A 135,158-nucleotide genomic window follows, 5' to 3' on the forward strand; every position below is an offset into this window, starting at 1 on the left:
GGAAATGTGGCCAAAAGCATTGTGCAGAGTTAAGGAGAGAAGGGCAGGAGGTTTCTATTTCAGGCCACAGGAAGCAAGATGTTAACAAGTGAGAATGGAACAATGTAAATCTCTTGGTGAAACTAAACCTTCGTTCACCTTTGACCCGGACATAAATATTGCAGCTATCGCTTTTAATAAATAACGGTTTAGTTATTGTTTAAAAGACCACCCATCACCAATGTATAAATACCATTGATTCTACTTAAATTAATGCAGTGGAAATGCGTTCACTGCGTTTAACCAAATAAATTTTGCTGTGAATTAGACAAGTAGTTTTGTGGTTAGATTATGTATTGTACCCACTTTACAACCCAGACTACACATGGTCGCCATCTGTACATGTTGTATAATCTCCATTAGCGTAACATAAGAAGTCAAAATAGAATAAATCCCTTTTACCATTGCGAGCTCAGTGGTTTATATAAGCCTCCTCTCCTGCCCCCCTGTGTGGCACCAGGCAATGCAGGTCAGAAAGGTCTCCAGTCCATGCTGAAGTTGGATGCCTGGTCTGTACTGAGTTAGCTGAACTCATCTATATAATGACAGCAATAGACAGGCTTCAGTGGAGATCACCACCCTGGGGCCAAATGGTTGATTGCCGCTGAGAGAGCATGGTTGGTAAAAGCACACAAGCTGGCTCTGAGAGAGAAAGAGGATTAGATTGTGATCGCTCCTGTAGTCAAATAATGCCAATCTTCATTGCTCAGGGCCATGGTTAGAATGGCCACTTGAGGACACTCACAGTATCATCCAAGGACGCACGAGTCAGGAGAGTTTAGTTGTCATGTGTACCAAAAAACAGAACAATGAGATTTTTACGATCAGCGGCATAACAGGTCTGTGATCATAGATAACGGTGGCGCAGAGGTAAAATTGCTGCCTTACAGCGCCAGAGACCCGAGTTCCATCCTGACCAAGGGTGCTTGTCTGTATGGAGTTTGTACGTTCTCCCCGTGACCTGCGTGGGTTTTCTCCGAGATCTCCGGTTTCCTCCTACACTCCAAAGACGTACATGTTTGTAGGCTAATTGGCTTGGTATAAGTGTAAATTGTTCCATAGTGTGTGTAGGACAGTGTTAATGTGCGGGGATTACAGATTGGCGCGGACTCGGTGGGCCGAAGGCCCTGTTTCCACGCTGTGTCTCTAAACTAAACTAAACATAATAAACAAAAAAAGTTAAATAAATTAAAAAGAAATCCAATATTAGTGCAATAAATGCCCAAAGTTCTAGTGCAAACAAGACAAGTCCGGAGTTTGAAGTTTAGTTGGTGTCTGTACTGTTCAAGAGCCTGCTGGTTGTCGTAACTTAAGTATTTTCAGGGGAGAAAAGGGAACAATGTCTATTTTTGTGGAAAATGATGGCTGCGCTTGGAGATGTAAGAAAATAACTGCAGATGCTGAAAAAGGGTCTCGACCCGAAACGTCACCCATTCCTTCTCTCCTGAGATGCTGCCTGACCTGCTGTTACTCCAGCATTTTGTGAATAAATAGCTGCGCTTAGAGAGGTTGTGCGACAAACGATTTGTACCCCGATATTTCATCGTATTTTACTCAATCTTGTGGGACATTATGTCCTAAGACAGGACTGCAGCCCCATCTAGTGACCAGCAAGGACCTTCCCTGATGACAGGGATACGACACCCTGGCTGGAATGCAGAAACAGAGAGCACAACAAAATACCCTCTCACAAAGGGCTGCACGGTGGCGCAGCGGTAGAGTTGCTGCCTTACAGTGCTTGCAGCACCGGTGACCCGGGTTCGATCCCGACTACGGGGGCTGTCTGTCCTGGAGTTTGTACGTTCTCCCCGTGACCACGTCGGTTTTCTCTGAGATTTTTTTTTTTTTAATTAGATTTAGAGATACAGCGCGGAAACAGGCCCTTCGGCCCACCGGGTCCGCACCGCCCAGCGATCCCCGCACATTAACACTATCCTACAAACACTAGGGACAATTTTATCATTGGTTTCCTCCCACACTTCAAAGATGTTCAGGTTTGTTGGTTAATTGGCTTGGTGTATGTGCAAATTTTTTTGATTTCTTTTTAGATTTAGAGATACAGCGTGGAAACAGGCCCTTCGGCCCACCGAGTCCGCGCCGCCCAGCGATCCCCGCACATTAACACTATTCTACACACACTAGGGACAATTTTTACATTTGCCCAGCCAATTAACCTACATACCTGTACGTCTTTGGAGTGTGGGAGGAAACCGAAGATCTCGGAGAAAACCCACGCAGGTCACAGGGAGAACGTACAAACTCTGTACAGACGGCGCCCGTAGTCAGGATCGAACCTGAGTCTCCGGCGCTGCATTCGCTGTAAGGCAGCAACTCTACCGCTGCGCCACCGGGCCGCCCACATCCCAATTGTCCCAAGTGTGCATAGGATAGTGTTAGTGTGCGGGGCACGCTGGTCATGCGGACTCGGTGAGCCGAAGGGCCTCTTTCCGTGCTGTATCTCTAAACCAAAAAAAATAAATTAGACTAAATCTTCTATAGGTCAGGCTCAATACCTGCATATTCATTTCTGATTATTCTTCTGCTCTCTTGCAGTTCAAATGTTACTGAATACTTCTCCAGACTTCACTCTCATTAACTCTGGTGGTCTAGTGGTTAGGATTCTGATTGGGAGTTAATTGATTATTTAGGTTTAGGTTTAGGTTTTTTTATCCATCCATCTTATCTATGCCGTTCATGACTATGTATTCTTCCTTCAGTCGTCGACACTCCAAACAAAACAATCCCAGTTTGTCCAACCTCTGCTTATAGTTGGAGACACAAGATTCCTGCAGATGCTGGAAACCTGAGAGAAACCTGAGAGAAAAAAAAAGCTGGAAGAACTCAGAGGGTCAGGCAGCCTCTGTGGAAGGAGTAGACGCACAATGTTTCGGGTCCCAATCCAAAATGAGGGAGGCACGGTGGCGCAGTGGTAGAGTTGCTGCCTTACAGCGAATGCAGCACCGGAGACTCAGGTTCGATCCTGACTACGGGTGCTGTACTGTACGGAGTTTGTATGTTCTCCCCGTGACCTGCGTGGGTTTTCTCCGAGATCTTCGGTTTCCTCCCACACTCCAAAGACGTACAGGTTTGTAGGTTAATTGGCTGGGCAAATGTTTAAGAAAATTGTCCCTAGTGGGTGTAGGATAGTGTTCCTGTGCGGGGATCGCTGGGTGGCGCGGACCCAGTGGGCCGAAGGGCCTATTTCTGCGCTGTATCTCCAAATCTAAATCTAAAAAAATCTAAAACAATGTTTCAGGTCCTATTCCCTCCACAGATGCTGCCTGACCCACTGAGTTCCTCCAACACTTTCGTTGTTGCTCAGCTTATAGCTAATACCCTCCAGTCCAGGCAACATTCAAGTGAAGCTCTTCTGCACCTTCTCCAAAGCCTCCACATCCTTCCTGTAATGCATCAACCAACATTGCACACAATTCTCCCAAGGCGGCCTGACCAAAGTTTTATACAACTGTAACATGAATTGCCAACGTTTACATCCATGCACGGACCGATGAAGGCAGGTATGCCGTGTGCCTTACTTACCACCCTTTCTATTTTTTGTGCCACTTTTAGGGAGCCATACACTTGCACCCCAGGTTCGCCCATTACAATAATTTCCAAAAGGTCCTGCCATTTAATGCTTATGTTACTTTTACAGTTGATCTCCCTAACTGCAACGCCACACAATCATCCAAATTAAACTCCATCTCCCATTTCTCTGCCTGTATCTGTAACTGAACCAGCCGTATCTTTCTTCACCTTCCACAATTAAGGGCAGCACGGTGACCTAGCAGCAGTGTTGCTGCCTTACAGCACCAGACCACGGTCTCCCTGTGACCTGCGTGGGTTTTCTCCGGGTGCTCCAGTTTCATCCCACTCTCCAAAGACGTATGGGTTTGTAGGTTAATTGGCTTTGGTAAAATTGTAAATTGTCCATTGGTGAGTATGATAATGCTAGTGTACAGGGATCGCTGGTCGGCGCGGACTTGATGGGCCAAAGGGCCTGTTTCCACGCTATATTTCTAAAGTAAACAATTCCACCAATTCTTTGTCATCTGCAAATTTACTAATCACCCCATTTACAGTTTCGTCCAAATTATTTATACATACAGTGCATATGTCACAAAAAAACAGCTGCCTCAGCATTCATCCCTTAAGAACATAAATGCTCACAAAGCTGTCAGAATAACACCCCCCACCACCTCTCTGTCCAAGTCAATTTTGAATCCAATCTACCAAGTCGCTATGGATCCCATGCGCCTTAATTTTTTTGGATCAGCGTACCACGAGGGACTTTTCAGCTCTTATCCATGTGTACCACATCCACTGGGTAGTGTGAATTGTGAGGAAGATGCAATAAGGCTGCAGGGTGACTTGGACAGGTTGTGTGAGTGGGCGGATACATGGCAGATGCAGTTTAATGTAGATAAGTGTGAGGTTATTCACTTTGGAAGTAAGAATAGAAGGGCAGATTATTATCTGAATGGTGTCAAGTTAGGAAGAGGGGATGTTCAACGAGATCTGGGTGTCCTAGTGCATCAGTCACTGAAAGGAAGCATGCAGGTACAGCAGGCAGTGAAGAAAGCCAATGGAATGTTGGCCTTCGTAACAAGAGGAGTTGAGTATAGGAGCAAAGAGGTCCTTCTACAGTTGTACCGGGCCCTGGTGAGACCACACCTGGAGTACTGTGTGCAGTTTTGGTCTCCAAATTTGAGGAAGGATATTCTTGCTATTGAGGGCGTGCAGCGTAGGTTCACTAGGTTGATTCCCGGAATGGCGGGACTGTCGTATGTTGAAAGGCTGGAGCAATTAGGCTTGTATACACTGGAATTTAGAAGGATGAGGGGGGATCTTATTGAAACATATAAGATAATTAGGGGATTGGACACATTAGAGGCAGGAAACATGTTCCCAATGTTAGGGGAGTCCAGAACAAGGGGCCACAGTTAAAAATAAGGGGTAGGCCATTTAGAACGGAGATGAGGAAGAATTTTTTCAGTCAGAGAGTGGTGAAGGTGTGGAATTCTCTGCCTCAGAAGGCAGTGGAGGCCAGTTCGTTGGATGCTTTCAAGAGAGAGCTGGATAGAGCTCTTAAGGATAGCGGAGTAAGGGGGTATGGGGAGAAGGCAGGAACGGGGTACTGATTGAGAGTGATCAGCCATGATCGCATTGAATGGCGGTGCTGGCTCGAAGGGCTGAATGGCCTACTCCTGCACCTATTGTCTATTGTCTATTGCCTTACCTTTATCGATCACCTTTGTCACCTCCTTAAAAAACTTGATCAAGTTTCTAAGATGTGACCTTCCAAAGCAAAGCCATGCCAACTATCCCTAAAAAGTCCATGTGTTTTTTAGATGCTGGTAGGGTCTATCCCTAGGAATCTTTAGTATTTTAGTTTTAGTTTTAGAGATAAAGCGCGGAAACAGGCCCTTCGGCCCACACCGATCCCAGCGATGCCTTACAGGCAAGATCCCTTATAAGGCAGCAACTCTACCGCTGCGCCACCATGCTGCCCTCCAACAATCTTTTACCATTGATGTAAGGCTCACTGGTTTGCTCCTCTTGCCCTTCCTGGTTTGCCCTTTTATCAGGTGTCAAGAGTTATGGGGAGAAGGCAGGGGAGTGGGGTTGGGAGGGAGAGATAGATCAGCCATACTTGAATGGCGGAGCAGACATGATGGGCCGAATAGCCTAATTCTGCTACTCTTACTTATTACCTTGTGACCTTCTTAAACAAAGGAACAACATTGACTGTTCTCCAGACTGGGGCCTCTCCTGTGGTTAAGGAGAATATAAAGATCTTTATCAAGGCCCAAGCAATCTCCTCTCTTGCCTTTCTCAATTACCTGGGATGGATCCCATCAGGCTCTGTGAACTAATCCACCTTAATGTTCTTCAAGAGATCCAGCATCTCCCCCTTCCAGATATCAGCATTCCCTGGAATATCAGCTCCGCCCTTCCTGATCTCGCCAGGCTCCGCGTCCTTCTACTTGATGAATGCCAATGTAAGGTACTCGTTTAGTACCTCGCCAACTTCCATTGGATCCAGACATAAATTCCCTCCTCTGTCCTTGAGTAGTTCTACCCTCTCCTTAGTTGTCCTCTTTTATGTAGAAAATGTCTTGCTGGACTGAGCATCTTCAGAGCACCACACCATCATATCCCACCTCATGTCCCACCTCATGAGTCAAAAACGTCAAATCCCTGGGCGTGCATATTTCCGAAGATCTTTCCTGGACCCAGCACATGATGCAATTATAAATAAAGCACATCAAGGCCTCTACTTCCTGAGAGGATTACAGAGATTCGGTATGTCAGAGAGGATTCTCTTGAACTTCTACAGGTGTACAGTAGAGAGCATATTGACCGGTCGCATCATGGCCTGGCTCGGCAACTTGAACGCCCAGGAGCGGAAAAGACTGCAAAAGGTTGTGAACACTGCCCAGTCCATCATCGGCTCTGACCTCCCCACCATCAAAGGGATTTATCGGAGTCGCTGCCTCAAAAAGGCAGCCAGCATCATCAGAGACCCACACCACCCTGGCCACACACTCATTTCACCCCTGCCATCGAGAAGAAGGTACAGGACCCTGAAAACTGTAACGTCCAGGTTCAGGAACAGGTTCTTCCTGACAGCCATCAGGCTATTAAACACTACAACCTCAAATAAGCTCTGAACTACAATAAACTATAATAATAATAATTATTATTATTGTTGTTGTTGTTGTTATTATTATTATAATATTATTATTATTATTATTATTGTACTACTATTGTTTGTTTGTTGAGTATGTGTGTGTATGTATATATATATAGTGATATCATGAGAGGTAGAGTCATAGGGGGGAGATACATTTCCTCCCGGTGGATGCAACAAGGACTACAAACCATCATGGCTGCCAGCAAAAGACTACAAAACCCATAGTCAGCAGGACTGCCTGCCCTACTGACACTGATTGCTGCTGACACTGATTGCTGCTGACACTTATTGCTGCCCAGCTGAACCAGATGAGCTGATTGCCTCAGTGAGAGAGCTAAAAGGGAAGGGCGGCACGGTAGCGCAGCGGTAGAGTTGCTGCTTTACAGCGAATGCAGCGCCGGAGACTCAGGTTCGATCCTGACTACGGGTGCTGCACTGTAAGGAGTTTGTACGTTCTCCCCGTGACCTGCGTGGGTTTTCTCCGAGATCTTCGGTTTCCTCCCACACTCCAAAGACGTACAGGTATGTAGGTTAATTGGCTGGGTAAATGTAAAAATTGTCCCTAGTGGGTGTAGGATAGTGTTAATGTACGGGGATTGCTGGGCGGCACGGACTTGGAGGGCCGAAAAGGCCTGTTTCCGGCTGTATATATATGATATGATATGAAGCAGTGTATTTAAAGGGAGAGACAACGACTGGAGCAGAGAGGACGAGAAGCAGTGTTTGAGTTATATTTTGTAAGAAGGCAGCAAGCCACAGTTTTGATTCAACTACCTGTTTTGGTTTTGTGTACCTGTCTGCAAACAATTAAGTTTACCTGTTTTTGGAAAAGACTAAATATATGGAATTTAAGTTTGAAAACAAGAACTTTTCTGTCTTCATTTCCGGCACCCACACCTCCCAACCTTCAAGAGAAAAGTTCCCGACCTCTCAAGACATCACAATATATATATATATGCATGCGTGTGTGTGCTTGTGGTTATGTGTATATATACACACTGAACTTTTTTTCTCTCTCGTTTATCATATTGTTTACCATGTACTATGTTTACATAGTCTGTGGTGCTGCAGCAAATAGCAAATATGAATTTCATTGTTCTATCTGGGACACATGACAATAAAACACTTTTGACTCTTGACCTCCCACCAGCCCTGCCCTTTCTGTAGTGCTCTGGACTGAAGAAAGGATGTGAACAGATTGTACATTTTACAACCACTGACCGGAGGCAGATGGTGAACAGAGAGAGGGCTTGTGCTTAGCCATTTGGCTGATGGTCTTTTGTTTCCAATACGCAAGCAGAACTAGTTAGTTTTGTTCAGTTGAGTTTAGTTTGGTTGAGTTTGGTTGAGTTTGTCGTCATGTGTACTGAGGTGCAGTGAGAAGTGTTTGTTGCGTGCTAACCAGTCAGCGGAAAGACAATACATGATTACAATCGAACCACCCACACAGTACAGATACATGTTAAAGGGAATAACGTGAATAGCGTTTAGTCCAAGATAAAGTCCAGGAAAGACAGTTTAAAGATAGTCCGAGAGTCTCTAATGAGGTAGATAGTAGTTCAGGATTGCTTTCTAGTTGTTGGTAGGATGGTTCAGTTGCCTGATAACAGCTGGGAAGGAACTGTCCCTGAATCTGGAGGTGTGCATTTTCACACCTACACCTTTTACCTGATGGGAGAGTGGAGAAGAGGGAGTGACCGGGGTGCGTCTCGTCCTTGATTATGCTGCTGGCCTTGCCGAGCCAGCGTGAGGGATAAAATGGAGTCGATAGAAGGGAGGTTGGTTTGCGTGATGGTCTGGGCTGCGTCCACGATTCTCTGCAATTTCTTGGCGGGCTTGAATGAAGCTGTTCCCAAACCAAGCTGTGATGAATCCTGATAAGATGCGTTCTACAGCACATCTGTTGTCTAACTAGATGAAAAGGCTACTGAAAGCTGCGGGAATAATGATGTCAGAGAGAATATGCTTCCTACCCTGCCACCAACTGGCACCACCAGGACTAGGGTGGGAGGGTGGGGGGCAATGGAGGGGCACCAGGAACCATCTTTCAAAAGGGTGGGGGTGCCTGTGTTGGACCAAAGCATTGGCATTGTGTCACAGGGGTTGAAAACTCCCAGCGCACGGCCATTTTATTTTTAGAAGATGCTTAAGACTTTACTACATTTACATTTACAGAAGATTTAGTGGTCTTAACCTTATTCGCTCGGTACGATCAAGACCAAGATCAATAATTGCTCAGACTTTGAGGAAGGACTTAGGTTGGGACGGAGAAGGCTCACTTGGCAACAATTGTTTAAAATGTTTCCACCTGGGTAAGACCCATGAGAAGCTGAGAAAAAGGTTCTGAACCCGAACCTGGGTCACCGGCTTTGCAATCGCTGTTAGGCAGCAACTCTACCGCTGCGCCACCGTGCTGCCCTCTTGTAGCACTGGAGACCCGGGTTCGATCCCGACTACGGGTGCTGTCTATACGGAGTTTGTACGTTTTCCCCGTGACGTTTCTCCGGGATCTTCAGGTTTCCTCCCACACCCCAAAGACGTGCAGGTTGTAGGTAAATTGGCTTGGTAGTAAGTGTAAAATTGTCCCTAGTGTGTGTAGGATAGCGTTAATGCGCAGGGATCGCTGGGCGGCGCGGACCCGGTGGGCCGAAGGGCCTGTTTCTCTACACTAAACTAAACTAAACTGTCTAAAAGTTTTTTAAACGTTGCAACAGTACCTGCCTCAATTACCTCCTCCGGCAGCTCATTCCGTACACCCATGACCCTTTGTCTGAAAAGGTTACCCCTCAGTTTTCCAATAAAGTTTTTCCCAAAAGGGGGGGGAGGAGGGGGGTGTGAGGGGTTACCCATATGATTGGCAAAACACAAGCCTTTCTCCTTCCACCAACATTCTCCAGTCACTGACACCACAAAGGGGCATCTCTGCAGAAACAAGTTGCATTGAGCAAATAAACTTTCTGGAATTCCCAGAAGGCTGTGCAGGTTGCACTCCCCCATCTGGCTTGCACATGCACTTCGTATTATTCCCCTTGGTAACTCAGCGCTTCCACCCGGCTTCATATAAATTGTCTGTTATATTTCCTTTTGAACTACAGCAGGCCTTTTGAACTCAGTAATATTTCAGAACAAGCTAAATCCAGTCTGAATGAATTTCCTCAGACTTTTTCTGAAGTTTCAATTAATTTCTTTTGGTGCAGTGGTCTCTCGATAGTCTGAAGGCCACATTTTGAGACAGAAATGTAGCGCCCGGCTTTTTTAAGGTCTTTTGTTACTTATCCTCAACATTTTTCTTTCCGCCAGCACTTCTCTTCCTTACACGGGGCAGGATTAACCCGTACAGGAATGTGAAGTCAGCCAGGATTCTGTGCCCCGTTTGCTCTACATTTGCCCCTGTTGAAGGGTCATATCCATGGATCCAGTTCAGGAGTTTATTCAGCCCATCGAACCTGTGACACCGGTCGTTTCCCGAGAGTCTTTCCTTTAGACTTTAGAGATACAGCGCGGAAACAGGCACTTCGACCCACTGAGTCCGCGCCAATCAAAAGGAATTTGGGCAGGAGAAGTAGAGGGGAGAAATCGGTGGCAGTCTAGGTGTGCCGCAGGGGAGAGAAGGGAAGTCATAGTTTAGTTTAGTTTAGAGATACGGCATGGAAACAGGCCCTTCGGCCCACCGGGTCCGCGCCGACCAGCGATCCCTGCACATTAACACAATTCTACACCCACTAGGGACAATTTCTACAAGCCAAGCCAGTTAACCAAATTTACCAAGCCAATTAACCAACAAACTGAAGATCTCGGAGAAAACCCACGCAGATAATGTACAAACTCCGTACAGACAGCACCCGTAGTCAGGATCAAACCCGGGTCTCCGGTGCTGCATTCGCTGTAAGGCAGCAACTCTACCGCTGCGCCACCGTGACGACTAAATAGAGTCATACAGCCTGGAGTCAGACACCACGGCCTGCAGGGGGGAGCTCGGAAGCTGCCGAGCTTGGCCTCGAAGACCGGAGAGTCGAGGGGGAGGAGGGTGCCGCTGGCGAGGTCAAACACGAGGAGTGGGCTGGTAGCAGAGGGTCCTTCAAAGTCTGCTGCAGGAGACACCCCCGGGACACAGAGATGGTCGGGCGAAGAGAGGGACGTCACCCTGAGGCCTCAATGGTGGTCAGGCAAGGAGAGGGGTGTCTGTTTGTGGCCCGAGCCGGTCGAGGGCGACGCAGGAGGCCCTGCAGCAGTCTAGGGCTCGCCTGGGTCGGGAGCTGCTCCAGTACATCGAGCGCATGGACCAGACTTTGGACTTCGTGCATGTGTGATCTATGCAAAATAATTTCACTGTGCAATGCACACGTGACAGTAAAGCACGATTGAACCATTGAACCCTCTGTGTAAGGGCAAAATCAAACTCAATCTCACATTTTCCACATAACATCAGATGGTTTGTCAGTACATATAGTTGGGATTTCTTATCTGACCTATGGAACAGTGAATCTATTCTCTGTAGGTCTAGCCCATTTGAAAACAGAACTTCTTCAAACTGGGTCTTCTCCTTTGCCAGAGAGAGGCCACACGCAAACCAGCGAAAACGCACCTCATATTCCGCTTGGGTAGCTTACAACCCAGCAGTATGAACAATGGGTGGCATGGTGGCGCAGCAGTAGAGTTGCTGCCTTACAGCGCCAGAGACCCGGGTTCGATCCTGCTTGTCTGTACGGTGTTTGTACATTCTCCTCTTGACCTGCATGGATTTTCTCCGGGATCTCCAGTTTCCTCCCACACTCCAAAGATGTACACGTTTGTAGGCTAATTGGCTTGGTATAATTGTAAATTGTCCCTAGTGTGTGTAGTAGGATGATGTTAATGTTCGGGGATCGCCGGTTTGGCGCGGACTCGGTGGGTCGAAGGGCCTGTTTCTCTAAACTAAGCTGAAATAAACTATGTCGTCTCTTTCATTCCTCATTGTTCAAGTTGCTGAACGAGGCTGTGAGATCAGTACGCTCTCCACTGTACTCCTGTAGAAGCTCGATAAGAGTATTCATTGAATCGACCGAACCTGCTCAATCTCCCAAGGCAGAAGGATTGATGAGCTTTCTTTGTGATTGCATCAATATTCTGGGCCCAGAACAAATCTTCCGAGATGTGCTGACTTAGGATCTGGAGGTTCTTCGCTCTCTCCACCACAGTCCCAAGACAGGATCGTGGTTCCTCGATTTTCTCCTCCTAAAGTCAGCTCCTACAATCAATTCCTTTCTCGTACTAACGTCGAGAGCAAGATTGCTATTCTAACACCTTTCAATCTCCCTCCTCTACTTGACTCTTGCTTACCTGTCATTTGTCCAACGGTGGTATCCTCAGTGAATTAACAATTTGGATCAGCATGTACTTGGCATACTTGGTAAGGTTTTATGAATGACCCTAAAAATGGTGGTACAGAAGACAGAGAGGAAGGTGTTCTAAGATTACAACAGGATTTAAACATACTATGAAATTGGGACAATGAGTAGCAGATGGAATTTAACTCAGACCAGTTTGAATTGTTGCTCTTGAGAGTGTTGGACAAGAAGTACATAGTTCCATGAAAGTGGTGACATGGATAAACCGGGTGGTGAAGAAGGCATTTGGCACACTTGTCTTCACCATGCAAGGGACAGAGAGACTTCATATTGCACTGCAGAAGATGTAGAACTCACTGTATTTGGAGCAGTGTGCAAACCTGCTCGCCTGACTGTTGGAAGGATGTTTATTAGGCTGGAAAGGGCACAACGCGGCATATTGGTGCAGCTGGCAGAACTGCTGCCTCACAGCGCCAGACACCCAGGTTCGATTCTGACCTTGGATGCTGCAAGTGTGTGTAGTTTGTACGTTCCCCATGTGACCGCGTGGGTTTCCTCTGCGTGCTCCGTTTTCCTCCCATATTACAAAGAGGTCAGGTTTGTAGATTAATCGGTCTCTGTAAATCGCCCCTGGAGCATAAAGAGTGGATGCAAAAGTGGGATAACAGTAGTAATCGATGGTTGGCGTGGATTCTATGGGAGGAAGGGCCTGTTTCCATGCTGTATCTCGAAAACTACAAAAATCTCGAAAACTCTAAATTAAAAATGCGACACAGAGGTAGAGTTGCTACCTTACAGCGCCAGAGACTCGGGTTCGATCCTGACTACGGGTGCTGTCTGTACAGAGTTTGTACGTCGATCATGTGAGTTTTCCCCTCGTGTTCCGGTTTCCTCCCACACTCCAATGACGTACATGTTTGTAAGTTAATTGGCTTTGGTAAAAAAATGATCAATTCTCCCTCGTGTGTAGGATAGGGTTAGTGTAAGGGTATTGCTGGTTGGCGTGGACTCGGTGAGAGAAGAGCCTGTCTCGACCCGAAACGTCACCCATTCCTTCTCTCCCGAGATGCTGCCTGACCCGCTGAGTTACTCCAGTATTTTGTGTCTACCTTCGATTTAAACCAGCACCTGCCCGTTTTTTTTTTCTACACCGTTTTCCACGCTGTATCTCTAAACTCTAAAAACTCCAAAAGATTCACAAGGATGTTACCGGGCCTGGAGGGCATGACTTATAAGGAGATGCTGGGGCTTTTTTTCACTGGATCATGATACTGAGTGGCAAGCTCATACGAAATACAAGAGTTATATGAAATCATGAGGGGCATGATACAGTGAACGGGACATTGATAGGAAAGGTTTAGAGGAATATGGGCCATGCACAGATAAATGGGACTGGCTCAAGCAGGCAACTCGGACTGCATGGACAAGTTTAATTTAGAGATACAGCGTGGAAAGGGACCCTTCGGCCCATCGAGTCCACGCCGACCAACCAACGATCACCCATACACTAGTTCCATCGGACACACCAGGGACAAACTTTCAGGGTCCAATTATCTACAAACCTGCACGTCCTTGGAATGTGGGAGGAAACCGAAGCACCCGGAGAAAACCCATGCAGTCACAGGGAGAACGTAAAAACTTTGTACAGACCGCACCGGTGGTCAGGATTGAACCCAGGTCTTAGATGCTGTGAGGCAGCAACTCTGCCACTGCACCACTGTGTCGACAAGGTGAGTCCTGTGCTGTGTAACTCTATGAGAATCAACAAAGTGCTTTTTAACTGTTCACAGCACCCATTAGCAGACTGCAGGCTCCCAAAACAACAGTGAGATTGGTTAAGGCTGAAGGTGTCCCCTCCAGAAATAGTCCATCTGATGCTTTCAAGTCTGTAGCTAGCACCAGGAAGCCCTGCTGACTCAGAATGTAGAGTTCAACCCAGGAGATACAGTTAGTACAACATTGATAGCAATGTTCAGACATCCCAGAGAAATTGTGTAGGAAGGAAAAGGGGTTGGAGAGGCTAGATGCGGGAAGATTGTTCCCGATGTTGGAGTCCAGAACCAGGGGTCACAGCTTAAGGATAAGGGGGAAGTCTTTTAGGACCGAGATGAGAAAACATTTCTTCACACAGAGAGTGGTGAGTTTGTGGAATTCTCTGCCACAGAAGGTAGTTGAGGCCAGTTCATTGGCTATATTTAAGAGGGAGTTAGATGTGGCCCTTGTGGCTAAAGGGATCAGGGGGTATGGAGAGAAGGCAGGTACAGGTTACTGAGCTGGATGATCAGCCATGATCATATTGAATGGCGGTGCAGGCTCGAAGGGCCGAATGGCCTACTCCTGCACCTATTTTCTATGTTTCTATGAAATGCAGATGTTAGTTTACACCAAAAATAGACACAAAATGCTAGAGTAACTCAGCGGGTCGGGCAGCATCTCTGAAGCTGCTGATGATAATGAGATGATGAGATGCAGCCTGACCACTGAGTTACTCCAGCATTTTGTGTCTCTCGTAAAGTATTGCCGACACAAACCATCTAAGGACGTGCGTTCCCTCCTTCACTGAGTCTTCACAGAAGATTCACTGATAGCTTCCTCTCCTCTTGCTATCAATTTATTTCCAGTGATGCAATAGACAATAGACAATAGACAGTAGGCCATTCGGCTCGAGCCCGCACCGCCATTCAATGTGATCACAGCTGATCATCCACAATCAGTACCCCGTTCCTGCCCTCTCCCCATACCCCCTGAATCCGCTATCATTAAGAGCTGTATCTGACTCTCTCTTGAAAGCATCCAGAGAATTGGCCTCCGCTGCCTTCTGAGGCAGAGAATTCCACAGATTTACAACTCTCTTGAGTGAAAAAGTTTTTCCTCGTCTCTGTTCTAAATGGCTTACCCCTTATTCTTAAACTGTGGCCCCTGGTTCTGGACTCCCCCAACATTGGCAATATTCCATCCTCCCCACCTTTTGCACCAAACGAATGTTTCATCAGTTTTTGGAATCAGTTTCCTGACTTAAAACAGCTTTTGCAGAAAAAAAGTGGGAGTGGGAGGATGAGATAATATTCTGTTCAGCCACTGGCAGTTTAAAGGCGAGGATGTGCTCTGCGGAAGCAATTCCAATACAGAGTATTTCCTCCCAAATACTTCAAACAGAAAGAATCCCATATACTAAACATATTGTTTATTGGTGCTAGGCTGCACCATTGTGGATATACAATGATCTTAGTTTAGTTTAGTTTAGAAATACAGGCCCTTCGGCTAACCGAGTCCACACCGGCACATTAACACAATGCCTACACACACTGGGGGCAATTTACACTTATACCAAGTATACAAACCCAAGCCAATTAACTTACAAACCTTGTATACACTGGAATTTAGAAGGATGAGAGGAGATCTTATCGAAACGCATAAGATTATTAAGGGGTTGGACACGTTAGAGGCAAGAAACATGTTCCTAATGTTGGGGGAGTCCAGAACAAGGGGCCACAGTTTAAGAATAAGGGGTAGGCCCTTATTGGTAGCACCAATGGCGGTGCTGGCTCGAATGGCCGAATGGCCTCCTCCTGCATCTTTGTACGTCTTTGGAGTGTGGGGGGAAACCAAAGATCTCAGAGAAAACCCAAACGGTCACGGGGAGAACGTATAAAACTCGGTACAGACAGCACCCGTGGTCGGGATCGAACCCGGGTATCCGGTGCTACAAGCGCTGCAAGGCAGCAACTCTACCACTGCACCACCGTGCCTCACCAAATCTAAGCAAAGTGGAAATTCTCATACAGGTTTAATCATCAGTCCAGTGTTCATGCAGACATAGAATCATCCCTCTGTTGTTGCTGGATGCCTGCCCCGAAGCAGCTAGTTTTAAAATTCATTCTGATAAATGACCTGTGCCCCCAAGCATCTTTACCCTTTACAATCATCAAGGGAGCAGCAGTAAATTTTTAGCATTTTATTTCTCATATCCAGCCGTTTTATCTTTCATCATCAAATAACTTGCGTGGGTACAGCTGTGTAATCATTTGATGGCCCACGGAAGATTTTTGGTTTAATCAACAGCAGATCCAAGTCTGAAAGTTAACAAGGTCAAATCTTTCAGAATTGTAAACGTCGGTGATTTTTTTCTCAAATTTTGGGAAAGGTGACAGTGGTCTCACCCTTTCTCTCACCACTCTTGAAAATAACAGGCAAATGACCTTTAAAAAGCACTAGGACAGGTACCTGGATAGTACATGGAGCTTTGAGGAGGGTGCACAGGAGTTTTACCAGAATGCTGCATGAATTAGAGGGTTTCAGCTACAAGGTTGGGTAGACTTGGATTGTTTTCTCAGGAACGTTAGAGTTTAAGGGGATTTTTAGGGAGTAGTAGGTAGAAAATCAGAACCTTTTCGCAGGGTGGAAATGTCCAACTGTTGAGGGGGGAAATATAATTGGAGACGTGCAGGGTAAGTTTTTTTTACACAGAGGGTGGTGTGGGCTTAGAACGCATTGCCATGGGTGGTAGTGGAGGAAGGTATGATAGTGGCGTTTAAGAAGCTTTTAGACAGACACATGGATTTGCAGGGAATGGAGGAATACTATGTGCAGGTAGATGAGGTCAGTTCAGCTGTGTATTATGTTCGGCACATTGTGGTCCGATGGGGCAATTCCTGTGCTGTACAGTTTTATATCCTATGAAAAGTTCAGAGGGATATGAATGAAATGCAGGCAAATGGAATTAGCTTAGAGTCACAGAGTCATAGTTTGATACAGTGTGGAAACAGGCCCTTCAGCCCAATTCGCCCCACACCGGCCAAAATGTAGGTCCTTGGAGGAAACCGAAGATCTCGGAGAAAACCCACACAGGTCACGGGGAGAACGTACAAACTCCGTACAGACAGCACCCGTAGTCGGGATCGAACCCGGGTCTCCGGCGCTGCATTCGCTGTAAGGCAGCAACTCTACCGCTGCGCCACCGTGCCTCTCTTTAGCTTAGATGGGGAATATTAGCCGGCATGGATGAGTTGGGCCGAAGGGCCTGTATCCGTTCTGTATGACTCCATGACCTACAAGAGAAACTAAGGCACCTGTTTTGCTGCATATCTTAACAATTGCCCAACATAAAGAACCACTTCGCAAAATGATCAGTTTAGATTTTGGGGCTTAAGATTACTGCTATGAAAAAAAAACTTTACAGAAAAAAAATAAAAGTAATCAAGCTGACGGCGTCTACAGTACTTGCCACGGTTTATTAAAATACTTCAAATCACTGTTGAACAAAAACTGCTGTGATTAATTATTTCTATTTAATAAAACATCGTTAAATCTAGGTAACAACTCCTTCTGGAAACCACTCAGGCATTCATTTACAAACTAATTAGAAAATGTTAGGCTCATGTGTACAGGTTGCTTTGGATCTTGTTTGCATCAACTAACCGTTGTAATATTTCCGCACTTCGTGTCGTAACCTGCAAAGAAACAAAGAAACTATTCAAAAATATTTCTAAGTGTCAAGGGTTTCTAACCTCTAAGGATTCACGGGCTGGAAATTGTAGTGTCGAGTTGGGACGGAGGGGGGACAGACAGGGTGAAGGGGAGAGGAAATAGTTATCATTCCACACTGGCTGTAAAATTACGGCTGTATTATATCCCATAGGTTCCAATTCGCCAACATTCCTGTCCTCGCATCAAAACTGTAGGTCAAGCAGCATATACATCTTGTCTTATACATAGAATGATGGCTGGTGGAAGCAAAAACGATAGTGGCGTTTAAGAGGCCATGGATATGCAAGGAATAGAAGGATATGGATCATGTGCAGACAGAGATTAGTTTAACTTGACATCATGTTCAGCACAGACACCGTGGGCTGAAGGCCCTTGTTCCTGTGCTGTTATCTTCTATATTACCTCATCAAGTAGATCACATCACTGCTTTAAATCTAATGCCAAGGTAATTGGTTTTCAATTCGTATATAACGTACACACAAATGTTACCTTTCCCGACTCATGCCCTTTAATGTACACTTCAACAGCATAAAATACTGCAACCATATCTCCACATACTGGTTGGAGCAGATACGATAGTGGCATTTATAAGACCTTTGGATAGGCACATGGATATGCAGGGAATGGAGGGATATGGCTTATGTGCAGGTGGACAAGCGATGGTCTTGGCATCATGACGGGCATTGACATTGTGGGCCGAAGGGCCTGTTCCTGTACTGTTCTATGTTCTATAACTATGAAGGGTGAATTGTCCTTACCTTTACAAAAGGTTTCAAGCTCCTACTTGCAAGCACTGGCTTGAAGGCTTCTGCTGTCAACGTGTCTAGTGCTGCAACGTCACTGTAGCAGTGATAGAGCACAGCAGGTATCTGTTGAATCTGACAGTGGGTCAGAACTGGGAACAAAGAAGAAGAAAACACAACTTTCAGTTCTTGATCTTCCCCACACCAACCCTCCAGAATCCTCAAAAGGCAACTGGGTGCATCCAAATGGCAAACGAGCCATGTGCGACATTTTTACTCGGGTCTGAATTAATCTGGTTGATCCCTTTTAGTTAGTTAGTTAGTTTAGTTTAGTTAGATTATTGTCACGTGTACCGAGGTACAGTGAAAGGCTTTTGTTGCGCGCTAACCGGTCAGCGGAAAGACAATACATGATTATAATCAAGTGTACAGATCATAGTTAAAGTGAGAAATGTTGCTGTAGGAGAAGAGATTTTAAAAGTGTGGAGGGATTGTAATGTGTGATGACAGGCCAGCTTCTGCGACTAACACACAAAGAGTCGTCTGGGTTCGCCGGCATCTTGGATTTAGGGCGGCAGCGAGGTTCTCATTATAGGCTTCAGTGCCACTCACTGCTGGGATCATCCACAAGAAATGGCCGCTTGGTTGTGGGAATGAGAGCTGCTCATGAGTCCAAACCCCACGAGTTACTGTTTAGGAAGGGGCACCGAAGATGGACACAAAATGCTGCAGTGACTCAGCGGGTCAGGCAGTGTCTCTGCACATTCAGAGTCTGATGAAGGGTTTTGACCCGAAACGTCACCCGTTTATTTTTCTCTAGAGATGCTGCACTGAGTTACTGCTCTTTTGTTTCCCATGAGTTACTGCTCTTCGTGTGAGAAGGCATGGGAAAGACAACACCAAAGTCAGGCCAAGGCATTGGCTAGGCCGACCCTGCAACGCTGCCAGGACAATAGACCTTCATGACCAGGTCAAAATCCTTGCACTTACAACAACTGGGATTTGAAAATGGCACCAAACTGGCGATTCTGTATACTGTCTCAGTGTACGACTGCTATACACTCGTACTGTTTCTGAGACGCTTATCTAATATATTATTGCATTCAGAAAGTATTCAGACCCCTTCACTTTTTCCACATTTTGTTATGTTACAGCCTTATTGTAAAATGGATTAAATTCATTTTTTTAATCATCAATCTACACACAATACCCCATAATAAAAAAGCGAAAACAGGTGTTTAGAATTTTTTGCAAAGTAATTAAAACGAAATAACTGAAATATCACATTTACATAAGTATTCAGACCCTTTACTCAGTACTTTGTTGAGGCACCTTTGGCAGCGATTACAGCCTCAAGTCTTCTTGGGTAGGACTTGGCACACCTGTATTTGGGTGATTTCTCCCATTCTTCTCTGCAGATCCTCTTAAGCTCGGTCAGGTTAGATGGGGAGCGTCGATACACAGCTATTTTCAGGTCCCTCCAGAGATGTTCGATCAGGTTCAAGTCCAGGTTCTGGCTGGGCCAGTCAAGGACATTCACAGACTTGTCACGAAGCCACTCCTGAGTTGTCTTGGCTGTATGCTTAGGGTCGTTGTCCTGTTGGAAGGTGAACCTCCGCCCCAGTCTGAGGTCCAGAATGCTCTGAAGCAGGTTTTCATCAAGGATCTCTCTGTACTTTGCTCCGTTCATCTTTCCCTCGATCCTGACTAGTCTCCCAGTTTCTGACGCTGAAAAACATCCCCACGGCATGATTCTGCCACCACCATGCTTCACCGTAGGTATGGTATAGGCCAGGTGATGAGCAGTGTCTGGTTTCCTCCAGACGTGACGCTTGGCATACAGGTCAGAGTTTAATCTTGGTTTCATCAGACCAGAGAATCTTGTTTCTCAGGGTCTGAGAGTCTTTTAGGTGCCTTTTGGCAAACTCCAAGCTGGTTGTCATGTGCCTTTTACTGAGGAGTGGCTTCTTTCTGGCCACTCTACCATAAAGGCCTGATTGGTGGAGTGCTGTAGATACAGTTGTCCTTCTGGAAGGTTCTCCCATCTTCACAGAGGAATTCTGGAGCTCTGTCAGAGTGACCATCGGGTTCTTGGTCACCTCCCTGACCAAGACCCTTCTCCCTGGATTGCTCAGTTTGGCCGGGCAGCCAGCTCTATGAAGACTCCTGGTGGTTCCAAAGGTCTTTCATATAAGAACGACGGAGGCCACTGTGCTCTTCGGGACCTGCAATGCTGCAGAAATTGTTTTATAACCTTCCCCAGATCTGTGTCTCGACACAATCCTGTCTCGGAGGTCTACGGACAATTCCTTTGTCTTCATGGCTTGGTTTTTGCTCTGACATGCACTGTCAACTGTGGGACCTTATATAGACAGGTGTGTGCCTTTCTAAATCATGTCCAATCAATTTAATTTACCACTGGTGGACTCCAATCAAGTTGTAGAAACATCTCAAGGATAATCAATGGAAACAGGATGAACTTAAGCTCAATTTTGAGTGTCATAGCAAAGGGTCTGAATACTTATGTAAATGTGATTTTTCAGTTATTTATTTTTAATTACTTTGCAAAAATTTCTAAACACCTGTTTTCGCTTCTTCATTCTGGGGTATTGTGTGTAGATTGATGATAAAAAAAATTTTTTTTAATCAATTTTAAAATAAGGCTGGTACGTAACAAGATGTTGAAAAGGTGAAGGGGTCTGAATACTTTCTGAATGCACTGTATATATGTATAGTGTAGGAAGGAACTACAGAAGCTGGTTTAAACCGAAGAGGTGAAAGATTCACTGGGAACCTGAGGGGCAACTTTTTCACACAGTAAGGATGTTGTAAATGGAACGAGTTGCCAGAGGAAGTGGTTGAGGCAAATACAATAACAACATTTAAAAGACACCTGGAAAGGTATCTGGATAGGAAAGGTTTAGAGGGATAGGGGTCAAGCATGGGGAAATGGAACTAGCGTATATGGGCATCTTAGTCATTATGGGCAAGTTGAGCCAAAGGGCCTATGACTCCATGTGCTGCCCTATGACTCCATGCGCTGCCCTATGACTCCATGCGCTGCCCTATGACTCCATGCGCTGCCCTATGACTCCATGCGCTGCCCTATGACTCCATGCGCTGCCCTATGACTCCATGAGAAACTTCTTGAGCCAGAGGGTGGTGATTTTGTGGAATTCATTGCCAAGTCACTGGGATTTTTTAAAGCAGAAATCAACAGTCTTAATCAGTAAGGGCGTCAAAGGTTACAGGGAGAAGGCAGGAAAATCGGGTTGAGAGGGAAAAATATGTGGAGCAGACTGGATAAGCTGAATGACCTAATTCTGCACCAATGTCTTATGGAGTATTAGTTGTTTATATAAACATCATGTCAGGGGAAGGAAAAGTAAAAGAAAATTCAATCAAAAACGGGAAAATCTCTACTGGTTCAATGTAAGGAATACCAGTTTGCGGTGGCACAGCGGTGGAGTTGCTGCCTTACAGCGCCAGAGACCCATGTTCAATCCTGTCTAAGGGAGCTTGTCTGTGCGGAGTTTGCACGTTCTCCCGTGACCTGCGTGGGTTTTCTCCGAGATCTTCGGTTTCCTCCCAAACTCCAAAGACGTACAGGTTTACAGGTTGATTGACTTGGTATAAATGTAAATTGTCCCTAGTGTGTGTAGGATAGTGTTAGTGTGCGGGGATTGCTGGTTGGCGCCCACTCAGCAGGCCGAAGAGCCTGTTTCTGCGCTGTATCTCCAAACTAAACAGTCTTTGCTGTCTTACGTGCCGCGATGGCATGATAAAGGGTTTCGTTATCACTGGAGCGAAGAACCACCCTGGCACATTGACGGAAAGAAATACTGTCGGCAGTCGTCAATAGTTTGATCCTCTGCCTGCCCTTTGCTACAGAACACATACCTGCTGCAGGTAACCCCGAGATGACATTGGGCTGCTCCAGTAACTCGCACTGGGGAAGCTCCTGCAGTGTATTTGTCTTCAGTGCTCGAAGGAAAGGGACAGGGATGCTGGGAATGGACCGGGATGATTTATATTCAGTCACGGAAGAGCTCGACAGGACTATGACATTTAGGTTCCTTTTCTGGATATTTTCAAAAACCTGCAATGCAAAGAAAAGTCGTTAACATTGTTAAATATGCCTTCCCCTTGGTTGCAGAATACAAGTGCAACCTCAGACAAGGGTCGCTCCCACCGGTTGACAGGTTTGGTCCACTTTATTGTTGACCGGACTTGACAGGAATACAAGAGGTTGAAAAGGACACTATTGCCACAATCTAGCGCTGGAGAGGGTCCAGAGGAGGTTTACAAGAATGATCCCAGGAATAGACAATAGACAATAGACAATAGGTGCAGGAGGAGGCCAATCGGCCCTTCGAGCCAGCACCACCATTGAATGTGATAATGGCTGATCATTCTCAATCGGTACCCCGTTCCTGCCTTCTCCCCATACCTCCTGACTCCGCTATCCTTAAGAGCTCTATCTAGCTCTCTCTTGAATGCATTCAGAGAATTGGCCTCCACTGCCTTTTGAGGCAGAGAATTCCACAGATTCACAACTCTCTGACTGAAAAAGTTCTTCCTCATCTCAATTCTAAATGGCCTACCCCTTATTCTTAAACTGTGGCCCCTTGTTCTGGACTCCCCCAACATTGGGAACATGTTTCCTGCCTCTAACGTGTCCAACCCCTTAATAATCTTATACGTTTCGATAAGATCTCCTCTCATCCTTCTAAATTCCAGTGTAATTGGGTTAACGTATGTTGAGTGTTTGAAGGCACTGGGCCTGCACTCGCTGGAGTTTAGAAGGATGAGTGAGCACCTCATTTAAACTTACCGAATAGTGAAAGGCCTGGATAGAATGAATGTGGGGAGGATGTTCCCACTCGTGGGAGAGTGTAGGACCAGTGGCCGTTATCTCACAATAAAATGACGTACCTCTAGAATGGAGATGAGGAGGAATTTCTTTAGTCAGAGGGTGGTGAATCTGTGGAATTCATTGTCACAGACCGCTGTGGAGGCCAAGTCGATGGATATTTCTATGGCGGAGATTGACAGATTCTTGATTAGTAAAGGTGTTGGGGGTTATGGGGAGAAGGCAGGAGAATGGGGTTGAGAGGGCTATATCAACCATGATTGAATGGCGGAGTAGACATGATGGGCCGAATGGCCTATTTCTGCTCCTATCACTTATGAACTTACGAACTAAAAGTACGCGCTCTCCTGCCTTTGCATATTGAGCCACAATCCTCATTATAGAGGTGTGGCAGTATAATGCTATTAATTTATAGTTGTGGGCATCCAGGAAATGCTGGCTTTTACTACCATCTAAATGCCTGGATGATAGGAAAGTCTTACAACTGGGTGGAAGATACTGGGCATCGACAAGTACACAGAGGCTGAAAGCCAGAGAAGTGGCAGGGTTCCTCTCTTACCTACATCAGTAAAGACCAATTGGGTTCGCAAAGCAATCCATTGTCTGTGTGATCATTTTTCTAACATAGAAACATAGACATAGAAAATACGTGCAGGAGTAGGCCATTCGGCCCTTCGAGCCTGCACCGCCATTCAATATGATCATGGCGGATCATCCAACTCAGTATCCCATACCTGCCTTCTCTCCATACCCCCTGATCCCTTTAGCCACAAGGGCCACATCTAACTCCCTCTTAAATATAGCCAATGAACTGGCCTCAACTACCTTCTGTGGCAGAGAATTCCACAGATTCACCACTCTCTGTGTGAAAAGAAACTTTCTCATCTCGGTCCTAAAAGACTTCCCCCTTATCCTTAAACTGTGACCCCTTGTTCTGGACTTCCCCAACATCGGGAACAATCTTCCTGCATCTAGCCTGTCCAACCCCTTAAGAATTTTGTAAGTTTCTATAAGATCCCCCCTCAATCTTCTAAATTCCAGCGAGTACAAGCCGAGTCTATCCAGTCTTTCTTCATATGAAAGTCCTGCCATCCCATAATCTTTCCTTCTTTCAGATTCCTTTCAAGTGGTGCTCAAGTCCTCAGCTGCTCACAGCTGGATCTGAACACACCTTCTCCGGTTCTAAGACGGCTAATCCAGTACGGTAATCGCTGAAAGTCAACGTCTTTACATCCATGGGAGCGGCGCAGCTGGTAGAGCTGCTGCTTCACAGTGCCAGAGACCCAGCTTCAAACCTGACCTCGGCTGCTGTCTGTGTGGAGTTTGCACGTTCTCCCTGTGACCGGATGGGTTTCCTCCCGCATCCCAAAGACGTGAAGGTCTGTAAGTTAATTGGCCCTCTGTGAAATCGCCCCTGGTGTGTAGGGAGTGGATGAGAAAGTGGGATAACATAGAATGACTATGAATGGTCAGTGTGGACTCGGTGGGCTTGTTTCCATGCTACATCTCCAAACCAAAATAAATCTGGGCAAAGAGAATATTTTTACATGACGAGATAACCACTGGCCCTGAACCCACTAACGGCACTCAAGAGCTACAAGGCAACACAGACTGAGGAGACTGGTGGAAGAGCACCTACCTTCTCAGCCCAGTGGAAGAGCTGATCCTCGGCTATGTAGCAGGTACAGTGGCAGCTCAAAATCTGCAGTCACACAAAGAGAGTGGATCAGGCCAAACCCAGCACATGAGGGGAAACAACGTCCATTACAGGTGCTCCTCAGCTTCCGATGGGGCTCCGTTCCGAGAAACACATCGGAAACCGAAATGCATTGTAATGCACGCAATCACGTGGCCGGAGGCGAGCGGCGGAGGCTCGCTACGGGTCGCTGCCGTTTGCACCATCACAAAGTCGAAACATCGTAAGCCGGGGGGGGGCACCTGTACTACAAAGCGTTTAACACATCAAAGGGTCCTGCACCACTTTGCTACTAATGAAGCATCTTTCGTGGCGTGTTATTGCTGTATCTGTGTGAAAATGTACAACATGACCACAACACAGTGGCGCAGCTGGTAGATCTGCTGCCTCACAAGGCCAGAGATCTGGGTTCGATCCTGACTGCGGGTGCTGTCTGTACGGAGTTTGTACGTTCTCCCTGTGACCCCGTGGGGTTTCTCCGGGTGCTCCAGTTTCCTCCCACACTCAAGGATGTACGGGTTTGTAGGTTAATTGGCTGTGTGTAGGATAGTGCTAGAGTACGGGGTGATCGCTGATCGGTGCGGACTCGGTGGGCCGAAAGGGCCTGTTTCCACGCTGTGTCTCTAAAGTCTAACGCCTGGGAATGAACGAAAGCTCAAGAGATTCCAATGATCTACTCCTCACTCTGTTCCTTGCACTCAAACATAAAGCAACTCACAGTTGGGTCGGATGTCAGTCGATAGAGCAGGCACGATGAATCTGCAGAAAACTGCTTCTCCGAGGTAAGTTGTCTCTGGACTCGTTCATTGCACAATGTAACAGCTCCAACAACTTCCCAACTCCCACAGCACTGTACGAAGGAGTTCAGAAACCCTGTTAAACAAACACAAAGACTACACGATCAACAATGTCATGACAATAAAAGCCCAATAATCCAGCAGGCTCAGGTCCTTGCGCCTCCTGGCTGAGGAGGTTTGCGAGGACGATCCCAGGAATGATTGGGTTAACGTATGAGTATTGAGCAGTTGAGAGTATTGAGTATTGGACCCCATATCTGAGGCCTTAGGAGAGAGGGTCCAGAGGAGATTTATGAGAGTAACCGATGAGGAGCGTTTGACAGCACTGGGCTTTTAATCACTGGAGTTTAGAAAGATATGGGGAGATCTCATTGAAACCTACCGAATAGTGAAAGGCCTTGATCGAGTGGATGTGGAGAGGATCTTTCCAGTCAAGGGAGGCTAGGACCAGAGAACACAGCCTCAGAATAAAAAGATGTATCTTTACAATGGAGATGAGGAGCATCTATATCGCTCCAAACCTGTCCTATCCATGTACCTGTCTAACCACTTCTTAAATGTTGGGATAGTCCCTGCCTCAACTACCTCCCAGTCTACTCAACCTCTGCCTATAGCTTAGAACCTCTAGTCCTGGCAACATCCTCGTAAATCTTCTCCGTACCTTTCCAGCTTGACAACATCTTTCCAATAACACGGTGCCCAGAACTGAACACAATACCCTAAATGTGGCCTCACCAACGTTCTGATACAACTGCAACGTGACCTCCCAACTTCTATACTCAATACTCTGGCTGACGAGGGCCAACGTGCCAAACGCCTTTTTGACCGCCCGATCTACCTGCGACTCCAACCTCAAGGAACTATGCACCTGCACTCCTAGATCCCTCTGATCTATAACACTAACCAGAGCCCGACAATTCACTGTGTGGGTCCTGCCCAAAATGCAACACCTCACATTTTTCTGCCACTTTTCACTGGGTCCCAGTGAATTGAGAGTGAGCCGAGGAATCAGGGCCCAGCGAGTTGAAAAGGAGTGTGGCAAACATTATCTGGTCTCCCAGGGTCAGGTAATGGTCCATCCACATGGTCAAATCATGGATTATTGTGACCGTGATTATTTTACTGTGATTCCACAATTGCCTGGCATTGAATTATTGGTACACAACAAAGTTAATCAGGAGATGGAAATCACTAACTCCATGTCTGGGTTTTAATCAGCCGTAGTGTGTTCCAGACATCTAATCTACCTCATTGGAGACCTTTGAACTATCTTGAATTGGACTTTACCAGACTTCAATGTTATCTCGTGCACTGAACATTAGTTTTAGTTTAGCCTTACAGATACAGCGAGGAAACAGTCCCTTCGGCCCACCGTGCCCACGCCGACAAGTGATACTAGTTCTATCGTACACAGCGTGAACCTCAGCTTTCAGCGACCAAAGTTTAATTCTTCAAGTGACATCCCTTCACTGTGCACCATCAATTGCTTATTTTGATCCATCTTCAGCAGCCTCGGTATTAAGGTCGTCAACCTGCAATATTAACTCCGTTCCCCTCTTCGCAGATGCTGCCTGACCCGTTGGGTATTTCCAGCATGTTATCTGATGTGCAATCATGTTTGGCTTTGGGAAGAATGGGCGTTGGAGGCGTCGAGAGAGTGGTGAGGAGCACGGACATCAAACGGACAGCAACATGGTGGGCGGCACTGCGAGGATGGCACGGTGGCGCAGCGGTAGAGTTGCTGCCTTACAGCGCCAGAGACCCGGGTTCCATCCTGACTACGGGTGCTCGTCTGTACGGAGTTTGTACGGTTTTCCCCGTGACCTGCGTGGGTTTCCTCCGAGATCTTCGGTTTCCTCCCACACTCCAAAGACGTACAGGGCTTGTAGATTAATTGGCTTGGTATAAATGTCATAGATTGCCCCCAGTGTAGGATAGTGTTAATGTGCGGGGATCGCTGGTCGGGGAGGATTCGATGGGCCAAAGGGCCTGTTTCTGCACTGCATCTCTAAACTAAACTAAAAACTAAAACACCTCCTTCACTCACCTGCAGCATTCTCTCCAACGGCGATGAGCAATGTGGAGCAGGGGATACTCAGGGTGGCCGAGTGGTCCTTCGATGATCTGCTCTCTGAGCTCCACTGGATGGTAACATCTCTGATGGGGGAGACATGAGATTCAGCTAAAGACATTCATGACCCGAGCACAAAATGGAAAAACAACCGGGGCACGCTGCGTATATCAGTTCCAATGAACTTCAAGAACATAAACAGAAACTGCTAGGTTGCTCAAATCATTGAGTAAGATCACGACTGACCTTGGTCAAATTCCTAGAAAACTTAATTCATCTTTGACCAAAGATGTGGCTACCTTAGTTTAGTTTAGATGCAGCGCGGAAGCAGGCCCTTCAGCCCATCGAGTCCGTGCCAACCAGCAACCACCCCATACACTAGCACCATCCTGCACACCAGGGACAATTTATCATTCTTACTGAAGCTAATTAACCTACAAACCTGTACGTCTTTGGAATGTGGGAGGAAACCGGAGCACCCGGAGAAAGCCCACGTGGTAATACAAGAGAACATACAAACTCTGTACAGACAGCACCCGTATCATATCATCATCATCATATATATACAGCCGGAAACAGGCCTTTTCGGCCCTCCAAGTCCGTGCCGCCCAGCGATCCCCGTACATTAACACTATCCTAGGGACAATTTTTACATTTACCCAGCCAATTAACCTACATACCTGTACGTCTTTGGAGTGTGGGAGGAAACCGAAGATCTCGGAGAAAACCCACGCAGGTCACGGGGAGAACGTACAAACTCCTTACAGTGCAGCACCCGTAGTCAGGATCGAACCCAGGTCTCGAGCACGATCGGTCTCTGCAGACCACTTAATCCCAGCAGACCTGGAAATAATCCTACTGGACGCATCTCAATCCCTGTGGACCAAGAGTTAATCCCAGCACAAGTAAATGTAGACACAAGTAACTGTCAAAGAAGGATCCTGTCCCAAAACATCACCTACTCGTGTTCTCCACAGTTGCTGTCTGACCCACTGAGCTTACAGCACTTTGTGCCTTTTTTTGTTTAACGAAGCAGGCAGGCAGGGTCCATCCTAACAAACTAGGAGTTAATTCCCACAGGCCTGGTCCATCAGGCCAGCAGCATAATCAAGGGCGAGTCTCACCCCGGTCACTCCCTCTTCTCCCCTCTCCCATCAGACAAGAGGTACAGAAGTGTGAAAACGCACACCTCCAGATTCAGGGACAGTTTCTTCCCGGCTGTTATTAGGCAATTGAACCATCCTATCACCAACTAGTGAGCAGTCCTGAACTACTGTAATCTACCTCATTGGAGACCCTTGGACTATCGTTAATCGAACTTTGCTGGACTTTATCTTGCATTAAACGTTATTCTCTTCATCAAGTGTCTGTACACTGCGGACGGCTCAATTGGAATCATGTGTGTTGTCTTTCCGCTGACTGGTTAGAAAGCAACAAAAAATCTTTGCACCTCAACACACGTGACAATAAACAAAACTAAACTTAAACAGACCACTTACACTCAGCAGAGCCAAATCAACCTCTGCAGCCTACACGATCCTAACAGTTCTCAGTCTAATGTGCAGGAAGGAACTGCAGATGTGAAGGAAAATAACTGCAGATGCTGGTTCAAATTGAAGGTAGACACAAAATTCTGGAGTAACTCAGCGGGTCAGGCAGCATCTCAGGAGAGAGGGAATGGGTGACGTTTCAGGACAAGACCCTTCTTCAGACTCTGAAGAAGGGTCTCGACCCGAGACATCACCCATTCCTGCTCCCCCGAGATGCTGCCTGACCCACTGAGTTACTCCAGCATTTTGTGTCTACAAGGAACTACAGATGCTGGCTTATTCCAAAGTTGGACACAAAGTGCCGGAGTAACTCAGCTTGTCAGGCAGCATCTCTGGAGAAAAAGGATGGGTGACATTTCGGATCAGATTAATCTCAGCAGGGCTGGGATATTCCCAGTAGATCAGGAGTCAAACCCAGTTGGTGTGGGTCAATCGCTATTGACCATGGGCAAACTCCAGCAGCCCTCCATCTACCTCAATAGACATGGGGAAAATAAACCATCAAACCCGTGAGTGCCAACAGCTCCAGACCGATCCCAGGGTCTCGACCCGAAACGTCACCCATTCCTTCTCTCCAGAGATGCTGCCTGTCCCGCTGAGTTACTCCAGCATTTTCTGTCCATCTTCGATTTAAACCAGCATCTGCAGTTCTTTCCTACACAGGAGTCAAACCGAGTCGGTAGGCAGACCATGAGTTAACAACCCCAGCAACCCTGCATCTACCTCAATAGACCAGGAGGGGAAAGCATCAAACTAGTGAATCCCAACAGCTCCAGGCTGATCCCAGCAGGGCAGGGATATTTCCAGTAGATCAGGTGATAAAGTATCCCTACAGACCATGAGTTAACCCCAGCAGCCCTGCATACCTCAATAGACCACAGAAAAACACCTTCAAACCAAGCAATCCCAACAGACCAGGCAATCCCAGCAGCATCAGGCCAATCCCAGCAAACCAGGGTCAATACCGGCAGACCAAGGTCAACCCCAGCAGGGCATGGTCAATCCCAACAGCCCAGGGTCAATCCCAACAGACCAGGGTCAATGTCAACAGGGCAGGGTCAACCCCAGCAGACCAGGGTCAATCCCAACAGACCAGGGTGAACCCTGACAGGGCAGGGTCAACCCCAGCAGGGCAGGGTCAAGGCCAACAGACCAGGATCAACGCCAGCAGACCAGGGTCAACCCCAGCAGGGCAGGGTCAACCCCAGCAGGGCAGGGCCAACCACAGCAGACCAGAATCAGTCCACCAGACCTCGGTCAACCCCAGCAGGGCAGGGTCAACCCCAGCAGACCAGGGTCAACCACAGCAGACCAGGGTCAGTCCCATCAGACCAGGGTCAATACCACCGGACCAGGGTCAACCCCAGTGGACATGGGTCAATACCAGCAGACCAGGGTCAACTCCAGCAGACCAGGGTCAATACCAGCAGACCAGGGTCAAGACTAGCAGACCTCGGTCAACCCCAGCAGGGCAGGGTCAACCACAGCAGACCAGGGTCAACCACAGCAGACCAAGGTCAGTCCCATCAGACCAGGGTCAATACCACCGGACCAGGGTGAACCCCAGTGGACCAGGGTCAACCCCAGCAGACCAGGGTCAACACCAGCAGACCAGGGTCAATACCAGCAGACCAGGGTCAATCCCAGCAGATCAGAGTCAGTCCACCAGACCAGGGTCAACCCCAGCAGACCAGGGTCAACACCAGCAGACCAGGATCAATACCGGCAGACCAGGGTCAATCCCAGCAGGGCAGAGTCAGTCCCACCAGACCAGAGTCAATCCCAGCAGGCAGGGTCAAGACTAGCAGACCAGGGTCAAGACTAACAGACCAGGGTCAACCCCAGCAGACCAGGGTCAACACCAGCAGACCAGGGTCAATCCCAGCAGACCAGGATCAACGCCAAGGGGCCTCTGGTCAGACCCCACCTCACCCCAGCAGCGGCCCAGCAGCGGCCCGGCCCTGCCTCGGCCAACACACCCCAACACCCGGCCCGCAGCCTCACCTGCGCCCCGCCAACTCCCTTCTGATCTCCTCATCCTCCTCGTCCTCCTCGTCCACCGCCCGGGAGAAAACAGAGACGACCTCCCCGAAAAACGTGGCCATTTGCCGGCTTGGTTCCGCCTCTGCCTCCCAGGCAACGAAACTCCGGCGGCCTCCCGGCCGGGAGGGGGCGCGTGTGAGGCGGCCCAGGGAACGTCGGCAGCCACGGCCGCCGCCGCCAGAGGGCGGGCTCCCCCACCCCAGACATTGTAACCACAGCGGTCCGCCGCCAGAGGGCGGGCTCCCCAACCCCAGACTGTCATCACAGCGGTCCGCCGCCAGAGGGCGGGCTCCCCCAACCCCGGACTGTCATCACAGCGGTCCGCCGCCAGAGGGCGGGCTTCCCAACCCCAGACATTGTCATCATAGCGGTCCGCCGCCAGAGAGTGGGCTCCCCAACCCGACATTGTCATCATAGCGGTCCGCCGCCAGAGGGCGAGCTCCCCCAAGCCAGACACTAATTACAACGATCCGCCGCCAGAGGGCGAGCACCCTCATCCTAGACACTGTAATTACAGCGATCCGCCGCCAGTGGGCGGGCTCCCCCAAGACAGACAGCGTAATTATCATATCATATCATATATATACAGCCGGAAACAGGCCTTTTCGGCCCTCCAAGTCCGTGCCGCCCAGCGATCCCCGCACATTAACACTATCCTACACCCACTAGGGACAATTTTTACATTTACCAAGCCAATTAACCTACATACCTGTACGTCTTTGGAGTGTGGGAGGAAACCGAAGATTTACAGGGATGCGCCGCCAGAGAGCGGGCTCCCTCATCCTAGACACTGTAAATTACAGCGATCCGCCGCCAGAGGGCAAGCCCCTCATCCTAGACTGTAATTACAGCCAGTGGGCGGGCTCCTTCACCCCTGACTACGTACTCACAGCGGTCCGGTTACACGTGTAATTACTGGGTTCACCGCCAGAGGTCGGGCTTCCGGCCTCCAGTGGAATAAATTGAAAGAACTGGAAAGGGAGAGAATTGAAAAAACCTCAAGAGAGTCAAGGGTGTTTTATTGTCATATGTCCCAAAACAGAATTAAATACTAAGGACAAAAACTGCAGATGCTGGTTAAAATCAAAGGTAGACACAAAATGCTGGAGTAACTCAGCGGGTCAGGTAGCATCTCTGGAGAGAAGGAATGGGTGACGTTTTGGGTCGAGACTCTTCTTCAAACTTCAGCATTTTGTGTCTACCTAAATCAAATACTCTGTAGGAAGGAACTGCAGATGCTGGTTGACGTTTGGAGGACTAAGAACCAAGAACACCAAAGATAGAAACAAAATGCTGGAGTAACTCAGCGGGTCAGGCAGCATCTCAGGAGAAGGAATAGGTGGCATTTGGACTAGAGTTTGAAGAACGGTCTTGACGTGAAACATCCTCCATTCCTTCTTTCCAGAGATGCTGCCTATCCCGCTGAGTTACTCCAGCATTTTGCATCTATCTTCAATGAAATACCTACTTTGTCTCTATTGAACAATCTCAAGTCATCAGAAAAAAGGTTCTTGGCAAACTAAGTACCATAGGGCAGCACAGTGGGGCAGTGGTAGAGTTGCTGCCTCATAGCGCCAGAGACCCATGATCGATCCTGACCAGTTCTCCCTGTGTGTTCTTCGGGTGCTCCTGTTTCCCCACACACACCAAGGACGTACAAGTTTGTAGGTTAGTTGGCTTCAGTAAATTTGTAAACAACCGCTGGTGCTCCGGTTTCCCCACACACACCAAGGACGTACAGGTTTGTAGGTTAGTTGGCTTCAGTAAATTTGTAAACAACCCCTGGTGCGTAGGATAGCATTAATGTACGGGGTGATCACTGGTCGTTGCAGATTCGGTGGGCTGATGGGCCTGTTTCTGCGCTTTATCTCTAAAGTCCAATGAGGCTAAAAGATTACAGATCACCTAGACCTGACAAATCCAGGTCTTACAATAAGTGGGTGCAGAGTATATTGATTGATGAATGGCTGGAAGAGTGGGGCACAAGGGGAATTTTAGAACTATTTTCGAGGAACATGGAATGTACACAAATTGGCAGGTTTCATCTCAGGATTATTGAAACCAATATCTTAGCAAGGATGTTAATTGGAGTGGGTTTAAACTAGCCTTTTATGTGGATGGGATAACTAGAAATGGTGAGCAAAAAACAGATTTCAGTTGGAATTTTTTTTTCATCCAGAACTAGAGATTGCAAAGGCTAAAGGTAGAGATAGTTATGAGCAGCAACTTGTGAAAACTTCAGTTTACTGATGATACCTCTGATTGCAAGAATGTGAATGAAAAATGAGCAGGGCTTAGGGGCACAGAGGTAACTAGAAGTGAAGCCATTTGCTGGTTATTCTCTTGGATAATATAATCCTGGTCAAAAAACAACTTTGCAAATGCTTTTTATTTTTAAAGAATTTTATTTTTACAAGGGGAAATCAGTTTTTCTGCATAAAACCTGTAAAGTAGCATAACCACAGCCACATACACTATTAATATATACAATATGCTATGCTGCCAAGGCAAAAATTGCTGGTTTTCTAAATATGTACAAATGTACAATTTACAATAAACTGCCAAAAATGAAATAAATTGCTAATGTTTTTCCTTTCATATAAAGAAAACTGAAGTTTACCATTTTTAGTAAACACCTCTCCCTGAATAACTTGATTCTTCAGTTTACACATATAAAGGCTCCTGAGATCAAAATACAAACAATTTGGCAAAAGCAATGTCCCAGGAAAGTGTTTTACAATTATTTTTAAAGGTGGAGACTTTGGAGCAAATCTGTGCTAGCAACATGATAAAACTTTCAAAATGCAATTTTAAACTCATTTATTTCTCATGCACACTTTGGAGCTCGAGTCTTTTGTCAAAAGTCACAAGGTGGCCTAATCCTTCAAACAGTCTGTAATTGTTGCTCTCTGTGTAATAGTGGAGACTGCTCTGAAGTGGCATTTTCATGCTGTTATTCTCTCTCTTTCCAGAATCAGACATCCAACCTGGAGGGTCAGCCAATCCTTCATAAACTTGTTCATGCAGCAATAACGATTAAAGTCTGTTTCAGGCACTCTAATTTGGCACTGCAGTATTGTGTTTCTAAGACTGTGGAAATGCTGCTCTTCAACCCAAATAAAACATCATAATGTCATAATCACTTCACCTGGACATTGCACTTTATCACACATATTAGCCTCCAAGATGCCAAGTCTAGGGAAACATTGCCCACTACATTGCAAAGGAAACAACATAGTAAATAATAGGTCATTTGTGAAAATCAAAATTTTAGTTCACTGCTTGTAATAAATTAGGTCATCTAATTCTACCTGTCATTATTCAATATTTTAAACAATCATACAAAATTCTTAAAAGTTTGCTTTGTTCAATACTCTACTCCAGACTGGAAACCAAAATGCATAGTCAATGATGGTAATTCCTATAAAATGATATAGTCAATGTTTACATTAACATCTGAAATGTTTACAATGTCAATTCCAAGAAATATTTTTTTAATTGCAAAGAATTGATTAAACTAGAGGTAGTGAATCAATTCAGCCTGATATCAGTCATGCAGGGAAATTATGCTTTGATTACATTATTAAGCATGTTCATAAATTGAATTACCCTTTACAATTTTTGCAACAAATGACGTGATTTTTCTTTAAATATAAAAATGAAGTGTAAGTGCTATACACTGCTATGTGTCTGAAGAAGAAAGGAAAGTTGATTTATTTGTGGCTGTCTTTTCAAAGGCCATTTGCTCTGGATACTAAACCTCTCTCTTTATAAAAGAGACAGAATATCCCAAATCAGCTGCAAATGGAATATAAAATGCAATTGGAAATCATTATTCTTGGCTATTATTCTTTTTGTACATCATGCTCAAGGACAAAAATATCAAGCATACACATCCAAATAATTAATTCACTTAAACTATTTCATCGTCGTCTGACATGTGAGATAATTTAAAATGACAATTTCTGGTCAAATCCATTGTTTCCCTGAACATAATATAATGCACAATATCCACGAAACGACGTTTATAATTGATCAAGAAAGGGAACTATTTTTGTAATGTGCATTCCGATAAGGTGACAAAAAAAACGTGGGTTGTTTCAAGGCAGCATATCTTGAACACGTAACAATTCAAACTAAAATAAAAAGATTTCAGCTCTGCAACAGAATGGTATGTAATTGTGCCAATGCTTCCATTACTAATTACAACTTCAACCACAGTTCTACACTGTTAACTGAGAGCAGGAAGAGGATAGAGTTTATAAACTAGCATCTGCAGTTCTCGTTTCTATAGATGGAGGTGGTTATGTCAACACAGTTTGTTTTTGCATCTCTCAGTTGGTGGTGAGGAAGGGGCAAAGGGAAAGAAAAAACAGGGAGAATAAATAGGGTTCCTTCCAATTTCAGATTACAATCCACCTCTTTCCAATGAGGTCTCCGCGCAAACAACTTTCCGACATTAATCTCCTGGACACATTTTGTAGCAGCTCAGTCAAATTTCTTACTCGGGGAGAGTTATCTGAATCAGACATGATTCCACTCAATCTGCTATTATATAATAAGACTAAAAATTAGTGGAATATGCCAAATCCTATTAAGTTCTACCCTTGCAACTTGAGAACCATATTATATTTTGTTGCAGATATTAACTTGGCTTTTTAATTAAAGTATTAATGTACCTTGAGTGGTGTTCTAACATGATTTTATTTTGGCAACAGACAGACTGAATAGGGTAACAAAGTATTACCGTTAGTTACTAAGCTTTCATCTGTTATTGATAATAAAATAAACTTGCCTGCTTATGTTACTAATATTACAGCCATATAAAATTTAAAAATGGCAGGATAGAGCCGTAACGTTGAATAGGTTATGGAATCACGGGATGCAGGGAGATACAGAGAGGGGTTGGGAAAATAATCAAATACCTTTCTCAACAAATGCTGAAATATTTACACCATTTTCTGTTGTAAATTAGGAAAACAAATGAACATCAAAATTGATTTATGCAGCTTCTAAATATTAGAGCACCATAGGAGTAAGTCAACTGCAAAGTGCATTTTTATTTCATTTAGGAATCCGACAATATTTCACAGGGAACATAAGATTTAGCAATGAGGGCTTGTGATAGGTGTGGGATATGTATTAGTGGAAAAAAGTACATTATGAAGCAAAAATTCCTTCCTGGTAAGATTGGAATGCATATGTTAGGTATATATTTCCTTAGTTTACAACCATTTCTTTGTATGTTGTTGCTCAAGTTGTTGGAATGGGTAGGAGAAAACATATAAATAAATAAAATTACAGGTGAACTCTAAATCATGATTCAAGCTGTTACTGATTACTTCAATATGAGAATTGCATGATAATCAAAGCCTGTCAAAATTAATTCAGCTCAACCAGTTTAAAAACTGCCTTCTTTACATTCAATGAAATAGAGTTGGGATAAGCTCACTGTTTCCACAGATGATTATTGCTCCATTATAAACATCAATTATAGCTAGTTAATACCTGAAATGTTAGTATCTGTGCAAATTATCTATTTCTCTATGACCGAACATAATTTTCTAACTGAACCAGTGAATTTATCATTTTTCTTGTCTAAATATTTTCAAGGAATGTTTAACCTGCAATAGGATTCTTGAGATGACAGTTCATAAAGTTTTATTCATGGTTAATGCAAGCAAATTTTTAAAAATAGAAACTACAGCGGGGGGAGGGGAGGGGAATTTTACCCTAATGTTCACACATAACTCTGTTGCCAATGCTTGTGTTGTTCTTGCCAATTTTACACAATATCGAAAGCAATGCAATTATGTTATACCCAGAATAAACCAGCATTCCACCCAATTCCATGGGTTCCATCTCTACAAATCAAGTTAAAATTACCCGTTGCTTCTTACATGCAAACAATAACCAATTCAAAATTTTCCCTCCATTTTGAAATATTGATATCTAGTGGTGGTACAATATTCTGTAACATTCATGGAAATGGATCATGTGGTTTGCTGGGACAAAACATAAAATGTTCCTGAGGACATATAACAACAAAAAATAATGAATATCATTTAGCATCTTTGTAGGCACAGACAAAACTGAAGGCACCAAATGTCTTTTTATAAGCACAACTCCACACTGTGGATGAGCCAAAAGGTCACTTGCTGTTACAGGCGGTTTAACAGGTTTTTTTAAAACACATCAAATGGAGCACACTTGGCTGCCACCATAAATCATACAAAATCTCAGAAATCACATACCCTCGCAAGAGTTCAACTGTTTCCTCTTTTTCCAGAGGTGATCATCTGGCATTCGAAGAACATTTTGCATATAAGAAATGTAAAATTCACGTGCATTTTTTAAAAAGAAATTCTATTTTTTAAATTGATCAGTATAAAAGTTATTTTTAAATGATATCATTGTTTTCACTCCACTCTTTTACCCTTGAAAAATGATACATGTGGTAAATTGGAACAGATGTGGGCAATAGGACAACATAGCTGAAGATGATAGCTACTGGTCCCACACTGCAAAATAAACTAACATTGGAAATGCAGAAATTTATGTCCTCCACATACGTTTTTAAAAAGCCAATTGTGCAACAAGTAGCGTTTTAATTTAAACTGTAATCTCACATTTTTTGCAAGGACTAAATGTGTAGGCATGAAAATGATACGAAAAGTAATTTGGGAAAAAAAGTTACCTGACCAACTACTGGTTTAAGTACAAATTAAATATATCCTTAAATAAATGGCTCATCATAAAGTAAATTTTACACTTTTTTTGTTGAAAAAGCTACAAAAATACAGCAGTTTTGCATTGATCTTCAAATTCATATGATACCTTTTGGAATATAGTATAATTAGCAGTGGGTCAATATCTTCAGAAAACAAATTAATCTTATATCATGTTGGGTACATTATAGATTAGAACAATTATAAATAGGCAGAAGAATCCCAGGCTGTTAGTAATTTGGAAGATTTATTTTGATGCATTGCATTCCTGACATTACAAAATAATGGAATCTGTTTTCTTGTGGCATTCCTGTGAAGTTTTATGATCTATAATATGTAATCAAGTTGAAGAGATTATGAAAGAAGATATTATCCACCAACATTTGGGCAAAAATAATTTGTTGCACATTATCAAAATTTGTGTCCCGCCTCAGATGAGTTTTGCTGAAGAACTTAGCAAGTAACTTGGAATTTAAAGACACACAAACGGCACTTTAGTATAGCATTGTGCCAACATATACATATAAGCAAAACTCCCATTTTTTGTTGTTAGCTATCTCCGTCTGAGCAATGATAAGTTCACCATACTGGGATGGGAAAATATACACACCAAGTTGCTGAATGATGTCTAGATCATGTCTGGATCAAAAGCACCTGAATCTCTTCAACCCTTTGGTTGATAAGTGTGAATGTTCACCAGCAAGACACACACATGGGCATTGCCAACAGAATTGCAGGTCAGAATGAGTCTCTGTCTTTAAATTGGAGAGCAGGAAAGATTGTCTAATTTTACAAACTCTGAAAGCGGATAAAGCATCAGTTGATAGCACAAATAACATCATTTTGGAATAAACATACGATTTATTACAGCAAGAATGCACCATATTCACTCCAGAGTTATTAGGTTAATGCATGCCAGGAGTTCACGCCGATCACCTTTTTAAAATTGAAATAGCCTTTAATGTAGGCCATTTAATACTACCTTCTGTCTAGCATTGAATATTTGCATAGATGTTGAGACATGAACAAGTTTAATTAAAGAAAGCAGGCTAGATTATTTCTTAACAAAAAGGCTCCCAGGAAAACAGGCAAAATTAATATTGAAGCAGAGGACATCCAAGTAGGGTTTTCTCCTGCATTTTCTAATTTATTTGCTTATAACAACTTTTTTCCCTGAATTTAATTCCAAGCCATTCCTCATATTCCAAACAAATTTGCTCAGATTCTGCATATCTGCTTAAGATTGGCACAGTATAAATATTTATCTTCTCTTTGCTCTCAACCTCAGTAAATGGCAAAATATGTTATATGGTCTGAGCATTAAGGCCAGCAGTAAACATTGGTTTATTCTGTCCTTTAGCCAAGCACAGGAATTAGAAAATTAAACAAGCAATTACTTTGTCCACTGACCAGACAGAACTCAAAGAATAAAAAAATACCAATAGATTAAACTATCAATCATTCAAATACGGTAAATTGTGGTCAGGATAATGTTTATAGTCTTTTGTCCAATTTTGCATACCACTTCAACGAAACTCTCATCTTTTCACTCTTTCCACAGTGCAGTGCAATTTCCTTCCCTTGAAATCTCCTTCCAAAAATAAGTCTAAGTTGGTATTAAAGTACACATTTTAAACAAAAATATTTGACTTGAATATAAATTCAATTAATTAAGTCATTATAACAAACCTTGAGATGAATGCAAAACGCCCTTTCCTGATTAATAATAGAGTACCCAAATGCAAAAAAAATAACTGCTTTGTCTACTGAAGAGACAAATATGCTCTCAATTGGCTTAAAATACATGCAAGTAAAAATAAATAATTTTTGTCGTAGTGCTTAATAGGAGACAAAGCTAAGTTGCAGAGTCTTTTCTAGCATGGTCCACAGACATTACTGGAGTTGCCTGGAGTCCTGTTGCAGTATCTTGTGCTGTTTAATGCTTGCAGTGTTAACCATGATTTTGTGTCCATGAACAGCCAGCTTTCCCCCTCCCCCACAAAATAAATCCAGAAAAATATAAATATAATCCCTGAAATTCTAGAGAAAAAAAATTCACAGTGGTTCAGTGCCAAATAAATGGCTGCCTCTCAGTCTCTCACTCTCATGGGTACCCGCCGTACCCGTCCAGACCTGGATATTCCATGGTTAGCAACCTCATTGTGTAAGACACCATCTGTATCGGAATCATAATCATCATATCTTACAGTTCTTCTGCCTTGGTTTCTGGTCCTTATTGCTGATGGTCTACAAACACAATCCCTTTTGCCGTAATCAGAGTCATCATCAGCATCTTCCCCTTCTTCGCTGTCCAAATTTTTTTTCTGTTTCTTATATTCTAATCTGCTGGTGCCTTTTTTCATGACAGCTTTGACTTTTCCTCTCCCTTTAACTTTTCTGGGTCTCCCTTTCTTCAGTTTTACCTTTGCTTTAACTTTTGACTTTGCTTTCATATTGTAATCACTATCCAAGTCAGAAATGGATCCAGATTCAGAGTCCGTCTTTGATTTTGATTCGGAACTGGAGCTTGAGCTGCCTTCAGATCTAGAACCAGTTCCGCTACTAGAACTACATTTACTGTGAACCATTTCCTGCTGTTGCTGTTGCTGGCTGTCAGACAGCGAGTCATCGTCTTCCAAAATATTGACATTTTTTCTTCTCTTAACACCACCAAATATTGCATGATCCCTCTCCGGCTCTGTGTCTTCTTCTTCTGAATCACTCAAGATCTTGCGTTTCTTAGCTGCAGTGGTCTGCCGAACCAATTTTCTGCTGTGTCCATTTATCCGAGTCCCACAAGCTTCTGTTTCTGTAATAGAAAAGTCTTTATTTAGAGGAGGGGTATAAACTAGCAAAAATTATAAAGAGATGAATCGGCATCCCTGGTCGTCATGTTAAAGAAATATAATCCAGATCACTTTGCCATCAGGAGGGTGAGAATGGTGGTGAAGGATGAGTTAATGGCCTAAATTTGTCATGGACAAAGCAGCATTTGCCCATATAAATGTTGGCAACTTCAAGACTTGAGTGTGCAAGCCTTATGCATTTTGTTTGTGAACGCATACATACAGATTCAGGAACAGTTTCTTCCCAGCTGCTATCAAGCAACTGAATGGTTCATTCATCAGTTAGAGTGTGGTGTGACCTGTTATCAACCTCGTTGGAGACCTTTGAAAATCTTTAATCAAACTTTATCTTCGTGTTGTACCCTTTATCTGTGCACTATGGATAGCTTGGTTGTATTCATGCATCGTCTTTCCTTGGACTGGATAACACCCAAACATAAGCTTTTCACTGTACCTTAGTACATGCGGAATAATATGTTCTCAAAATCTCTGTAAAGCGTCTTTGAGTATATGAAAAGCGCTATATAAATAAAATGTATTATTATTATTATTAAACAAAGGAAACCCCAAGCTGTGTTTAGCCATTCAGTCCAACGTTGACTGATGTATAGAATTGTGGCAATTCCTCACCACACAAAATGTAGAATCTGCACACAACAATCTGCACCAAGGAAAGTTGTGATTTAAGCAGAAGGGAGTAACTGAAAGAGATTTAGATGAAAAGAGAGAATTTTTTGATCATCATACTGTTTGCCAAATCAAGTGACGTGGAAAGAACATTTCAGCCAGACAGCTGACCACCTGTTTTGTGAGCAGCTCTTGTTCCGAGCGCCATGGGATCCCACAGTAGAACCTGTCTGCACATAATGCCTCTCACTCTGGGTGAACTGCACCAGACTCTTGGATGATATGTGCCAAGCATGACTGAAAACTCCAAGCCAAAATTGAACAATAAGAATTCAAATATGGTTCAGGGGAAAATGGCATATTTGCAACATACAAGTGTTTAAATTGTGATCAGGGAGTGACACAATACTGAATCAATTTGTATCTTTTATCAGTATGATTTTCGATGAGATCCATCATCCATCTCAAAGCCCAGCACCAGATTCTGCCAAGTTTAAACATCTAATCCCCCCCAAAATGGAACTGCTGTCGGCAGATCCAGAGATGTGTGGCGGCGCCTAACGGCTGCGGCTCGCTGGCAGTCTGTTTGTCTTTTTTCCTTTTTTGTTTGTGTGTTGGGATGGTTTTTGTTTTTGTTTTTGGCTGTGTATGTGTGGGGGGTGGTGGGGTGGGGTGGGGTGGGAGAAACCTTTCTTTTTTTAGGTCTCTTCCTCGGGGCACGGCTCGGCCGCGGGGCCTTCCATCGCATCGCCCGGCGCGGCTCGGCCGCTGGACTTAACAGTGCCCAGTGCGGCTCGGCCGCGGGACTTAACAGTGCCCGGTGCTGCTCGGCCGTGGGGCATTCCATCGCCCGGTACGGCCGCGGGACGTTTCAGCGCTCGGTGCGGCTTGGCCACGGGACTTAACATCGCCGGCGCGGCTCGGCCACGGGACCTAACATCGCCCGGCGCAGCCCAGCCGCAGGGCCTTCCATCGCCTGGTATGGCTCGGCCGCGGGGCCTTCCATCGCTCGGTACAGCCGCGGGACGTTTCAGTGCCCGGTGCAGCTCGGCCGCGGGGACTTCCATCCCCTTGCGTGGGCTGTGCGGGTCGGTCGCCTCAGTAGGGGTCGAGCTGTCTGTCCGTGGGCGTGGGGGAAGAGAGGGGAAGTTTTGTTGCCTTCCATCACAGTGAGGGGGTGTTTGGAGTCACTGTGATGGATGTTTGTGTTGGGGTCGTGTGTCTTGTGTCCTTTTCTTTTTTGTTGTGTTCTGTGACTGCTGGAAATGTAATTTCGTTCGGTATCCCGGTATCGAATGACAATAAAGCTCTGTATTCTGTATTATTCTGTATCAAAATGCCAACATGAGTCATTTTGGGAAAAATCGCACATGGGAACTTAAAGTTACAATCCTTTGATTTGACTGAGACGAACGTCTTCATGCCGACTCTCAAAATGATAGGAGAATCAAGTAATCGGAAAACTGAAGTAAATAGACAACTGCCATTCAACTTTTCTCAGGGAATTTTTGTTATCTAAATAATTCAACAACAAATGCAGCACATGCAGATAACATGACTCAAAGCGCACAGTAAAAGACGGTTGGTTGTATCCCAAACGCTACAAATGGCAAGTTTCACCTGAATTACTGTGCATGTTAAGCAAAAATGAATTATATTTTGAGAGTTCTGAGTCCTGAAGTTATCTAAATAAAATGGTCCATCTAGTTCATATTGTATATACACAAATCAGTAGTTCAACTATACTCACCTATTGTGTGCTTGGGTAAGGTGCGTTTTTGTACGGTCCTGCTGCTGCCTGCCGCACTCTCCGTCCAAGTATCATTTGGAGAAGATGTTGAAGATTTCAGAGTACAATTATTCGATTCAGTAGAACTGTCACTGGAGTCTTCACTTTCTAATACTATGAAATACAATATTGTAAAGGCTGTTCTTATCATTGCTTAGTTTACTTAGGTACATAAATCTTTTTCATACAATCACAATAATTGTTTTCATACAATCACAATAATTTACACCACAAAGGAGGCAATATACAATAGACAATAGGTGCAGGAGGAGGCCATTCGGCCATTCGGCCCTTCAAGCCAGCACTGCCATTCACTGGGATCATCCACCATCAGTACCCCGTTCCTGCTTTCTCCACATATCCCTTGACTCCACTATCTTTAAGAGCTCCATCTCTTCAAAGCATCCAGAGGATCAGCCCCCACTGCCTTCTGAGGCAGAGAATTCCACAGATTCACAACTCTCTGGGTGTAAAAGTTTTTCCACATCTCTGTTCTAAATGGCCTATCCCTTATTCTTAAAATGTGGCCCCTCGTTCTGGACTGCCCCAACATCGGGAACATGTTTCCTGCCTTTAGCTTGTCCAATCCCTTAATAATCCTATACGTTTCAATAAGAGCCCCTCTCATCCTTCTAAATTCCAGTGTATACAAGCCCAGTCGCTCCATTCTTTCAACATATGACAGTCCAGCCATTCCGGGAATTAACCTCGTGAATCTACACTCGCTGAACTCCTTCAATAGCAAGAATGTCCTTCCTCAAATTTGGAGACCAAAACTGCACACAATACTCCAGGTGTGGTCTCACCAGGACCCTGTATAATTGCAGAAGGACCTCTCTGCTCCTCTACTCAACTCCTCTTGTTATGAAGGCCAACATGCTATTAGCTTTCTTCACTGCCTGCTGCACCTGCATACTTACTTCCAATATCCATCACATCCATGGTAGCCAACAAAATAAAATTACGAGTCCTATTCCCATTGCCTTGCATGGCACTTCAAATGCACAACTGAACCGTTTAAAATATAAATGCACTAAGCTTTTTAGCCCCAGGATGATTTCAAACATATGAACTGAGTCTTCAATTCCAATCCCAATTAAATTTGACTGCCCTTTTCACCAATTGTTTTAAAGTTGTACCAGTTGGTTCTTGACTTCAGTGCTAAATAAAATGTGCCACTTATTCACGCAACTTAACCCCTTAATAATTTTATAGTCCTCAATCATGTCTGCCTTTAGCCTCCAATGTTCCAAGAAAAATAAAACAAAATGATGATAGATCACATTAGGCAGTGGAGGGAATGGACAGGCAATGTATTAGGGTCTGGACCATTTTTCAAACTAAAGTCCATTCCCTCCACAGATGGTACCTGACCTGCTGAGTTCCTCCAGCACTTCATGCTTTGCTCAAGATTCCAGCATCTACAGTTTGGCACAACTATTCCTCGCATCATAAAACATCCTTCCATAATCGGAATCAGCATAACAAATTTTCTCTTAACTGCTCCCATTGGTATCTTTCATAGAAATACAGGCTCATAGCAACATGGAAATAGACCATTTGGCCCACCATGTTGAAACAGCCAATGTTTAAAACCAGCAAGAGAACACCGGGAACTGATATTTTGTATACAATCTGTTAAGTTCAAGCAATCTATTTCTATAGCTTCATTTGGATCTTTTATAATAATCCCGGTCTTCTGCTATGCAATAATAGACACCTAAGAGTCAGAAAAGAAGCAGGACATCCAGACCTCAATGGCCAAGAAAATAAGCATAGAACCTAGCATAAAAGTATCTTGATCGCAGATTCACCATTACGTAGAGTAATAAGTTGCAATTATATATTATCTTAATTGTAGTTAAACATTCAGATGAGCTAAACACTATGTAGTTTCTTTGCTCACCTGTCGTTGATCCAACGGACCCATTGAGTAAATCCTTTTTATCTCTTTTTACAGTCAGGGCAGATGCCCTGGCCCTTGTGTTCCTCACTCTGGATGATGTAGAAGAATGATCAGAAGCATCACTGGAGCTACTATCACCTGTGCTACTTGTACTGTTGTGAGATGAACTTAATGAGGTAGACCGTTTGCAAAGATATTCGACTTTTGCTTGAGGCTTCACTGGTTTCCGTTTTCGCTCTGGACTAAAGATTAGACAGAAACAAATAAATGCTTGAGATGACTGCTGGATACTTTCTTGAAATTCTGCTAATCAAATGGTGATCCTAATACATTATAATCCAAAGAATAATCACCTTAGGGATGGCATAGTATTACCTTTCAAGCAAGTTAAACTTGATACCTTTCAGGGCAAGTTAGAATGATGTTGATGTAGAAAAACATCCCTACAAATGTTAGGGATGTTTATATCGCTTTTATTTTATTTTAAAATTCTCATTCTCCAAACAAGGACTTCAGAAGAATGTTATTGCATAATAGACAGTGCCCTCCATAATGTTTGGGACAAAGACCCATCATTTATTTATTTGCCTCTACTGCACAATTTGAGATTTGTAATAGAAAAAAATCACATGTGGTTAAAGTGCACATTGTCAGATTTTATTAAAGGGTATTTTTATACATTTTGGTTTCACCATGTAGAAATTACAGCTGTGTTTATACAGAGTCCCCCCATTTCAGGGCACCATGTTTGGGACACATGGCTTCACAGGTGTTTGTAATTGCTCAGGTGTGTTCAATTGCCTCCTTAATGCCAGTATAAGAAAGCTCTCAGTACCTAGTCCTCCCTCCAGTTTTTCCATCACCTTTGGGAAACTTTTATTGCTGTTTATCAACATGAGGGCCAAAGTTGTGCCAATGAAAGCCATTATGAAACTGAGAAACAAGAATAAAACTGTTGGAGACATCAGCCAAACCTTAGGTTTACCAAAATCAACTGTTTGGAACATCATTAAGAAGAAAGAGAGCACTGGTGAGCTTACTAATCACAAAGGGACTGGCAGGCCAAGACAACCTCCACAGCTGATGACAGAAGAATTCTCTCTATAATAAAGAAAAATCCCCAAACACCTCAACAAATCAGAAACACTCTTCAGGGGTCAGGTGTGGATTTGTCAATGACCACTGTCCACAGAAGACATCATGAACAGAAATACAGAGGCTACACTGCAAGATGCAAACCACAGGTTAGCCGCAAAAATAGGATGGCCAGGTTACGGTTTGCCAAGCAGTACTTAAAAAGCAACCACAGTTCTGGAAAAAGGTCTTGTGGACAGATGAGACAAAGATTAACTTATATCAGTGATGGCAAGAGCAAAGTATGGAGGAGAGAAGGAATTGCCCAAGATCCAAAGCATACCACCTCATCTGTGAAACAGTAGGGGTGTTATGGCCTGGGCATGTATGGCTGATGAAGGTAGTGGCTCACTTATCTTCATTGATGATACAACTGCTGATGGTAGTAGCATAATGAATTCTAAAGCGTATAGACACATCCTATCTGCTCAAGTTCAAACAAATGCCTCAAAACTCATTGGCCGGCGGTTCATTCTACAGCAAGACAATGATCCCAAACATACTGCTAAAGCAACAAAGGAGTTTTTCAAAGCTAATAAATGGTCAATTATTGAATGGCCAAATCAATCACCCCATCTGAACCCAATTGAGCATTCAATTAGTGGAACTAATTGTAGACTTTCGAAGAGCTTCCTCTCCCCTCCCCCCACTCACCATCAACAACACCACCACAGTCACATCTGTGGAGTCATTTAAATTCCTTGGAACCATCATCTGCAGGGACCTTCAATGGGGGGCCACCATCGACTCCACAGTCAAAAAGGCCCAACAGAGGATGTACTTCCTGCGGCAACTGAGGAAACACAATCTGCCACAGGCAATGATGGTCCAATTCTATACTGCTATCATTGAGTCGGTCCTCACCTTCTCCATCATGGTCTGTTTTGGCTCAGCCACCAAGCACGACATTTGGAGGGTGCAACAGATCGTTCGATCAGCTAAGAAGGTTGTTGGCTGCAACCTTCCCCCCCATTGATGAACTGTACACTGCAAGGGCCAGGAAGCGAGTGGGCAAGATCATCTCTGACCCCTCTCACCCTGGCCACAAAATCTTTGAATCACTTCCCTCTGGAAGGCGACTCTGGACTGTCAAAGCAGCCACAGCCAGACTTAAAAACAGCTTTTTTCCACGAGTAGTAGTTCTACTCAATAACCAAAGTCTGTAGTCTCTTTTTTGCTCTGGTTTATTTTCACCCACATGTTTAGACAGTAATGTTGTATCCTTATTGTTTTGATGTGTTTATGCTCCATTCTTAATTGTTAACTGTATGTTTGTGTTGTCATTTGTGAGCAAAGCACCAAGGCACATTCCTTGTATATGTACATACTTGGCCAATAAACTTATTCATTCATTCATTTTATATGCTGAAGAGAAGACTGAAGGTGACTAGCCCCCAAAACAAGCATAAGCTAAAGATGGCTGCAATACAGCCCTGGCAAAGCATCGCCAGAGAAGACACCCAGCAACTGGTGATGCATGCAAAGGATATGCAACAAAATACTAAACATGACTACTTTTATTTACATGACATTGCTGTATCCCAAACATTATGGTGCCCTGAAATGGGGTGGATGGGGACCATGTACAAACACTGCTGTAATTTCTACATGGTGAAACCAAAATGTATAAAAATACCCTTTATTAAAATCTGACAATGTTCACTTTAACCACATGTGATTTTTTTCAATTACAAATCTCAAATTGTGGAGTAGAGGCAAATAAATAAATGATGGGTCTTTGTCCCAAACATTATGGAGGGCGCTGTAGATTCCATTGATCGTTCCCTTATAAAGTCATATACATTTTTCCCAAAATCTTCATTTGTGAATCCTGAAATATTCTATTTAAGACTCTTGGTCAGAATATTTTCTTCTCATCCGTTGTGTACAATACATTCTTTGTACATATATTGGTTTTCTTTCAAGGCTATTTATCACAACCTGCCTTTTCCATCAATTGTAACCCGAGATTAATTATTTTGATTTAAAAAATCTGAGGTATAATTGACATCTGTCTCATTTAGCAACAATGTATTCCATACTTCTGTCAGTAATGGAAATTAATTTTAGTACATTCAGTACTTTAGCAATGCCAGGCCAGCAAATTTTCCAGACGATTAAATATTATTTCTATTAATACCCAAAAAAAAAATTTTAAGTTTAGTTTAGGGATACTGCATGGAATCAGGCCTTCGGCCCACCGAGCCACTGAACCTTGATCACTCGTCCACACTAGTTCGATGCTATCCCACTTTCTCAATCACTCCCTACACACAAGGGGCAAATTACAGAATTAACCTACAAACCCACATGTCTTCAGGATGTGGGAGGAAACCTGAGCACCTGGAAGAAATCATGCAGTCACATGGACAATAGACAATAGACAATAGGTGCAGGAGGAGGCCATTCGGCTCTTCGAGCCAGCACCGCCATTCAATGTGATCATGGCTGATCATTCTCAATCAGTACCCCGTTCCTGCCTTCTCCCCATACCCCCTGACTCCGCTATCCTTAAGAGCTCTATCCAGCTCTCTCTTGAATGCATTCAGAGAATTGGCCTCCACTGCCTTCTGAGGCAGAAAATTCCACAGATTCACAACTCTGACTGAAAAATGGAGAATGTGCAAACTACACACAAACTGCACCCGAGGTCAGAATCAAACAAGGTCTTTGGCGCTGTGAGGGAGTAACTCTACCATCCGTGCCACGGTGCTGCCTCAAAGTTCACTTTAAAATAAAGTTTCACAGTATGCCAATAAACTTTCAACCATTGCAGGCAAGTTGGAAGGAAGCACAGGATCTGGAGCCCTGACAAACAGGTAGTGCAGGAACCGGTACTACAGTGAAAGGATAGGGACATGGCAAACCTCACCTTTGATGCTGAATGATCAGAATTCATTAGATTGCAGATGTGCTTTAATGTAATCAGTATAGTATAGTAATGTTGCAAGGAATTAAAATGAAATATTTGAAAAATCCCACATTTCTGAAGGACTTTTTAAAAATTCATTACACCTTAAGTTTCTTAACAATAAGATGCAACAAGACACCATAATGTACTCCATAAATTGATGTAATAGAGTTAGCCTTGGCCCCCCAGGTTTGCCAGCGTCATAGCTCTGAGATTTCTATGGAATGTTAGCAGTTCAACATCAAGATTTTTTTTTTAAATGACAAGCTTAATCTATAAAATATGTTAAAATAAAATATTGGACTGCAAATATCATACCTGGAGGCTCTGCTACTTGACCTGGAGGCATCGGAACTATGTATCCGTTTCTTGCATCTCCATTTGTGCTGATTCCTTTTATTGTAGTTTTGAGCAGTTTTATAATCAGAGATAATTTTTCGAATTTGGTTCTCAAAAAATGCAGACAATCTCAGAGTCATGCTATATATCTATTTGTTGGGAGAAGAAGATTGCTCTCTTAAAAAGGTATGAATCATAGGTCAGCAATTTCATAATCAATCAATCAATCATTACATAATTCTTTCAAAATTAATATGAAATGTTTTTTCTTCCTCTCTCTCTCTCTTTAGAGTACAAATTCATAACAAATATGGCTCCATATAGAAACATAGAAAATAGGTGCAGGAGGCAGCCATTTGGCCCTTGGAGCCAGCACTGCCATTTATTGTGATCATGGCTGATCATCCATAATTACAGGCTTCATCTTAAAAGTATTCTATACATATTGACCAAAATAGGGAAGAGGAAATTTCAAAAGTGAAGTATCAATATCATTGTTGTTACAGCCTTACAATTCCAAATACCAGGCTTTGATCTAACCCCAGGTGCTGTTTGTTTGCAGATTTTCTCTATAATTCCCTCCAAAATCTCCTAGATTAGCTCCTTGCAAGATTAGCTCTTTGACGTGTAATTCACTAATGAGTGGCAACGATGCCTTTTACAACTGTTGGATTTTATCTTAAGTAATTTTTTTAATGCATGCAAATAACAATGTTTATTCCGCTTACCTTAGACTTTTTGTTTGGGGAATAAGCTTTAGCATTGCTGAAGATTAATCGCACATCTTTGGAAAGATCTGCAGGACTTTCATAAGTTTCTAATGCTTCTTTTACAGTTTCCAAGTCCATTGGAGTGTGTATAATATTCCTGTAATCCTAAATATAATTCAGATAATCAAAATGTCAAAGCCAAACACCAGAAAAGTCTATAATTTCTCCTACCTAACAATAAAATATATTCATTATTTTCAATTCAACTTTAAGAAAACGGCAACATTTAAATAGCAATGTAAAAGTCCACACATCATCTTATCTAATAACAAGACCAAAAGTCTCAACACATTGCCATTTCCACGAAATATTTGGTAACAAGGTATAATCATTGAATTTAGAAGATGTTCTCCAACTGAAACAAGAACTCGTAGGAATTTTCAAAAATCTCTCAAACTAGTCCAAACAAAGTACAGGTAAGTATCCGACTATTTCTTTTTACCCACAATTGCTGCTCAACCCAGAGTTCCTCTAGCAGATTGTTTGGTGGTAGAGAAAAATTAAAATGTTTTGAAATGGAAGTCACAAGATACTTTATATTTCCAGTTCCTAAAAACATTAGGTCACATTTTCATGCGACCATCAGAAATTGGAGAAATCCACACCCAAAATATCCAGCCATAAATAATGTATTTATTGGTTCGGAAGGATGTTCATCTCCTTAAACTTTAATCTCTTCACTACAAATGAACTGGCATGTTCATCAATTGATTTGTTTTGACATCAATACCCAGTTTCTACTATTTTACTTGTCGACAGATGTGAAAATGCAATGGGTGCAAAAATTGGGTTCGATGGGCACTAATATTTGACTACAATGATACCACTTGCAAACCAAAATAGGACCCACTGTGCGCAAATATTGCCTGTTCCTATTGGTAACGTGACTTTGACATAGCATAGCATGTCAACAAATATTGTGCCATCAGCTTGGATGATGTTGAAAGTCTGACCCTTTATGCAACTTTGATATCTGGGTGTGGGTGTTAAGTAATACCAAGTGTGGAAGGATGAAGTGAAATATGTTTTTGGTATAAGACCTGACAACTAGCGATTAAAGAGGAATCATGAGATGTGGTTTATTGAGTAGTATGCAGATAATAGTACAGTTGGTAAGATATATTATTTGAAGATACTTTCACCGACTGAAAGCTCACAACTATGTTTTGATCCGAACATTTATCTTCATGACCATTTGCTCCAAATCTCTCGAGGATATGTCTAGATGGCCCGCAAGGATACTTTACTTCTTCCTGCAGAGTCTGAAGGCAATGATGATCACTCCTCTCTCCTGCTATTCTTTACTTCTTCATGTCACTTCTTACCTAAATACCAGCATCTGGTCTTCCCACAAAGCACATAGCCCACTTCCAGAACGTGCAGGCTGAACCTTATATCATATCATATATATACAGCCGGAAACAGGCCTTTTCGGCCCTCCAAGTCCGTGCTGCCCAGTGATCCCCATACATTAACACTATCCTACACCCACTAGGGACAATTTTTACATTTACCCAGCCAATTAACCTACATACCTGTACGTCCTTTGGAGTGTGGGAGGAAACCGAAGATCTCGGAGAAAACCCACGCAGGTCACGGGGAGAACGTACAAACTCCTTACAGTGCAGCACCCGTAGTCAGGATCGAACCTGAGTCTCCGGCGCTGCTGCATTCGCTGTAAAGCAGCAACTCTACCGCTGCGCTTAACATGTGTTTATAAATTTGGGTCCCTTGTTGATGCATGCAACTAACCAAGAGCATGATTTTGTTTTGCTAGTTACATGCCAAACTCATTGTCGTAGTCAATTCACCCACACTGAATCAATGGGTGCAGATTAATCTCACATCATGATATGTGTGTCTATTCTAGGGGAATTTCAAATCTTCATCACCTTCCTCAATTTCATCTCTAAATGGTGTATAGACACATCAAATCTTGAAGAAATCTTTGCAATTAACCAAAATTAACATGTCTATCAGTTCAGGTGTTCTGAAAAATAGCCAATAATTGGTCCTCTTGAATAATTTGCATTGCTGTTTCCTTTAGGGTAAAATTGGCTTGCCTTGTTAAACTTGTATTCAATAAATAAAAACAACTAATATTACGATAAATTGACTAAAATATTGCAAATGAAAGCTTAAGAGTTTCAGTCAGGTAAAACAAATCCAAATCCCAAGTATATCTGGTGCTCAAACCCGTCTTCTTATTGCAGCAGGCTCACAATGGTTTTTTGACAGAATTTGCATTTTTGAAAAAGTGTGGAATTGGCTGGGTAAATGTAAAAATTGTCCCTAGTGGGTGTAGGATAGTGTTAATGTACGGGGATCGCTGGGCGGCACGGACTTGGTGGGCCGAAAAGGCCTGTTGCTGTATATATATGATATGATGATATGATTTATTGAATTTGCTATGATGCAGAGATAAGATTCTTCAATTAGCATGCATATTGGAGTCTGAATTAACCTACTGGATAGACACAAAATGTTGGAGTAACTCAGCGGGACAGGCAGCATCTCTGGAGAGAAGGAATGGGTGATGTTTTGGATCTAGACCCTTCTTCGCACTGATGGACCCGACCCAAAACATCACCCATTCCTTCTCGCCAGAGATGCTGCCTGTCGTGCTGTGTTACTCCAGCATTTTATATCTATCTTCGATTTAAACCAGCATCTGCAGTTCCTTTCTACACACTTGACCTACTGGATATTCAGCGAGGTCCACAGGCTGCCTGAATGGTTCAGAATCTTCACACTGAAACAGGACTTCCACCAGCTCTCTGCACTGAGTTTTCCATGCATTGACATCACAGATCACGCTCCCATCTAATTCATGTCTTGGGTGATTCTTAAGGGAATAAAATAGATCAAAGTAATCAATGCATCAATGCACATAATAAGATACAATCAACACAGTAATTTTTATATCATGAGATTCAGAAAGAAAAAAAAATTACAACTCTTGACTGACCTTTTAGAATCATGAAGCCCAGAGCTAACTTACAAAATATATTGCTACAATTAACCCTGCTTTATTTAATTGGAGGCAAAATCATCCACATTTTTTTTTAATGAAAATATATCCTTGAACAACAATTAGCATCTAGGAACTGTTAAATAAATTAAGTTTAATATAGTCAATTTACAATTTTTAAACATGCATTTATTGATTGATGGTGTGGCCAGCTAAGTCAGTATTTACTATTCAGTCCCTGAACAGAGTGGCATTTTAAAATGGAATGGAGTTCAACCAAACTGCTGCAGACTCCTGATGAATATAGAACATGGTAAAGTACAGCACAGGAATAGACCCTTCTGCACACAATTTCTGTGCTGAACATGATGCCAAGCTTAACTACTCTCATCAGTCTGCATATGTTTCATGCCCCTCCATTCCCAGCATTTTCATGTGCCTATCCAAAAGCTTTGTAAATGATACCATCGTATCTGTGTCCACCCTCCCTGCAGCATGATCCAGGCACGCACCACTCTCACACATCTCCTTTCAACTTTTCTCTTCTCACTTTAAAAACCTCTAGTCTTTGACATTCCCACCCTGGGGAAAAAGGTTCTGACCGTCTACCCTATCTATGTCTTTCATAATTTTATATACTTCTATCAGGTTTCCCATCAGTCTCCGATGCTCCAGAAAAACCATGTTTGTCCAACCTCTCCTTATAGGTTGACCTTGAAATCCAGGTCAACCTCTTCTGCACGCCACCACATCCTTCCTATAATTGGGCGAACAGAACTGTACACAATACTCCAAATGTGACCTAACCAAAGTCCTATAAAACGGTATCATGACTTCCTGAAGCTTATCGCAATGCCCCAACAAATGAAAGCAAGCATACCATACCAAGATAAGAACATTAAACTTCTTTCCTTCAAGCAAACAGATAAGCATTTTTTTTTAAAGACAATTCAGTCGTTGGGTTGTCAACACTGATAGTCCTTTTTCTAGATATATTTGATTGTCATCAATATTGATAGTTCATTCTAAATACAGAATTTTTTTTTAATTTAAAATTCCCCGGTTGTTGTGATGAGATTCAAACTTCCGAATCCAGATCAATAGTTCAGACCTCTAGATACTAATTCAGTAACTTAACCACTGCACCATGGCACTGTTTTGTTCCCCATGTGGTTCAAAGTCCACTTGCAACATTCAGCAATATGGACAGCAAATACTGCTACCTGATTAACTACTGCAAGTGTTCTTCATGTCCTCTCAATACCCAGATATAAAATCGAAAACTGCTGCCACCGAACAATAAAAATTAGGTAATCGCCCAAAAGCCAAATAGTGATATTTTCAGGAATCCACTGCAGAAGCAGACTACTCCAAACCTACCAAATTAATAGTTAAATATTTAGCAGCAGAATCAGTATCTATGTTACTCACTCTCTGAGTAGATGTTCCTGCAACATTGGCTGTATTATCACCCTGAAAATCAGATGACATTAGAACATCAGTAATATCTTCATGTCTTTTTCATTTGGGAATATACATTGAAAATTTCTATTTTACCAGGATAAACCAAAATCAGTTATAAATATTATGATTTAAAAAAATTATTCTGTACCTCATCCTCTTCTTCAGAGTCCAGTGAACAGTTCTCCATAGTATGCCAAATCTCAAAAATATCATAACAATCTATATCCCTGAAATAAAAAATGTGCCACATTTTAAACATATTAGCTAAAGTTGATTCGAGAACACAAGCTGTCATATCTGCAGTTGGGGTATTGTCTGCTCCTCTGACTTCTCTACAACCAGCATCATTATTTCTTGATATCCTGTATTTCACATCTGATGGCTCTGTCTTGCCAAAGAGACAAGAATTGCAATGGGAGAGTCTTCCATGTGTCTGTATGGTATGATTTTGTGATTCCATCATGTTGTTTGTTTGACTGGAAAGCAGAATAGCTTTCCCCATTGATACATCAGTCCCATGAATGAATGGTCTTTGGACATCAACTAGGGTTGGGAGCAAATTTGCTCCATCCGAATACAATGCTTAGCTTCATGCATCTGGTTTAATCCTATATCTAAATTACCATAGCAGTCACGATGCAACCATGTGCTTTGCAATATAATTTCAGAGGGCAGTTAGGAGTATCTACATTTTCCTCTGTCTGGAGTCAGAGTCATAGTGTAATCACCGATTGATCATACGCTTCCCACAAGTACTTCCCGACTTACATAATAGCAAGTTACCATAAACTCGCACATATGTAAACAATTCACATTTTTTTAGGTTGTCTTGTTTCCTGAATGATCTGTTTTATTGCAATGGGATGATGGTGAGGGCTTTCCGTCCGCCTAATAGATATAAAAGTGTCGTCCACGTTCGGTACGACATTGGAAAGGCAAGCGAGAATGAGGGAGGTGAGGGAGTGCTCCTCCCGACCGAGTCGCTGACATCTTCCATAATGTGCACCACAGCAAGCCATTCTTTACCTGCTGCCGAAGTGTCTGGTTGATGCGGCTGTTGCTGCGGCTCACATTTATACTCCCTGGCCGACAGCGCTTTCTTCAGGCCGCCACCATCGACAGGACGGGCTCAGTCACCTTGGGGCTCCCCTCCCCTCTCACTAGCTGCCACTTCTTCCTGTCGGCCATCGCTTTGTACACTCCCCCCCTCCACCACCTTGGAAGAGCTCAGCAACTCTGGGGGAGGAGAAGGCTGCGGCAGTAGAGGGTGAGGGGTGGAGTAGACAAAGCGACGGGAGGTGGCAGCGGTGGATCCTGGCTGGTAACGTCACCTATCCACGTTTTCCAGAGTACTGTGTTTCATTTTGTGTAGTAGTGAGCATTTGGAGTTCTTTGTTTCTACCTAGTTTTAAGGCAATTTCGACTTGCACAAAATCTGACTTACGTCAGGGTTTACGGAACGTAACCCTTACCTAAGTCGGGGAGCACCTGCACTATAAAAGAGTTCCTCTTTTGATGCGAGTAATACAGGTAATCCCGATTTCTGAACAGAGCAATTTGCTTATTCTTTCCAGTAGTAGCCATGTATTACCCAAACTTTAAGACATAACATAACACAATATAACCCAATGCAAGGTTTCTTTCCTTGAAAAATGTTTGTGAACTAGTTTCATTTCAATTGACAATTCTGCTGTATAAATAATTTACAAATTATTAATTTAGTATTTTAAGGTATAATTTGAATCTTATCCAAATATTGTTAATGGAAAAAATCAGTTTACTCACTCAATGAACTTAAGGAGTAGATCAGTAATTCTTCTGGCTGATTTAACAATAGGGCTGTCTGGTTCATTGAAAGTTTGTGCATTGTGCTCTACGTACCTCACCTCCCACACAAGAGCAGTAATCCTCCTACAAATTACACAAGCCAGAAATAACAGATTCAAAATCTTATGCAAGAACATAATAAAAATGTCAGACGTTAAGTACATTTCATCAACATACAAGTACCAAAACAACTATCATTGAATGATTTCAACATTGATTTCACTTAAAATCAAGTGTGTTTTTTAAAAACGATAAACAGCATTAAATTTAAGCATCCCTATTCCCTTACTTTTATAGCAAATGAAATCTTAGTACATGTTGAAGGAGTCCAATAAATAGTTAAATGTTTATTGTTTATGATTCTAAATTGTGGTGAAATGAATCCAAAAGAAAAAAAACATCTTCCAAAGGTACCGAAGTACAACCATATCATATATTTCACCACAACAATGAGAAATAATTCTTATCAAGCTAAAGTCTAAAGCGAGAGTTGTGAATCTGTGGAATTCTCTGCCTCAGAAGGCAGTGGAGGCCAATTCTCTGAATGCATTCAAGAGCGAGCTGGATAGAGCTCTTAAGGATAGCGGAGTCAGGGGGTATGGGGAGATGGCAGGAACGGGGTACTGATTGAGAATGATCAGCCATGATCACATTGAATGGCGGTGCTGGCTCGAAGGGCCAAATGGCCTCTCCCTGCACCTATTGTCTATTGTTTATAAAACGCTGGTATATTTCCCACCCTCCACATACACAAAACAATCTGTCCAAATCTGAAAGAAAAAAAAAATCACTTTCTCATGGATACTCAATTTATCAATCAAGACATTTTTTTCGTTTTTTTGTCATTGTCGTTGTTAAATGAACGTTTTGTTTTATTTTTAATTCTGTGTATGTAGGGGGGTGGTGGGGGGGTTGGGGGAAACCTTTTTTTCAAATCTCCTCCTCAATGGAGATGCGACCTTTACCGTGTCGTATCTCCGTTCTCGCTACGGCCTAACATCGTGGAGTCGGCGGCCTCCAGCTGGGATCGACCTTGAAAACTCCGGTCGCAGGGCCTGGACTTACCATCTCGGAGGCTTCGGCCGTGGGCCCTGCAGACCGCAACATCGGGAGTTCGCAGGTCCCTGGCTGGCGACCGGCTTTTGGGAGCTCCAGCCGTAGCAGCTTCGACCGCCCCGAAGCGCGAGGTACGATCAACCCGCCCGCAGGCCCCTCATCGCCCTGCGTGGCCCGGCCGCAGCACTTTCCATCGCCCGGTGGGGGCTCAGGACTCTCATCGCCCTGCGTGGCTCGGCCGCAGCACTTTCCATCGCCCGGTGGGGGCTCAGGACTCTCATCGCCCTGCTCGGCTCGGCCCTGGGACTTTCCATCGCCCGGTGGGGGCTCAGGACTTTCATCGGCCTGCTCGGCTCGGCTCGGCCCTGGGACTTTCCATCGCCCGGTGGGGGCTCAGGACTTTCATCGGCCTGCTCGGCTCGGCTCGGCCCTGGGACTTTCCATCGCCCGGTGGGGGCTTCAAAAAGTTGGGAGCCTCGATCACCTCGTGGCACCACGGGAGAAGAACAAGGAGGAGATAAGACTTTGCCTTCCATCACAGTGAGGGTGTGCCTAGAGCAATCACTGTGATGGCTGTTTTGTGTAAAAAATTATATCTGTGTGTCTTGTGCTTTTTAATGTCTACTGCCGGACCCTGACGTGAGAGGACGCTGGCGTTGAGTATTCGCCGCTTTTCCGTCAGGATAGTTTGTCTGTTTGTTTCTATGTTAATTGTCTTTGTAAAGCGCTTTGAGCATGTGATAAGGCGCTATATAAAATAAATGGATTATTATTATTATTATTAAGACTTGTATTTCAATTCAAGTTTTTCTGTTTATTGTTTATTTGCTGGACTAACAAGTTTAGATACTTCTTATCAACCTGTGTTTTTAACACTTTTAGTCTTCTATCTCTCCGCTCCTCCTTCCACATATCATTCCATTAATTGGGCATTTAAACAAATATAGTCGTTCCTAATTTTTAGTATTCCAAGTATTTTTATATCATGGTAGTGCAATTAAGATGGGCAATACTATCCAAAAGGAACATAAAGCCTGGTAAAGAAGCCTTTGATATTGCTGAATATCAGTTCTCTAACGTCTGCATAATTAAAAAAAAAGTTTTGCAAATACCCATTAATGGCAGCATTAGGTTTACTCATCTTCCTTTCATTAATTATTTTAATTTGTAATGCCGTATTAAACATTTCCATGAATGCTAAAAATGTGATTTTAAAATCAAAATGATAATGTTTATATCAAAAAATGGAACAAAATTCATGGTCATATTTGAAATTCCACCCATGGAAGAACATGAAATACGTCAATTTAACAGCATGACATAATTAGTCGCGCCATTGCCTTCTTTTTTTTTAAATTCTAACTTATTCCCAATAATTTATTTTTTGGGGCTGTGAAGGAAGGGATGGAATTCACATACCTGTAAAACCTATTTTCCAATCTCATTCTGATAGTGTTGAGGTCAGTGAGGTAAGAAACCACCATACAGTATGCAGGATATTCACGAAGGTCCACAGGATCCTTAAAGGGAGCTGTTATATCTGTTCAATGAAATATTTCCAAGATAGATCATTGTGTGGAATGAATCATGTGAGCAATATTACATTAAACGATGCAGTGCTTTGTGTCAATGATGATATTGGTCCAAAACACAAATGCTTTAGTGAACATACCAAGTGTCAGAACGTCTTCAATGCCCCTGACAATACGGTCGCATTCTTCATCTCTTGATATTTCACCCCACTCCCCTTCTTGAGGTTTGTAGAGCAGAGCTTCTAGCTCATCTGTTGTAACAGAAACACCAGCACTTGGGTCTTCAGGATATTGGGCTACAAATTGAACAGGAACACAAAAGGGGCATACATAACTAGAACAAAAAAACTGCAGATGTTAGAAACCCAAAACAGGAACTCAAAATGCTGGAAGCATTCAGCCAGTCAAGCAGCAAGGGGGAGAAGGGCAGAGTCAATGACCCATCGTCAGAATTGAAAAATTGGGAAAACATGTCCTGCATTGCAGAGAAGTGGAGGATGAGTGGAGAGGAAATGTTTATGACAAAGTACAGGTCAAAGTAGGACTTTTCAAACGCATCATTTGGAAACAGAAACGGTAAAAGGTAAAAAAAAAAAAAATTAATTTGGACAGATACATGGATAGGAATATAAGAAAATAACTGCAGATGCTGGTACAAATCGAAGGTATTTATTCACAAAATGCTGGAGTAACTCAGCAGGTCAGGCAGCATCTCGGGAGAGAAGGAATGGGTGACGTTTCGGGTCGAGACCCTTCTTCAGACTGATGTCAGGGGGGTGGGACAAAGGAAGGATATAGGTGGAGACAGGAATATAGAGGGAGATCTGGGAAGGAGGAGGGGAAGAGAGGGACAGAGGAACTATCTAAAGTTGGAGAAGTCGATGTTCATACCACTGGGCTGCAAACTGCCCAGGCGAAAAATGAGGTGCTGTTCCTCCAATTTCCCGTGGGCGTCACTATGGCACTGGAGGAGGCCCATGACAGAAAGGTCAGACTGGGAATGGGAGGAGGAGTTGAAATGCTCGGCCACCGGGAGATCAGTTTGGTCAATGCGGACCGAGCGCAGGTGTTGAGCGAAGCGATCGCCGAGCCTGCGCTTGGTTTCGCCGATGTAATTAAGTTGACATCTAGAGCAGCGGATGCAATAGATGAGGTTGGAGGAGGTGCAGGTGAACCTTTGTCTCACCTGGAAAGACTGTTTGGGTTCTTGGATGGAGTTGAGGGGGGAGGTAAAGGGACAGGTGTTGCATCTCGTGCGGTTGCAGGGGAAAGTGCCCGGGGTTGAGGTGGTTTGGGTAGGAAGGGACGAGTAGACCAGGGAGTTACGGAGGGAGATAGGAATGGATAGGAATGGTTTAGTGGATAGGAGCCTAACGCGGGCAGGTGGGACTAGTGTAGATGGAGCATCTTGGTTAGCATGGGCAAGTTGGGCCAAAGGGCCTGTTTCTGTACTGTATGACTGACTCTAGAACCTTTCACCAGAACTAAGAAACGGTTCACTATTCAGAGGAAGAGTCCCAGACCTGAAACATTAATGGTATCTTTTTTCACAGATGCTTTCTGACTTGCTGAGTGTTTTAAGTATTTTCAATTTTGATTGCTATACAATTCAAGTTGCCGTTAAAACGACAATAAACATCTCTTGTGTTACACAGACAATTTTGTTAGCCGAAATGCAAGGTCATCATTCTTTTAAAGACTTACAATATTATACCTGTAAAATAACATAACTTGAAATGGATTAACATATATGTGTAAAGGGATACTTAAGTAGTAACTTTAAAACAGCATTCTAGCTGATTACCATTTTCAGAAATGGGTTCCATATCCCAAGGACTGAGCCTCTCAATTTCGTTATTCTCCCAGCTTTAGAGACAAAATAAAATACAAGTTAGTGGTCATGAATCCTGTTAAATTCTGATCTCTTCCAAACATCTATATACTAAAACTCTCGTTTGTTTGTTCCTGAACTGCAGCCAAACCAGTACACAATAGTGCGACAATTTTAGGCCCACCTTACTCACCATCGTCCCTTAGGTGCTAATGGAAGAAGTTTCATTGAAATCGGTGTTATGTTTTTTTAAGTTATTCACATTTTAAAGTTTTAATCTATCTCCTAGGATGGGAGGGAGGGGGGGAGGAGGAGGGGGTGCTGCACCAATGCAGGAGAGGTTTGGGCCCAACAGGTCCACTTGGTCTAGTTCCTTTTAAAATGTAAGGTATAGCAAGACGTTTGTCCCACTCCAAAACATGAACATACTTTTCAATGCCATACCAATTAAACACCATATAGCCTGAAATTTAATTTTCCAATTGATATGCTGGTTATTTATTCTACTGAGGATCCCCGCACATTAACACTATCCTACACACACTAGGGACAATTTTTACATTTACCCAGTCAATTAACCTACATACCTGCACGTCTTTGGACCCTCAGATTCCTATTAAATCTTTCCCCTTCACCTGAAAGCTATGTCTTGTGGACCTCGATTCACCTACTCTGGGTAAGAGACTCTGTGCATCTACCCGATCTATTCCTCCCATGATTTTATACACCTCTATAAGATCACCCCTCATCCTCCTGTGCTCTAGAGAATAAAGTCCAAATCTACTCAACATATCCCTGTAGCTCAGACCCTCTAGTCCTGGCAACATCCTCATAAATCTTCTCTGTATCCTTTCCAACTTGACATCTTTCCTATAACATAGTGCCCAGAACTGAACACAGTACTCTAAATGCAGTCTCACCAACGTCTTATACAACTGCAACATGACCTCCCAACTTCTATACTCAATACACTGACTGATGAAGACTGATGGGACTGAAGGCTGATAAATCCCTAGGGCCTGTTGGTCTGCATCCCAGGGTACTTAAGGAAGTGGCTCTAGAAATCATGGATGTATTGGTGATCATTTTCCAATGTTCTATAGATTCAGGATCAGTTCATGTGGATTGGAGGGTAGCTAATGTTATCCCACTTTTTAAGAAAGGAGGGAGAGAGAAAACAGGAAATTATAGACCAGTTAGTCTGACATCAGTGGTGGGGAAGATGCTGGAGACAATTATAAAAGACGAAATTGCGGAGCATTTGGATAGCAGTAACAGTCAGCATGGATTTACGAAGGGGAAATCATGCTTGACTAATCTTCTGGAATTTTTTGAGGATGTAACTAGGAAAATGGACAGGGGAGAGCCGGTGGATGTAGTGTACCTTGACTTTCAGAAAGCCTTCGACAGGGTCCCACATAGGAGATTAGTGGGCAAAATTAGAGCACATGGTGTTGGGGGTAGGGTACTGACATGGATAGAAAATTAGTTGGCAGACAGAAAGCAAAGAGTGGGGACAAAATGGGTCCCTTTCAGAATGGCAGGCAGTGATTAGCTCGGTGCTGGGACCGCAGCTATTTACAAGGGGTAAAACTTGATGTTATCTGCATGAATATAAAGCTACGGTGTCACTAATAAAGAGATAAATAAAGTCAAAAATCTTTTAGGATCCCAAGATAAAAGTCATTTTTGGAAATGACTAAAAGCATTGAGCTAAATTATATATGGGAGTTGTTAGAGGACGTGGTTATGACCAATTCTGTTAAAGGTGACACAGAGATCAGAGAGGAATAATGCATTATATACATAACCACAGTAGACTGCTTAGTGACCAAGATCTTCAAGCAGTTCAGCAGTTAAATAGCACCAAGTTAATTGGGTATATGGAAGTACACAATGGGTGTATGGAAAACAGCTTGGTGTTGCATTGTGCTCTGCAAAGCGAGCAAATGCCAAGATTACACTGGTCCAGGGTTTTAAAGAGAGAGGACAATCATCAAAATGATTGGCAGAGGTGTGGAGAAGTGAACGGAAGTGGGGATCTGCTCAAAGCTAACTTCAGATTAATTTTCAGAATTTCACAATATCTGTTAGTATTGATTTATATTTTTGAGTTGAACACTTAGAGGCAATTTACTTTGAATCAGATATTGTTTCTTCCAACTTACCAAACAGTGTAACACTGAAAATGGCTATCTGGATATGCTGCCTGGAAGGGTTCCTGATTCAATGCTGTCCCAAACCACCAAACATCATCTATTATAGATCGGAATTTGTCATCTGTGAAAACAAAATAATGAATCATTAACAGCCTTAAGACATTTACTTTCAAGACTGCTTAACATCAAATGCATTTACATTTTCAACATGATTGAGGGGATATTCACAGCAAGGTCTTCCTTAATGTTGATTACCGAACTACAATAACAAAAAGAAACATTTGCTGTCAGTTTTTTATTGAGCAAAGAACCCTGCAAAGGCATACTCAAGGTCAGTGAGGGGAAAGTGGGAGGGAGGGAGGGGTGGTGTAATTTAGACTTTAAAATCACTGTTTGTGGGGTTTTTAAAACAAAAATTAAAAATAGCAAGAGGAATGAATAAAATCTGGAAAAAAATTGAAAATGCTGGAAACACTCAACCAGTCAATTAGTATCCAAGGAGAAAACAGAATTAATGTTACAACTTTGTTGTATTAATAAATAAGACTTACTAGCTTTCCAATTCCTATTTCTGGCTTCGTCATAAAATTGACGTAAAATAAGAAAATCAATCACATCCGGCATGTCATGATACCTGGAATATAAAACATTTGATCGCTAATTTCCAATATTTAAAGTCACTGCAAGATTAATAGACAATTCTGCACATACTGAGACAATTAGATGAAGTGGTACAGTTAATGTTCTTAGAGGATGGAATATGTTACGAGCACAAAGTGAAGACATTTTTTGCTACATCTGACAAAGGAAAAGCTCAATGCATATCATTCCTGAATAGCAATTTTGCATCACTAAAGTAAGCTCAATGATTTTATAAAATCCATATTTTACCTTAAAATGTACTGAAATTTATAGAAGATACTGCTTTAAATAGAAACACTAGTCAAAAAATATTTATCGTCATTCAATCTGACTCAAACAGAAGAATAGTTTGGCAGAGCATACAGGATAGCATGTTCAAAAATAAATGAAAGTTTAAATTAAATGCCAAGATATTTCAATAGTCACAGAAAACTTACAGGAATATAGAAAACTTAAAGAAGAGATTGGACAGAAATTTGAAATGCAGAGAAACTATACGAGGAAAAATATTGATATGTGAAATAGAGAGCCAGAGAAAGGGAGGGAAGTGCACACAGTCAGAGAAGCAGAGACTGTGGCAGCACTTAGACTTAGGCCCAAACCACAAAATTGCTGTGGGGCCTAGAATTGTAGACTTCTACAAAATTTTTAGTTAAGCCTTTATTTGTAATTGTATTCTTAATTTTAAGAGTACATTTAAAAAACACATATTCATGCATAATATTGTCAAACTAAGGCAATTAATCAAGAACATTAAATATGGGTAACATACTTCACTGAAAATGATTTATCCATGATTTTGCCTGTATCATGATCGATGAAGGCAAGTTTGAGGCAGCACAGTGTTGGAGGACCAACTTCATATTTTAAACCGACTATTTTTAAAAATTCTTGGTCCTAGGTAAAACAGAAATAACAGAAAAACATTTGATTCAGATCCTAAAAAGGACACAGTAATAGGTTCAAGACATTTCAACACTATTCAATGCGTGCAAACTAAAATTTTGTTTTAACTAGTTAACAATCTAGACCCATTTACAGAGACAATCCTGCCATTAAAAAATGATTTAACAGAAACTCTTCATTCTTCAAAACTTCATCAACTATAGTAAAGAAAGACATTATACATCATTATATATTCTTTCAATGGCCTTAACACTAAGTATATTTTTAAATGATCAGGAAATGAAGCCTAGGTCTTATCTTTGATTTCTGTGGTGTTCATAATTTTATCTGTGAGAGGAGAGGGTGCAGTGCCTGGTGTTGTTGTGAAAGGGAAAAAGTTAAATCATTTCTCACTACTTGTCACTGTCCTGCTACAAATTAATAGGACCATGTTCTAAAATTGAAATGCATCTGGCCCCACTGTTCAGAACTCAGTGCCAAGTCCACTAATGGAGTGAAAGATCAGATGTGCCAGATGATAAACGAACTGCAGGAACCCCACCAACAGTTCTCTTTAGAATCACTGGTATGTTCATACATTTCAGTCTAAAGGTTTATTTTCCAGGAGCAGAAATTGAAAGGAGGGGATTGGAGGGTGAATGCCAATAAACAAGAACAGAACAAGAAAAAAAGATTGACTTATAAGTTATCATCACAATATAAAATGCTGGATGCCTCAACAGCTCAGACAGCACCTGTGGAAAAAGAAACAGAATTAATATTTCAAGGCTAAAGGGTCTATGATTTGAAATGTTTACTGTTTCTCTCTCCAGAGGCACAAGAGACTGCAGCTGCTGGAATCCTGAGCAAAAAAAAAACAAACTGCTTGAGGAATTCAAGAGCATCAAACAGCATCTGTGGATGGAAATAGACAGACGAGAGAGGGGGAACAGTGAGAGGGTGTCACAGAACTCCTGTTGGATGAGAAATTCTTTAAAGTGGGCATATTTTGACAATATTTTGCAATGGAGCAGCTAAATGGAGACACAAGAGACTGCAAGTGCTAGGATCTTGACCAAAAAGCTGCAGGAGGAATTCAGCATGTCAGGCAGCATCTGGCGATGGAAATGGACATGCAAGGTTTCAGGTTGGGGTCCATCAGTCTGAAGAATGGTCCTGACCTGAAACATCATGTGTTCATTCCTTCCACAGATGCTGCCTGGCCTGCTGATTGTTTCTAGGCCATTTCTAGTTTATTTTAGATTTACAGCTTTTTAAGTTTTATCTTTGAATATAATTACAATAAAGAGCAGATGGGATGGCATGAGCAAATGGCCATAAATACAGAGAGTGGCATTTAGAGTCGAAAGTAGCACAATTAAATCAAATGTGATACAGCCAGAACGGTTGAGATTAAAGTTGAAATTACCAACAGTGAAAATTTTCTAATTGAGGAAGGTGGAAAAGAAATCCCATTTAAACAGTGAAGGATTTTAAATCAGAGACGTGATGGATGAAACTGGAAGATGCTTGAAAGTATAAATTTCAAAGCTGGGAGAACAGGGTGATGTGATAAAAACAAAGGCATAATTTAGTTATACAGGCAGAGTAATAGCACCACTTCTGACAATGTAATATCCTCCATGATAAGAAAGTCTGTTGTGATACTTTGCTCATGTCAAAATGGCCACCAGAAACAAATGTATGCCTCTGTATCTCAACCCTTCCAGTTGTGAAAATCAATGCAAAAATATAAATACAAGCAGTAATCACTGAAGCTACTCAAACTAGATTACTCACATACTAATGGAACTAAAATTTGACTCTGAATTTATAAATTTATTGTTCAGTATTACCCTAAGTTCCATCTTGCGCCATGGCTGCTTGAGTTTACTAATGGTGTATATTTTGGCCTTTTTAACAGCTTCAACATAAGCTTCATGGCCTTGCCGGAAGTAAACAACCTGTTGAAACAAATCCATCCAATAATGTTTAACATGTAAAGTATTGCTCAATTTCCATTTCATGAGAATCAATATATTTTAGAAACAGGAACACACCAAATTTTCTTTAAAAACCCCATTAATTAATAGAATCTATTAATTCATGGAAGTTTTTTTTATATAGTATTCTGGTAAAATACCACGTAGTAGCTTCACGTTTAAGGTCAAAATCTGTGGAGTCAGATTACAAATTGATTAAGGGATTGCAAAGGGCAAGGGTTTAAACTAAGTCACTAACACTGGTACCTGATGAGAAGTGGTGTTCCACAGCAACTGTTACTGTGCCCATTGCATAAATGATTTAAACTCTGAATTACAAGTCTAGTATTCTGATGGTGTATGGGATTAATACAGAAAACTTAAATGTGAAATACAATGCACATTACAAAATTTGAACTCAGAATTTAGAAAGTCTGGAAATAGGTTAGTGGTTCCAACAAATCTGGCCAATACATGAAGGTGCTGATGTCAGTAAAAGAAGCCACAAAAGTACTACCATGGAAAGATAAATTTCAGAATACTCCTAGTGCCAGAATTTATATGATAGATATGACTCTGACAGTTCTCCATAAAACTCCCGTAAACATGCAGTCTTTCGCCATTTCGCCCAGTGATCTGTGTCAAAATAAAACCTGAGTTTGTTTATAAGTGGATGCAACCATCCTTACCTCATCACCCATCTGTGGAACATAAGGTGACCTGCGTGGCATAGTGTCAGTAATCCATTTTGTGGGTTGCCATTCCTCCAACATTGAACTATCACCAGTTGGAAGGTTTGGTTTCTGCATTGTGAGGAGAAACAAATCAAATTATAGGAAATATATTTAATTAGCAAACTAAATGTGCCTTCTTCTTTAAGTCTAAACATGTTTACTATTAAAAGTCATACCTTATTAACATAATCTCTGAACTGCCATGTCCATAATAAATGTGATCTTACATAGTCATTAATTAATGTTGAGCAATGTCAGAAAGATAGATTGTTTGAAGCCCTCATCAGTATTTGCATTTTTGGTTTCTTCAATATATTGCAGGAAGCTCTCTTGGTAACGCACAAAAATGCAAAGACACAAATTAGGAGCAAGAGTAGTTCACTTGGCCCATCAAGCCTGCTCCTCCATTCAATAAGATCATGGCTGATCCAGTTATATTCCATTTGCATTCCTTTCGATGTTGGGTAGCATTCTTTGTTATCCTATTTCTTCAAAATAGCCTCTCACACATGAAAGATTGAAAATAATACAGTTGAAATATTATCGACTACAATGCATTAAATTGGCTCAACAATGTAAGTCAGCCCAGCGGTCATGCATTGCTAATTTAGAATCAGGGAAGTTTATTAATTCATTAAACCACGAAGGGGCTTTAAAAAACTCACTAGGAGGTTACAGCTACCTTTCGTGGTCTTCCTTTGGGTTTCTTTAGCTTTTTATTCCAAGGTTCTTTAGTTTTATCATCGTGTTCATCTTCTGAGCTGCTCAGTATGCGTGGAGCTCGCCGTCTGCTTGGTCTTTTGGGTGGTTGAAGATTATTCCCTGCATTTTCTGTCCAGTCTGAATAATCACTTGAAGAATCACTAAACACAAATGAGCAAATTTAGTTCATTTTCATCGGGAGAGTCTGATAGTTAAACATCTTATATGAACATAAATTACATTTATAAGTATATTTTGTTTCTTTTTATGAAAGTGGATAAGGTTGTGTTATTTTTCCCGTCTTCCAAATCTTGAAGATGTAGAGCGAGATGTATAGCTTCTGGATAATCATGTACTGAGCAGAGAAAGTCTGATATAATATTGCAAATTTATGGTACTTTACAGCAGATTAAACTCAAGATTTGCACCATTCTGCTAGTTTGGTTTACTGTGAATATAATCACTTGAAGGCTTTTTGGCTTCTCCACTTTCACCTTTAACCTTGGTTACTATTTTCACCCTTCTCTCTCCCACCTGATTCATCTGTCAAACCACCTCTCACCTGGATCTTCCCATTACTTGTTATCTCTTGCCCTATCTCATACCCTCACCTCCTTCTCCCAGCTACCTCCCCTTTACTCCTGACCCAAAATGTTGTCTGCCCATTTCTCTTGACAGATACAGCCTGACCCACTACGTTCTCCAGCAGATTGTTTTTGATTCAAGGTTTTAGCATCTACAGTCTCTTTTGCCTAAAAGGCATATTTCTGTTACAGGATTAAGATTCCAAAAGATGATTAGAAAGAAATGGTTTTGCGTGAAAGGTAAACATTTGAAGAATAACTCCTTAATTACCTATTAATATGTTCGACAAAACATACTTGTACCAGAAAGAAACAAGTAACTGCAGATGATGGTTTACAGAAAAAGACAGAAAGTGCTGGAGTAATTTAGCAGACTCCAGCTGCAGCTTTAAATTGCTCAAACTCATTTTCAAATTTCTTCATGCCTCACCCTTTCTTATTTCTAAATTTCCACCAAAACCACAAACCCTGAAAATCCCTCCACTCTACAATTCTGGCCTCTACTCCCACCACCAATATTAAAATTACTCCACTACTCAGAGCCATGCCTTCAGCATTTAATGTTACAAACTCAAATTCTCTCAATTTCTTTTAAACTGCTCCACCTCTCCATCATTTAAGTGCTCCTTAAAATCCTACTGCTATAGCCAAACTTTTGATCATGAATCCCATCATCTCAATGTGGATCCATATCAAATGCAGTTCGAAAATGCTGGTGTACAAGTACCTTTTATGTTAATGTACTCCACGGCAAGTTTTTTAAATCTGCAACAATGGGTTTGACCACCGGGTGGCGCCAGCAATGGCTGTCCCTTCCTTCTTTGTTGTTTTAATAGTGTTAAATGTATGTTTTTGGTGCTCTTCAGCCTGATTTATATGGGGGGCGGAGGGGAGACTTTTTTAAATCTCTTACCTCGGCGGAGATGCGATTTTTTTCCGTATCGTATCTCCGTCCGCACAGCGGCCTAACATCAAGGAGTCGGCGGCCTCTGCTGGAGATCAACAGGGAGCTCCAACCACGGGAGCCTGCGGACTTACCATCGTGGAGCTCGCGATCCCTTTGCCAGGGATCAACCTCAAAGCTCCAAACGCGGGAACCTGCGGACTTTAACAATGTGGAACTCGCGGTCCCTGGTTAGACAGACTTTGGGAGCTCCAAGCTGCGGGCGCTTCAATCGCCCCAACGTAGGGTCTTCGATCGCCCCGACACGGGGGCTTCGATCGCCTCAACTGCGAATGGTTCGACTGCCCTGACCGCGGGAGAATAAAGAGGAAGATTACTTTATTGCCTTTCATCAGTGAGGAATGTGGGGAATCTGCTGTGGTGGATGTTTATGTTAACTTTTATGTCGTTCTGGGTCATGTCACTTTTTTTTAGTATGGCTGTATGGTAAATCGACTTTCACTGCGCCTTAATTGGTACATGTGACAATAAACGGACCTTGAAACCATGCAAATGCATAAAAAATACATATTAAATTATTTGCCATGTTACCTTGCGCTGTTACCTTCGCTCTGCCACTCCTCTGAAGAGCCTCCACTGCCCTCTAGTGAATTACTTTCCTAAAAGGCAATCAATATTTCATTGTTATTTCATTTGTTGACTCTGAACTTGAATAAAGTACATTGCTGGAAATAACAAACTACAGATGCTTGTTTACAAAGAAGCACACAAAGTGTGGGGAATTCAGTGGGTCAGGCAGCATCCCTGGAGAATATGGATAGGTGATGTTTCGGGTTGGGACCTTTCCTCAGACTCCAGAGAAGCTCTCAGAGATGCTGCCTGACCTGCTGAGTTACTCTGGCAATTTGTGTCTTTTTTGTAAACCAGCATCTGCAGTTCCTTGTGTCACAAATTTAGCTATTCACTAATAAATAGTAGCAGTTTATACATAAGGTTTCTTCTGCCTAAAAATACAGTGGCTGAATGCAGATATTTAATGAGTGCTAATTTCACGATTTTTATCTCGTACTTTATTTCCATTTGGTCTTTTCTCGGATCCAACTATCATCTGTCAGACTTGCATGCAAACATAAGTTTTCAACTGAGTACAAAATAAAACCACTTCATTGTTCTACAAATTAAATGAAATTTCTACACCAAGGATCAAGACTAATATCACTAACCTCTTCTGAGCTAACCACTTCTGCTTCTTCATGGAAAAACTGAGCCAATTCTTCAACGGCAGCCCTTGTTCGATATTTACGCGGCCCACAACGGCGTCCCCTCATTCTTCTTTTTGTATGTTCAGATGAATCCAAGGAATCATTCTGAAATGATAAGAAAACAAATTTTCACTGCAAACCTTTTAACCTAATGTGCAACAATACAGGGTGACAGTCACCAAAGAACCCAACATTGCAGGAGAGGACTCGTATGGATATTTTTAAAAAGCAGCTTGGAAAAACGCCAACATAGCTGATGTAATCTGTACAGTAGCAACATTGGCTGCATGCAGGGAAAGTGTGCCATGCCCAAGCTCAAGGTTTATAAGCAAATAACTATTAAACAGTATAGAAGAGTCTACCTCAAAACACAAAAAAACAGCTTTAAAGCTACTTCATAATTTAGTATTGAAAGCGTCTTTAAAAATAGAAAAAATATGAAATTTGATTGAAGAATATAAAAAAAAAAACAGTTCTGTATTCGGGCTTCAGCTTTTCATCATTTAGCAATGATTTGATTGTGAGAATAACGAACTATATCAGAATCTGCAGATGACATTGGGAAGGATATAGAATGTTATTGCTAGATTGAAGAGGAAGAATATACTGAATATCTAATAAAATTATGATCTAATTTAATTGTGGTATAGCCTATATCTAGTCCTAAATTCACTAGATTTAATCAATAAAATATAATTTTGAGATTAGGTGTAGTAGAGTTTGTCTTAACGAGACATGTAATACAGAAGATTTCCAGTGGCTCTTCAGTTTGAACCCAGTAATTTAATAGTTAAACCATTTACCCTTTGTGCAGAGTACATTGGTCGTCTTTTCTTCTCTCTTGCATACAAGGCAATTTCCTCTTCACTTTTGGCAATCCTAAAATCTTCCTGCAAACTGAATACATGATTTCTGTTAGTGCATAATGATCAACAAAAAAAACTCATGCAACAAATTTCATGATTGGATTATCAAATTATATATTTTTTAACGTATGTTGAAGCACAAGATAGGTTACAGTTCTCAGGATGAGGGGTTGTACTGGGAGAGATCAGAACATGCAGTGAAAACATAACTGGATAGATGAAAGTCAGAAGAAAGTGAAGGAGAAGAACAAATCAGAAGAACCAAAGTTTCTTCCAACTGAAAGAAACATAGAAGTGACCAAAGTAAAAGTGATCGTAAAAGTAAAAGTAAACTTTCAAGAAACCAGCATGTTGAAGTATGTGAGGGAACTAACCAGAACAACTTTGAGATAAAGTGAATCAATCCAATTCAGGGTCAATAGCAAGACTCAATATTGAACAATGTAGATAGCCATTCCTCTCAGTTTGTAGCAGAATTGGCAATATCTGATTGATGATCAGCAACCTGTAATATTTAACCCATTTTTCTCCCTCCATGAATGTTGACTCGCTGACTGAGCATTTCTAGCGTTGTCTGCCTTTTTTTTTTTAACTGCCCTGCATACCACATTCTGCTCTGTTGCAGTAAATGTAGGACTACAATGTATGTTCAATACCCAAAACTGGAGAATTGTGTGAACTGAACTTGTCAACCAATTTTTTACAATGTGAAATGTAAAGCTCGTTAAACTATTTGTTTGTGCATCTACTGTAACAAACATAATGGAAGGTAAAAAACTGTCAGATAGAATCCCATTCGTCATTTGATAGTTCCAAAGTTGTATTATGATAGGTCTCCATGAAAAAATTTGCAACTCAATGGCCAGAATTGGCTGCGTTTGCCAGCAATTTTGCAAAGCAGATGGAATTTCCCAGAAAATCTGCTGGAGCATCTTCCCCAACATCTTGCACCAGGTGAGAACTGGAGCATGATGCAAGAGCCCACTCGCGTGAATGGAGCTACGAAGAAGTAGGAAAGAATTGAGTAAGTTAAGTTTTTTAATTATTTGTGCTTGAACAAATGTTTTTTATATATTTTACTCGTAAACTTTATTTTTCAACTGTTTGTTTCAATTTTAAGTTTTGAAGGGGGGGCATTCAGAATAATTAACGTAGACAGTTTTTCAGATTATAAAGCTGCAAGCATGGTTTTGCCAATCAGGTTTTCTAGAGGGATTATGCATGCAGAATATTTTCTGGTCCCCTCACAGGTCTCAGTTACATTATACGAAGCCTTGACACATTGGATTATCACTCAGATCTAGGAAAATTTGCGAAGAAATTACTCGCTCTTGACAAAATAAGTGCACAATATCAAGAGCTTTTCCTTGATTTACATACAGATGTATTCTTGGAATTTTCCGTTCAGCAAAAAGCCAGTGCAAATACATTACTTTGAGGAAAAGAAAATTCTCCATTATACAAGGTAAACGAATAAATCACTTTGTGGACAATTTTGGATACTTCCATACCTGTACACACAAGATGGTATTTCTGGTACCACCACTCTTCGTTTCCAGGCCATGATGTCTCTTTCTGTAGCTATTTGACTACGGGGAGCATTGTGATGCATCTGACGAACACCTTCAATGTGCCCACTACGACGTAATCCCACATTTGGTGATGACAAAATATCAGTGCTTGGATTCCTTACAGCTTGAAAAAAAAATTAATAAGGAAATAAAAGCCTTTAAATAATGATTTGATAATCATACTTAATCTGCAAATATCAGCACATTTTGCAAAGCAGTTAACTGAAAATTCACTGAATACAAAGTAGATTCTATAATTTGCAAGGCACAACTCCACCAAAATAATCCGTACTGCTTGAAATAAATCATTTACTGCTATTTATTTCTTTAAATCATGAGGCAAGACCCAACCTATTTTGTACATTAGTCATTTTGTGTTGCAACAGTCCAAGTATTCCTTAACATACCAAAAGGACATGGTTATCTAGAATCCAAAGAGGATAACTTGCCTGGATGACTAAAGCAGTGGTTTAAATTCCACTTATTCCAATTACTTCTTCCCACTATATATAACTCTTCCCTTTTTCCTCATGTTGACATCATCTTCTCTTAAATACAACAATGAATGTGGCACCTAGTTAAAAAATTGTTACCACTAAGTAAAGAAATATCTCCAAAATTCTTCAACGGACCAGTTTCTGATATTTTCAGCTCCCATGTTTGCTCTTTTTAATTGAAGTGGAAATATTTTCTCCGCATTAACTTTATTTAACCTATTCATAATTTTAAAGACTTTCAAATGATTTCCATTTTCCTCAGAAACAATCTTCAGACTACTCAATTGTCGTTGATAGGAGCAACCTCTGAATTTTAGTACCCTCAGAATGCAGAATACCTTTTGCTAACCAAAGTTAATACATGAAAATAACCAATCTAATTTTGCACTATTCATACAGAAACGAATCTCAAGTTAATTTCCACTCTGAAGTCTCACCAATGGGCAATGCTATTAATAATGATTTGTGTACTGGTCAGCATTATTCCTCCCCTATCCTCCTGCATCTGCACCAGCATCCAAGAAAAAGCAATAAAGTTTAATGAGACTGAGGTACTTTAAACAGCATATGACTTTCATGTCTCAAATTTGAGCCTGCAGAAAAGTCTGCAACAGAATAAATTTGGAAAAGGAATGGTGTTTAATGACAATGTTATAAGGCAAAGTACATCCATGTTGGTTGGTTAATTTTCCTTAAAATCTGAAAAAATAAGCAATGAGTGAAGAATTGATAAACTTGGCGTAATCAGTGGAGACAAGATTCCTGGCAATTGGCAAGTGTCTGAAGAGCATTTTCTTTTATAAAATAAAAAGCTGTGAGCAGAGGAAAAATGGTAAAATGGCAAAAGCTAGACATCTCCAAGGTTGAAGGTATTATTTTTCCCCCAAATAGGCAAGGATTTGTCATGTAGATAAGTAGGATGCAGAATTGTATTTACATTTAATAAAGGTCTGACTTGTTCATTATTTTGGAATATTAAAATATGTTCATAAACAAACCCCAGGAGTTCTCTATGGGGTGGCATGGTGGCGCAGCGGTAGAGTTGCTGCCTTACAGCGCCAGAGACCCGGGTTCAATCCTGACTACGGGTCCTGTCTGTACGGAGTTTGTACGTTCTCCCTGTGACTGTGTGGGTTTTCTACGGGTGCTCTGGTTTCCTCAACATTCCAAAAACGTGCGGGTTTGCAGGTTGCTATTGAGGGCGTGCAGCGTAGGTTTACTAGGTTAATTCCCGGAATGGCGGGACTGTCATATGTTGAAAGACTGGAGCGACTAGGTTTGTATACACTGGAATTTAGAAGGATGAGAGGGGATCTTATCGAAACGTATAAGATTATTAAGAGGTTGGACATGTTAGAGGCAGGAAACATGTTCCCAATGTTGGGGGAGTCCAGAACCAGGGGCCACGGTTTAAGAATAAGGGGTAGGCCATTTAGAACAGAGATGAGGAAAAACCTTTTTAGTCAGAGAGTTGTGAATCTGTGGAATTCTCTGCCTCAGAGGGCAGTGGAGGCCAATTTTCTGAATACATTCAAGAGAGAGCTAGATAGAGCTCTTAAGGATAGCGGAGTCAGGGGGTATGGGGAGAAAGCAGGAACGGCCATGATCACATTGAATGGCGGTGCTGGCTCGAAGGGCCGAATGGCCTACTCCTGCACCTATTGTCTATTGTCTATTGTCTATTATATGAAGACAAATTATGCCCTTTTATTCTCTTCTGCACCTTAGGAGTTTATAAGATTGTGTTCAAAAACCATCACATTCCTTTCTAATATGTTGCAGAGAAACATAGTAATTTGGGTGTTTAAAATTAAAATTCTCTATCACAAGGCAATTTAACTTCTGATGTTCTTTTGTGCTTACAACACCTTTTGAAGATAATTTACTTTAGAAATAAATTCTGTACCTCTTGCGGGTGTGCTAACTCTGTGGTGTGGACTATTCAATCCATTTTGCTCAGTTCCTGTCCGCTGGTCTTGCTGCTGTTGCAAATTTTGAATCATGCCATCCAGAAGACTGATCTCCATGTTCTGTTCATCTTGTTCATTTGTCTGCTGCCCAATCACTTGCTCTACAACACCACCATCACCTATCAGAGCATCAACATTCAACAAATTAGGGTGGCACGTTGGTACAGCGGTAATGCTGCTGCCTTACAGCGCCAGAGACCCGGGTTCGATCCTGACTATGGGTGCTGTCAGAACGGAGTTTGTACGTTCTCCCCGTGACCTTCGTGGGTTTCTCCAGGATCTCCGTTTTCCTCCCACACTCCGAACTTGTAGAGAATTTTTAGGCTTATTGGCTTGATATAACTGTAAAATTGTCCCTAGTGTGTGTAAGATAGTGCTAGTGTACGGTGTGATCGCTGGTCGGCACGGACTCAGTGGGCTGAAGGGCCTGTTTCCACACTGTACCTGGAAAGTAAACTAAACTAAAAAAAACAGGAAACTCCATGTTCAAAATTACGGCAAAATGTATAGAAAATGCAACTCAAGCAGTATCGTGTTTTTAATTATTTGATTTACAAAAGAGGTACTGAATTATTTTACTTTGATACCAAACGAACCCACTTACTTGTTGCCACGTATCCTAACTGTGGTATGAGCTGTTCATCTTGACAGTTCTCACGACCTGGCACTAATCGCTGATATTCTGTTCGATGAGGATTCCCATCTACATCCACAAGAAATGGTGGGGGCATGAGATGGGGAGCTTGTTGAGTCTGTTCATCCAAGACAAAATTGTTCCCATCTCGAATCAAAGGCCGATAATCAGTATGGAAAAACATCTGTTCCGGAATCTGTAAACAAATTATGTTTTCTTTACATATATCAAATTCCATCCACATCCAGAAGCATAAAAGATGCCGGTAAAAACAAACCTACCACGTCAAGTAGTGCAATTTTATCACAAGATCGTAAGAATCAATTTTAATTTTACTACTCTTCATTCAATTTCCTCTGATAACCTTCGCCAACAACTACCTAAGTTGTCATCCCTCTAGGGCAAATCCAGCAAACCAAATGTGCAGGCAGGTGGGGCTAGCATAGATGGGGCATCTTGGTCGGCATGGACAAGTTGGGCCGTGACTTTATGACTCTATGACCTCCTGCATCAGAGAGTGGTAAGTGCATGGAATGCATGCCGGTGACTGTGGTTGAAGCAAAGTCAATGAGATAATTTAAGAATTGTCCAAGGGAGCACTTGAATTGCTACAATGTAGAAAGTTATGGAGCAGTGCTGGGTGAAGGGTGGTCATTGGTTGGCATGGTCAAATTGGACCAAATGGCCTGCTTCCATGACCCCATTACTTCTTTTGATTCCACTGGTAAATACAACTGCAGGAGTAAAATTAACACATTTTTGGAAGATCAAAAAATAAATACAAATGCTTACCCTTTCATACAATTTACTGCATCCAAACCCAAATATAAGCAAATGTCCATGTGAGTCAGTGCAAGCAAAATGCTGGCCATCTGGAGAAAACTTGCAGTCAAATACAGCACCATGACCTTGGCCTTCAATCTGGAATAGGATTGTACATTTTAGCTCTTCCAATATGCTGAATATATTGCATCCAAAACAAAGTACCCACACCAAGTTGCACAGAAGATGCCTTAAACATAGTATACAATGTAAAATCTTGAACAAAAGAACAATCAAATACAAATCAGCAAAACTGAGTTTAAAATTTTCATGGATTACTGCATTCAAGTAAACTGATGAAAGAGACCTTTCCTACTTGTCCGGATTCAATGCTTATTGTACTGGAAACAAGTTATTTGGTTCACTCTAGAAATATTAAGGATTCCAAGCAAAAACAATCTGACTAATGCACTGTGATAAATAAATTAACAACCATGATTAGAAGCTAAAAATAATAAAATGTGCATAGCAAAACAAATAAAACCAATCAAATTTACAATTTTTACTAGCATTTAAACATGAGGGTCAGTTGTGAGAAAGAATGAAATCAGGTGTTAAGTTGGTACTGTATGCAAAAGATCTGCATGTTCAAAAGTCTAGTTTTAGCCCAGAATTTACAGACAAATTGATTAAGATCATGGAGATCATCAGATGGAAGAAATAGGTGTGCACCAGTCAGTCTCCCAATCAGCTTGCACCCCCATTCACTAAGATATGACAGCAAATTGGAGATACAAGAGACTAGATATTATAATCTGATGCAAAAAAAAGTGATGCAGGGAATCCAGCTGAAATGCTGACAATCATTTTGCCTCCACGGATGCTGCTTGGTCCACTGTTTTCCCCCAGCAGTTTGTTTTTTTTTTTTGCTCAACATCCCTGTAAATCTCCTCTGAACTTTCTCCAGCACAATCATATCCTTCCTCTTGTGTGATGATCAAAACTGCATAAAATACTCCGTGAGTCTAATCATTGTCAAATATATCACAAATGTAAATTCATTCTAAGTTCACGAGTGGCTGCATGGCTTAATTTGGCCTGGAATCTTTGACTTTGCTGTGAGTCAACATATGGGCCCCAAGAAAAGACGTATCTGAAGCTTCCTTAAGAACATGAATCTCCAAAGAGCAAGAAAAACTTTTGTTTCTGAGCATCATCGAATACAGCTTTCAAGACAACTAAAGTTCAGAAATATTCCTCTTAAGACATACAATGGCACAAATGTATATTTTCCAATGACTGATACTTGCATATTTATCAGTTTTATGCTTTCCCTTTTACTTTCCAACCCTTGCAGGTCTTTTCATTTGTTCTGCTTTGGCTTCACACATGTTACATTTTTGCTATTTAACCATTAGCAAATGTTCATATCAGCTTATCAGTTTAGAGCACTTACCATGTTAAAGTAATGGTGAGATTTTGTTCCTTTAGTAATATCCCAAATAAAGACATTTCCATCATGGCCAGCAGACAAAATTATTCTCGAGTCAAACGGATGTGGTTCCAAAACAAACACTTCGTCTTCATGACCCTAAAGAATAATGAACAAGAAATAAGAAATACCGCAAACTCTAAAATAGAACAGAAAATACTGGAAATGAGTATAGAAAAAATAGAGTTAAGTTTAAGAACTGGGTAAGACAAAATAAAGTTAGTTAAGTTGCATGAAAGATAGGGACATGGATAAACATAATATCAGTGATAGAGTGAGGGGAGGATTGCAGCGAGGGCAAGCTATAGAGGTCCTCTGGTCAAATGTTTCAAAGGGTCAGTTAGAAGGTTATAATACAAAGAAGTGCAATGTGTTGCCAATAGCAGAGTTGTGGGACATACCCTGTAGATCAGGGTGCATTAATGGAAAGGTGTAGAACAAGAATTCACTTGCACTTCTTCCAATCTAATGAATTGCAATTGTTGTGCACAATGTTGTCCTGTACATCAGAGAAACTAAATACAAGTTTGGGTAACCACTTTGCAGAGCACCTGCATTTGGACCATTTCCTGGTACTTTAATTCTGAATCCCATCCCCTTTCAGATCTTTTAGTCTGCGGCCTTCCGCACTATTATGATGTAGACCAAGCGTAAAACAGGGTAACCAACCTTCTTTTGGTTATTCCACTATTTAAAAATATTTTGCTTCTTTGTCTTGCATTACCATTCTCTACCCATCCCCATTAATCAACTGCATTGGAGGTTCTCTAAGTTGTCCCCACAGTTACTCTATTCTATCCATTTATTCCCCCCTTTCTCCCACTCCCTATCTTAAAGCTAACTGGTTTTTGTCTTTTTCCCAGTTCTGATAAAAGATTTTTCACATAAAAGTTTAACTATATCTCTATCACAGATGTGGCATGACTACCTGTACGTTTCTAACATTTCCTGTTAATACCCAAAACATATCAAGATGATTAGACTGAATCAGCATTTACCATAAAATTAATCACATTACAGGCAGCTTTCTTCTTCATTTCAGCAGCAGTTGAATCTAAATAATTAACAAATTTATCAACAGATATTCTTCTTGGGGTTAGAGGGTTTAAGGGATATGGTCAATAAGCTGAAACAGTACTAAATTTAGATGATCGTACTGAAGGATTCAAATGACTATTTGAAGGATTCAATGGCTTTTTTCCCCACACAATAAGATCATAAGTCATAAGATCATAAGTGACAGGAGCAAAATTAGGCCATTCGGCCCATCAAGTCTACTCCTCCATTCAATCATGGCTGATCTATCTTTCCCTCCTAACCCTATTCTCCTGCCTTCTCCCCATAACCCCTGACACTCGTACTAATAAAGAATCTATCTCTGCCTTAAAAATATCCATTGACTTGGCTTCCACATCGTTCTGTAGAAAAGAATTCCACAGATTCACCACCCTCTGACTAAAGAAATTCCTCCTCATCTCCTTCCTAAAAGAACATACTTTAATTATGAGGCTATGACCTCTAGTCCAAGACTCTCCCACTAGTGGAAACATCCTCTCCCCATCCACTCAATTCAAGTCTTTCACTATTCTGTACTTTCAATGAGGCCCCCCTCATTCTTCTAAACTCCAGGGAGTACAGGCCCAGTGCCGTCAAACGCTCATATGTTTACCTACTCATTCCTGGGATCCTTCTTGTAAACCTCCTCTCCAGAGCCAGCACATTCTTCCTCAGATATGGTGCCCAAAATTGCTCACAATATTCCAAATGCAGCCTGACCAGCGCCTTATAGAGCCTCAGCATTACATCCCTGTTTTTGTATACAAGCCCTCTCAAAATAAATGTTAGCATTGCATTTGCTTTGTTTACTACCGATTCGACTTGCTGATTAACTTTTTGGGAATCTGCACCAGCACTCCCAAGTTCATTTGCACCTCCGATTTCTGGATTCTCTCCCGATTTGGAAAATAATCTACTCCTTTATTCCTACTACCAAAATGATTGACTCCACACTATATTCCATCTGCCACTTCTCTGCCCTCTCTCCAAACCTATCCAAATCCTTCTGCAGAGTCCCTGCTTTCTCTACACAACCTGCCCCTCCACCTATTTTCGTATCATCCGCAAACTTGGCCACAAAACCTTCAAACCCCTCATTCAAATCATTAATATGCAACGTGAAGAGCAGCAATCCCACAACCGAGCTCTGCGGAACACCGCTTGTCACTGGAAGCCAACCAGAAAAGGCCCCCTCTATTGCCACTCTTTGCCTTATAATACCCTTGAATAAAGCTGTGACCCATTTTAGCTCAGTTGCTCAATTAATCCATATGCTCCTACCAGATATACAATGCTTTAATGGCTCTAAGGTTTAGCAATGCAGGACAATAAGAAACCACCTTCCAGATCTAACTTCAATGCAACCTTCCCTACTAATGCAAGTATATACCTCAGGCTTAACAACATTGATTACTTCAGTTTGATTTCTTTGCATTAAAGATGGATCCATACATTACTAGTCAAGGTTAAAAACAACCATAGGATTTTAATTGAGATTTACTGAGAAAAATATACTTGACTCAGTCCATCATACTGATTAACATTCCCGCTACCACTCCACTCTCTAAACTTGCTTTATCCCCTTATGTAAACTAAATCTGCAAGAATCCAATCACAATCTGAAATTGTTCAGTGAGGTGCAACAAGAAACATACATGCACATACATACACAATAGGTGGAGTAGGCCATTCGACCCTACAAGCCAGCACTGCCATCTAATGTGATCATGGCTGATCATCCACAATCAGTACCCTGTTCCTGCCTTCTCCCCATATCCCTTGATTCCAGTAGCCCTAAGCGCTCTATCTAACTCTCTTTTGAATGCACCCAGTGAATCGGCCTCCACTGCCTTCTGAGGCAGAGAATTCCACAAATTCACAACTGTATGGGTGAAAAGATTTTTCCTCATCTCAGTTCTAAATGGCTAACCCCTTATTCTTAAACTGCAGCCCCTGGATCTGGACTCCCCCAACATCGGGAACATGTTTTCTGCATCTAGCGTGTCCAATCCCTGAATAATTTTATATGTTGCTATGATCCCTTCTCATCCTTCTAAATTCCAGTGAATACAAGCCCAGTCGCTCCATTCTTTCATCATATGACAGTCCCACCATCCCGGGAATTAACCTCGTGAACCTGCGCTGCACTCCCTCAATAGCAAGAATGTCCTTCCAATACTTTGGAAGCAACAGGATTTCAGCCCGTTTTCAACTTAGGCTCCAGATTTTCATGTCAAATACCGTCAAGATGCCGCATGATAAAAATAGAGCCTCACCTCCTCTCAAGTATGTCAAGCACTGTAACTGTTTTTACACGTCTCAGATTTTTAGTTTCGTTTAGAGATACAATCATTACGTGCAACCGATATTTAGACAGGTACTTGAATAGGCAAAACATAAAAGGATATTGATTTAATGAGGGTAAATGGAACTGATGTAGATAGGCAACAAAGGTCAGCAAGGACACGGTGGGCTGAACAGCCAGTTTCTCTGCTCTACCACTCTCTAAGTTGAGAGAGTCAAGAGCGTTTAAATATCATAAGCGTTGGGAACAAAACAACAAAATTCTAATTTGCTGCACCTTTACAGGTACATTAATACAATAAATTACCAAATAGTGCTCAGCAGCCAGACCAAAATGTACTGCAACCAAAACAAAGTCCATACTAGACTGTTGCTGAAGTAAGGCTGATCAGAATGCTTTAGGAGCCTGATGGTTGATGGGAAGCTGTTCTTGAATGTGGAGGTCACTGTTCTCAAGCTCCTGTACCTTCTTCCCATTGGTTGCAGTGAGCTTAGAGTGCTGTCAGGGTGGTGTGGATCTTCTTATTAGCCATCTTTTTGTGGCAGGGCTTTCAGTTGATCCCTTTGAAAGGCAGGGAGATCAATACCCATGTAAGACCGGATAATGTCTGCTACTTTCTGCATCCTCTTACGTTCCTGAGCATTCAAGTTACCGAACCAGATCATGATGCAACCAGTTAGCATGTTCTCCACTGTACACTTGAAGAAGCTCAATAGAGTACTGTATTCAACAACATATCAAATCTCCTCAATCTTCTAAGGAAGTCGTTGCAATGAAAAGTTTTCTTTGTGATTGCATTAATACGCTGGACTCAAGACAGATCTTCAGCTTGCACACCAAGGAGCCCGAGGTTGTTGGTTCTCTCCACCCACCACCCAGTTGACGAAGAAAGGTTCAAGGATCCTTGGCTTTCCTCTCCAGAAGTCAACAATTAGCTTTTTGGCCTTGCAAATGTTGAAAACAAGATTATTGTTCCAGCATTATTCAATCAGATTATCAATCTCCCTCCTGCACTCCGACTTGCCCTTATCCTTTACAGAATTGCACAGAAAAGTCGCATCAAAATATCCTGAAGTTACATATAAAGCACCAAATTGTATTTAGCAAATTTAAAATCAACCCTGGCGCACATAAAAATGTTGTTGTATTTCCTCAGAATTGAAAGCAAGCATTAAAGTCAGCGCAGTCCTCAACTGTCACAAAAATGACTGGAGCCCTCAACATCCTGAATCAAAAAAGTGCAATCTCTCAGCCATTGCTGAAACAGTTCAGATGAAGTGTAATATTTTGTCTTGTGTTCAATTTGTCAGCTCCATGAGTAATAATTGTGGTATTAATACAAAGGAGGCTAAGCATTGCGAAAATCATGCTCCAAAGTGATATTAGCACAACTGAATCAACACGTAGATTTCTAAGTAATTGAAAAACAAGCAATCTTGTTTGCATCAGAATTTGTTATGCGTCTCACACTGCTAAACAGTTGGTTCTCTCCACCTACCACCCAGTTGAGGTCCGAGAATCCAGGAAGGGAATTGAATTTAGGATTTAAGTTAGAAAAAAAGGAGACAGTGTGAGCGAAAGAAACAAGCAAAGAAAGACAGTATGTATAAAAAAATCCTTACCATTTTATTTATAGGAAACGATGAAACACATTTCATACGAACTATGACAGGCATTCAATTGGGCTTCAACAATGGAAGTTTGGATAAATGTTCCCACATCATTTATTAAGATATTCACGTTTTCATGGGTAATATGTATTATACTCATGACAATCTGCCAACCAGCAGACTTTGTATTAGTATTTTTATTCAATGTGCAATAATTTAAACTCAAATGCAAAACTTGAGATAGAGCAACCTAAGAAAAACAATTTAATTGCAAGTCTTTCACAAAAATCAAAATACAGCACTTCATGCACAATAGCATTAAATTATTTGTACTGGTCAATTTTGCAACGTGTTAATCTTTAAATATAATCTGGCTAGCACTTACCATTAGGATATGTAGTAATTGCCCAGTATAGGAATTCCACACCTTTAAAGTATGGTTGTTCACAGCAGTGATTACAGTATTGTCATGACGGTCCCATGCCACCATTGTGACTTTAAGTTTTGTGATCTTATCATCTCCTGGACTAGTGTCACTGTTAAAAAGACAATAATTACACAAAGAAAGTGTTTTGAACTTGCAAGAAACAAATGACTGATAAGCAAGAAAAAAATGACAATGACATTCAGGAGAAACAGGAATTTTCTCCAACCCCACTCTTTTCAGATCCATTCTCTATCTCCTTCCTATATGCAGTCTCGTCAGTGTTTGATGCCAGCAAGACGACGGAGCTAATTAATAACTTCATGAAACAAGGTAGTGTACTCAGTCAGTATCAAAGGTGCTGAAGTGTCGAGATTCGAGAGCTTCAGGTTCTTTGGTGTAAATATCACAAACAAATTGTACTGGACCAACCACAATGAAGCTACAGCCAAGAAAACACACAAAACCCTCTACTTCAGAAGACCAAGGAAGTTTGACATGTCTCTATTAACTCTTGCAAATTTCAAGATGCACCATAGAAAGCATCCTTTGGGGATGAATAGTTATCTCACAAAGGATGGAATCTCAATCTCCCAATCTACTTTATTGCAGCCCTTGCTTCATTTGTATCTGTACTCTGTAATTGTAATGCTCCAATGCCCAAATTTCTCACTGTATCTCGATTCACGTGACAATAATAAACCAATTCCAATTGTTTCAAGTTATAATTAAGCTAGTAAAACATTTTGGAGCGCCAGCCTTTGAAGCAGATTTAGATTGTTCATTTGTCAGAACAATAATTTGAATCTGTTCCTTTCAGTCTACGTGTACTTTTATTTGTGCAGCATCGAGTATCAAATACTAAACCCCTTCAATCTTTCATCAACACTGTCAGTGAAAAGCCCCTGAGCGGGAAAAAAAATTCACAACATAGCTATGGAAAACAAAGTTGCACAAAAAGTACACAACCACTCTGAATCTTAATACACCTGCAGTCAAGTCCTTTACAGCCAATTGTAGAGATGCTCATGAACGGCAATGCAAGACTAAGATATCTGAGAATCCTAAATCTTACCCTGGCAATTTGGCACTCATATCCAGCAAGATACTTTTCCACTCCTGGTACTGGTAACGCCAGATCCGTGCTGTTCCATCTCTGCTACCACTGACCAATCTAATTTATAAAAAATAAACATTACCAACAGATTCACCCTGTAGGTGTTGATGCTCAAGAGATTAGATTTCTGCCTTTAAAAAGTTTGATAAAATCTGACAAAAGTTCAACTAATCTGGACTACTAATTACAGAGAGCAAACAAAATTCAAACATAAAGGAAGAACATAGTATTTTGTAGAAAGCTGAAGAGAAATAGTGAAATTTTTATTTCCTGTAGAATGTTTCTTGCCTGTAAAACTGCAGCAAGTATTTTATGTTCTGTTTCATATCCAGTGCACATGACAAATAAACATTTGAACTGAGATATGAAGAATGGCAGAATTAATATCCAAGTTAATAAATGATTTGCTTAATGGTGAAATATATACTTTAAGTAAAAATCATGTTAATTAAGAGTTTTCAATAATAGTATGCCAAATAACTGTGGAGTTAGTGCCTGTTTGAATTGCACCTTAAATCAATTACTTTAAAAGTTATTAAATTGTTTACAATATACCATTTTATGCACAAAGGATTTTCTTAAATTTTATATATCCATTCTATTAAAAAGTGATACAAACTAAATCTTAAGACCTTTACGGGGATTACTTTACCTTTCGTCTGCATTGTTTCAAGATTACATAGGATAAACAAACAGATTTGGAAAATAAAATTTCCCTTCATAAAACTACTTTAATTTGTAAAGGTAAAATTATCTTATTAAAACTATCAAGGAGTAGCTGAACATACATAGGTAGCAGATATGGTGTATTCTTTTAAAACAATTACTTTGTTATGGTAATCTAGAATTTAATAAGCAATACATCAAAGTTTGGCTATCACCAGGAATAGACAATAGACAATAGGTGCAGGAGGAGGCCATTCGGCCCTTCGAGCCAGCACCGCCATTCAATGTGATCATGGCTGATCATTCTCAGTCAGTACCCCGTTCCTGCCTTCTCCCCTTACCCCCTGACTCCGCTATCCTTAAGGAAGCACTATAAAAAGTGAAATAATAAAACTGTAAAGTTACTACATTATTGATAACAATTTACAACAACAGTATATAAAACATTTACCTATCACCATTGTTGGAGAACTGAATACTGTCTACTTTGTCCTGAAATTGAAAAAATAAATGTAAATATTTAATAAATACCAACACAAAATATTTGATGGCTTATAACTAATATTTGCACTGGAAGCAATTTCACCATTTTTTAATACTAGTAGATAAATACATTTATTTTTAAATGAATCATAAACAATATCAGAAGTTCAATTAAATGTTTCAAAGCTCCAAGAACTTATTTACCATGTGAGATTCTAATTCTGAAATCTTCTCAGGGGTTCCAGATCCCAGATAATATATACGGATCACATGATCACTGCTGCCTGCTGCAAGAAACATGCCACCTTTTGACGAAAAATAGTGTATTAGAACAATAAACTGCAAACAAAAATATACTAATTTCAGATTTTAAACCAAAATTGTAAAATCAGAACTATAGACCCAACATAATGAGGCAGTTGAAACATTGAAGCACCGAGAATCTCAGTACAATAAATCTTAAACTTTCACTAATTAACCTTTTCAGTTTCTCAAATTTGTGGTCAAAGCCCTGGGATGCAGTATTCCATTACCATTAACCACATTACTGCCTTTTCAGCCCACAATATGATGAGCATTTTAAACTATTATTATAAATGATTCAACCCCACCATCTTGACCCTGATAATTCAGGGAAGTTTTTCCCTTATTTTCAAAAGGATAAAATTTTTGAATTAATTGGTTAAAAAGACATAGCCCATCCCACCAAGCTATTCCACTACCAGTAAAGGGCCCGTCCCACCTAGGCGATTTTAAGGCGAGGTGTCGCGGGCATGATCTCAACGAGATCTGGGTGTCCTAGTGCATCAGTCAATGAAAGGAAGCATGCAGGTACAGCAGGCAGTGAAGAAAGCCAATGGAATGTTGGCCTTCATAACAAGAGGAGTTGAGTATAGGAGCAAAGAGGTCCTTCTACAGTTGTACCGGGCCCTGGTGAGACCGCACCTGGAGTACTGTGTGCAGTTTTGGTCTCCAAATTTGAGGAAGGATATTCTTGCTATGGAGGGTGTGCAGCGTAGGTTCACTAGGTTAATTCCCGGAATGGCGGGACTGTCGTATGTTGAAAGGCTGGAGCGATTGGGCTTGTATACACTGGAATTTAGAAGGATGAGGGGGGATCTTATTGAAACATATAAGATAATTAGGGGATTGGACACATTAGAGGCAGGAAACATGTTCCCAATGTTGGGGGAGTCCAGAACAAGGGGCCACAGTTTAAGAATAAGGGGTAGGCCATTTAGAACGGAGATGAGGAAGAACTTTTTCAGTCAGAGAGTGGTGAAGGTGTGGAATTCTCTGCCTCAGAAGGCAGTGGAGGCCAGTTCGTTGGATGCTTTCAAGAGAGAGCTGGATAGAGCTCTTAAGGATAGCGGAGTGAGGGGGTATGGGGAGAAGGCAGGAACGGGGTACTGATTGAGAGTGATCAGCCATGATCGCATTGAATGGCGGTGCTGGCTCGAAGGGCTGAATGGCCTACTCCTGCACCTATTGTCTATTGTCTATTGTCTATTGAGTCTTCAATGAATCGTAGCAGATCTTGGCGTGTCACGGAAAAAAATTCCAGATAGAAATTTCTCGGCGACAGCTGGCTTGTCGCCAGGTATCGTAGCTTATTGCGGGCGCTGTCCCCAGGTTTGCTAGGTTGTCGCAGATGCATTTAGAAGCACGTAATATTAAATTAAGAAAAGGCATTCGAAGATACCAGAAGATAGTTTTGTTTAACCAATTCATTTACCATCAGGACATTTGACAGGTAGATTGGAGGCGACAGTTTGACGGTCAGGTAAGCTTGGGAATTTCACGATGTTTCCGAAGATGGTGTAATCTCTTAGCCAGGTGCTAGTTTTAAAAAAAGTAACTTGTATCGACCTGACTCGGCATTGTTGTGGTCATTGTCGTCGGGTAAAAGAAAATTTCGGCGATCCGCTACGACTTTGACAGTCACCGGCAGTCACCTTAAAAATCGCGTAACTGGGACAGGCCCTTAAAGTTGATGTCTCTGTGTGTGCCAATACATCTTATCATCTTGAAGACAACAAATCTCAAAGTAAATCAAATTCGTATTCAACTCCGAAAACCCTACACCTCTCCTGAAGTCAGCAAGCAATAAATGCTATTTGCAGTTTTGGGGTTTCGTGACCACTTCTGGCCCATCACTGCCCCTGAACTCTATAACTCTCGCTTATCAAGATCATGAGGTCAATCCATGCAAACCAACTGCCCCACATTAAATGAAATCACATGCAGGATTCTTCCACACAAATTAAATTCTTACATTCCAAGCCCTATTTTAATGGACTAGTGACAAAACAAGCCTGATGAAACCTGCAATCTTCGCCACAAATGTGCTTCCATGACGCAGCAGTTAAATGGTTGTCAAGCACATAGAATCATAGGTCCAGCTTCAGAGGTGCCGCCACAGCAAAGAGCTGTACTTTTCACGATCCCCTCTGCTTAACCCGCATTGGAAAAGAGCTAGAACAGATGCTCTTCGGTTACATTGTCTTACCCGTTTCTAGTTGGATTGCCTCATCCAGTGCAATCTCTATCTCCACAGACAAAACCACAAAAAGAGAGCAGTTCTAATGGACAAAAGAGATAATATACAACTAGAATAAAATACCCCAAAGTGAGAGGCTGCAGCTCTGACGAATCAACCCGAAATGTAAACTACATCTCTCTCCACACAGGTTGCCAGACCCAAGCATTTCCAGCATATTTTTCTTTCCAAATATTATCAATCTTTAATAAGCCAATGACAATCCGCACAGACTGACAATGACTTTCAGTGCACACAGGATCTTCCTGCACAAACTTAAAAGCCTAGGATTGGCACATTCAACTCATTTGTTTGCTTGATGCTAAAGCTTTGCATATAACGCATCATAAATTAGTGCCAAGATGCAAACTTTGTAGAGAGCAGAACACACAATAGCTCCCTCTCTCTCTCACTCTCAAAGTGCTAATATCAATTGCAAAAGATATTCAGCAAAGAATCCAGCGTCAAAGTACTATTTTGCAAAAAACTGCTGCGCCTACTCATTTTAATCAATCATAAGTAAAGAAGGACATCAATATCCAGGTTTACAATGTAATATTCAAGTCATCAGATTCCTGTGGATATAAAACTGGGTAACATAACAGCTATACGACAAGAGTTTGATCCTTTGCATCAAATGTAAAGATCCTCACACTAATGTCAGCATCCTCCTTGAAAGCAATGTCACCAACAATGAGGCAATGAACTTCATGCAATAACTCCATTAGACACAACATTGTGTGGGTAGCCAGTTTCTCATCATCTCAAATACTGCGCCAACAGTGGTGCACCGGTAGAGTAGCTGCTTTACAGCACTTGCAGTGCCGGAGAACTGGGTTCGATCCTGACTACGGATGCTGTCTGTACGGAGATTGTACATTCTCCCCGTGACCGCGTGTTTCTCAGAGATCTTCGGTTTCCTCCCACACGCCAAAGACGTACAAGTATGTAGGTTGATTGGCTTGGTGTATGTGTAAATTGTCCTTAGTGTGTGCAGGATAGTGATCATGTGCAGGGAGTACTGGTCAGTGCAGACTCGGTGGGCCGAAGGGCCTGTTTCCGCAATGTATCTCAAACTAAATCTAAAAAACCCCCCAACTGTAAGCCTTTATTTCCAGCTCACCCACAGTCAGTGATTCTGTGGTGGTTAGAAGAAATTATATGAAGACACACTGAATTCACATGTCAAGAAAACAGATATAGTTATTGCAAGTGGTACCAGCAAGTCACTAATCTGCATCAATTATGCCGCAACAGCCATCAAACAGGACCCACATTGAGAACACAAAATTCTGCCGTTTACCCCAAAGGAGAGTGAGGGTTAATAAACATGCTAGCATACAAGACGTGAAAACTATCTGCAACTTCTGTGGCTGGATGTATAGATCCAGGATTGAATGTCCAAGTCATCTCAATTTCCCATATATATTTTGAACCAAGAAATTACTAACTTTATAATAAAAAATCCTGGACTTCAACTACTTTTTGTGTATTATCAGAGTCTATGTGCATGTAATGCGACTACAAGCAATATTTTCATTGTACTTCTGCATGTGACAATAAATTGAACTTGACTTGAAAAATCACACTACCAAAACATTAACTGAAATTTAATTAAAATATAAAATTAATACTACTAAAAACACATCACACAAAAAGTAAAACAATACAATTCCACACAATTAACTTAATTATTGTTATTGCATATCTCCTAAAACTTATCCATCTCCCTCAGACATTCCTTTCTCTAGATGTTTTCTGGGGTATTAATTTGGCCCTCTTTGCAAAAGCAATCTGCTTTACCTAAAACAACCTTCACAAGACTCCTAATTAGCAACTCCAAATCTGCAGACCCATTTTACCATCATAGAACTGAACAATAATCCAAAAAAAATATCTATCCACTGTATGAATGTGACTAACTTCTATTCCCTCAGCTCAAATAGAACCAATGCATTTACCTACAACCAACCTTCTGTATCACAGTTACTGTCAATTAAATTGATATTTTAGAATCATAGAATGAGACAACACAGAAACAGGTCATTTTGCCTTTGTGCCAACTGTAACACCTATAGACGTTAATACCATTTGTGCAGAGTTTGTTTGTTCTCCCTGTGACTGTGAATGCTCTGATTTCCTCCCACATCCCAAAGACATGCAGGTTTGTAGGTTAATTGGCTTCTGTAATTTGCCCCTAATGTGTAGGATGCAAAAGTGGAATAACGTAGACCAGTGTGCCAGGCCGTCGATAGTCAGTGTGACTTTGATGGGCAAAAGGGCCTGTTTCAATGATGTATCTCTATATTTAAAATTAAATCATTTGACTGCATTAGGCCCATATCCCTCTTTTAACTTCCAGTCCAAGTATCCAATGCCTTAACAATTTAATTGTATCTGCCTCTACCATTTCCTCTGGTAGCTCATTCCAGATAACCCACACCATTATGTGCAAAAGAAAACTTACCTCAAACCTCCTTTAAAGTTCTCCCCTCTCACCTTAAACTAGATTTCCATGTCATCTATCCTATCCTATCCCATTCAACTGCATAAGCCTTTATAGAGTCAATATCCTATGTTCCAGTGAACACAGCCTATTCAAATTCTCCCGATAACCAGAAATTTACATTCCAGGCAATATCTGGTGTCAGTGGTATCTCTATTTTCAAACTTAACAAACGTTAAATATAAAGACTGTTTCAATCACTTACCAACACTAAATGAGGAACAAATCATTGGAGAACCTGGTCTGGACCGCTCAGTAAACTTCAATGGCTGATTCCTTATTAAAAGGGGTTAAACATAGATATACTCAAGATTAAAAAATATTTCATTTCATCAAAACTACTCATTGACTATTCTTTCTTTATTTTTCAGATAATAGGTAAATTACAGCATAACATAATCAAGACAAAAAATATTAGTCTTATCTACTGCTTTAACTCTAGTCCCTCCTTAGAAATTTGCATTTCAGCCATTTAATCTTATTTTTTGTGTCCGCTAAGTCCACGCAAGAACGCCAAAACTTGCACTATTACCACAATCTTGGATATTTATAATACTAGTGGTGCCCAAATAAGACAAGTTTTGAATAGAACACATATTGGAAAATCAGGTAGATATGGCGATTGATGACTTATCACCCGTCTCAGGCACTACTGCAAAATAACACCCCATATATCTTCAGCTACATCATTTACGGCCTTCCCTCCACCAGGGATCAGAATGTTTGTTCACGATTACACAATGGTCAATTGCATCTAATGCAGTAAGTTCTTGAGAATACTTGACTGTGGGAAGATGGGGAAATTGGCCATGCAATTGCCAAGCAATAACTATAGCCAATAAGAGAAAGCCTATTACATCCCACTGACATTCTATGGCATTACCATTATCAAATGTACTTTTTTAAGGGGATATATTTAAGGCAGAGATAGACAGATTCTTGATTTGTACAAGTGTCAGGGATTATGGGGAGAAGGCAGGAGAATGGAGTTAGGAGGGAGAGATAGATCAGCCATGATTGAATGGTGGAGTAGACTTGATGGGCTGAATGGCCTAATTCTGCGCTTATCACTTGTGAACACCATTACCCTTTGTGTGCACACATGTGTACAGGTTGCCAGAGTGGGGCAGATGGAAGTTGCAGAGACCACAAATAGCTTACCTGGGTCAATCAAATCAATATCCTGTGCTGTGGCAAATATTCACCAACAAACACACCCCCTCCTCCCTCTGTCTACCTTGAACATGCCCAGACCAACCCTTTCTAGCATCATAAGAAAATAACTGCAGATGCTGGTACAAATCGATTTATTCACAAAATGCTGGAGTAACTCAGCAGGTCAGGCAGCATCTCGGGAGAGAAGGAATTCTAGCATCAGCAGTTACAAGTCAGGAGTGTGATAGAAAGCACTCATCCGGTAAGTGGAGTGTTCCAACACTACAGGACAAAGGAGTACACATATGGCCACTCACTACCGTCCCATCCCCAATAATGCTGTAAATTATTTTTCTCTGCAATTTCAGTCTGTACTATGTCCTATTTACACTGCAGCAACTTGCTAAGGTTTCTGACAGCAGCTCCTAAACCTGCAGTTTCAACCATGTGAGTGAACTGGACAGGTGGTATGCAGAAATGCCACAAACGTCACGTTTCCCTGCAAGTTGAACACTATTCTGTTTTGCAAATATAGCTACAAATATGACAATCTTTCAACATTAAGTTAAAACCCTAGAATTCCCCACATTATGCTGAAGATATGCTGTAGTACCATCACCACAAGGTCTCAACTCCAACTACTCATGGACAGAAAGGAATGGAAATTACCATTTTTAGCAACATCAACATTCTGCAGATGAATTAGCAATGAAAAGAAAAATACAGCACTTGCATCAGGTTTTTTTTAAATGTCAATTTGTGAATAAAAATACATCTAATGAAAAATATTTGAATTTTTGTTTAAACTGTCAGCAAAAGTAACTGACTAAACTATCACTAAAATCTTTAGGGACGGGAGCTGCTTAACCTGCATGGTCTGACATGTTTACGTTATAGATCCACAACAATTAAATGCCCTTTGAAAAACCAAAGATCCACTCAGTCATATCAAACCATAACAGAAAAAATGGGTAAAATGGATTGGATTACCCTGTATCAACCTTGGCATTCATTTCAAACCTAACAAAAGATATGCTTTGCAATATTTTAGTATAACAAGAAGCAGGAGTTCTTATCCTTGCTATGAAATATTGGAAAAAGATTTGAGAGAGGTGTCAAAAATCTTGATTGCTTTAAATTAGAAGCTGTTTTCAATAACAGGTAGTTTAAGGACCGGGAAAGACAGATTTTTTTTTAAATGTTGAGCAAAATAAAAAGGAGAAATGCATGAAATAAAATATTTAGAGGGAATGACTGGAATCTGGAATTCATCACCAACAAGGGAGATGGAAAGAGAACCAGTTTCCTGAAAGAAACTGGACAAATGCTTAGGGAGAATTTACAGAACTACAGGGAAAAGACGAGGGAAAGGGATTCAGTGAAATTGTTCCATCATGAATTGACAGATTCAATGGACAAATGGTTCCCAAATGTGCTGTACCATTGTATAATTACACCTCAGTTTCACATCTCAGTTATTATGTAAAATTATATGACTACAGCATTATCCCGTAAAATATATTTTTTGATGGGATCTACAATTACCAATGTCACTTCTTCATTGAAGCACGAGTGATCAAACAGCTTCTAATGCTTTTCAGTTCAAGGGTTAAATCATTGAGTCACTATTGGTTTAATTAAGCATTACATGTTTGAGTAGAAATAAAGAACTGAAGGCCCGCCGGAAATTGGAGGAGCAGCACCTCATATTTCGCCTGGGCAGTTTGCGGCCCGGTGGTATGAACGTTGACTTCTCCAACTTCAGATAGCTCCTCTGTCCCTCCCTTCCCCTCCTCCTTCCCAGATCTCCCTCTATCTTCCTGTCTCCACCTATATCCTTCCTTTGTCCCACCCCCGACATCAGTCTGAAGAAGGGTCTCGACCCGAAACGTCACCCATTCCTTCTCTCCCGAGATGCTGCCTGACCTGCTGAGTTACTCCAGCATTTTGTGAATAAATCGATTTGTACCAGCATCTGCAGTTATTTTCTTATAAGAACTGAAGATGCTGGTTTTGTACCAAAGAAAGATACAAAGTGTTGGAATAACTCAGCAGGTCAAGCAGCATCTCTGGAGAAAGAGCACGGATATCGTTTCAGGTCCGGACCCTTCTTCACTAAAATGTCACTATGCCAGCAAATATGCAAAATCTTGGTTCTGCGAAATAACTTGTAACCAATTCAGAAAATAATTTTGCACTAAATGTAATCTCAAATAATCATATTCATTGACAGTACATAGTTGTGTAGGAAAATAACTGCAGATGCTGGTACAAATCGAAGGTATCACAAAATGCTGGAGTAACTCAGCGGGTCAGGCAGGCAGGCAGCATCTCAGGAGAGAAGGAATGGTGACGTTTCGGGTCGAGACCCTTCTTCAGACTGACATTGACAGTACATATTCCCACATAAATCCTTTTATCATCCCTATTGTTAGGTTTCCAAACATAAGGCACAATAATATTTCACACTTATTATTTGGGAAGAAAATAACATTTATTCCAAGTACCAGCTGCAACTCCAAAGCTGTCAACTGGCAAGTGCGCTATCATTTTCAAAATGGAAATACCACACAAACCTTTTCATCTTAATTTCCTTTATCTATTCAGAATCATTATTCTGATTGACAGTTAAAGTTTTACTGTCGCTTTGAAAAAGTTCTGCTGTCACTGCATTCTTTAAAAAATATTACATGTGCCAATAATTATGAATGGTAAACATAGATGTGTTTTTTTCACAAAATGTAGTTAAAAATCATAACTGAGACAATCTTTCAAATTCTGACAAGACATAAATAAATGTATTGAAAACACATTTCCTACTATGCAAAAAGCTTTTTTTTAAATTAATAATGCACTATAATCATTTCATATGACACTCCTCAGACACCTCCTCCTACTTATCCTTGGACCATGACCCCACCGACGAGCACCAGACCTTAATCACCAACACTAATCTCACCAATTCTGGCTCTCGACCCTTTAATGCCTCCAACCTTATTGTTCCCCAGCCCCGCACAACCCGATTTTACCTTCTCCCTAAAGTCCACAAACAAAATTGTCCTGGCAGACCCATTGTTTCTGCCTGTTCATGTCCCACCGAATTAATTTCCACCTACCTTGACTCCATCCTATCCCCCCCACCGATCAAATCCCTCCCTACCTATGTCCAAGCACCTCACCAACACTCCGTCTCCTCAATAACTTCCGGTTTCCAGGCCCCCACTCCCTCATCTTTACCATGGATGTCCAGTCACTCTACACCTCCATCCCCCACCAGGATGGTCTTGAAGCCCTCCGTTTCTTCCTCGACTGCAGAACCAGCCAATCTCCATCTACTAATACTCTCCGCCGCCTAGCAGAGCTGGTTCTTAACCTCAACAACTTCTCCTTAGACTCCTCCCACTTCCTCCAAATCCGAGGCGTAGCTATGGGCACTCGCATGGGCCCTAGCTACGCCTGCCTCTTTGTAGGGTACGTCGAACAATCCCTGTTCCAGGCGTACACTGGCCCCATCCCCGAACTCTACCTCCGCTACATTAACAACTGCATTGGTGCTACCTCTTGTACACTGACTTCATAAATTTCACCACTAATTTCCTTCCTGCTCTTAAATATACTTGGACCATCTCCGACATCTCCCTACCGTTTCTAGATCTCACCATCTCCATCACAGGAGACAGACTAGTGACCGACATCTACTACAAACCCACTGACTCCCATAGCTATCTTGACTACACTTCTTCCCACCCTGTTCCCTGTAAAAACTCTATCCCCTACTCCCAATTCCTCTGTCTACGCCGCATCTGCACCCAGGATGAGGGGTTTCATACTAGGGCATCAGAGATGTCCTCATTCTTTAGGAAACAGGGGTTCCCCTCTTCCATTATAGATGAGGCTCATACTAAGTTACTCTTCTATATCCCGCAGCTCCGCTCTTGCTCCCCCTTTCTCCATTCGTAACAAGGATAGAGTATACAACAAATTATCCTCTAACATTTCCATCTCCTCCAACGCGATCACACTATTGGCCACATCTTCCCATCTCCACCCCTTTCTGCTTTCCGCAGAGACCGTTCCCTCCGTAACTCCCTGGTCCACTCGTCCCTTCCCACCCAAACCACCCCTTCCCCAGGTACTTTCCCCAGCAACTGCAGGAGATGCAACACCTGTCCCTTTACCTCCCCCCTCGACTCAATCCAAGGACCCAAACAGTCTTTCCAGGTGAGGCAGAGACTCACCTGCACCTCCTCCAAACTCATCTATTTTATCCGCTGTTCCAGATGGCAACTTCTCTATATCGGCGAGACCAAACGCAGGCTCAGTGATCGTTTCGCTCAACACCTTCGCTCAGTCCACCTTAACCAACCTGATCTCCCGGTGCTCCAACTCCCCCTCCCACTCCCAGTCTGACCTTTCTGTCATGGGCCACCTCCAATGTCATAGTGAGGACCAGCACAAATTGGAGGAACAGCATCTCATATTTCGCTTGGGCAGTCTACACCCCAGCGGTATGAACATTGACTTCTCTAACTTCAGATAGTTCCTCTGTCCCTCTCTTTCCCCTCCCCCTTCCCAGTTCTCCCACTGTCTCCTACTTCATCCTACCTTTGTCCCGCTAATGTACACTACACTAATGTAGATAAGTGTGAGGTTATTCACTTTGGAAGTAAGAATAGAAAGGCAGATTATTATCTGAATGGTGTCAAGTTAGGAAGAGGGGATGTTCAACGAGATCTGGGTGTCCTAGTGCATCAGTCACTGAAAGGAAGCATGCAGGTACAGCAGGCAGTGAAGAAAGCCAATGGAATGTTGGCCTTCATAACAAGAGGAGTTGAGTATAGGAGCAAAGAGGTCCTTCTACAGTTCTACCGGGCCCTGGTGAGACCGCACCTGGAGTACTGTGTGCAGTTTTGGTCTCCAGATTTGAGGAAGGATATTCTTGCTATTGAGGGCGTGCAGCGTAGGTTCACTAGGTTAATTCCCGGAATGGCGGGACTGTCGTATGTTGAAAGGCTGGAGCAATTAGGCTTGTATACACTGGAATTTAGAAGGATGAGGGGGGATCTTATTGAAACATATAAGATAATTAGGGGATTGGACACATTAGAGGCAGGAAACATGTTCCCAATGTTGGGGGAGTCCAGAACAAGGGGCCACAGTTTAAGAATAAGGGGTAGGCCATTTAGAACGGAGATGAGGAAGAACTTTTTCAGTCAGAGAGTGGTGAAGGTGTGGAATTCTCTGCCTCAGAAGGCAGTGGAGGCCAGTTCGTTGGATGCTTTCAAGAGAGAGCTGGATAGAGCTCTTAAGGATAGCGGAGTGAGGGGGTATGGGGAGAAGGCAGGAACGGGGTACTGATTGAGAGTGATCAGCCATGATCGCATTGAATGGCGGTGCTGGCTCGAAGGGCTGAATGGCCTACTCCTGCACCTATTGTCTATTGTCCCCTCCCCTGACATCAGTCTGAAGAAGGGCGTCGACCCAAAACGTCACCCATTCCTTCTCTCCTGAAATGCTGCCTAACCCGCTGAGTTACTCCAGCATTGTGTCTACCTTGGATTTAAACCAGCATCTGCAGTTATTTTCCTACGTATTTTCCTTCTTCTGCAGTTGTATAGGGCCCTGGTAAGACCACATCTGAAGTATTGTGTACAGTTTTGGTCTCCTAATTTGAGGAAGGACATCTTTGTAATTGAGGCAGTGCAGCGTAGGTTCACGAAATTGATCCCTGGGATGGCGGGACTGACATATGAGGAAAGATTGAAAAGACTAGGCTTGTATTCACTGGAGTTTAGAAAGATGCGAGATGTATAAAACTATAAAACGACTAGACAAGCTAGATGCAGGAAAAATGTTCCCAATGTTGGGCGAGTCCAGAACCAGGGGCCACAGTCTTAGAATAAAGGGGAGGCCATTTAAAACTGAGGTGAGAAAAAGCTTTTTCACTAAGAGTTGTGAATTTGTGGAATTCTCTGCCACAGAGGGCAGTGGAAGCCAAATCACAGGATGGATTTAAGAGAGTTAGATAGAGCTCTAGGGGCTACTGGAATCAAGGGATATGGGGAGAAGGCAGGCATGGAGTATTGATTGGGGACGATCAGCCATGATCACAATGAATGCCAGTGCTAGCTCGAAGGGCCGAATGGCCTCCTCCTGCACCTATTTTGTATGTTTCTATGTATATTTATCCAATCTTCTAATCAATCCAGAATTCTGATGCCAAAACAATGCAAATTTACTTTTTGTATATATACATAATTATCAAACAAAAATGATGATTACCCTCAGTTACAAAATAGCCTATTTGGGTATTCAATTAATACTTATTAAAACTTACTTGAACTTCAGAGTATCTGGATCCCACTGCCAAAAACAAACACTCCCATCGGACCCGGTAGAAGCCATGTATCGAATTGAACCTTTACTCATCGGACCAAACTGGAAAATTGCCAAAAGCAGCATCAATATACACATTTCCATCAGATTCTGAACATTTTAGAAAATAATTTCTGAAATTAGCCATTAAGGTAAAGATAAAACAATACCCCAAAGATGTATTTACATAATAATTTTTACAAATAATTCTAATCATATAATTATACATTAGGCTCAAACAAAACAGATCAACCATATTTATTTGGTAATGGAAATACTCAATGAATTCCACCTAACCGCACCCATTGCCCATATCCATACAATGAAAAACCTTCTCTCCAGAGATGCTGCCTCCCCGCTGAGTTACTCCAGCATTTTTTGTCTACCTTCAATGAAAAACAACTTTCCCAATAGGATTTCTAATGCTAAATTCTAAATTCTCAAAACCTTGTAAGAAATACACCATCAATTTTATATTGCAAAAGGGCCATATCTTAACAGAAATAATCAAACCTTGAAAGGTGCAATAATCCATCAGCAGATTGTAAAGTAACTTTCAGGTTTGTATCAGCCTATTTGTCACCAGTTTTTCTGACAAGAATCTTCTGCACTTCTATATTTTATTCATCAAGGCATTTGAAAATCACATCGTTACCACGACCAGTTTACATTATGAAGGGGAAAGTGTGTGACATTACTACTTTCAATTGCAGAATGCAATTTTAGACTCCTTTGCTGTCAATAATTTTTCTGAACTGACTTACTTGAAATAAAATGGAGGCAGAATAAACCAGAGTTTTAAACACGCAAAAACGTAGTTCAGTTTTGTGGAAACACACAGCAAGTTCTTTCAGTGTTCACTTATTGAAATCAGCTTTTTTTTAATTCGGGGTAATGCAGGAGCATTTTGTGTAATTTTGCTCTTGGCTTAACGAAAAACTTCAGAAGGACATTAAAAGAATTATGGCAGAATGAAGAAGATAGCAAAAGCCATTTGAAAACATGTTGATCAGAAATTTAAACAAGAGTATTCAAGATTTTATAAGGTTTACATTTTTTTCAGGTTACCTGCAGGGAAGTAATGGATCCTGTGTGACCTTGTAGCACAGCCACTGGGGCGCAGGTTCTCAAGCACCAAACGCGAATTAGTTTGTCACAACTGCCAGCAGCTAACATAGAGTTCTCGTAATTCACAGCCATATCAGAAATTTCAGTGGAGTGGCCACGCAAGGTGGAGAGTAATCGACCAGTGTGTGTGGCCCAAATCTTCACGAGACAATCGTCAGACCCCTGGAAAGTAATCATCAATTAAGGTGTTGTCATAGAATTTCCTGAAAATTGCAGTGCCTTCCATCTACTATTACCTCAATTAATTTTCCACTTCAATTTAACCTAAACAAATTCAGTAATTCTGACATCAGCTATATCCAACAATCTGGAATTTGCAACACAAAAATAAATTATTTGGGCCAGCTTAAAAATTAATTTTGATAAACTTGTTTTTGGCTATATGATGGCACCCAGAGACTGGTGCCATTTATGAAGCTCCTGTGTTTTCAACGATTAAAATAACCTTATGATAGTTTTTCCTTATTAACTATCTGTCCCAGCGCTGAAATTCTCCCGACAATCATTGCTAATGAAAGAAACTCTCAGAACTACAGATTTTTATTTGACCCGATGCACCTGGCACAGCTCTGAATACAGACATGAGTTGAAGCACCTTAGAAAAGAGAACGCAGAAGTAATTTGAGGAGGCCAAGGACCTATGCAAGGACTGTCGGTGCGGCAAAGTGGTGCAGCGGTAAAACTGCTGCCTCACAGCACCAGAGACCTTTCTATGCGGAGCTTGTATGTTCTCCCTGTGACCTTGTGAGCTTTCTTTGGGTTCTCCGGGTAGTGGTACAAAATATTCAAATGCAGTCCAAAATATTATTTTCCTTCTATCTGATAACATCTGGCTTCAAAGCTGTAAAAACTGCTCACTAAAATGCCACCCCATTTGATACGTACTTAATATTTCCAATTATTATGAGAACAAAATTTAAAGCGAAGCACAAAATAAATTGGATCACAGAAAGCCACACTTACTGTAAAGATCCTGTGACCTGTGCGATCAAAAGCAACACAATACACAGAAGACAGATGTCCAAGTATCCTGCGATGCATCTTTATATGCTGATACGTGCTGGTTGGAAAAACGGAACCAAAACGTCCACTTCCTGTCAACTGTCTGCCACGGACATTTTCCACTGAAATAATAATTTTGCCCCAGGATTAATATTCTAAGATGTCTCTAGTCATATATAGTTTCAAAGCAGCACAATACTGATTCCACACTTACCAATGCAAAGTGGATTCCCATAACGAATGGGCATTTCTGGTGGTCTTCCTCTATGAAGAGTTGCAAAAGCTGAGCCTCTCCATACTATCTGTTTACAATCTTAAACAAGAAAAAAGAGTTAAATTATTCATAAATTAATCCAAAAGTAAGAGTACTGCGAGCATTTGATTAAGCCTGACATTTATCAGGGTCGAAAGTATGCTGGCACAAGCGGGTACAACACTGCTGTAGGAAAATGGCTGAAGCAATCAGTATAAATGGATTACATTAGAAAATTCAGTGATACAACCATACCAGCCAGAAATTTTGAGATACTTTCACCTCCATTTACATAATTGTAAACATTTACTTTACACTGTACACTCACAAATGTGGTGCCAAATTCTGCTCCAATTCCATTTGCAGGTTTGCTGACGACACCACCATAGTGGGTTGGATCTCAAACAATGGTGAGATGGAGAGCAGTAAGGAGATAGGAAATTCAGCATGCCTTCAATTACTCTTGCCAATTTCTACAGATGCACCATAGAAAACATTCTATCAGAATGCATTGCAGCTTGGTATGGCAAGCCCGAGATCGCAAAGATTTGCAGACAGCTGTAGACTCAGCCGAGTCCATCGTGCAAACCAGCTATTTCAACAATTCATTTTGCAAAATGTTCTATTTTGTACACAACCTATGCTGCACTTCAAAGACTTTCTACAATTCAAATGTACCACATTCACTGGCTAATGGTGTCTGTTCTGCTAGTTAAAGCCTCACAATAAAATCGATAGTGATTCTACACAACCTAACTTTTTTTTCCAGATACCATTTTTTGAATAGTATGCCAATTTTTCTTCCCCATTACTAATATCAGACTAACAGGTCTGTATTTTGATTTCCCTTTTCCCTCCTATCATAAACACTGGATTTGTGTTCAAATCTGTGGCAACAATTCTAGAAAATAGAATTATAGCATTAAAAATTCCAGTAATACATTAGAATACCACTAAAGATAATTCATAATTTCAAGGTGAAAAGGAAGTACCTGAACATCCTAACACTAAACATAGATTACATTTATTGCAAGATATAATGGTTGATGCCATGAAGTCACAGAAAAAAACCAGACCAATGTGCCCTGTGGTAAATGAATTGCAGTGACACTTTTAAACTAATGGCCTGGAGTTTGCAGTCAGCTGAAGGTAACAATGTACAGTTAATCTTGGAAAAATATATCCACAAATCCCAGTAATCCCTGCCACGGACTCCACTTTTACCAATGTCTAGTAGAATTGTCAAAATAAATTCCGAGTAATCTGGCTAAGCAAGAAGATCAAAGGATTTTCACCAACAGCAAACCTTCATAACTTCTAATATTTTGCTTTTTTTTTGCCATAATCTAGCTAAATAGGTTTGTGTTGTACCATATCTTAAGCTGCTTTAAGACTTTAAGATATAGTTATGAAATAAATTCATTATCTAATTAATTTACTGCACACACATCTCAAATCAGTTTTAAAAGGACCACAGACCACAGGAAGATGCTATGAGGTTGCAGTCTGACTTGGACAGGTTGTGTGAGTGGGCAGATGCATGGCAGATGCAGTTTAATGTGGATAAGTGTGGGGTTATCCACTTTGGTGGTAAGAATAGGAAGGCAGATTATTATCTGAATGGTGTCAAGTTAGGAAAAGGGGACGTACAAGAAGATCTGGGTGTCCTAGTGCATCAGTCACTGAAAGGAAGCATGCAGGTACAGCAGGCAGTGAAGAAAGCCAATGGAATATTGGCCTTCAAAACAAGAGGAGTTGAGTATAGGAGCAAAGAGGTCCTTCTGCAGTTGTACAGGACCTGGAGTACTGTGTGCAGTTTTGGTCTCCAAATTTGAGGAAGGATATTTTTGCTATTGAGGGTGTGCAGCGTTGGTTCACTAGGTTAATTCCCGGAATGGCGGGACTGGCGTATGTTGAAAGACTGGAGCGACTAGGCTTGTATACAGTGGAATTTAGAAGGATGAGAGGGGATCTTATTGAAACATATAAGATTATTAAGGGATTGGACACGTTAGAGGCAGGAAAAATGTTCCCAATGTTGGGGGAATCCAGAACTAGGGGCCACAGTTTAAGAATAAGGGGTAGGTCATCTAGAATGGAGATGAGGAAAATCTTTTTCAGACAGAGTTGTAAATCTGAGGAATTCTCTGCCTCAGAAGGCAGTGGAGGCTAATTCTCTGGATGCTTTCAAAAGAGAGCTAGATAGAGCTCTTAAGGATAGCTGTCAGGGGGTATGGGGAGAAGGCAGGAACGGGGTACTGATTGAGAATGATCAGCCATGATCACATTAAATGGTGGTGCTGGCTCAAAGGGCCGAATGGCATACTCTTGCACCTATTGTCTATTGTATAACTGGTTAAGCAGTCATTTTGGTAGTAAAAACCCAATGGACAAAAGCATTCAATTTTTCAATTGTTTTATAGAATAATAGATCAAAAACACGTTGTCCTTGTTAGATTATCTGGAATTATGCTGATGGGTGATACAAAATAAACAGCATGTGGAGTATGGGGCAAATATTGACAGAAACCTAGATTTCTTAATTAAATTGTATTTCTATAAACTTGTAGTGTCAGTTTCCTGTGATCGTTTTGTCAAAAACTAACTGCAAAATCTGGACCATAGCTTCCCTAATATCACTCTCGTGTGTCCCTTGTGGAAGGACAAAATATAAAACTGTACTGCAAATTTTGAAGGATGCAGAGCAAAGCTCATTATTTAAACAAAATATCTAGATGAGCAAAACAAAGTAAATAAAATGGAGAATTTCATTTGTAGAGACAATTTATTTTAGAAAATCTACAATGCTGCAAACCTGCTAACAAGATCTGAAACATAATCTAAAAATTGTTGAATGGAAAAGATATTATCTTCATGCAATAACATAGGTTATGATAAATTTGATAGCTTTAAAAAAATCCCAAAACATAAAATTGCTCTAAATGCCCTCAAATATCAATTAAGTATTTTATGAATGGCTCTAGTGAAAATATGAAACAGCAATGAGGCAGAAAGAACTTGAGGCATAGTCAGCCATTTCATTGAATGGTGGAATACACTTGAGTGGTTGCAGACTCCCAGCTATTTCTAATTTCTGTTAGGCAGTTTAAAACAACCATCAGATTCTACAGTGACAAGCAGACAAAAGAAATGTAGTTTTTTTGAAAAATTGCAGGATAGTTAATCACGTACAAAGGGTGAAAAACTCCCTAATTTTTAAGTGACAGGGGAGTGAAAAAAGGTTATTATTAAAATTGGGATTTGTTCAGTTCTACGCATACATAAATAATTACACATTTATCCCCCGGTGGATTACAATGTCGCGTAAATATTGTAGGCCTGGTAGTTTCTAGGAATGGAACAATGCTTTCTGCAATCAACACCCTGAGGTAACATAGATCACTCTCAGAGACAGTCCCATGAGAGAATTGTTAGAAAACCTCAAGAACACGACTTTAATTCTTTTGAATCAGTTCTACCATTTGAAAATTCCCTGATCATATGGTCACTTAACAGTGCTCGGCAAGAAAATGGAACTAAAACATCCTGATAAGAATATATTTTTAAAATATCTCCCCATCTAATCAGGCACGCATGTACTAATCCAACAATGTAACTTGCAATTTTCTCTCCAGGGGACTTGTGGAAATAATAAAGTTAGACAAACAAGTTAAACATCATGCAACATATCCAAGCAGACATGGCAGCAGAATATTGCGAGCAGGAAGGATTGGACATGAAATGGAAGTACACAGGAGAACCAGAACTTCCATTTCAATTTTTGGGTGGATGCAACAGTGGGGAAAATAGATAAAAATAAATAATTACAATTTCTACTCCAGATCGTGATTTCATGCGAGAAATAAACAAACTGAAATAACCATGAAGTGAAAAAGTAGCATAGGCAAGTTTGGTCTATCTTGCCTCGGCTGGATTCTCTCATACTTCTACTTTTTCCTAACAGGCCAGTATTTACTTTTCCTTCAAAGATTTACGATATCAGGATGTTTTATTTAATTTACTATTTTAGTCTGTGCTGTAAATAAACAGTCTTAAACTTACATTCTTCCACTAAAAACATCTGCATTGAAGCTAATTTTATCTGCCTCCTCTGCAGTCCAGGTCTTAACACAATTTAATATTATGTCCGTAAGTTGAATTTGGCCATTTTAAGCAATTATTCAGAACCTGCGTACTCTGGTAATAGTGTAGAAACAAGGGACTGTGGACGCTGGCTTCCAAAAAAAAAGACACAAAGTGCTGGAGTAACTCAGAGGGTCAGGCAGCATGCCTGGAGAACATGGATAGGTGACATGACATGTCGGGACCCTACTTGAGTCTGAACAAGGTTACCAACCTCAAATGTCACCTAACCATGTTCTCCAGGAATGCTGCCTGACCTGCTGAGTTACTCCACCACTTTGTGTCTTATTCTGGTAATAGATCAGGCTGACACTGAGAACAGGTTCTTCTTATTAGCTGAATGAAAGTCCTCCATGATCTTTAATCCCTCTATTTATATCTTCACTGAGGCTTCACAGCTTTAAGCATTAAAAATCACAGCTTCTCTGGTCTCCCCACAAATCAGCATCCTTAGTATCATTTGAAATCTCTCTGAACCTCATCAATTCTTAGCACAGTGCAATGTCACAAATTGCCCAAATTACCCCATCTGAAGTTTAACATCAGTGCTTGTAAACATGATAAGCTCCTCGATTTTGCACACAACAGAATCATTTATCCATTGCCCAAGGAAGGATTGGCATCTATGGCCAATGGACAAATGGAAGAATGGTTGTATGTTACGGAACGTGGCACAGTAAAGTAGAAATTGATCCTCAGCTAGAATTTAACTAATTTTAACAAAATTACCACTACGGTTTGCAGCCTATTATGGGCGACCCCAAGTTACACCTCTTCGGTTAGACAGGCGGAGGATCACCCTTACACAATTCACAAATAACTAACAAAAATTTGAGATACAAAATATATTCCACTATCATCGAATCTGTGAAAAGAGCAAGGAACAAACAATTTTCAACTTGCGTTCTAGATTCATCCGTAGATCTTGCAACTTTGTATTGCAGAAAATTGCGATGTGGACCATTTTCCAAGAATGCAACACCGCCACTGACACCCCCCCCCCCCCCCCCCCCCCACCCCCGTAACTTTGGGGTCACCTGTATTATTCATTTTTCCTCAGCAACTGAACAATCCAAAAACCCATCACGGACAGCTCATGAGGTCCTTTACCTTTCGGAGTTCGAAGTAGCGATTGTCGCCCAGCTCCAAGAAGGGACTGTACTCCAGACACACTTGGAGGAATTTCCTTATCCAGCAATATGCCAATTCGTTGGCATATCCGCAACAGATAATCAGGGGGCACATGGCGATTTGATAAAACCTGTAGAGCACAAAAGAATGGTCTCCGGTTTCATTCAAGGTTGTATGAAAAAACCTCAGTAGAACACAAGTTTTGTGTAGCTACTAGTTTACATAAAGGGTAACAGAAACATACAGCAGACAGCGAGTAAAGAATCAACTCTAAAAACGCTGTCAGCACTCAGCAACATGATCTGAAAAAAATCTGACTTTTGACTGTTCAGCTAAAACTTCAGCGTAAATTTTCATACAACATTGGAGATTTTTGAGTTCTCAGAGCAATCTCATTGTCGTGTATTTTCCTGTAATCTATTCATTCTCACGTGTTCATCAACGCCATCTCAATCGTCTTAAATCCCATCTACATTAGGGTGATTTACAGCAACCAACTAACCTACCAATCATCAATTGGGATGCAGGAAAAAACTGGAGCATCCAGGGGAAACCTAATCAATCACAGGGAGGATGTGTAAACTCCAGCCAGCCCTGCACATCAGGATTAAACTCACGGATGGTGGGGCTGCAGCACTATGCCACGTAGAAAAAATATATATTCAAAATGTAAAATTCTCACTTTAAAATGTTAACGTTTTATTTACCAAAGATAGAATTTCTGGAGGTTAAAAAGAAAGCAAAGTACTGGAATAACTTAGTGGGTCAGGCAGCATCCCTGGAGAACAAGGATAGGTGATGCTTCGGACAGAATCCTTCTTCAGACTCATGCCCTCCAGGGATGTTGCCTGACCTGCTGGGTTACTCGAGCACTTAATGTCTTTTTTTGTAAACGTGCATACGCGGTTTCTTGTTTCTAATTTTTCAAGTCCATACCTTACATCAGAAACCTTTTTGTTATGTTCTGATGAAAGATGGTGGGCACGTTAGCTTTTCCCATTCCAGAGATGCTACCTGATGTCCCCTTTCCAGCATTTTCTCATCTTTTCAACTTTAGCATCTGTAGAATCAGGAAAATAGGCCCTTTGGACGAACTTGCCCATGCCAATCAAGATGCCCCATTAACACTCACCCCACCTGCCTGCGTTTGGCCCATATCCTTCTAAACCTTGCAGGTCAGACAGTATCTCTAGAGAAAATGGATAGGTGACGTCCTGGATCATGACCCTTCTCCAGACTAATTGTAGTAAGGAGAGTGGGTGGGGGGAGGGAAGAAGAAACGCTGGCAAAAAAAACTTTCCTCCCTTACTACAATCAGTCTGAAGGGTCCCAACCCGAAACGTCACCTATCCATTTTGTCCGGAGAATCTGCATGAACCGCTGAGTTGCTCTGGGGAAAACCATGATCATGGTGAATGGCAGTGCTGACTTGCTGGCTCGAAGGGCCAAATGGCCTACTCCTGCACCTATTGTCTTTCAAACAGCATCTGTAGATCTTTTTATTATATCCTTCTAAATCTTCCCTATCTGTAATGGGTTTTTTCCCCTTCGAAACGTATCTGCCAGCAATGACCAAAACGATTTACTTCGCGTATTTAATTTAAACGTCTGTCATTTTGCTGCCTCTCACGCAAAATAAACTTTGCCCACAATGTTAAAAGGTGCCGAAATTTTGAAGCATGCGTAGCCAAAAGGACCAATCTTTTCTCGTCGGCCAATCGGAGAGTTTGGCTCACCAAACTGAACAGACGTTCTGTTGGAAATGAAAGCGAACCTGCCATTGGGTCCTGGCTGATCATGTAGAGTGCTGACGCCCGATGAATGATGTGTGCTAAACCACTCCCACTTTGGGAGAAAAATGTAATAAATTTACTCTCTCAATCATTTATCAATTTTAACACCTTTTACCCCCAAATAGCCCCCAAAGTTTAAAAAAGAGACAAACTATTGACTAATACCTCACGTCTATGCAAATACCACTTGCAAATATTAAATTCTGAAAATAAAACATTTCAGCTTTTTTAATATCAATTATACATTAAAATTAAAAATCACTTACAAAGTTTTCATAGCTTCTGTGGTGCTCGTTACCTTCCCAGTCAAGACGCTTTGGGAGCAGCTGGAAGGGGGAAGGGAAAAATTATAAGGAGGAAAAAAGTAAAATGTCAAACCTTTAAATATCCATCTCAGGTGAGGTTTTTTTAAACTTATGTCGAGAGAGGGGGGAAGAAAGAACCGTCAAATCAGATAGCATTGGAGTGACATAAGAGGTCGAACAGGAGCAGCAAACGGAGTAAAGCACAGAGAAGACGAGCTGAGCGGTCGCTGCCACCATCTCTCCGTCTACCCACCTCTTTTTCCTCCAGCTCTCGCACCAAGACCTGCCAAAAGAGACGGGGAATATTTTATCCGTCGGCATACATCAACTGAAGGTGGCTGTCCTGTTGTTGAAGTTATTAAATTGAAAGGAAAATACTCACCTCCGCCGACTTTCGGCAAGGACCGGCCGAGAGAAAGCGAGCGATTAGGAAGTAGAGCTCTGAGAGGAGGGGGGAAAAAGACAAGAGGTTCTTTATTCTTCAACAGCGTTGCTTTTTAAAAAACAAACAATTGAGGTGTTTTAAGCTTTTCTGTCGTGTTACTCTTACCTGATTCTAATGGAGAGACTTTAGTAGAGGTAGCGGTTGTCTCGGCCATGTTTCCTTATTTTTAAAAATATGTACTTGAATTTCAAAGACGGATTTTAATACGTGAGTTTTTGCTTGTAATTCTGTATATTTTTTGATTTTTTTTCCGCATATGTGTGCTTTTATATACAAAAAAAAGTGTGCCGCCGGTGTCTCGCTCAACCCCGGGCCCGGCCGCCTCCAGTCTCTTTAATCAAGATTTTCGGTCGCCATTGAGGGAGTGCTGAGGCCGCCCTCAGTCGGCCGTACACATGCGCGGGAGGGGAAAAGAGTCCCAGACATCAGTGACAAGGTGGGGGAGGGTTAAAAAGGTAACACGTAAAACCCAGCAGCGTCTGCAGAGGAAACGGGTGCCGCTTTTTTTTTTTTTCGGGTGGTAGTAAGCACTGAGGAAGAGAACAATCGCAGCCTCCGTGTTGATGCAGGAAAAGCACTGCTTTTGTTCGGGCAGGTTTAGTGAGGAAGGGTGAATAAAATGGAGTCGAGCGGCTTATATCGATCCGCTGCCGCCTTCCTGTAACGTCATCGCAAGATGGCGGCGCCGGGATGACGGCGGTTCGAGTTCACCTTTTCAAAAGGCTATTCGCTGGCCTTGGTCACCATCCATTCCAATTTAGCTCTACAAGTAGGCTTCAAACGCTGAATTCCAGTTGTTAAATCAATGTCTCCGTTAAATTATATTCTATTTATAGCGGAGTTAAGTTCCTTGCGATCTTCTCTCTCTGACCTGTCACCCTTCAAATTACAAAAAAAATCCTCGGTGTGTAATTGTAGAGGAACCTGAATGAAAGAAAATTTATTATGTACTGCATAATATTATTTTCTCTCCAAATAGTGAGGAACTTTTCAGATCCAACTTGTATTTCAGCTCCTATCCAATGCATTGTCATTGAGGCCCTCATTGTTTGACAATGTCATTCATAATCAAAGGTCTTCCTGTTCCATTGGACCAAGCTTCCGTGCTTGCTCATCCTGCTCTTAAATATACTTGGACTATCTCCGACATCTCCCTCCCGTTTCTGGACCTCACCATCTCCATCACAGGAGACAGACTAGTGACTGACATCTACTATAAACCCACTGACTCGCACAGCTATCTGGACTACACTTCTTCCCACCCTGTCTCCTGCAAAAACTCTATCCCCTATTCCCAATTCCTCCGTCTACGCCGCATCTGTGCCCGGGATGAGGTGTTTCACACTCGGGCATCAGAGATGTCCTCATTCTTCAGGAAACGGGGCTTCCCCTCTTCCATTATAGATGAGGCTCTCACTAGGGCCTCTTCTACATCCCGCAGCTCCGCTCTTGCTCCCCCTCCCCCTATTCGTAACAAGGACAGAATCTCCCTCGTTCTCACCTTCCACCCCATCAGCCAGCGTATCCAACAAATCATTTTTAAAAAGGAACACCACCTCATATTTCGCTTGGGCAGCTTGCAGCCCAGCGGTATGAACATTGACTTCTCCAACTTTAGATAGTTCCTCTGTCCCTCTCTTCCCCTCCCCCTTCCCAGTTCTCCCTCTATTTTCCTGTCTCCACCTATATCCTTCCTTTGTCCCGTCCCCCCGACATCAGTCTGAAGAAGGGTCTCGACCCGAAACGTCACCTATTCCTTCTTGGTCTCCAAATTGCAGTTTGGTCTCCAAATTTGAGGAAGGATATTCTTGCTATTGAGGGCGTGCAGCGTAGGTTTACTAGGTTAATTCCCGGAATGGCGGGACTGTCGTATGTTGAGAGACTGGAGCGACTAGGCTTGTATACACTTCAATTTAAAAGGATGAGAGGGGATCTTATCGAAACATATAAGATTATTAAGGGGTTGGACACATTAGAGGCAGGAAACATGTTTCCAATGTTGGGGGAGTCCAGAACCAGGGGCCACAGTTTAAGAATAAGGGGTAGGCCATTTAGAATGGAGATGAGGAAAAACCTTTTCAGTCAGAGAGTTGTAAATCTGTGGGATTCTCTGCCTCAGAAGGCAGTGGAGGCCAATTCTCTGAATACATTCAAGAGAGAGCTAGATAGAGCTCTTAAGGATAGTGGAGTCAGGGGAGTATGGGGAGAAGGCAGGAACGGGGTACTGATTGAGAATGATCAGCCATGATCACATTGAATGGTGGTGCTGGCTCGAAGGGCCAAATGGCCTACTCCTGCATCTATTGTCTATTGAGATATATAAAAATGAAAGCAACACAACTTTTTAATGTTCTGTTTTTTAAAAATATAATAAACAACTAAAAAGTTCATTTCTTCTCATTCTTTATATATTAATGTATATTTATAACTTTTTTGCTATTGGGGCTATTAAACACTGCAACCTCCAAATAGGCTCCAAACTATACGGACTTGGGGCATTATTTTTTGCTTTGCACTATTGTTTATTTGTCTGTGTGTGCAAAATAGACCTGCAGTTGTATAGGGCCCTGATGAGCCCACATCTGGAGTATTGTGTGCAGTTTTGGTTTCCTGATTTGAGGAAGGACGTCCTTGCTACTGAGGCAGTGCAGCATAGGTTCACGAGGTTAATCCTCGGGATGGAGGGGCTGTCATATGAGGAAAGATTGGAAAGACTGGACTTGTATTCACTGGAGTTTCAAAGGATGAGAGGGGATCTTATAGAGATGTATAAAATTATAAAACGACTAGACAAGCTAGATGCAGGAAAAATGTTCCCAATGTTGGGGGAGTCCAGTACCAGGGGATACACTCTAAGAATAAAGTGGAGGCCATTTAAAACTGAGGTGAAAAGGAACTTTTTCACCCACCGAGTTGTGAATTTGTGGAATTCTCTGCCACAGAAGGCACTGGATGAATTTAAGAGAGTTAGAGCTCTAGGGGCTAGTGGAATCAAGGGATATGGGGAGAAGGCAGGCACAGGTTACTGATTGTAGATGATCAGCCATGATCATAATGAATGGTGGTGCTGCCTCAAAGGGCCAAATGGCCTCCTCCTGCACCTATTTTCTATGTTTCTCCTGAGATGCTGCCTGACCTGCTGAGTTACTCCAGCATTTTGTGAATTAAATACCTTCGATTTGTACCAGCATCTGCAGTTATTTTCTTACACTTCCATACTAGCTCAGGTCTCTGTCAGGCACTGAAGTGTAAAAAAATAATCCTCTGAGGATATGTTTTATTTTGTAATCTAGATTATAATCAGTTACAAAATTACAAGCAAGCAGCAATTTCAACTTTCTGATGATAGCTTCAATAAAGTTTTTCTGAATTCTAATACTTGTTTAGCTAATTTTGACTAATTTTAGGTGTAGAATAAGTGTAACAATATTACAAATCTGTGTGCCCAAACCAAGAACTGAACAGTGCTTTAAATACATTTATCTGTCATTTAGAATTTTTTAACATGTTGATTCAGAGGCGTCTTACATATGGATGCCTAGTATTATTTAATGTAGCGTGATAAGAATTCAGTACTGCATATTCAACTTCCTCTGCTTATCCAATGATATTAGCTCCAATAATATCAAAGGAAAATGATCCTTGGTGTTTTAAAGGTTTTGGTTAAACCCCAGATCCATCAATACATCAATGCTGCCAAGGGTCTTGCTATTAACTGTATACTTCCCCCTTTTATTCATCCTACGAAAGTGCAAGCCCTCATTCTTGCTCAGATTAAATCCCATATGCCGTTTCTCTGCCTATTTCTGAAAATAGTTTTTTTATCCCACTCTATGCTTTGACACCCATTCCCAACTCCACCACTTTTGGTGGTTCTTGGTTCTTGGTCCTCCAAATGGAATTTAAACTGGAGGCGGTGTCTGCAAATTTATAATCAACCCATCTACATTTTGTGTCTATCTTCAGTTTGAACCAGCATCTGCAGTTTCTTCCTGCACATTTTGTCTCCTCCACTGCAAAATCTCCTCAAGGTATGTCTACTTTGAAGAAGTTCTCTGACGAGATTTCTGCAACATCCTCTCTCGCAACTCTCCCTCTGATCTATGTATCTCCCTCTCCCCTGACTTCAGTCTGAAGAAGAGTCTCAACCCGAAACATCACTCATTCCTTCTATCCAGAGATGCTGTCTGTCCCGTTGAGTTACTCCAGCATTTTGGTCCATCTACATTTACATCCAAGTTGTTTATATTTGTCACAAACTAATGATACAAAAAAACTAGTGTTGTTTAAAGTTGTTAATTGAAAAAAAAAAAAAAAATCCATAGCAAATCCATGAACATCTCAAAGAAAAAACTGATTGATGTTTTGGGTAGATAGACACAAAAAGTTGGAGTAACTCAGCAGGACAGGCAGCACTCTGGAGAGAAGGAATAGGTGACATTTCGGGTCGAGACCCTTCAGACTAGTTAGGGATAAGGGAAACGAGATTAATTAGTAGGACTAGATGTTACAATCCCTAAGGTTTGCACTACAATTGACTGGTATTGTTCTTGGGGGTGACCACTAAGTAATGTTGCTACCATTCAGACACATCTTCAGTTGTGTACCTCAACGTGGCAGAGGGGGTGGGGTTGCTCTGCTGGTAAGGAATGATATTCATTCCCTTGCAAGGGGTGACATAGAATCAGGAGATGTTGAATCAGTATGGATAGAAATGAGGAATTGTAAGGGTAAAAAGACCCTAATTGGAGTTATCTATAGGCCCCCAAACAGTAGCCTCGACATAGGGTGCAAGTTGAATCAGGAGATAAAATTGGCGTGTCACAAATGTAATGCTACGGTGGTTATGAGAGATTTCAACATGCAGGTAGACTGGGAAAATCAGGTTGGAAATGGACCCCAGGAAAGAGAGTTTGTCGAGTGCCTTCGAAATGGATTCTTTGAACAGCTTGTACTGGAGCATACCAGGGAGAAGGCAATTATGGATTTAGTGTTGTGTAATGATCCTGATCTGATAAGGGGACTAGAGGTAAAAGAGCCATTAGGAGGCAGTGATCACAACATGATAAGTTTTACTCTGCAAATGGAAAGGCAGAAGGGAAAATCGGAAGTGTCAGTATTACAGTATAGCAAAGGGGATTACAGAGGCATGAGGCGGGTGTTGGCCAAAATTGACTGGAAGGAGGCCCTAGCAGGGAAGACGGTAGAACAGCAATGGCAGGTATTCCTGGGAATAATGCAGAGGTTGCAGGATCAATTTATCCCAAAGAGGCGGAAAGACTCTAAGGGAAGTAAGAGACACCTGTGGCTGACAAGGGAAGTCAAGGACAGCATAAAAATTAAGGAGAGGAAGTATAACATAGCAAAGAAGAGTGGGAAGACAGAGGATTGGGACTCTTTTAAAGAGCAACAAAAGTTAACTAAAAAGGCAATACGGGGAGAAAAGATGAGGTACGAGGGTAAACTAGCCAATAATATAAAGGAGGATAGCAAAAGTTTTTTTAGGTACGTGAAGAGGAAAAAAATAGTCAAGGCAAATGTGGGTCCCTTGAAGACAGAAGCAGGGGAATTTATTATGGGGAACAAAGAAATGGCAGACGAGTTAAACCGTTACTTTGGATCTGTCTTCACTGAGGAAGATACACACAATCTCCCAAATGTTCTAGGGGCCGGAGAACCTAGGGTGATGGAGGAACTGAAGGAAATCCACATTAGGCAGGAAATGGTTTTGGGTAGACTGATGGGACTGAAGGCTGATAAATCCCCAGGGCCTGATGGTCTGCATCCCAGGGTACTTAAGGAGGTGGCTCTAGAAATAGTGGAAGCATTGGAGATCATTTTTCAATGTTCTATAGATTCAGGATCAGTTCCTGTGGATTGGAGGATAGCAAATGTGTCTGACATCAGTGGTGGGGAAGATGCTGGAGTCAATTATAAAAGACGAAATTGCTGAGCATTTGGATAGCAGTAACAGGATCATTCCGAGTCAGCATGGATTTACGAAGGGGAAATCATGCTTGACAAATCTACTGGAATTTTTTGAGGATGTGACTAGGAAAATTGACAGGGGAGAGTCAGTGGATGTGGTGTACCTCGACTTTCAGAAAGCCTTCGACAAGGTCCCACATAGGAGATTAGTGGGCAAAATTAGAGCACATGGTATTGGGGGTAGGGTACTGACATGGATAGAAAATTGGTTGACAGACAGAAGGCAAAGAGTGGGGATAAATGGGTCCCTTTCGGAATGGCAGGCAGTGACCAGTGGGGTACCGCAAGGTTCGGTGCTGGGACCCCAGCTATTTACGATATACATTAATGACTTAGATGAAGGGATTAAAAGTACCATTAACAAATTTCAACAGTTCAACAGAGCTTTATTTGTCATTCGGTACCAAGGTACCGAACGAAACTACATAGCAGTCACACACAAAAAAGAACACAAGACACATGACCCCAACACATAACGTCCATCACAGTGACTCCAAACACCACCTCACTGTGATGGAGGCAACAAAACTTCCCCACGCCCACGGACAGACAGCTCGTCCCCGACCGACCCGCACAGTCCCCGCAAGGGGAAGGAAGTCCCCGCGACCGAGTCGCACCGGGCGCTGAAACGTCTCGCGGCCGAACCGGGCGGTGGAAGGCCCCGCGGCCGAGCCGTGCGCAGCTAAGTCCCGCGGCCGAGCCGCACCGGGCGATGTTAAGTCCAGCGGCCGAGCCGCACCGGGGGATGGAAGGCCCCGCGGCCAAGCCGCACCGGGCGATGTTAAGGCCAGCGGCCGAGCCGCACCGGGCGATGGAAGGCCCCGCGGCCAAGCCGCACCGGGCGATGTTAAGTCCAGCGGCCGACCCGCACCAGCGATGAAAAGTCCCGCGCCCGAGCCGCGCCGGGCGATGTTAGCCCCGCGGCCCGGGCACTGTTAAGTCCAGCGGCCGAGCCGCACCAGCGATGTTAGGCCCCGCGGCCGAGCCGCACCGGGCGATGGAATGCCCCGCGGCCAAGCCGCACCGGGCACTGTTAAGTCCAGCGGTCGAGCAGCGCCGGGCGATGTTAAGTCCAGCGGCCGAGCCACGCCGGGCGATGTTAGGCCCCGCGGCCGAGCCGGACCCCGCGCCGTGAGGAAGAGACCTAAAAGAGAAAGGTTTCCCCCACCCACACCACCACCACCCCCCACACATACACAATCAAAAACAAAAAAAACTCATCCCAACACCGACACACAACAAAAAAAAAAAAAGGAAAAAAGACGAACAGACTGCTAGCGAGCCGCAGCCGTTAGGCGCCGCCACTTCCTGCAGATGATACTAAGATGGGGGGTAGTGTGAATTGTGAGGAAGATGCAATAAGGCTGCAGGGTGACTTGGACAGGTTGTGTGAGTGGGCGGATACATGGCAGATGCAGTTTAATGTAGATAAGTGTGAGGTTATTCACTTTGGAAGTAAGAATAGAAAGGCAGATTATTATCTGAATGGTGTCAAGTTAGGAAGAGGGGATGTTCAACGAGATCTGGGTGTCCTAGTGCATCAGTCACTGAAAGGAAGCATGCAGGTACAGCAGGCAGTGAAGAAAGCCAATGGAATGTTGGCCTTCATAACAAGAGGAGTTGAGTATAGGAGCAAAGAGGTCCTTCTACAGTTCTACCGGGCCCTGGTGAGACCGCACCTGGAGTACTGTGTGCAGTTTTGGTCTCCAAATTTGAGGAAGGATATTCTTGCTATTGAGGGCGTGCAGCGTAGGTTCACTAGGTTAATTCCCGGAATGGCGGGACTGTCGTATGTTGAAAGGCTGGAGCAATTAGGCTTGTATACACTGGAATTTAGAAGGATGAGGGGGGATCTTATTGAAACATATAAGATAATTAGGGGATTGGACACATTAGAGGCAGGAAACATGTTCCCAATGTTGGGGGAGTCCAGAACAAGGGGCCACAGTTTAAGAATAAGGGGTAGGCCATTTAGAACGGAGATGAGGAAGAACTTTTTCAGTCAGAGAGTGGTGAAGGTGTGGAATTCTCTGCCTCAGAAGGCAGTGGAGGCCAGTTCGTTGGATGCTTTCAAGAGAGAGCTGGATAGAGCTCTTAAGGATAGCGGAGTGAGGGGGTATGGGGAGAAGGCAGGAACGGGGTACTGATTGAGAGTGATCAGCCATGATCGCATTGAATGGCGGTGCTGGCTCGAAGGGCTGAATGGCCTACTCCTGCACCTATTGTCTATTGTCTATAACGTCACTGGGTGTTTCGGCCTTTTATCACAAGACACCCTCAGTCGAGGCAGGCCCACCACAGGGTGATCAGACCTGGGTGTGTGTCTTATGGTTAGCCTCTAGATGGTCACGTGGCAGCCCAGACAGTATCTTTTCAGCCACAGCCAGTGACTGCACCGTTCGGCGGCATTTACAAGTTCTTTGATTGCCCTCCTTTGGGCCTGCCCTCTGACTCCAACTTCCCTCAGGAGCCGTGCAGTGGAACTGGCTACAAAGCCCCTGCACCCCACCTCCACTGGACGCACTCTTACACTCCAACCTCGCTCCTCTGCCTCTACTGCAAGGTTGGAATATCTCAGCCATTTCCTTTCAAATGCCTCGTCCACAGCCTCCTCCCAGGGCACCGTCAGCTCAATGATGAAAACACGGCGACAGGAATTGGACCAGAGGACGAGGTCTGGTCGCAGGTTGGTAGCTGCGATTTCAACTGGGAAGGAAAGCCTCTGGCCTAGGTCAACCCGCATTTCCCAGTCTCTGGCTGCGCTCAGTGGGCATGAGATGAGAGGCGAGGTGGTAGTCTTCCGTTTCTCTCCTTCCCGGATGAACGATTGGATTTGCGGGAATGTTAGCTGGGCATTGATAGGCATGGCGTTGGTGGTAACTCTCTTGCACTCAAGTGCAGCTGCCAAACACCTCAGCACCTGGTTGTGTCGCCAGGTGTACCTGCCTTGTGTTAGGCTGGTCTTACAACCGACCAGGATGTGCTTGAGATATAGATGCTGATGTGGAGAGATAAAGAACAATGAATGAAAGATATGCAAAAAAGTAATGATGATAAAGGAAACAAGCCATTGTAAGCTGTTTGTAGGGTAAAAATGAGAAGCTAGTGTGACGTGGGTGGGGGAGGGATAGAGAGAGACGGAATATTCACAAAATGCTGGAGTAACTCAGCAGGTCAGGCAGCATCTCGGGAGAGAAGGAATGGGTGACGTTTCGGATCGAGACCCTTCTTCAGACTGATGTCGGGGGTGGGACAAAGGAAGGATATAGGTGGAGACAGGAAGATAGAGGGAGATCTGGGAAGGAGGAAGGGAAGGGAGGGACAGAGGAGCTATCTGAAGTTGGAGAAGTCGACGTTCATACCACCGGGCCGCAAACTGCCCAGGCGAAATATGAGGTGCTGCTCCACCAATTTCCGGCGGGCCTCACTATGGCACTGGAGGAGGCCCATGACAGAGAGGTCAGACTGGGAATGGGAGGGGGAGTTAAAGTGCTGGGCCACCGGGAGATCAGTTGCGTTAATGCGGACCGAGCGCAGGTGTTCAGCGAAGCGATCGCCGAGCCTGCGCTTGGTTTCGCCGATATAAATAAGTTGACATCTAGAGCAGCGGATGCAATAGATGAGGTTGGAGGAGGTGAGGTGAACCTCTGTCTCACCTGGAAAGACTGTTTGGGTCCTTTGATGGAGTTGAGGGGGGAGGTAAAGGGACAGGTGTTGCATCTCGTGCGGTTGCAAGGGAAAGTGCCCGGGGTTAGGGTGGTTTGGGTAGGAAGGGACGAGTGGACCAGGGAGTTGCGGAGGGAACGGTCTCTGCGGAACGAGGGGAGGGGATGGGAAGATATGGCCAGTGGTGGGGTCCTGTTGTAGGTGACGGAAATGTTGGTGGATGATATGTTGGATCCGCTGGCTGGTGGGGTGGAAGGTGAGAACGAGGGGGATCCTGTCCTTGTTGCGAGTGGGGGAGGGGGAGCAAGAGCGGAGCTGCGGGATGTAGAAGAGACACTAGTGAGAGCCTCATCTATAATGGAGGAGGGGAAGCCCCGTTTTCTGAAGAACGAGGACATCTCGGAAGCCCTAGTCTGAAACACCTCATCCCGGGCGCAGATGCGGCGTAGACGGAGGAATTGGGAGTAGGGGATAGACTTTTTGCAGGGGGCCGGGTGGGAAGAAGTGTAGTCCAGATAGCTGTGCGAGTCGGTGGGCTTGTAGTAAATGTCCGTCACTAGTTTTTCTCCTGTGATGGAGATGGTGAGGTCCAGACACGGGAGGGAGATGTCAGAGATAGTCCAGGTATATTTAAGGGCAGGATGGAAATTGGAGGTGAAGTGTATGAAGTCAGTGAGTTCTGCATGGGTGCAAGAGGTAGCACCAATGCAGTCGTCGATGTAGCGGAGGTAGAGTTCGGGGATGGGGCCAGTGTACGTCTGGAACAGGGATTGTTCGACGTACCCGACAAAGAGGCAGGCGTAGCTAGGGCCCATGCGAGTGCCCATAGCTACGCCTCTGGTTTGGAGGAAGTGGGAGGAGTCAAAGGAGAAGTTGTTGAGGGTAAGAACCAGCTCTGCTAGGCGGAGGAGAGTGTTGGTCGATGGGGATTGGCTGGTTCTACGGTCGAGGAAGAAACGGAGGGCTTCGAGACCATCCTTGTGGGGGATGGAAGTGTAGAGTGACTGGACATCCATGGTGAAAATGAGGGAGTGGGGGCCTGGGAACCGGAAGTTATCCAAGAGATGGAGAGCGTGTGAGGTGTTTTGGACGTAGGTGGGGAGGGATTTAACCAGGGGGGATAGGATAGAGTCGAGGTAGGTAGAGATAAGTTCGGTGGGGCATGAGCAGGCAGAGACAATGGGTCTGCCGGGACAGTTGTGTTTGTGGATTTTGGGTAGGAGGTAGAATCGGGCCGTGCGGGGCTGGGGAACTATGAGATTGGTGGCACTGAGGGGTAGATCGCCGGAGTTGATGAGGTCGGTGATGGTGCTGCTGATGAAGGTCTGGTGTTTATCGGTGGGGTCATGGTCCAGGGATAGGTAGGAAGAGGTGTCTGATAGTTGTCGTCTGGCCTCGGTGCGGTAGAGGTCAGCACGCCAGACTACCACAGCCCCTCCCTTGTCAGCGGGTTTAATTATTAAGTCCGGGTTGTTGCGGAGTGAGTGGAGGGCTGCACGTTCAGGAGGGGAGAGGTTGGAGTTAGTCAGGGGAGTGGAAAATTTGAGGCGGCTGATGTCACGCCGGCAGTTTGAGATAAAAAGTTCCAGGGAGGGTAGTAGGCCATACTGGGGGGTAAAAGTGGAGGGGGTCCGTTGGAGACGGGAGAAGGGGTCATCAGTGGGGGGTCGGGACTCCTTGCCATGGTAAAAGGCTCAGAGGCGGAGTCGGCGGAAGAAGAGCTCCACGTCATGGCGGACGCGGAACTCGTTGATGTGGGGGCGGAGGGGAACAAAAGTAAGGCCTCTGCTGAGGACCGACCATTCGGTGTCTGAAAGGGGGAGGTCAGGGGGGATGGTGAACACCCGGCAATGGTGGGGGTTGGGGTCGGATGGAGGCAGGGGGGCAGGTGGAGGGGATGTATGGTGGGGGGGTGGTGGGTTAGCTGGGCAGAGGGGGGCATGAGGACCGATGTGGGGAGTACTGGGGGTCAACTGGCTGGAGGGGGAAGGGGGAGACCCAGTGGAATGATGGGGCTACCTGAAGTGAGAGAAATCAATATTCATACCACTGGTCTGTAAGCTGCCCTAGCGAAATATGAGATGCTGTTCCTCCAATTTGCGTTTAGCTTCACTCTGACAATGGAGGAGACCGAGGACAGAAAGGTGTGTGTACGAATGGGAAAGAGAATTAAAGAGTCCAGCAACTGAGAACCTCCTCACTTGCACCTCCTCCAACCTCATCTACTGTGTCCGTTGTTCAAGGTGTGGACTCTTATACATCGGCGAGACCAAACGCAGGCTGGGCGATTGTTTCGCGGAACACCTTCGCTCAGCCAACCTGATCTCCCGGTTAATTTCAAGATTTCGTCTTCCTTGTGTGTTGTGACTTGGCAGACCAATTTCCCTCTGGGGATGAATAAAGTTTTATCGTATCGTATGATCATAGGAACTGCGGATGCTGTCTTGTCAAGGAAAGACGCAAAATACTGGAGTAACGAGTGTCATGGATTTCTGACATGACATTTCTGGTCAGGATTCTTCTTCAGACTGATGGCAGGGGTGGGAGGAAAGAAAGCTACTTGAGTGGAGGGGCAGGATAAAGCATGGCAGGTCATAGGTGAGCACAGGTTTTTGATAGGCAGAAGGTTGGACAAAGGCCAGAGATGAACACACACAAGGTATGAAAACTATTAGAGAATTGCAAATTGTGACTAGAGAATTAATGAGGTGTGAATTGTGTATCATGGAGAAAGAATATAGGAGGAGGGAACAAAGGGTGGGGGGAGATTTATAGAGGCAACCTAAACCGAAAAATAGGTGCAGGCGTGGGCCATTCGAGCCAGCACCGTCATCCAAAATGATCATGGCTGATAATCCAGAATCGGTACCCTGTTCCTGCTTTCTCCCCAAATCCCTTGATTCTGTTGGCCCTAAGAGCTATATCTAACTCTCTTTTGAATACATCGATGAAAGTAGCAGAATTCAGTGTTCATAATGTTGGATTGTAAGCAGCCCCAGCAAAGTTTGAGGTGCTGTTCCTCCAGTTTGTGTGTGGCTTCATTCTGGCAATGGAGGAGTCCCAAGACAGACAAGTCAGTATGGGAATGGGAAGGACTATTTTTACTTATGAATAAGTAGCTAAGGAAATTAGGGAAAATTTTATTCCCGAGAGGGTAGTGAATTTTTGGAATTCTATCCTGGAGTGCTATTATTTAGTATGTTCAAGATGGACCAATAGATTTCTGGAGGAAAATAACTGCAGATGCTGGTACAAATCGACGGTATCACAAAAAGCTGGAGTAACTCAGCGGGTCAGGCAGCATCTCAGGAGAGAAGGAATGGGTGACGTTTCGGGTCGAGACCCTTCTTCAGATTTCTGGATATTAAGTAAATCCAAATATATGTGGTTCAGTTTGAACGGCAGAGTAGGCACAGTCAGATGGTGTACTGCTTGTGTTTCTGAGTTAGATTTTCCTTGCATTAAAGCTCAGTATGGAAGTGTAAGATTTGAGAAGTTTTCCCTCATTCTGCAATCAACACCAAACCAAAGAACTGCAGTTTGGACATTTTATACGGGACTGGGGCTGATAGCGGAGAAAGGCTGCGGTCAGTGTGTTAACAAGGGATGTCACAATCCGTGGGTCCCAAGATGGCCACGGGACCTCGTGACCAGCCACAAAAGCAAAAACCCCACAGCCCAGTCTCTAGGTTTCTGCAAAGCCACGGCCAGAACAATGGATGGATATTGGCCATGCAGAAACCTGCGAAACCAGGTCGAAGTCCAGACACTGGGGCGCTGACATCAGCATACTCACAATGCCCCAAGCCGACCTACACAGTTAATCTCGTTAAGGGGGCACAATAGCCCATAGAAACCTACCTGGCAGGTGATGGGAAACCAGTTAAACCCATCACCTCTCAACGAGAAACAGATTAACAGACCGTCTAGCCATCACCGGTACCCCAGGACATAACGCAGAACAGAGAGAAAACTCAATTTATTCACAAAATGTTGGAGTAACTCAGCAGGTCAGGCAGCATCTCGGGAGAGAAGGAATGGGTGACGTTTCGGGTCGAGACCCTTCTTCAGACTGATGTCGGGGGTGGGACAAAGGAAGGATATAGGTGGAGACAGGAAGATAGAGGGAGATCTGGGAAGGAGGAGGGGAAGGGAGGGACAGAGGAGCTATCTGAAGTTGGAGAAGTCGACGTTCATACCACCGGGCTGCAAACTGCCCAGGCGAAATATGAGGTGCTGCTCCTCCAATTTCCGGCGGGCCTCACTATGGCACTGGAGGAGGCCCATGACAGAGAGGTCAGACTGGGAATGGGAGGGGGAGTTAAAGTGCTGGGCCACCGGGAGATCAGTTGCGTTAATTCGGACCGAGTGCAGGTGTTCAGCGAAGCGATCGCCGAGCCTGCGCTTGGTTTCACCGATATAAATAAGTTGACATCTAGAGCAGCGGATGCAATAGATGAGGTTTGTGCTACCAGATTGTGGTAGTCTGGCGTGCTGACCTCTACCGCACCGAGGCCAGACGACAACTATCAGACACCTCTTGCTACCTATCCCTGGACCATGACCCCACCGATAAACACCAGACCTTTATCAGCAGCACCATCACCGACCTCATCACCTCCGGCGATCTACCCCTCAGTGCCTCCAATCTCATAGTTCCCCAGCCCCGCACGGCCCGATTCTACCTCCTACCCAAAATCCACAAACACAACTGTCCCGGCAGACCCATTGTCTCTGCCTGCTCATGCCATACCGAACTTATCTCTACCTACCTCGACTCCATCCTATCCCACCTGGTTAAATCCCTCCCCACCTACGTCCAAGACACCTCACACGCTCTCCATCTCCTGGATAACTTCTGGTTCCCAGGCCCCCACTCCCTCATTTTCACCATGGATGTCCAGTCACTCTACACCTCCATCCCCCACAAGGATGGTCTCGAAGCCCTCCGTTTCTTCCTCGACCGTAGAACCAGCCAATCCCCATCGACCAACACTCTCCTCCACCTAGCAGAGCTGGTTCTTACCCTCAACAACTTCTCCTTTGACTCCTCCCACTTCCTCCAAACCAGAGGCGTAGCTATGGGCACTCGCATGGGCCCTAGCTACGCCTGCCTCTTTGTCGGGTACGTCGAACAATCCCTATTCCAGACGTACACTGGCCCCATCCCCGAACTCTACCTCCGCTACATCGACGACTGCATTGGTGCTACCTCTTGCACCCATGCAGAACTCACTGACTTCATACACTTCACCTCCAATTTCCATCCTGCCCTTAAATATACCTGGACTATCTCTGACATCTCCCTCCCATTTCTGGACCTCACCATCTCCATCACAGGAGACAGACTAGTGACGGACATTTACTACAAGCCCACCGACTCGCACAGCTATCTGGACTACACTTCTTCCCACCCGGTCCCCTGCAAAAAGTCTATCCCCTACTCCCAATTCCTCCGTCTACGCCGCATCTGCGCCCGGGATGAGGTGTTTCAGACTAGGGCTTCCGAGATGTCCTCGTTCTTCAGAAAACGGGGCTTCCCCTCCTCCATTATAGATGAGGCTCTCACTAGGGTCTCTTCTACATCCCGCAGCTCCGCTCTTGCTCCCCCTCCCCCCACTCGCAACAAGGACAGGATCCCCCTCGTTCTCACCTTCCACCCCACCAGCCAGCGGATCCAACATAACATCCACCAACATTTCCGTCACCTACAACGGGACCCCACCACTGGCCATATCTTCCCATCCCCTCCCCTCTCTGCGTTCCGCAGAGACCGTTCCTCCGTAACTCCCTGGTCCACTCGTCCCTTCCTACCCAAACCACCCCAACCCCGGGCACTTTCCCTTGCAACCGCACGAGATGCAACACTTGTCTCTTTACCTCCCCCCTCAACTCCATCAAAGGACCCAAACAGTCTTTCCAGGTGAGACAGAGGTTCACCTGCACCTCCTCCAACCTCATCTATTGCATCCGCTGCTCTAGATGTCAACTTATTTATATCGGCGAAACTAAGCGCAGGCTCGGCGATCGCTTCGCTGAACAACTGCGCTCGGTCCGCATTAACGCAACTGATCTCCCGGTGGCCCAGCACTTTAACTCCCCCTCCCATTCCCAGTCTGACCTCTCTGTCATGGGCCTCCTCCAGTGCCATAGTGAGGCCCGCCGGAAATTGGAGGAGCAGCACCTCATATTTCGCCTGGGCAGTTTGCAGCCCGGTGGTATGAACGCCGACTTCTCCAACTTCAGATAGCTCCTCTGTCCCTCCCTTCCCCTCCTCCTTCCCAGATCTCCCTCTATCTTCCTGTCTCCACCTATATCCTTCCTTTGTCCCACCCCCGACATCAGTCTGAAGAAGGGTCTCGACCCGAAATGTCACCCATTCCTTCTCTCCCGAGATGCTGGAATGCGGAAGTGGCGGCGCCTAACGGCTGCGGCTCGCTAGCAGTCTATTCGTCTTTTTTCCCTTTTTTTTTTGTTGTATGTCGGTGTTGGGATGGTTTTTGTATTTTTTTTTTGGTTGTGTATGTGTGGGGGGTGGTGGTGTGGGTGGGGGGGTGGTGGTGTGGGTGGGGTGGTGGTGGGGGGGGTGGGGGAAACTTTTCTCTTCCTCACGGCGTGGGGTGCGGCTCGGCTGCGGGGCCTAACATCGCCCGGTGCGGCTCGGCCGCTGGACTTTACATCGCCCGGTGCGGCTCGGCCGCTGGACTTAACAGTGCCCGGTGCGGCTCGGCCGCGGGACTTTACATCGCCCGGTGCGGCTTGGCCGCTGGACTTAACAGTGCCCGGTGCAGCTCGGCCGCGGGACTTAACATCGCCCGGTGCGGCTCGGCCGCGGGACTTTACATCGCCCGGTGCGGCTCGGCCGCGGGACTTTTCATCGCTGGTGCGGCTCGGCCACGGGACTTAACCTCGCCCGGTGCGGCTCGGCCACGGGACTTAACAGTGCCCGGTGCGGCTCGGCCGCGGGACTTTACATCGCCCGGTGCGGCTTGGCCGCTGGACTTAACAGTGCCCGGTGCAGCTCGGCCGCGGGACTTAACATCGCCCGGTGCGGCTCGGCCGCGGGACTTTTCATCGCTGGTGCGGCTCGGCCACGGGACTTAACCTCGCCCGGTGCGGCTCGGCCACGGGACTTAGCTGCGCAAGGCTTGGTCGTGGGGCCTTTCATCGCCCGGCTCGGCCGCGAGACGTTTCAGCGCCCGGTGCGATTCGGCCGCGGGGACTTCCATCCCCTTGCGGGGACTGTGCGGGTCGGTCGGGGACGAGCTGTCTGTCCGTGGGCGTGGGGAAGAGAGTGGAAGTTTTGTTGCCTCCATCACAGTAAGGGGGTGTTTGGAGTCACTGTGATGGACGTTTGTGTTGGGGTTATGTGTCTTGTGTTCTTTTTTTCTATGACTGCTATGTAGTTTCGTTCGGTACTTCGGTACCGAATGACAAATAAAGCTCTGTTATCTGTTATACTGTTATGCTGCCTGACCTGCTGAGTTACTCCAGCAATTTGTGAATAAATCGATTTGTACCAGCATCTGCAGTTATTTTCTTATACTAGAGAGAAAACTCAAATACCCATCTTTGAAACAAAGAAATCCCGAGATCTGGCGGGAGATAGGACGGGTCAGAATTAGTATAACTGGCCACGACTTTTGGGTTTTAAAATCATGCAAGTCGAAACTGATGCAAGACAGAAGTCAGAGGAGGCAACAAACGGCACGGAGAACGGAGACTCACCGAGAAGAACGGAAGGAAGAAACTCCCGGAACAAGCACGACCCTCACGGAGAACAGCGGAGAAGCAGCACGAACAGCCAGTGACCCCAGTAATAGCCCCATGGTGAGCATGTACCCCGATCCTGCACATCCTGGACATAGTTTAGTGTAGAGGGGAGGGTGGTTTAATTAACGTGGGTGTATAAGTAAATATGTGTTGGCCAATTTTGCGATGTGTCGTATGTTCCCCATCTTACAGTCGTGTATATGTCTTGTAGAACTGTACGTTTTAGAATTCAGAGTCAAAGATATTCATGTATATGTCTTGTAGAACTGTACGTTTTATGATTCATAGTCAAAAGTATTCATGTATATGTCTTGTAGAACTGTGCGTTTTATGATTCATAGTCAAAAGTATTCACGTAATTCGGTATGTGTCTTATAGATATGTCTTATAGAACTGTGAAGAGCATTCATGTACAATAGTCCCGAGTGCTCAATAAAAGCCTTTTCCATTTAAACCCTGGTCTTCAAATCTGGTCTGGTTGAGTTTTTCTGCACTATCAACGCTCCTGCATCTAAGTCCAGTGTCTAGAACCGTAGGGGGTGAGTGGGTCGAACCATTCATGGGGAACCAGTGTGCGCGGCCTGGTCAAGGGATCAGAGCAAGGCACGGGGACCTTAGGTCGGGCGAACGCTCGGCGCAGAAAATCCCTTACAGAAGTATGCTGTTTAGTGCCCCTGAGGTTTTTCAAATCCTGTTGTTTTCATTCTCTTACTTTCCCCTACTTCGCTGCAGTTTCTTTCTACTTCAATTATGTGTCTAATTCCCTATTTAAGGCTACTCTTGAAGAGGCATCCTTCCCTCTTTCCACTAATGCCCATTAAATTCAAAGCTTTCTATAATTTTTTAAACAATAGATAAATGAGATGCATCAAAAGGCCTGGGAACACAAATTTGAATCTCATGATGTCTACTGGGGAATATTGAGTAATATAAAAACAAGTCTGCAATAAAAAGATAGCATTGGAAATGATAGCTTTGTAGTAAATATCCATCTGGTTCACACAGGTCCTTCAGAGAAGGATATCTACCATTTTTACTCGGAATGGCTCTATGTAACTCCAAATCAACAGGTCGGTTGACAAACAGGTCAATAGACAATAGACAATAGGTGCAGGAGTAGGCCATTCAGCCCTTCGAGCCAGCACCGCCATTCAATGCGATCATGGCTGATCACTCTCAATCAGTACCCCGTTCCTGCCTTCTCCCCATACCCCCTCACTCCGCTATCCTTAAGAGCTCTATCCAGGTCGGTATTTAGACCAGGTCGGTCTAAAATAATCCACGAAGCTTCAAATGTACTAAATGAACTGCTATCATTCTGACCATTCTCTTTCTTGGACCCATCATGAAGTCCATGATGCAAAGTTCCTGCAGTTTCCTAGCAGTTATGCAACAAACTGTGGCTGAACATGTGATAAGTCAGATCTGGCCTGATTCAGTACCCCATTGAACCGGAAACATGTTCAAAAGAGGCAGGTAAATTGCAGTTTATATTTTTATTTTAATATTAGTTTTGAATTAGAATATTAAGTATTATTATGTAGATTAATGTATTCACGGACATCTTTAACTTCCCCCAACTCCGTTCTGAGGTTTGGTTAGTCTGATTTTGGTGGTTGGTAAGATTTTAGCATCCATTATAAAGGATGAGGTTACGGAGTACTTAGAAGTTCACGATAAAATAAGCCGAAGTCAGCATAGCTTTGTGAAGGGGAGGTGTTAGCTGACAAATTTGCTGGAATTCTTTGAGAAGTAAATAGCAGGACAGACAATGGAGAGTCAGTAGATGTTATTTACTTAGATTTTCAGAAAGCCTTTGATAAGGTACCACACTTGAGGCTGCTCAGGAAGATGAGAACCCACAGTATCAAAGGGCAGATACTACCATGGATAGCAGGTTGGCTGGATGGCAGAAGATAAAGAGTGACAATATAGGGGCCTTTTTCTGGTTGGCTGCCAGTGACTAGCCGAGTTCCGCAGGGGTCGGTGCTGGGACCGCTACGCTTCACTTTGTATATCAATGATTTGGGCGAGGGTTTGAAGGCTTTGTGGCCAAGTTGGCGGATGATACGAAAATAGGTGGAGAGGCAGGTAGTGTAGAGAAAACAGGGATTCTGCAGAAGGACTTGGACAGGTTGGGAGAGTGGGCAGAGAAGTGGCAGATGGAATATAGTGCAGCAAAGTGTGGAGTCATCCATTTTGGTAGTAGGAATAAAGGCGTAGACTATTTTCTAAATGGGGAGAGAATCCAGAAATCGGAGGTGCTAAGGAACTTGGGAGTGCTGGTGCAGGACTCCCAAAAAGTTAATCTGCAAGTCGAATCAGTAGTAAAGAAAGCAAACTCATTGCTAGCATTTATTTTCAGAGGGCTTGTATGCAAAAATCGGATGTAATGTTGAGGCTCTTTTAGGCGCTGGTAAGGCCGCATTTGGAATATTGTGAATAATTTTGGGCTCCATATCTGAGGAAGGATGTGCTGGCTCTGGAGAGGGTCCAGAGGAGGTTAACAAGAATGAGTAGGTTAACAAATGATGAGTGTTTGGCGGCACTGGGCCTGTACTCGCTGGAGTTTAGAAGAATGAGGGAGGACCTCATTGAAACATACAGCATAGTGAAAGGCTTGGACAGAGTGGATGTGGAGAGGATGTTTTCACGAGTGGGCGAGTCTAGGACTAGTCATAGCCTCAGAATTAAAGAACGTTCTTTTCGGAACGGGGTGGTGAATCTGTGGAGGCCAAGGCAATACATATTTTTATGGCAGAGATAGATAGATTCTTAATTAGTACAGGTGTTGGTTATGGGGAAAAGGCAGAATTGGGTTAGGAGGGAGAGATAGACCAGTCATGATTGAATGGCGGAGTAGGCTTGATGGGCCAAATGGCCTAACTCTACTATCATTTATGATCTTATGACCTCGGGCCTCACGGATCAGAGGTGGAGCCTCTTGAGTCGACAAAGCCCGCGACCAACGGCCGCCGGGTCTGCGGTGTCCGCGGCTGGCGCCTGGGTCGGCATCCGGATTGGACCTAGTGGCGATAGTGGAGAGGTCGGCGCAGCGGTCGATGGTGGCGCCGACCGATGGACGAGGCCGGACCATGTGGAAGTGAGTGCACCGCTGCCGGGGGAAGGAACAAAGGAGGACCCGGTGTGGGCGGGAGGGGGAGGGGGAGGGAGAACAAAGGGGGACCTGGCATGTGGGTACTTTATAACTTCGTAAGAGCCCTTTAAGGGCGACTAATTGCATACCTTGGATACTTCACTATTCAGTATGTAAGCAAAGAATTTCACTGTGACACTGTGAGATAGAGCTCTTAAGGATAGCGGAGTCAGGGGGTATGGGGAGAAGGCAGGAACGGGGTACTGATTGAGAATGATCAGCCATGATCACATTGAATGGCGGTGCTGGCTCGAAGGGCCGAATGGCCTCCTCCTGCACCTATTGTCTATTGTCTATTGTCACATGTGACAATAAAGCATTCATTCATTAATTCAACTTAAAAGTATAATCCCAACCAATCGCATGTCCAAACTCCTGGACCTTGGAGTCAGCACCACCTCTACCACTGTATCCTCGGCTTCCTGATCCACAGACCACATTAAGTGAGAATAGCAACAAAATATCCTCCATGATAATTCTCAACAAGAGTGCCCCATAAGAATGTGTTCTCCATCCCTTATTATACTCCCTAAACAAGTCAGGATTGTGCAGCCAAATTCTGCTCTCCTCCACTTACAATTTTGCAGGACAGCACCATCAAGATCCGGTTCTCAAACAATGACAGAACCTCAGTTCCACATGGTCCATCCTCATCCATCAGTCAGCGCCACTGACCTCTCCAAAGTACTGGAGGGAGATAGAGGGCTTAGTATGGTATCATGACAACAACCTCTCCATCAACATCTTCAAGACGGAGGAGCTAGTTGTTGACTTCAGGAAAAGGAGGAGTGCACACACCACAGTCAGCATCATTGGTGCTGAAAATAGTCGAGAGCTTCAAGTTCTTAGGTGTAAATATCTGGACAAATTGGATCTATGGCCAAAAAAGCACAGCCACGCCTCTACTTCCTCAGAAGCCTAAAGAGGTTTGTATGTAACCAATTATTCTTACCAACTTTTACAGATGCAGTGTGGATAGCATCAAATGGGGATGCATCACAACTTCATTTGGCAACAGCTCTGCCCAAGACTGCACAATATTGCAGAGTTGTGGATGTAGCTCAGTTCGTTACACAAACCAGATCCCCCCACACCGACTACATCAAGACTTCCCGTTGCCTCGGGAAAGCAGCTAACTTAATCAAGGACCATTTACACCCGAGATATTCCCTCTTCTCCCTGTCCGTAAAGATATAAAGGCTTAAAATCAGATTCAAAAGCAGCTTCCTCCCCTCTGTTATCAGAACTGTACAGTCTTCTCTTAACCTAAGGGTGTAATTACATTCCTCCAACCTACCCCATTGTGGTCCTTGCACTTTTTTTGGCTGGACTTTTACTGTAACTCTAATGCAATAACATTGTAACACTAATCTGCACTCTGGTATGTCTCTCTTTGCACTTTCTGTTATAATTGTGTATGACTTCATGGTACTTGTAAAACATAATGTGACTAGAAAGTAAGTAAAGCAAGCTTTTCACTATAATGTATTACAAATGACAAAAACCCAAAACCTATGCCAAAAACAATGTATTTAATGGGTTTAATTATCTACAGTTTTAAGGTTTTTGAGTTTTCTCATAACTTATTTCATTTTTAATTGTTTTTAGTAATCTTATAAATATAGTAGCAGGAAAAAAATCACTCAGCCACTCACGCATGCTTCACCAGCTGATAAATCATAGCTGACATGACTAACTTTTGGGAAGGCATAATGGTACTGCTTACTAGATCTGTTGTCTAGCCTGACCTCTGGTGCTGTTTATGGAATATGCATATTGTTCCTCTGAGTAGTTTGCTTTCTTCCCACACCTGAAAGATGTGCAAATTGCTAAGTTAATGATAAACATTAATTAAGTTGTAAATGACAGCATGCGTGCAGGTAAGTCGTCAAATCTGGGGGATTTGATGATTCAGGTTTACTATTGTCACATGTACACAGGTACAGTGAAAAGTTTTATTTTGCTTGTATCCAATCAGATCAGATAATACAATCAAGTCAAACCCAAGTACAATACGTTGAACAAAAGTGTAGGAAGGAACTGCAGATGCTGGTTTATACTGAAGATAGATACAAAATTCTGGAGTAACTCAGCTGGACAGACAGCATCTCTGGATATAAGGCCCTGACCACAAGTCCATTGGGCAGTGGTCAGCATGGAACGTCCTGCAAGAAATGCAGGGAAATGACTTCATGGATCCTGTGGCGTGGTTCCCAGAGCAGACTGCCCAGCTTGTTTGGCGAAATGCTTCATCGCCAGAGTTCACCAACAAGCACCAAGACCTGGTTTGGCTGGTGGTGAAGGAAGCCCCCCCCCCCAGTCAGATCCTTCCTGCACCGCTGGAACCTCACCACCAGTGCACACTGCCCTCTGGACGGATGCTATGGAGAGGAGATGGTTGCCCACCTCTTCGCAGAGTGTGGATTTGCAAAGAGAGTCTGGAGAGGTTTGCAAGGGTCCCTGTCACGATTTATTCCGAACAGCTCCGTCACAGAGGACTCTGTGATTATGGACTGTTCCCAGGGATGCATTCAGAGATTGACATTGAGTGCTGCTGGAAGGTCATCAACCCGGTGAAAGACGCTCTTTGGACTGCCCGAGCTTTGTTGACCTCTCAGCGGAGCGAGATGTCTGTCGGGGAATGTTGCCGACTGGCCCACTGCAGCACATGCTGAGGGCCACACTGAGTGCACATGCTGAGGGCCACAAGGCTCTGTGGGGGAGGACCGCAGTCTAGGGTCCTTCCGCTGCTGGACATGGGGCGCAAGGTGTGGTGGAGACGCCCCTCAAAATAAGGGAAGGGATTCCATGCCAGTGGGCCACATGAGTGGCAAGGGTGGGGGGTAATTTTATGTAATTGGGGTATTGCATGTATGTATTGATTGTATGTATAGCCTCCGAGAATGTCGGATGAAGTTTTGGAAGAACATGTTTTGTATATATTTATTTCTTGAATAAAGTATTTTTTTAATTAAAAAAAATCTCTGGATACAATGTTGAGACCCTTCTTCAAACTCTTTGGTTGAACAAATCTATCTTAAGTTGAACAAAGGGAAAGATACAGAGTGCAGAATATAGTTCTCATCATTGTAGCACATCAGTTCCATAGACAAAGTCCATTGTCTGCCATGGTGCAGAGGCGAATTCGACAGTACCCTACCGCATGGCAAGAATGTTTAGAAACCTGACAACAGAGGAGAGGAAGCTGTTCCAGAATCTGGTGTGCACACTTTCAAGCTTCTATTTCTTCTGCCCAACAGGAGCAACGAGAAGGAATGACTGGAATGGGACGTCTGATTATATTGGCTTCTTTTCCGAGGCATCGTGAAGCATAGATGGAATCGATAGTGGGGAATCTGGTCTGTGTGATGAACTGGGTACATCCATAACTCTGCAATTTCTTGTGGTCTTGGGCAGAGCATATTCCCAAACCAAGCTGTGATGCAACAGAGTGGCAAGCGTTCTATGGTGCACCTGTAAGGGGGATGCGGGGGAATAAAATGGGACTAATGTCACATTAGTGTACACCAGTGTTTGGTGTCAGCATTGTATTGTTGGGCAACGGACTATTTTCCCTTCTGTATTATTCTACGATTTAGCTCACATTCTCGCTAACATAACAGCCCTTGCATATCAAGAAACCATTTGCTCGTAAATTTTCTTTTAACTACTTCCAACACATTTACATTCTTCCTTAAATAAAGGGACCAATACAAATACTGCAGTTGCAGTCTCACCATAGACCTAAATAACTCAAGTATAACTTCACTTTTTTGTTTTCAATTTCTCCAGCTGAAACTATCAAACAATGAATATGATATCTTAATAACTTGTTGGACATACAAATTCATCTTTTGCAAATTGTGCACCAGGATTCTTAGATCCACTAAATCTTAGAGCTCAACAATCTCTGAAAATTTGGCCAGTGGATCAACCCTGTTTCAAAGAAAAATGCGGAAAGGCCAGCACCAGGAGTACATATGTACCTGGAGTACATACTTAAAAATAATGAGGTGCTAGCCTAGTGAAACTGCAACACAGCATGACATATCTGCTGAAAAACAGCATGCAATAAACATAACTTTTACTCTCAAGAAATGAGATTAAAACTCTGCAGTCCTAACTTCTGTTCATAAATCCAGATAGCCATTTTAACAATTAATTGTGGGAGGAGGATCCAAGATCATTCCCATCCCCAACAATGGTGGAGCATAGCATATATCTGCCAGAGACAAGGCTGAAGCATTTGCAAACATGCTCACTGGAAATGATGTATTCATTTTGCTCCAGGTGATATCAAGGAACACATGAGAACATGGAATACAAAACCTAAGGAACAAGACAGTATTCCTCCTCCAGTACTGAAGGCTTATGCACCAGAACTACTTTGCCTCAAGCTAGATAGTTCCAATGCAGTTATAACACATGTATCATCTGAAAAATTGCCAAGGTATGTCCTGTTCATAAAAGGTCTGGACATACTTTTTATCCAAATGATCCAAGCTAATAATCGCCCAATGAGTCCACTCTCATGCTTTGGCAAAGTGATGTAGGGCACCATTGACAGTGCTACCAAGCAACAGTTATTCTGCAATAAGCTGCTCACCACTAGCCAGTTCAAGTTTCAACATGGCCTTCAAACCTTAGCATGGCTATGAACCAAACAATAACCAAATAGCTCAATTCCAGGCATGACTATGACTGCCTTTGACATCAAATCAGCATTTGACTGGTGCAAGTGGGAATCCTGGTGCACTTCAACAGGAAAATACCCCAATGATTGTAGACATTTCTTACAAAAAGGAAGATAGCTGAGGTTGCATTCCATTCAGCCCCAAAATATCATTGCAGTTCTGAGAAATGTTCTTGGCCCAACCACCTTCAACTCATTCATTGGATCAGATTAAATATTTATTGAAAATTGCACAATATTTGAACCCCTTTGCAATACTTCAGCAAACAAAGCAGCTCTGCATGCAGCAATACCCAGACGACATTCCAGTGTGGACTAATAAGTTACAAATGACATTCATGCACGCTTTTTGGAAAGTGTTCAGTATTACTTCTCTTGATCACTTCTTCCAAAAAGTAGGGCTTCACATTTCTCTGCAATAAATTCCATCTGCCAGTTGTGTGGCTATTCTGTGGGGTATTAGTGTCCTGTTGCTGTCAACTGATCTCTTTTGAACTTTTATTCTGTTCCAATATTCAAGTCTTTAAATATATCAAAAAAGTCCTCACATTGACACTTGTAAAATACCAATGTGTACCATCCTTCAGTCTAAAAGAAACATTTAGTTGCTACCTTAAGGCATTACTTTTATTCAAGCTGTTAAGTGACTTCATTTCATAAGCTTTCATTTTATTAAATTTTATAAATTGCGTTTTTTTAATTCCATGTATACAACATTACATTCCTTTCATCAAGCTTCTAATTA

At 42.9% G+C, this 135,158-nt stretch overlaps 2 protein-coding genes across 2 annotated transcripts; both read right to left on the bottom strand.

Annotated features, from left to right (window-relative positions):
* Positions 1–17,332: 17,332 nt before the first annotated feature.
* On the bottom strand, positions 17,333–31,446 carry psmg1 (proteasome (prosome, macropain) assembly chaperone 1). Its single transcript, XM_078408787.1, has 7 exons — positions 31,285–31,446; positions 27,707–27,816; positions 25,581–25,735; positions 24,806–24,868; positions 22,194–22,392; positions 18,309–18,445; positions 17,333–17,513 (listed from the first exon to the last, which is right to left on the bottom strand). Exons 1-7 carry the CDS (start codon positions 31,383–31,385, stop codon positions 17,439–17,441), a joined length of 840 nt encoding a protein of 279 aa, XP_078264913.1. The 5' UTR covers positions 31,386–31,446; the 3' UTR covers positions 17,333–17,438.
* Positions 31,447–33,745: 2,299 nt separating this feature from the next.
* Positions 33,746–109,651, bottom strand: LOC144598983 (bromodomain and WD repeat-containing protein 1-like). The gene is made up of 40 exons (XM_078409674.1): positions 109,242–109,651; positions 109,074–109,132; positions 108,945–108,974; positions 108,653–108,712; positions 106,573–106,723; positions 101,281–101,379; positions 101,028–101,188; positions 100,005–100,226; positions 98,899–98,999; positions 91,612–91,682; positions 86,566–86,666; positions 86,330–86,370; positions 85,171–85,269; positions 84,057–84,207; positions 78,665–78,799; positions 77,239–77,367; positions 76,417–76,642; positions 75,749–75,931; positions 73,286–73,469; positions 71,712–71,805; positions 70,870–71,013; positions 70,238–70,305; positions 68,139–68,319; positions 67,412–67,525; positions 66,597–66,704; positions 64,628–64,752; positions 63,765–63,847; positions 63,223–63,334; positions 61,028–61,089; positions 59,364–59,519; positions 59,111–59,231; positions 56,594–56,719; positions 54,957–55,035; positions 54,776–54,817; positions 53,075–53,218; positions 50,332–50,478; positions 49,583–49,752; positions 45,220–45,461; positions 43,275–43,427; positions 33,746–40,860 (listed from the first exon to the last, which is right to left on the bottom strand). The coding sequence occupies exons 1-40, from the start codon at positions 109,288–109,290 to the stop codon at positions 40,142–40,144; spliced, it is 5,442 nt and encodes a 1,813-aa protein (XP_078265800.1). The 5' UTR covers positions 109,291–109,651; the 3' UTR covers positions 33,746–40,141.
* Between the last annotated feature and the right edge of the window lie 25,507 nt (positions 109,652–135,158).

Source organism: Rhinoraja longicauda, chromosome 12 (assembly GCF_053455715.1).
Source record: "Rhinoraja longicauda isolate Sanriku21f chromosome 12, sRhiLon1.1, whole genome shotgun sequence".
Classification (NCBI taxonomy): domain Eukaryota; kingdom Metazoa; phylum Chordata; class Chondrichthyes; order Rajiformes; family Arhynchobatidae; genus Rhinoraja; species Rhinoraja longicauda.

Excerpts from the sequence above, each read along its gene's own strand:
- psmg1 (XM_078408787.1), bottom strand. The coding sequence starts at position 31,385 with ATGGCCACGTTTTTCGGGGAGGTCGTCTCTGTTTTCTCCCGGGCGGTG. Across the intron at positions 25,736-27,706 it reads CGTTGGAGAGAATGCTGCAG|GGTTTCTGAACTCCTTCGTA; the intron begins GTGAGTGAAGGA and ends TTTGTTTAACAG. Across the intron at positions 22,393-24,805 it reads TCTTCCACTGGGCTGAGAAG|GTTTTTGAAAATATCCAGAA; the intron begins GTAGGTGCTCTT and ends TTTGCATTGCAG.
- LOC144598983 (XM_078409674.1), bottom strand. The coding sequence starts at position 109,290 with ATGGCCGAGACAACCGCTACCTCTACTAAAGTCTCTCCATTAGAATCA. Across the intron at positions 54,818-54,956 it reads ACTCTGAAGAAGAGGATGAG|GGTGATAATACAGCCAATGT; the intron begins GTACAGAATAAT and ends TCTGATTTTCAG. Across the intron at positions 53,219-54,775 it reads CAGGAACATCTACTCAGAGA|AATCACCCAAGACATGAATT; the intron begins GTGAGTAACATA and ends TATTCCCTTAAG.